The sequence below is a fragment of the Channa argus genome, chromosome 15 (assembly GCF_033026475.1).
Source record: "Channa argus isolate prfri chromosome 15, Channa argus male v1.0, whole genome shotgun sequence".
NCBI classification, from domain to species: Eukaryota; Metazoa; Chordata; class Actinopteri; order Anabantiformes; family Channidae; genus Channa; species Channa argus.
The window spans coordinates 21,401,141-21,545,319 of record NC_090211.1 but is presented as its reverse complement, the minus strand read 5'-3'; the positions used below and the strand labels follow the sequence as shown (position 1 = coordinate 21,545,319).

At 40.0% G+C, this 144,179-nt stretch overlaps 7 protein-coding genes, 4 long non-coding RNA genes and 1 pseudogene across 12 annotated transcripts in view; 1 reads left to right on the top strand and 11 right to left on the bottom strand.

Moving 5' to 3' along the window:
* The window catches only part of LOC137100155 (cell surface glycoprotein MUC18-like), a 5,654-nt gene extending 2,320 nt beyond the window's left edge, over positions 1–3,334 (bottom strand). The window contains exons 1-8 of the mRNA XM_067477792.1: positions 3,286–3,334; positions 2,280–2,413; positions 1,454–1,682; positions 1,283–1,353; positions 1,102–1,189; positions 631–798; positions 400–527; positions 1–76 (exon numbers count right to left, since the gene is read on the bottom strand). The exon at positions 1–76 is cut by the window's left edge and continues 69 nt beyond it. Of these exons, the coding sequence (XP_067333893.1) occupies positions 1–76; positions 400–527; positions 631–798; positions 1,102–1,189; positions 1,283–1,353; positions 1,454–1,682; positions 2,280–2,413; positions 3,286–3,334 (943 nt within the window). The remainder of the gene's footprint in view (positions 77–399; positions 528–630; positions 799–1,101; positions 1,190–1,282; positions 1,354–1,453; positions 1,683–2,279; positions 2,414–3,285) is intronic.
* Positions 3,335–8,139: 4,805 nt separating this feature from the next.
* On the bottom strand, positions 8,140–21,508 carry LOC137099245 (cell surface glycoprotein MUC18-like). The gene is made up of 15 exons (XM_067475849.1): positions 21,445–21,508; positions 19,033–19,166; positions 13,732–13,960; positions 13,561–13,631; positions 13,380–13,467; positions 12,909–13,076; positions 12,678–12,805; positions 12,210–12,354; positions 11,967–12,082; positions 11,682–11,823; positions 11,255–11,385; positions 10,628–10,769; positions 10,033–10,068; positions 9,117–9,243; positions 8,140–8,930 (listed from the first exon to the last, which is right to left on the bottom strand). Exons 1-15 carry the CDS (start codon positions 21,506–21,508, stop codon positions 8,789–8,791), a joined length of 1,863 nt encoding a protein of 620 aa, XP_067331950.1. The 3' UTR covers positions 8,140–8,788.
* Positions 21,509–34,130: 12,622 nt separating this feature from the next.
* On the bottom strand, positions 34,131–35,257 carry LOC137100011 (uncharacterized). Its single transcript, XR_010910836.1, has 3 exons — positions 35,127–35,257; positions 34,828–34,940; positions 34,131–34,488 (listed from the first exon to the last, which is right to left on the bottom strand). It is a non-coding gene; the product is annotated as an uncharacterized lncRNA (long non-coding RNA).
* A 924-nt stretch (positions 35,258–36,181) lies between these two features.
* Positions 36,182–42,668, bottom strand: LOC137100154 (cell surface glycoprotein MUC18-like). Its single transcript, XM_067477791.1, has 14 exons — positions 42,626–42,668; positions 41,610–41,743; positions 40,446–40,674; positions 40,275–40,345; positions 40,094–40,181; positions 39,624–39,791; positions 39,393–39,520; positions 38,925–39,069; positions 38,682–38,797; positions 38,397–38,538; positions 37,930–38,100; positions 37,343–37,504; positions 36,271–36,306; positions 36,182–36,186 (listed from the first exon to the last, which is right to left on the bottom strand). The coding sequence occupies exons 1-14, from the start codon at positions 42,666–42,668 to the stop codon at positions 36,182–36,184; spliced, it is 1,638 nt and encodes a 545-aa protein (XP_067333892.1).
* Positions 42,669–50,739: 8,071 nt separating this feature from the next.
* LOC137100463 (uncharacterized) lies at positions 50,740–59,814 on the top strand. Of its 2 annotated transcripts, none has more exons than XR_010910914.1 (5): positions 50,740–50,931; positions 51,306–51,422; positions 55,434–55,607; positions 55,701–55,817; positions 57,507–59,814. It is a non-coding gene; the product is annotated as an uncharacterized lncRNA (long non-coding RNA). The 2 variants fall into 2 exon arrangements; XR_010910913.1 differs by having other exon boundaries at positions 50,740–50,946.
* Positions 59,815–63,732: 3,918 nt separating this feature from the next.
* On the bottom strand, positions 63,733–64,859 carry LOC137100600 (uncharacterized). The gene is made up of 3 exons (XR_010910937.1): positions 64,729–64,859; positions 64,430–64,542; positions 63,733–64,090 (listed from the first exon to the last, which is right to left on the bottom strand). It is a non-coding gene; the product is annotated as an uncharacterized lncRNA (long non-coding RNA).
* A 711-nt stretch (positions 64,860–65,570) lies between these two features.
* Positions 65,571–71,224, bottom strand: LOC137100152 (cell surface glycoprotein MUC18-like). The gene is made up of 13 exons (XM_067477786.1): positions 71,176–71,224; positions 70,170–70,303; positions 69,344–69,572; positions 69,173–69,243; positions 68,992–69,079; positions 68,521–68,688; positions 68,290–68,417; positions 67,822–67,966; positions 67,579–67,694; positions 67,294–67,435; positions 66,827–66,997; positions 66,240–66,401; positions 65,571–65,680 (listed from the first exon to the last, which is right to left on the bottom strand). The coding sequence occupies exons 1-13, from the start codon at positions 71,222–71,224 to the stop codon at positions 65,571–65,573; spliced, it is 1,713 nt and encodes a 570-aa protein (XP_067333887.1).
* A 4,802-nt stretch (positions 71,225–76,026) lies between these two features.
* On the bottom strand, positions 76,027–89,374 carry LOC137100639 (cell surface glycoprotein MUC18-like). Its single transcript, XM_067478538.1, has 15 exons — positions 89,311–89,374; positions 86,899–87,032; positions 81,598–81,826; positions 81,427–81,497; positions 81,246–81,333; positions 80,775–80,942; positions 80,544–80,671; positions 80,097–80,241; positions 79,854–79,969; positions 79,569–79,710; positions 79,142–79,272; positions 78,515–78,656; positions 77,920–77,955; positions 77,004–77,130; positions 76,027–76,817 (listed from the first exon to the last, which is right to left on the bottom strand). The coding sequence occupies exons 1-15, from the start codon at positions 89,372–89,374 to the stop codon at positions 76,676–76,678; spliced, it is 1,863 nt and encodes a 620-aa protein (XP_067334639.1). The 3' UTR covers positions 76,027–76,675.
* Positions 89,375–102,045: 12,671 nt separating this feature from the next.
* On the bottom strand, positions 102,046–103,123 carry LOC137100604 (uncharacterized). Its single transcript, XR_010910940.1, has 3 exons — positions 102,993–103,123; positions 102,694–102,806; positions 102,046–102,354 (listed from the first exon to the last, which is right to left on the bottom strand). It is a non-coding gene; the product is annotated as an uncharacterized lncRNA (long non-coding RNA).
* Positions 103,124–103,834: 711 nt separating this feature from the next.
* LOC137100151 (cell surface glycoprotein MUC18-like) lies at positions 103,835–109,467 on the bottom strand. Its single transcript, XM_067477785.1, has 13 exons — positions 109,419–109,467; positions 108,413–108,546; positions 107,587–107,815; positions 107,416–107,486; positions 107,235–107,322; positions 106,764–106,931; positions 106,533–106,660; positions 106,086–106,230; positions 105,843–105,958; positions 105,558–105,699; positions 105,091–105,261; positions 104,504–104,665; positions 103,835–103,944 (listed from the first exon to the last, which is right to left on the bottom strand). Exons 1-13 carry the CDS (start codon positions 109,465–109,467, stop codon positions 103,835–103,837), a joined length of 1,713 nt encoding a protein of 570 aa, XP_067333886.1.
* Positions 109,468–114,272: 4,805 nt separating this feature from the next.
* Positions 114,273–127,620, bottom strand: LOC137100638 (cell surface glycoprotein MUC18-like; annotated as a pseudogene).
* Positions 127,621–140,291: 12,671 nt separating this feature from the next.
* LOC137100149 (cell surface glycoprotein MUC18-like) overlaps positions 140,292–144,179 on the bottom strand; it is an 8,485-nt gene continuing 4,597 nt past the window's right edge. The window contains exons 11-16 of the mRNA XM_067477784.1: positions 144,028–144,179; positions 143,441–143,602; positions 142,383–142,418; positions 141,239–141,401; positions 140,940–141,052; positions 140,292–140,600 (exon numbers count right to left, since the gene is read on the bottom strand). The exon at positions 144,028–144,179 is cut by the window's right edge and continues 83 nt beyond it. Of these exons, the coding sequence (XP_067333885.1) occupies positions 140,977–141,052; positions 141,239–141,401; positions 142,383–142,418; positions 143,441–143,602; positions 144,028–144,179 (589 nt within the window). The 3' untranslated portion in view covers positions 140,292–140,600; positions 140,940–140,976. The remainder of the gene's footprint in view (positions 140,601–140,939; positions 141,053–141,238; positions 141,402–142,382; positions 142,419–143,440; positions 143,603–144,027) is intronic.

Genomic DNA, 144,179 nt, shown 5'->3' with positions numbered 1-144,179 from the left:
AGATTCCGCTGTGGTTTCGTGACACCGGTGACAGGATCAACACGTGGCCACTGCTCTCCAAGTCCACATCCTGGTCCTGCTCAAAAATGAATGAAAGTTGTCATCTCTGTCCATGTTGTGGAATGTTACTAGCTAACGCCAACAATCTCAAGGGGACAGGGAGTGTAAAAAGAATAGTTTCCCTAACCTTACTGGATTTCAAGTTTTAATGTTGCACACTGCATGTGATACTCATCATGTGGTGAAACAATGCAGCTGCAATTCCCAACAGACTCCATTAGGGGGATTCAGTGGGCCGACAATATATTTAGGCCCAATATCTAAACCCACGGTATTTGAAAGTAGAGATGGAGGCAGACAAGGCCGAACCGATATTACACCACGTACTGTGAAACTTACTTGTTTTCTGTGGAAAATGAAGGATGGAGGGGGGTTGCCGTCACCATGGCAACGCAGCTCCACTGTATCCCCCTCTTTGACCAAGCCCTGGGGCGACTCCCTCCACATCTCCACCTTGGTGCTAGGGTCTAAACACACACACACACACACTCAAATTAAGAAGGCTTATTCAGCGAGCTGCTAAAGTCATTTTACAAGGTCATTTCCAAGAAAGGCTCAACGTTAACTCACAGTAAACAGTGATGTTGACGCTGTTGGACTCCAACGTTCTGACGCCTCCTGGGACAAAGAAGCTGACCTCACAGGAGAAATAGGCATCTTCATCCTCCCTCACCGCTTTATACTCCAATGTGCTCTGGACGGAGAAAAAGCCTCTGGGATCTCTGCTCACATTTGCATCTGTCAAACACAATACAGATGTTTAGTGTAACAATGGACAGAAGTTCTATGAAACTGACACCTATTGCTGTAGAGGTCACAAAGTGCATATTCCAACTGTTTCTCTGTCGCTGTCAGCTGGTAATTTGGTGATCTAGACATCTGGTCCTCATGATTACAACCCTGGCAAGACTACAGCTGCTATCAGGCTTTAATAGAAACACACTGATGCTTCACATTAACAGCTTCGATTGCTAACAGAAAATTCAAAGTGTGATACAGGTGAGACCCAGACACAGTGTCTCATCTACACTTTGCACTTACGTCCTGCTGAGGACATCAGTGGCATGCTGTTCTTGTACCAGGTGATGTTGGGCTCAGGGAAGCTGTTACGAACCTCACATGATGCAACCTGGATGGAAAGTCACATTGGCCAATCTTTAGCAGCACTGTACAGGAAACTTGATTTCAGGGACTAACAGTGTCTAAGATTAAGTAGGCCCACCTTAGATGGCATCTCATTGGTCACAGATATTCCTGTCATAACATCCTTGATCACTGGGGCGTCTGGAGGAGCTGAGTTAGAAAAAGAATAATTACAAATCTTACAGATTGGAATGTTCCTTTAAACAACAGCTATTTTGAAATCCATTTAATGTTTGGTGGGTTTCCTTACCAAACACTCTGAGATCGGTCGTGACCACAGCAAACCCAAAGACCTTCTCCTGCACGTGGCAGATAAACTGCCTGTTGTCAGAGAGCTGGACATTCTGGATGGTGAGTTGAGCTTCCTGATGGTCCAAAGTCACATTGATCCGATCACTGTAGTCAGTGTTGTCGACTACTTTCTGTTTTTTGTCATCACCGTAGAAGATCAGTTTCCGAGAGACCCTTATGTCAGATGTCTGCAGAAAAGAGGACATGTAGTCAGGCTGACACATCACCTTTAACTGTGTATCATGGAGTAAAATGCTGAGTAAAATGTGTGTCCAGCTGACTGCTGCTGTGAAACAAACATACAATGTGAGCCATCGCTCAGCTGAGTCATAACATACGATATTGATTGATAGATTCTATGAGCTCAGCCCTGAATGACACATTATTCAACACTACACTGATAGAAAAGTTATTCACTCACACAGCCTGTGTGTCTCCTTTGTCCTGACAATATGATTAAAGTGAACACAATCAAAAGCTGCCTGCAGGACAAACATTGATGTTGATGTAAAATTTCCATTGGAAATAAATTCTCTCTTATAAAAAAATGGTTTTATTGTTATGCTGCATTATAGCTTAGATTTGTCTGTGGTTTATTTTATGTTTTCAACATTTTTTATCCTTTTTTACTGTTGCGTCGACAATGAGGGAGGCAATTAAATAGCCTGATGATTCAATTACAGTTGTGGGTCACTGGCCATGATTCAAATTACTGACTTTTAAGCAGCAGACCTACACAAGAAGTGAGCAGTTGAATTGTGTCAGAGAGTTTCAGTTATACTCACCACAAACCACTGGACAAATAAATCACTGGGCTGATTGTTCCCATCAGTGACGTTATACTGGCAGAGGATTTGAGCAGAGTCACCCAGGTAAACCTCAACAGTCTCCTGTGTTGTCAGCTCCACCTTTGTCCAGGCTGAAAAACACATAGACATGCACATAAATCCACTACACAGTCAGCATTGGTTCTTCCTGACCTACATCTAATTCTGATTATGACCCTCAATCCTAATTGTGCTCACATCTGGCTTTAGATTCCCTGCATTCATTAACAGGAAAGGTCAGTACAGTCCCTGATCCCTCCCTCGACTGTAACTTCTTATAGCAGCCCATGGATTTGTCATCACAGTCTAAGAAAAAGTGTCACTTTACTGCTGAATTTTTAATGTCATGAAATAATGTATCTGTGAGTACAAATCATCTGAAGGTGGAATTATCAAGCTCCTCAAAAGTGGAACTTAAGCTCGGTTTAGTCTTTAGGACTACAATTAAAAACTATCTTCTATTAATATGGGTTAACTTTAGCTGCACTTTACAGATGTATTATGTTGGAAACTGTCACAGTTTAGTGTTGGCAAATACTGAGGGACACAAAAGAACAAGAGCACAAACATAGACATTTACTTTTGAATAAGTGTTTTAAATATGAAGAAAACCACTTTGCAAGACCGAGACCTTGGTGTTTTAAGAGTCCAGCTGCCACCCTGCTGCTCCCCCCCCACCACCCTGTCAGCCCTCCTCACAAACAATCATTTTCTGGCCTGTGCTCGGCCAACCGTTCCTTTTTTTTTTGAGCATTCAAATATCAGGACCTTGATAGTTACTGAATTAGAATAATCAGCACAGACAATATTTCAGCAATGCAATGTTTTTACTGGAATTATGCTTAATTTTCTTAATATTCTGTTAAGACATGTTTGTCATACAAAATACAATCTAAATACAATCTAATTGAAAAATCTTCATATATTCCTTAAGTACTGGAAAACAGGACTTTGTTTAACTCACCCATATAGATGAGGAGAAAAACCACAAATGTTCTTTTCAGGAAAGCCATGTCCGCGTTGCTCGTCGTATCACACCAAAGTGGCTTCTTTACTTGAACTTACCAGAAACCCGCAGGAACTAGAATCGAAGTATCTTTCTATTCAAAGGCAGCTTATCAGTCATGTAACAGTTTCAGCATTCTTTGCGTTTCTTACGTCACCAAAAGTTTAATCGGAATGTTGCAAAATTGATACAAATGTAATAAAATCATTCTTTTACATCATTTAATAATTTAAACTGGCTGTATGAACATAAGAAAAATAAAATGGTGAGAACACATTAAAGTAACAACCACAAACAACAAAATATATTTTTTATTAAATGGCCAAAATCACATGGGTAACAATAATAACTACCTGGAATCACATCTGATAGTTTTTAAGTAATAATCTCAATTAAGAGCTGGAAAACTACATGTTAATTGAATAATAATATTGCAGCTCCTCAGCATTGAGGCATTTTAAATCATAGTAGCTGTATAGGTCACAAAGCCAGGCCCCTTTATGTCAGCAGATATAAAGCTTTTCCTCTGTTAGTCTTGTTCTTTTAGGATATTAAAAAGGTGCATCTTGTTATCTTGCCTGAGAACCTGAGGGCACCACAGACTGTGGACTGTTTCAAAAAACAGTTAAAGACTTTTTTGTTTAGAAAAGCATTTTAAAGTGATCATTTTAAAATGATCATTACTTTTTACTTTAATGCTGTGCTATTCTATGTTTTATATGTTTTGTAGGCTTTACATGTTTTATGTTTTATTCCTGGTCTTAATCCGCTTGTGTAGCACTTTGAGATTTGTTAGCAAATGTAAAGCGCTTTATAAATAAAATGAATAATAATTATTATTATTATTATTATTATTATTATTATTATTATAAACTGCTTTGATTGACAGCTGAAATGAGATGTGCCAGAGGAGAAGAGGAAGCAAAGCGATATTTAAAGAAAAGCTTAAACATTTTTAATATTGTAAGTTGACCTGATCATGTTGTCAATTCTCACTGAAACAAACTTATTGCAGACAGTGCTGCATATTCTGTTTTATCAAAGAGAATAAAAAAGATAGATCCTTTAAGTGTAGGTCTATGAATATCTGAATATATCTGAATATGAATGAATATGAATATGAATATATCTCATCAATAACTCCATTACTAACCATTTCAATCAATATTTAGTTCAATGATGTTCTTTACTGTTCACAGATCAGGGTTCAATGAGCATAAGTCATAAGCATAAGACCTACATATAAATTACAATAGTTTTATATGCAATTGATAAAAAATTTAAAAATTGTATTTTATATTTGGATTTTTTTTGTTTATGGCGTGATGTGGATAAATTAAAATGAGACATCTCTTCTGTTCATGGTCAAATTGACCCGTTTTAAAGTTAAGAATTTAAAATAATACTTAAAAGTATTTTTTCACTTTGAAACTTTCCTGCTTGGCTTTTTTAGTGTAATCAATCAAAATAAAAATGCTTCAGTTCACATATTTCTAACCCTCGTACATGTTCATGTTACAAAGATACTGTTCGGGTCAATTTGACCCAGTGACAAAATACAAGCTAAAAACAGTCAGAAAAATCAAATACTATTTGTTTCTTTGCAACGATGAGACATAATACACCGCTGTCTCACACTCACACACACTCTTGACTTCATCTTTGAAGTGTGAGAATGCAGGTGTTGACTTTTGACAGGAACCTTCTCAGTTCTCGTAGACAAACTCCACCCACATTGAGTGGTCACTCAGATGTGTATTTGGGGACAAAGACCACTGAATTTCACCATTTTTTGATGTGAATGGCTTCAAAGAAGAGGTCAAGAAAATGTGTGTGTGTGTATGTGTGTGAGACGGGGGTGTATTATGTCTCGTAGTTGCTCTAACACTTGCATCTCGTGAAATGTGAACTTTTCTGATAGGACTTTGCTTTGATGGTTTTTTCCTTGATTTAGATTTTTGCTGCCTTGTACCTCACTTGTAAGTCGCTTTGGATAAAAGCATCTGCTAAATGTAGCTGCTCTAAATGTCAGCTTTCAACAAAGAGACAGAGATAAGGCTGCACTGATACTCACCCACTGATCAGACCCTACAAACAAAAGCTTTTCAGCTCTGTCTATATGATCATGGTAAAGTTAAACTTGCATTGGGAGGCAACACTCCTCCCAAAGCACCAACCTCACAGTTAACATGATACCAACATCTTTAGGAATAAAACCCAAACGAACTACATATGCTACATGTCACTAATCACTAAAAAATACATTCATCTTTAAAAAAAAAAAAAAAAAAGGTTCACAGACTTCAGAACCCAATAAGGTGCTTGAGAACTTCTCAGTTTGAATTAAGTTTATTAAAGAGTGTTATTGTTGGCAAAGCAGGATGATGATGATGATGATGATGATGTTGCCCTACGTCTCGCTGGATGGCGCTGATCTCCAGTCTATGAGGGAGACGAGCTGAGTCTGGAGGGAAGTTAGGGATCTTACGGGGAGGGGTGGAGTATGGTCCTGGCAGTGTGTGCGTGGAACGGAGCCGTGGTGGATCTTCAATCCCTCACGTGGAGGGAACTCCACAAACCTTAGTGAAACAATATTCAAAAACCCCCAAATCCCCTTTGAGTGAATATTAATACTTGGTAACACTGAAGAAGTCCGTGATGCTTGATTCAATAAACATCAGTCTGAGCTTCACAGGTAGGAAATCACATGGAGAGACAAACACTTATGCACGTGAATCAAACATGGACATGACATGGAAAACATTCCCTTTGGTTGGCATGGTTACAAGGGTCCGTGATGAAACCTTAGCAGTACTCACAATCCTTAGCGTCATTTAGATAGTCGGCACCAGAGAGAGTCAATATGGAGCCGTTACTCCCTAACACAGAGCGGCAGGCGGAGTCAGGTCAACACACGCACCGTGGATCGCAACGATGAACTCTCATGAAGGCTGGAAAGTCGCGGTGATCACGCAGACAATGTGACAGCTCGGTGAGGGAACTGAGGAGGTATATAAGCAAAGTGATGAGAGCAGGTGAAACCGATTACCGGAAGTATTACAGGAAGTGGCTGCAAAATAAGAGTCCTGAGGGAGGAAGTGAACTCGGGGATCCTGACATTTTTAGATGAAAGCAAATGATGGCAGAGAGGAATGAGCCTACAGAACATCAGACTTTGGCTTCACAATCAGTACTTTGCCCGTGTTATTGACTGTGAGTGTGGAGGTAGAGATGAGTTTTCCTAAAATGTAGGAGTCCATAAAATGAACATGACTTGTTTTGTCACAGAGAAACCATCCAAAACTTTCAGCAAATCACAAGGCCATCAGCCTTATAATACACTTTTTAATCGCTTTTCTGGTTTCTGAATAATCACAGATTTAGTTTGAGGCACTTTTTGGTGAATGTTCAGCTACAATAAAGGTCTTATGGTGCTGCCTGATTTCTCTGTTCTTCATAGGCTCTTTTTTTTAAACATTGAGTTTCTGTAAAATGTCATAATAAACATTGAAAGTCTAAAAAAAAAACAGTATGTATGTTACAGTGTGAATTTAGGTAATAGGACCCAGAAGAACAGACACAAGGGGAAGGTATAAGATAGTTTATTGATAATGGTGGAAATAGATGATTGGTGATTCAAAGGTTGGGGAGTCTGAGTTCAGGTTGCAGTTTACAGAGCGATAGAAGGGGGGAGATCGAGCATTGTAGCTGGAGACAGCAGGGGATTGAACATACGGTGCACTTGGAACAGGTGAGTGAGTGGGGAGAGCAGAAACAAGCAGAGCAAAAAACAAATGAAATCAAATAGATTTCATACAACAGAGTGAAATGAAGCTGACATATATTTGAAGTTCAAACAACTACCCACCTTTTTCAAATCTAAATCAACCAAACAAGGACAACTGTTTACCCAACATGCAATAATTCATCCAGATAAAATGAAACACTGTTAATAGAAGGAATTAGATTTTTGATTTGAGCCAACATTTTAAGAAGCTCCTTTGATTTATATTTTACATTTTACACTTAGTAAATGCTTGTGGTGCGTCAGAAATATTTAATTCAGTTGGCCAAAAAAATCCATAAGAATCCTTTCAGTCCCACCTCTGTCCCCAAGTCCTTCCTGTGGTCAGTGCCAGAGTGTCTGCTGTCTCCCACACACTCATCCTCACAGTTACTGGTAAACTCTGCTGGTCTGCTGATGAATATCATAGGTGGTATAATATATATAACATAACATAATAATTAGCCTTTTCAATATGAACTAAAAAGTTCTCTTCATTACTTTATTGCTGTGTACATTTTAATAATACTCCACATTCATTTGCTGCCACGTTTTATTTCTTCATTGGATCTGTGTGGTTTGTCCATTATGACTAAAAGCCATTGGATGCTGCATCTCTGTTCACTGTATCTATAGATTATTTTGAAGAATATTTTTGGAAATGTGGAAAGAGCATTTCTCAGTCCAAAGTGAACAAAAGTGATCTCACACCACCTCTGAAATGCACTAAATAACCATCTTCCTTTATACAATATGCTGATCATCCACAACATTAATATGACTGTTTGACTTTAATGGTCTTAGAAGAATAGATTCTTCTACACATAATTAATGTCTGTAATTTGTTCAAAGTGTTGGTTGAACACTTTATTCTAAATGGATAATAAATGTTTGAATTGATTTGCAGTGAGAAGGGCAGCTTGGGGCCTACTGCTTCTATTCCAACTACTCTTTTATACGTTAGAGACAAATGTCAATAGAAAAGAAATAGCCTGTCTTTAAATCAAACATTTTTATTTGACCTTAGTTTCTTGCAAAGCAGAAACACACAAGCATCAATAAATCACATGTACTCTACTGAATTTACACACATTTTGGAAAAAGAACAATTTCAACATTAAGTTTTAAACTAAAGCAAATAATGTATTATTTACCAACTTAAAACAAAGAGAAAACATGTGATTAGTGTTAATGCTGCAAATGTGAGCATTGTTAAAATCAGACTGACACCACATTACTTACAAGCTCTGTTATGTGAAATAACTCCTGCTCCTATGGATCAAAACAATAAACAATAATAATAACAAACAATAATAACAAACCAATAGTTGGCCAAACTTATCTGAAAGAGAAAATGAGGAAACTTTGACCCCTGAATCATTTTGCTAGTGCATTAAAGACGTATTTATCTCTAAATTTCAGCCCCAGAACATTGCATTATTTCTACAAAGAGCAAATATTAGTTTTCTGCATGTTGGCAGCTGGTGCACATTTATGAGACAAATCACAAAACTACACATCCCCATTAATTTAGATTTCTCTTGTGCCTTCTTCAGGTCTGACCTCACAACGTAGCCCCACGACTGGTGTAACACAAGAAAAGTAAACATGTCTGTTGGGGAATAATGAACATTGCAGCCTCATTTTTGTGGTTTGTGGTTCCTGTTTTATCCTGAACTATTCATCCACTACAATAGCTAACTGGTCATCAGGGCCATTTCTGTCTCTGTTGATGAGCATTAGGTCGACAGATTCCTCATTATCTTCAATGTTCTTCATCTCTATCACAATGTCATTTATGGCGGTCTCCTCTGAGATGCTGTTGACAGAAAGAAGGATTGGCACAATAAGTCTTCCCAGGTCCACTTGACTCATAATTTGAACATTTTGGATACAGTCCCAGGATTTAACAGTGCATTTGTTGAAGACTACATGACGACATTTTCTTTTTCTTTCTGAGGATTAATACATATTTACTGTACTGAGTAGCAGAGACAATACTCACATGTCCAGATTCCCTGAGCGTCCAGGTGGGATAATTCCCTTCCTATACAGGAAGTAGAGGACACTGCTGATGGCCAGCAGCAGCAGACACAGTATGATGACTACTATGATCACCCCACTGCCCTTAGCTGCATGAACACACAAACACAGAGAGCAAGAAAATCCTGTTAGTTCACTTCATCTAACAATTGTTCTCATCTCTGAGCTGCTACTTTGACAGCTGCGGTGTTTAAGAGGATTTGACCTTTGCTTCACTGTGTACCAACCACATAAAATAGTTTGGTTTCTTTATTTGTAGAGCACTTTTTGGCTTATCTTTGAATACATCCATACATACATACATTCCTCCAGCTACTCCAGTTTTCTCCCACAGTCCAAAGACATGATGTTAGGTTAATTGGTGACTAAATGACCTGTAGCAGTGAATGTGATTGTGATGATGGTCTTTCTCTGTATGTCTCTCTGTGATGGCCCTGAGACAGACTGGAGACCTGTCCGGGCTGTACCCTGCCTCTCACCCAATGACTTCAGCCCCCTTTTCCTGAATTCTATTGTTCAGATCAGATGTTTGAATTTGTTAAAAACTAAGATTGTGGTATTTATTCTATCACGCATACATATTTTATTATACATGATTGATTATTAGATTTTCCACTAGTAAACACTAGTTTCCTCTGATTGTACAAGTATTTTTAGTTAAGTCAAACTGATCATGTAACACCTGGAAGAGGTTCAGCCCCTCAGGACATCAGTGGATATTTAGACAAGCAAACAAACATTTATTTTATTAATATTTCTCAAGAGAGAATCAACACTACATGTATTCAGCTTATTTTTGTTTTTTCAAAATTCCGGGACATAAAAGGGGAAAGGGGAAAAGGCATCTGACAAAAGAGCTGTCAGGGCAAAACTCTTACCAGGAGTGAAGGGAGCTGGTGTGGTGACACTGGGAACTGTGAGGAAGAAAAACAACACTTAGAGAGTGAGAGTTTGTCCAAGTAAAGGATTAACAAAATTGGTTTTCAGAGCCTTTAAACTTGATTTAGCAGTTTAAACCTTAATGAGCATTGAGGTCACCCTACGTCTCCTAGTTCATCCCCTAATGTACAATCGCTAGTTTGGTCCCTAGTTAGAAGCCACATTCTACTGCCTGTACCATTAAAGCCCGACAGTGACCAAAACTTTTCAAACAGGCTTTGAAACTTTCAATCCAAAATAACTCAAATGCTGTATGAAAAACCTTTTGCTGGTTATTCCAGATTTCATACACTTAGAATTGGTGAAACACATACAGAAGCACAATGTTCTGACTTTACTGTGGTTGTGCTATTTTGTTTGTTTTTTTCCAATATGATGGAAAAATGAATAACATGAAATCAATTCAACAATTCAAAACCTGGTTGTTCCCTGCACTAGAGAACTGAGAATAAAGATTAATGGTTCACTCGCTAAATGGCCCCTTTTTTAATAATCCATCCACTCATACATGGAAAGTGAGAGAGAAGCTCTTACTGGCTTTAATGTTGAAAGCTTTGACTTCAGTGCCCACGTCATTGGAAACGTTGCAAAGAGCTCTGATGTCCGAGGTGACATTTACTGACACCACACTCTGAGCCACGTACTCGTTCGACTTTCTTACCACCTCCTTCCAGTTCTGTGGAGACACAAACACACCTTGTTGATGAAGAAACCATGTGTTTTATATTGGCACAATAGAAATGCTCTTCACAGCTGGTATAACTACAGTTGGGTGCAAAGCTTTGCATCTGTACCAGAACAAACGTTTCTTCATGAGAAGTGAAAGTGAGTGGAATTTTCATCCCATCAGGCTGCGTATCTCATTTGAATTTAAAGCAAACATCATCTTAAATAATGACACTCTTTGTATTCTCTTTGTATTCATTCAGAAATAATGGCTCCTGCACCTACAGAGAAACGATCTATGTACAAGAAGAAAGCAGGAAACTCTACAATGACTAGAATCAGCCCCCAAATCTGGGTAAGTTGGAAGTCGGACTCTACCATGAGAGAAATTTGAGGGCTTCAATGAAAAACACTGCTCCCACCATTGACATGACTACAAACAAAGCTCCTCTAACAGAAGCAGGTTAGTGCTGTGTCGTGAGCCTTCTTGGTGACCTGGGTGCCGATGATGTTCCAGGAGATGCTGGGCAGTGGAGAGCCTTCAGCCTCACAACTCAGGTTCACCATCCTGCCTATTGCCTCCTCCAGCTGCACTTCCTGATCCTCTCCAACCAGCTGGGGACCACCTAGACACACCCACACACACATATATTTGCTGAGTGACATAAAGCATTTCCTCAGCCCTTTGCCCTCACCTCACCTTAGAATTGAAATTCTTAACCCTCAAACATCCCAGTTCATATCTACTCTCCTTTAATGCTGAGCTAGTGTCAGTGGAAGTCAACGCTTCCTGCACAGATGTTTCACATGAAAAGCCCTCCAGTGACCTGAAAGGGTCCAGTTCACCTTTTTATGGTAGGTTTGGAATGTGAGAAAAAGAGGAGGAGGTGGCTGAGCTAGGGAGCCGTGTGGGGCCACTGACCTCGTACAATGATGTGAACAGAGCCGCTGCTGTGCAAGGCCGGGAAGGAGGGAGCAGAGACCTCACAATGGTACTGTCCTCTTGTTCCATAGGTGGCGTCCTGCAGGTGCAGTGTGTTTCCCGTGCCTACCTGCTTCCCATCCTACACACATGTAAACCATAAACACACACACTAATGCAGCTATTTATTAGCTTTCACATCATCTAAACATATTCATTATCCTTTTCTTTTCTACTGTTTTCAGTAAGATTTTCAATCCAGTCTCTGGTCTACTGTGTACATACCTTGTACCAGACAGTGTGTGTTTTCAGAGAGGACAGGGCATTGCAGGTTGCAGTCAGATCTTCCCCTTTGAGCATCACCTCTGAGTCTTTTGGCACCACAACAGCTGGGTCCAAATCTGAACACAACAAACAGCAAAGAAAAGGAAATCAAATGCTGTAGGAATGGATTTATCGCTTTCTTTCACATGAGACAATCAGTATGGAGGTGGAGTCTTTGTGTGTGTGTGTGAGGCCACTTCTCACAGTGCACAGGGAGCTGAATTTCTCCTTTGACGTCTGCGTATTCGTCAGAGTCCAGAGGGCGACACTGATAGATTCCGCTGTGGTTTCGTGACACCGGTGACAGGATCAACACGTGGCCACTGCTCTCCAAGTCCACATCCTGGTCCTGCTCAAAAATGAATGAAAGTTGTCATCTCTGTCCATGTTGTGGAATGTTACTAGCTAACGCCAACAATCTCAAGGGGACAGGGAGTGTAAAAAGAATAGTTTCCCTAACCTTACTGGATTTCAAGTTTTAATGTTGCACACTGCATGTGATACTCATCATGTGGTGAAACAATGCAGCTGCAATTCCCAACAGACTCCATTAGGGGGATTCAGTGGGCCGACAATATATTTAGGCCCAATATCTAAACCCACGGTATTTGAAAGTAGAGATGGAGGCAGACAAGGCCGAACCGATATTACACCACGTACTGTGAAACTTACTTGTTTTCTGTGGAAAATGAAGGATGGAGGGGGGTTGCCGTCACCATGGCAACGCAGCTCCACTGTATCCCCCTCTTTGACCAAGCCCTGGGGCGACTCCCTCCACATCTCCACCTTGGTGCTAGGGTCTAAACACACACACACACACACTCAAATTAAGAAGGCTTATTCAGCGAGCTGCTAAAGTCATTTTACAAGGTCATTTCCAAGAAAGGCTCAACGTTAACTCACAGTAAACAGTGATGTTGACGCTGTTGGACTCCAACGTTCTGACGCCTCCTGGGACAAAGAAGCTGACCTCACAGGAGAAATAGGCATCTTCATCCTCCCTCACCGCTTTATACTCCAATGTGCTCTGGACGGAGAAAAAGCCTCTGGGATCTCTGCTCACATTTGCATCTGTCAAACACAATACAGATGTTTAGTGTAACAATGGACAGAAGTTCTATGAAACTGACACCTATTGCTGTAGAGGTCACAAAGTGCATATTCCAACTGTTTCTCTGTCGCTGTCAGCTGGTAATTAGGTGATCTAGACATCTGGTCCTCATGATTACAACCCTGGCAAGACTACAGCTGCTATCAGGCTTTAATAGAAACACACTGATGCTTCACATTAACAGCTTCGATTGCTAACAGAAAATTCAAAGTGTGATACAGGTGAGACCCAGACACAGTGTCTCATCTACACTTTGCACTTACGTCCTGCTGAGGACATCAGTGGCATGCTGTTCTTGTACCAGGTGATGTTGGGCTCAGGGAAGCTGTTACGAACCTCACATGATGCAACCTGGATGGAAAGTCACATTGGCCAATCTTTAGCAGCACTGTACAGGAAACTTGATTTCAGGGACTAACAGTGTCTAAGATTAAGTAGGCCCACCTTAGATGGCATCTCATTGGTCACAGATATTCCTGTCATAACACCCTTGATCACTGGGGCGTCTGGAGGAGCTGAGTTAGAAAAAGAATAATTACAAATCTCACAGATTGGAATGTTCCTTTAAACAACAGCTAATCTGAAATCCATTTAATGTTTGGTGGGTTTCCTTACCAAACACTCTGAGATCGGTCGTGACCACAGCAAACCCAAAGACCTTCTCCTGCACGTGGCAGATAAACTGCCTGTTGTCAGAGAGCTGGACATTCTGGATGGTGAGTTGAGTTTCCTGATAGTCCAAAGTCACATTGATCCGATCACTGTAGTCAGTGTTGTCGAGTACTTCCTGTTCTTTGTCATCACCGTAGAAGATCGGTTCCAATGAGCCCGTGATGTCAGGTCTCTGGAGAAAAGAGGACATGTAGTCAGGCTGACACATCACCTTTAACTGTGTATCATGGAGTAAAATGCTGAGTAAAATGTGTGTCCAGCTGACTGCTGCTGTGAAACAAACATACAATGTGAGCCATCGCTCAGCTGAGTCAGTCTGATTCAGACACATTTCGTCTTGTTAAAAATCTCAAATTCTCAAATAATTTTGGTTTTTGCATATATTTATTTTTTTGCACTTGTCCTTAATGTCTGTCCCATGTTTCACTGGGACCCATATGTCCCTCAAACTGAATATTAAATCAAAAGTTGTATAATTTCTTCTAACATCACCAGAATAGGTCTTTGTTTTAGGTATTATGGAATGTGGAACAAGTTTTGAAGGTGCTGAAAGCAATAAAGGCATCAATTAGTTATTATTAATACATTTAATTCAACTTCAATTCAACTTTATTTATATAGCGCCAATTCACAACAAAGTCATCTCAGGGCACTTTACAGAATAAAGTCAAGATTATAAAGATATATAAAGAGAACCCAACAATTCCCCCTGGAGCAAGCCATAGGCAACAGTGGAGAGGGAAAACTCCCTTTAACGTAAGAAACCTCCGGCAGAATCATGCTCAGGGTGGACGGCCGTCTGCCTCGACCGGTTGGGGTGAGTGGAAAGGAGAGAGAGAAAAGAACAGAGCAACAAAAGCAACAACAAAACATCGGGCAGATTGGTAGGATCAGTAGCTTCACGCTGGAAGACACACAGCTTCAAAGCCGGGGGACACCTGCAGAAAGGGACAGAGAGAGGGGGACAGAGGAGGACAAAGACAACTACGGGAGAGAACACACAGAGTTAATGACATACAGTGGTGACAATTGCTGGATGAGAGGAGAGGAGAGATGGTCAAGAGGAGGAAAGGAGCTCAGTGCATTGGGGGGTGGGTCCCCCAGCAGTCTAAGCCTATAGCAGCATAACTATAACTAACTATATGCTTTATTAAAAAGGAAGGTTTTAAGCCTAGACTTAAAAGTAGAGAGTGTGTCTGCTTCCCGAATCTGAACTGGGAGCTGGTTCCACAAGAGAGGAGCTTGATAGCTAAAGGCTCTACCTCCCATTCTACTTTTGGAAATTCTGGGAACTACAAGTAGGCCTGCATTCTGAGAGCGAAGTGGTCTACTGGGATGATATGGTGCTATGAGGTCTTCTATATATGATGGAGCCTGACCATTCAGAGCTTTATATGTAAGAAGCAGGGTTTTAAATTCTATTCTAGATTTAATGGGAAGCCAATGGAGAGAAGCTAGTGAAGGTGAAATATGATCTCTCTTGCTAGTTCCAGTCAGCACTCTTGCTGCAGCATTTTGGATTAATTGCAGGCTCTTTAGGGAGTTACTGGGGCATCCTGAAAGTAGGGAATTACAGTAGTCCAACCTAGAGGTAACAAATGCATGGACCAGTTTTTCGGCATCACTTTGAGACAGGATGCTCCTAATTTTGGCAATGTTCCGTAGGTGGAAGAAGGCTGTTCTAGAGATTTGTTATATATGTGAGTTAAAGGACAGATCCTGATCAAAAATAACTCCAAGGTTCCTTGTAGTAGTACTGGAGGCCAGACTTATGCCATCTAGTGTAACAATATGGTTGGACATCATATCTCTGAGATTTTTGGGCCCAAATACTATGACTTCAGTTTTGTCTGAGTTTAAAAGTAAAAAATTGTGGGACATCCAGGCCTTTATGTCTTGTAGGCATGAAGCTTTATTAACAGTGGAAATTTATGGAGTGTTTTCTAATAACGTTGCCTGAAGGAGACATATATAAAGTAAAAAGTATTGGTCCTAACACAGAGCCTTGTGGAACTCCATAGCTAACCTTTGTGTGCATGGAGGATTCATCATTAACATGAACAAATTGAAATCTATCAGACAGATAGGATTTAAACCAACCTAGTGCAGTTCCTTTAATCCCAATTTCATGTTCCAGTCTCTGTAATAAAATGTTATGATCAATGGTATCAAACGCAGCACTAAGATCTAACAGAACAAGTATAGAGATGAGTCCAGTATCTGAGGCCATGAGAAGATCGTTGGTGACTTTTACCAGTGCTGTTTCTGTACTATGATGAACTGTAAATCCTGACTGAAAGTCTTCATACAAATTATTCCTATGAAGGTGATCACATAATTGTTTTGCGACTACTTTTTTAATTATTTTAGAAATAAAGGGGAGATTAGATATTGGTCTGTAATTGGCTAACACACCTGGGTCAAGACAGGGTTTTTTAAGTAGTGGTTTAATTTCAGCTACCTTATAAGCCTGTGGTACATAGCCTGTTTCGAAAGATAGATTGATGATATCTAATATGAACGTAAGGGTAAAGCTTCCTTGAGCAGCTTAGTTGGAATAGGGTCTAGCAGACAGGTTGTTGGTTTAGATGAGGTAATAATAGAAGTTAGCTCAGAGAGATCTATGGGTAAAAAGCAGTCTAACAGGGATTGGGGCCTTATCGATGACTCTAGCACTGCTGTACATGAAGATCTATCTGTAATTTTTGGGGGGAGGATCTGGTGAATTCTTTCTCTAATAGCTACAATTTTATTCATAAAGAAGGTCATGAAGTCATTGCTGCTCAAAGTTAAGGGAATAGTAGGCTGAACAGAACTATGGCTCTTAGTCAGCCTGGCTACAGTGCTGAACAGAAACCGGGGGTTGTTCTTGTTTTCTTCTATTAATGATGAATAATATGCTGTTCTGGCATCACGGAGAGCTTTTTTGTACATTTTTAAACTATTTTTCCCGGCTAAATGAGATTCTTCTAAATTTCTGGAACGCCACTTCCTTTCCAACTTTCGTGTTGCCTGTTTTAAGTTGCGTGTTTCTGAACTATACCATGCAGATCACCTCTGCTGGTTTACTGCCTTCTTTTTCAGAGGGGAAACACTATCGAGTAATGTATGTAGTGATGCTGCAGAATTGTCAGCAAGATAATCTACTTGTGCAGGAGAAACATTAAGGAAACTACTTTCCATTGTATTAACATATGGTGAAGCAAATGATGAAGAAATAATTTCTTTAAATTTGTTGACAGCTTTTTCACTTAAGCATCTGCTATAGTTGAATTTTCCCCTAACTGCTATATAGTCTGTTATTGTAAATTCAAATGTTATTAAAAAATGGTCAGACAGAAGAGAGTTGTGAGGAAATATGGTTAAATTATCCGCTTCAATTCCATACGTAAGGACAAGGTCTAACGTGTGACTAAAACAGTGAGTGGGTTTATTTACATTTTGGGAAAAACAATTGAATCTAATAATGAATTAAACGCAGTGCTCAGGCAGTTACTGTCAGCATCTACATGAATGTTAAAGTCACCCACTATAATGACTTTATCTGTACTAAGCACTAAATCAGATAGAAAATCAGAAAATTCAATCAAAAACTCTGAATAAGGGACTGGAGGACGGTACACGATAACAAATAATAGTGGTTTTTGAGTTTTCCAGTTTGGGTGTGAAAGGCTAAGAGTAAGGCTTTCAAATGAGTTATAACTATGTTTAGGTGTAGGGTTAATTTATAAGCTACAATGGAAGATTGCTGCAACTCCTCCACCTCGACCTGTGCTTCTAGGAACATGATAATTAATATGACTTGGGGGGGTTGACTCATTTAAACTGACATATTCTTCCTGCTGCAACCAAGTTTCAGTGAGACAAAATAAATCGAATTGATGATCACTTATTAAGTCATTTACTAAGAGATTTAGAAGAGAGAGATCTGATATTTAATAATCCACATTTAATAGTTTTGGGGTTTTGTTCTGTAAGAGGAGTAGTCTTAACTTTTATTAGGTTATTATGATTAACTCCTCTTGTTGTCATATTTACTTTATGTAATTTAGGTCGGGGAACAGACACAGTCTCTATAGGTATGTGGGAGTTGTGGGGGGGTGACGGTTGTAAGGACACTGCAGAGAGGCGTGTAGGACTGGATCTCTGCATCCTAGGCCAGCCAGTGGTTGAATGACGACATGCGGGTGTACATGTCGTCACTGGTCAGATTTGGCAGGGGGCCAGAGAGGGAACTGCCGGGGGACAGCTAGCAGGGGCTACGCTATGTCGGCCCGCACCAGCTACCGGGGCCTGACTAGCTGAGTTGTTTTCCATGGTGCGGAGCCGTGCTTCCAATTCCGTGAGCCTCGACTCCAAAGCTGCAAAAACCTTACACTTGTTACATAAACCATTATCACTAAAGGAGGCAGAGGAAAAACTGAACATGAGACACACCGAGCAAGTGAGAGAAGGAGAAACAGAGGGAGACAGAGAAGCCATTGCTAATTGATAACTGCTAAGCTAACGAAGCTAATATAAGTGAAATGTGGAATTTGTAAACTTTAGCTGGTTATGTTTTGCAAAAGCAGGTGCTTGTGTAATACAAGCGTATGTTATGACTAAGTATTAATTCTTGTGTGAAGGAATCACTTATTTAAGTAAAAATAACAGCTACAATTAATCAGTAAACAGTCTGGTAGAAACCCAAGAGCGTGCAGAAACAGGAAGTGACACGATACGCATTTCTTTTGTTTATAAATATACTATAATTATATATAGTTATTACTCTGTGATTACACTTTTAGGATAACATATGATATTGATTGATAGATTCTATGAGCTCAGCCCTGAATGACACATTCTTCAACACTACACTGATAGAAAAGTTATTCACTCACACAGCCTGTGTGTCTCCTTTGTCCTGACAATATGATTAAAGTGAACACAATCAAAAGCTGCCTGCAGGACAAACATTGATGTTGATGTAAAATTTCCATTGGAAATAAATTCTCTCTGATAAAAAAATGGTTTTATTGTTATGCTGCATTATAGCTTAGATTTGTCTGTGGTTTATTTTATGTTTTCAACATTTTTTATCGTTTTTTACTGTTGAGTCGACAATGAGGGAGGCAATTAAATAGCCTGATGATTCACTTACAGTTGTGGGTCACTGGCCATGATTCAAATTACTGACTTTTAAGCAGCAGACCTACACAAGAAGTGAGCAGTTGAATTGTGTCAGAGAGTTTCAGTTATACTCACCACAAACCACTGGACAAATAAATCACTGGGCTGATTGTTCCCATCAGTGACGTTATACTGGCAGAGGATTTGAGCAGAGTCACCCAGGTAAACCTCAACAGTCTCCTGTGTTGTCAGCTCCCCCTTTGTCCAGGCTGAAAAACACATAGACATGCACATAAATCCATTTCACAGTTTGTGTAGGTGCTGAACCATGGTCCCATATTATTTATGAGCCACAAACCTTGTAAACCACAGTATTAACGTCAAAACAATAGAAACATTTCAGTGTAACTTGAACTCAGCATTGGTTCCTGACCTACATCTAATTCTGATTATGACCCTCAATCCTAATTGTGCTCACATCTGGCTTTAGATTTCCTGCATTCATTAACAGGAAAGGTCAGTACAGTCCCTGATTCCTCTCCTTCACTGTCCCTTCTCACAGTTTGATGCTGAATATTATTTGTAACAAACTCATTGTGAAAAAGCTCAGGGTCATTTGTTTAAGCACCAACTGAGTTGGCTGATTACAGAGTCGGTCTTTCTGATGTTTTACATGCTACTGTACATGTACAAATGCTGGTGTTAGTCACTTAACCAGTTATATTTTTTCCTCAAAAGGTGATGTCTAATGCTTTGATAACTACAGCACAGACTAGTCAGATGCTGTAAAGGCGACTTGCTTTGCCTTTGTGTCAGTTATATGATGTTCATGATCTTGTCTTGACATCCAGTTTCCCTAATGATGATTAGGAACTGTGCCCTAAATCAAGATCACAAACACACCCACTGCTCTGAATGTGTCATTGTGAGCATTCACTCTTTGATTGTTTGTCCTGTGTCTGTATCAGGGTTTATTAGCATTCATGTAATGCTCATTCTACAACAAGGCCTGTTTGTGCATCTCTTTCCTTTCATACCATCTGTGAGACATGAGGTGAGCTGTCGAGCGAGTGTGCCATCTCCAATTCACTGGGATCAAACAGCGAACCCCAGCACCCCCCTCACAGCCCCCGCTGAGATGCTCTGAAAGAGACTATCAGAGTGATCACAGTCGTCCACAGACCATAGGGTCAGTGGTTCGATCCCCATTCTCAGCTATGTGTCATAGTGTCCTTGGGCAAGACATTGAACCTCAAGTTGCTCCCAGTGGTCGGTGAGCACCTTGCATGGCAGCCACTGCCATCGCTGTGTGAGTGTGAATGGGAATCAACATTGTAAAGTGCTTTGGATAAAAGTGTTATGTAAGTGGCCATTTACACTGAAAATATGCCCAGTTTATTCTTTACTTGACATATGGCTGGCTGATATTTACAAAAAATATAATCTTGATTTTGTTCATTTTGATGTTGAATGTTTGATCTTGTTAATCAGTAAATGATTTATTTGTTGAGTTAACATTCAACAAACACAAATCAGACAACATGGCGTACTTTTTGTGTTATCAATGACAAACACTTATGAACTGTGTCTGCTTTCATACGTATAGTGCAGCATAATAGGAATGTTGTCTGATTTCTCCCAGTAACATAACTTGTTGTGTGCATGTAGACACAATGAGATTCAAAGGGTCACAACATGTTCACCTTCACTGCAGCATATGACACATTTCACAGATCTACAACTTTTCACAACAAACATGTATTTCAGGTCCAAATAAAGCTTTTGTCCTGAGGAAGTAACACTTTGGCCTATTTCTTTGCAGATGCCTGCCGTTGGTCAGACATAATGTCAAACACAATTATACATGTGTTCAAAACTAATAACCAGCAGCATTGTGTGATACGGGAGGAGGGAGCCGCTCTACACCTACTTCATCTTAAGCTCCAGACTCCAGTTCTCAGGGCTCAGCAGACAATATCCATCACTGTGTGTGTGTGTGTGTGTGTGTGTGTGTGTGTGTGTGTGTGTGTATGTATGTGTGTGTCCACTGTGTCTCATGTGGGAGAAAATCTGTCAGGTAAAGTGTTTGGACACAGCTCTGAAGCTGATCACATGACCTGATTCAGCTGTGTCTGTTACCATGGCAACGACAGCTTTGAACCTGCTGAGTCACTCACTTATGCTCAAGACAGGTTCTAAACTGCTCAGACTTTGCCTCACAAAATGTGCAAAATCCTATTAACAAAATTCAAAAAACTGTGGCAGAAGGCTTCACCAAACACAGTGATATACTTTACTCAAAGATATTTAATAAAATGAAGACAGGCGGTGATTTTAAAACAACCCCCGTTTGTGATTTGAGGAGAATTTCTGGATCTCCGTTATATTGGCTCCAATGAGAGATTCAGACAGCAAAACTTTAAGGGAGGTTGGCTTGAGCGTGTCCCAACAAACAGCAGCTCACTTTACCGCAGTTTATTCCTTCAAATTCTCCGTCACTGACCTTGGAAGAAATTTCTAGAGAGACTTCGGCTTAGTTTAACTTACCGCTGCAGTTAAAGAGGCAGAAATGAAGGAAGAGAGGTAGAAATGTCCTGTGTAGAAAAGCCATGTCTGCACTGCTCGTCGTATCCAGTCCAAAATAAACCCAAGTGGAGCATCAACGAGAAGTTACCATTAGGAGACTGAGAAGGAGCAAGGAGCTCAATTAAAGTCTCAGTCTAACGGGGTCCTTTAATTGTGTGTAGCAGCAGCTTAGCAGTTTTTTCTTCTGCTACAAACTCCCTCTTCCATTTCTGCCTTGGTGGAAAGTCCTCAAGGTCGCGACTAAATAAGCCCCTTGTAGAGCTACGTTTACCTGTGTCCGGTGGTCCAACTATCAACTCCACAGGTCGTTCTATGATAAAACACTGAACATTTATTACCTTGTTGCTCTCGCATCCAATTGCATTAAACTGCCAAGAAAACAGTTTCCCTGACAACTGGTTAGGGAAACTTCAAAGGCAGGTACAATATGTGATGTCTTTGATGATGTCATTGATACGCTGTTTAAAAAAAGTAAAAATATGGTCAAAACTCTGGCAGCACGGGTTGTCATGCAAGGTGCCGGTGATTACAGTCAAAAGGAAATAGGCCTGTAGATAAGCTTACAATAAAGAAAAGACTGGACCTTTATTTCCACCATTCATTGTGGCATTTTGTGCTTCTACGACTAATATTCATGTTTAGTAAAAACATAATTACTGCTAACTGTAATAAGTTAGTTTTCAACAAACAAAAAAAACAAGAAAGCTAAATCTCCAAAAGTACAATCATTGGCTGAAAATGTTCCTAACCTGCATCATTGTGAATATACAATTCCCAATCTGACACTGAATGGTACATTTATAAACATCCATTACATGAATGAAGCACAACATGGCTAAAGTAAAACGTCCAAAGTTACCAGTGTAACAGAGGATAAGGCAACACAAAGCAGGGTATGGTCACAGCTGCAATCTAATTAGCTGGACGAGGCAAATGGAGCATGTTTTGGCTCTGCAGCCTATAGAAACTAGAGAAAGCAGAGCATAAGTTACAATGTCAGAAAGTACATGCACGTAAACAGAGTGGATGACCAGACCTGATCACACTGAACAGAGTTTGCCATTTTTGATAAAATCTCCAAATGGCCAACAGAGTGACATTACTTCAGAAACAATGCTATTTAACTGTAAGGGGATGAAACCATTTGTCCAACGACTGGTCTTTGGACAAAGCGCCGTGTGCACCTCCAACAACTGATCCTATACAAATAGAGGCTTTTACACAAACAGCAGGTTAAAGTTGATGAACCAATCTGGAGGTGGAATGGAGGAAAAGCCTGCGGTTCAGACGATGTCCTGTGTGTTAAAGCACTAGATAACTTGCTTCTTTGCATGGAGCTACCTCCTGGGCTCCATACATATAATAATTGCAATTAATTGGAAAATCACTGTTTCTTCCAGGCCTATGTCCTACATTCATCTTTACTAAGTAAATTTGGCCTCTAAACTTCCTGTTAGTGATCATGATTGACTACAGCTGGTGTCTTTTCTGTGCACATAATGAGGATGAGTTTGACAGCACTCACTGAACTGACCAACACAACACTTACAATAGGAAGGTCCACAACTGCAGATTCCAAGATCATCAGTTCAAATAATTGTACATAGATACAAACTATTGAGAGGTTTGGCCGTTTTCTAAGTGGTAGAAGAAGACTGTCTCACTCAGCTGAGAGAAAACTGGTTTGGATGGTCAGGAACATCCCAGGAACCCTCACAGAACAGGTCTGCACTGTAGTGGTGGCATCATGTTCTCAGCCTGTTCTGCTGCCAGTGGACCCAGTGTATAGCACAGAGTAGATGAAATCATGAAGGACGAATACTCAGAATTGGTCAACAGATGGTTGAAACTTGAATACACGTGGTTCTTTGTACAGGACAATGACCCCAAGCACACAAAGCTGGTTGTGGAATGGATAAATCAGGTTATTGGAATGGCCTCCTCCAATATTTAAACTGTCCATCCAAGTCAGGTCTGTGCCACAGAATCAACAAATGTGATTGAACTCAACAATGTCTGCCAAGAATAGTGGTCAAATGTCCAACCAGTGTTCTCGTTTTAGACTACTAAAAGTTGTGTTGTGTTGATGATGTGCTGTACGTGTCGTTTTGACCGTGTATGTTATGCAAGTGTTGTAACTTGGAGATTCTGAAACTGATGCTGAAGACCAGCTGGTGGTTTTACTCCAAAAGGTGTCTCACTATGTTTTGAGAGTTTTGGGGAATTACAGAGACATTCAGTCCACTGGTGTTTCAGAAGTGTTCTAAAATGAAAGATCTTACCTGATTCAATTTTTGGCTACAGACGGTGAGCAGTGTTGAATCCTGTTTCTCCTTGATCTGTTACAGAAAGCCTACACGCTGACAATGGCATGTTCCATTTGTTCTCTAAAAAGATTTGTAGGCAAGAGACAGAGCTTTGAACCTGATGGGAGCCGCTACAGGAAGCCAATGTAGAGATCTGAAGAGTGCTGTGACATGAGTCAGTTTTGGCTGATTAAAAATGAGGCGAGCTGCTGCGTTTTGCATCATCTGCAAAGGTTTGGTTGTGGATACTGGTAACCACATCAACAACGCGTTGAAGTTTACAATGCTGATGCTGATGCACTGCTATGCTGATAACACATGTCCTTTCCACCAGATGACTCCACTGTCTCATCACCCATTTCTGCCTTTCTCTCAGACATCTCTGGCTCGATGAGAGAGAGACATCTTTAGCTCAACCTTTCCAAGACCAAAGTCCTTGTCTTCCCACCCAGACCTTCGACATGACACAACATCAGCATCAACATTGGAGCTACAGTGACTGTCCCCACTAATCATCGTCGATATCATCGACGACCAACTGAGCTTTAAGAACCACATCTCCTCAGTCTCTGGGGCAGCAGATTTGCATGCAAGAATCCATGTCACACCACTCTTCAGATCTCTGCACTGGCTTCCTGTAGCTGCTCGCATCAGGTTCAAAGCTCTGTCTCTTGCTCACAGGGTGGTTAACTCAACAGCTCCAGTTTACCTCAACTCAATCATTCAAGTCTTCAATCCTTCCCGTCCGCTGCTGTCTTCCAACAAATGACGTCTGGTGGTCCCAGCACCACACAGAACACATCAAGCAAAACTCTTCAGCGCAATGATCCCACGATGGTGGAACGAGCTACCAAACTCTGCTCGCTCAGCAAACTCACTCCCAATATTCAGAAAACTGCTAAAAACAGAACTCTGCATCTTCCTATGCACTTAAATCTATTAAAAAACAAAAAAACTTCCTTTCTGCTCTTTCTCGCACTTGCATCTCATGAAATGTGAACTTTTCTGACAGGACTTTGCTTTGATGTTTTCTCCTTGACTTAGATTCTTGCTGCATTGTTCCTCACTTGTAAGTCGCTTTGGATAAAAACGTCTGCTAAATGACTTAAGCAAATGGATTTTGTGGTTTCAATTCAGTGTTTATTTTAAATCAAAGAATCAACAGAGTAGTTAATAAATACTAAAGATATTACATTATACTCATATACTCTAATATTCATGTAACATGCTACTGTTTGTACCACGTTTAACAGGAGCTTGGCTGCAATAAAGTGGAGAAAGCGTCATTGCTTCGGTCGGCTGATTGTAAAGACCAGCAGGTCTACAGCAAGCAAGTAATAGTAATTCTCAGTGTGTCATTGTTTTTCTCTGACTTTGACTTTGACTGACTTTAAAGGTTCTACTTCACATCCCAGGAAAACAAAATCTGGAGTTTCCAAGTGGTCATGATGCTCAACACTTTGAAGACATCTCAAAAGGTAACCACTTTTGGAAGGGGGCGGAGATGGGAGTTTTGAACAGCCTTGAAGATTTACTGTGGTTTATGTACATGGCACATATGTCAGACTGAGAAATTATTTTAACATTGCAGTACTGCAGATATTCCAATAATTCTAAAACATGTATATTTGTGAATCCAGAATTCAAATAAAAAATAGTGATTAGATATTTGTTGTTATATGTAAGATTAGATATCTAAAGTCTTCTTTTCATCAAACAGCTGGGTTTTCACTAATGCTGCATTTCTAGTATCATTATTTGGTTATAAATATGAAACTAAGTCACTCTCACTATAATTCTATTTTGAAATAGAATATTACATTGTCCAACTGAAATATTTATGAATCCATGGTAGGACCCCCACAGTTTTTGTCTGAATCTTTTGTAATCTTTCAGGTCTTTGCTGTCTTATCTAGTAGCATGCAGGCTCCAAAGATTTTCACCTGAAGGATCTGCAGAAGCTACTTGATACGGTTTCAGATGATGTAAATGAAACTTCAAGTCCCACCAAAGCCCCAAGGGCTGAAACATGGATTGTCTGTCAGTTGCTGGGGGATGAGAAATGGCTGAAAGCGAGACCTCACCTTCTCGAGGGAGGAAATCTCCCAAAGGGCCTTTGCCAGCTGTGGAAAATAAAGCATGCAGTGGTATCATGTGCAGATTTCCTTCTCAAACAACTGCTTTGTGCAGAATGTGATGTCATTGTCCACGAGCAGTACTGCTTGGACAATAGATGTGCTCTTTAAGGAGCATTCACCAAACCCTTCCTCCAACAAAGACTGTTACAGAAGATAGCAATCAACAATTTAATGAAATATACAGTACTGACTAAAGAGTTTAGCAGAGCTTAATTTATATAGTTACATATTTACTCAGAGTATTATATATATTATACTCTAAGTAAATATGTAAACTAAATATGTAACTATATATATATATATATGGATGACGAACTGCTTGGTGAGAAATGGTTTATACCACATCGTGTGTGTGTGTCTGAGTGAAGAAAACACACCTTTGTCCGTTGGAGTCTCAGCTCCTTGTTGATGCAGCAGCTCCACCTACTGTCCAAAGTTACTACCCATCAGCTCAAATCTCCATCTGTGTTTAAATCCCATCTCAGACGTCCTTCATTCTCACTGCTGCTGCGTCTTATAGCAGACACACACTCAGTTTCCTGCAGCTACAGCTCACTGAAAATCACTACAACACTCTGGACCAGTGCTGATGGATTGTGGCGCACAAGTCTTGGTTTATTCTGGGTCTGATGCTCTCAGAGAAGTCACTGATTTTATGGGGGAAACGCACAAATGTGGATTCTCTAATAAAACCTCTACAGTCCGTGGCTGATGTGGGGACCATTGTCTCCAACACTAGCAGCAAGACGTCACTCCTGACAATACCAGCAGCATCTGAAGCCCCCTTGAGCTCTGCTGGAATCACAGGATGTTCCACTGCAGGCTCACAGCAGGGAAGAAACCCACTGAGCTGGGATATTGGGCTCCTGCTTCACAGTGGGCTCATTCTGGGACAGCGTCCTCCTTAATCCAACTGGGTTTGGAGCTAAACTGGCTCCACGTGTGCTTTAGGTGGCTACAGAGAAAGCAGCTTTTTCTAATGTCCAGCTGCGAACATAAAGATGATGGACGAATAAAACATAGGAGAGAGACTGCAAGACTCTGTAAGATCACAAGAGATTTGAGTGGAACGTGGCAGATACAGAGTGGAAAGCTACTGGATTTCATCAACCAGGACCAGATCGGATTAAAACAAATAATAATTTCTCAGAAGCACAACATAACTGAGATGGAGGAGCAGAACCAGGACCTGGAGAACTGGAGCAACAAGGCCAGTGTCAGTGCCAAGACCATTTCCTGGTTTCCTGAACAGATTACTACTTTCATCTCATGGCTGCTAGTTTAATATTTATTGTTATCTTCTGAACACAGATTTTTTTTCTGATGTTCATTGAATTTATAACTGGGAAATCACGTTTCATTGTAATGCATACTGATACTGTCATTTAAAACAGCAATAACAATAATGTAGGATAATACAATAATAACCACGAGAAATAACTGTTTAAATGTTTTTCTGCCTCATAGTGTTCAAATGTGAATCCTGCCATATTATTTTGTCTTTTACATTTGCTAATTTGTATCATGTAACTCTTGATCCTCCAGACAAGAGTCATTCTGCTGAAAACCTTTGTGGAAAGCAAATACATCCACTGAGCAAAAATGAACTGACCTGTCTTGCAAAGTGAGTTTCATGTTCAGATGCCCCACAGCTGCAGTATTTTTATTTCAATTTGGATTCATTCTTGGATATGGACGTATTTTGACAGAGCAACTCTGGGATATTCAGGAAGTGATCTCACATGTTTCCAGCCACCTGTAGTTTGAAGCATTCATTCTTCAAATGGACTGAGAACTAACAAGCATGTTCAAAAAACAAATGAAATCAAATAGATTTCACACAACAGAGCAGTGAAATGAAGCTGTTCAAACAACAACCCACCTTTTTCAAATCTAAATCAACCAAACAAGGACAACTGTTTACCCAACATGCAATAATTCATCCAGGTAAAATGAAACACAAAAGTTTGGTTGAAAACACGGACGATTGGTTGAATTAATCGATGTGATTGAAACACTGTGAATTCCCTGATGGACTGGTCAGTATGAACAGAGTGGATCACCATGGTGACAGGTGAAGTAAACATGCGAACATACTAATGTTTAGCAAGCAAACCAAGAGCATTCAACAAAATATAACGTCCCAACTGGCCACTGTAGTTATACGATGCGGTGTATTAGCTTTTTGCAATTAAATAAAGTATATATGGATTTAATTGAAAAAGCAGTTGTTTTAATCTTTGATTTGTACTCAACAACATACACAATAACTAAGTGCAGGATATTTTTTCATCTTATTATGTCTGTTTATTTACACCAAAGCTGAGGTTACAGTAAGCAGAATGAGTGTTTACCTGAAACAGTTACGTGTCTCCTTTAAAGGTGAAGAGGTAAAGGAGGATTTCTACACTATTTCAATACAGTGGCACATTGAGATACGCTTTACAAGGCCACTTGGAAAATTAGTGGCAAACATTCTTTCTTTTTTCTTCTTTTTTTATATGTCAAGGCCCAGGGATTGGAATTCTTTATTATTGCTGAAGCAATTGATGCACATCTGTCGGTCACAAGTGCAAAAGTGATGACACATTGTTGAAATGTTTAATCTTCTATTATTGGGATGTACAGTGGGAATTTCTAAAGTCTGAAATACTACAGGCTAAGAATGTGATTCCACAGAGATTTAGGGGCTTGAAGTTTTAACCTTGAGTTTGAGTTTGAGTTTATCTTTCAGGTTGTCAAATTGAATCGATAGGTCGGGTGCTGTTATCTCTGGCTATATTGATTTCCATGAGGAGGTATGATTATATGTACAAATTATTATACCTTTGCTATTTTACATGTAGTTATTGTGATTCCAAAACACAACAAGCCATTAAATCATGTCCTCAACATATTGTTCACACAGACACATGTGACTGCTGCTTCTCACACAATATTAAAGGAGAAGGTTCTGCTTTTTAATTTCCTTTTAAAGATAAGATTTAAATGAATCCTGTCACAGGATGAAGGGGCAATATTTTCATGATCTCGATCACCACGAGAATCAGGAAAATCCCCACAATCATGAGCAACAGGAAAATCCAAACTATGTTAACATCACGATAGACAGAAGAGGTGAGTACAGCTCTACTGTAACAATTGTCTCAGTCTTTAATTTTATATATAGAATACAATATATATATTTTTTACATTTTTGTAGACAAAGGGTATATTTTTGAAACAAGCTGAAAATTGCAACGTATCAACTCGATCCTTCAACTCACAAATTAACTTACATTCATTTCCATCTCACCTACTGTTTAAATTCCTTGAAATCCTGAACATTTTGAAAAGTTTTTAAAAATTATTTTATGATATTTATGATGACCAAGCAACAGACAAGAGGTCACATGAAGGTAGGGCGTCTTTTTCACTTGTTCTAATATTCTTGGGTGTAGTTTGGACACAGTACGTTGTTGTTACGTTCTCTCTAATTCTTCATATTTAGCATCTTGCAGTTACTGTGAGCGCTCTGAAAAAAACTGCAGTATACCTCTGTGCTGCTAAGCTAATTGGTTTTTGATTTCTGTTTTGGATGAATTTTGGTGTTAACCAAATCAGGAGGTGGAGGTCTCAGACACAGCAGGTGAGAAGAACAGCAGCAAAGTGACCAGATTCAAAGCAAAGAGTAGGAGGAATGGAGATGGGGAGACAAGTCAGGAGTGTGGTTGTACTGCCCTCTATTGGTAACTCCGGGGAGGAGCCAGGCAGGATGACGGGGTTGGTGGAGAGGGCAAGCTGCTGAGGAGGACTGGAGGAGACGGACGGTGGCCTGGAGGAAGGGATCGACTGAGGAGAGAGGAAGCTTAGAGGCAGGAGTGAGGGACACACTCATCCGTACTTGGTGGGGAAAAATCCACCATCCAAAAGTCCACAATACCTATCCAGGTCCGATCAGTACAGTAAAGTTCCAGAATCCTTATCCTTAAGACAGTTTCCATCAGAGAGTTGCGTATCCAAGAGCTCAATAAACAGACATCAAACTAGAGAAGCAGACTGGAAAGTTCTCAGAGCTGCGTTAAAACAGGCAGCGGCACAGGTGAAAACAATCAAGGCTGATGAGGTGACCAAAAACAACGCCACAACAGGAAGTGGAGTAGAGGGACTACAAAATAAAAGTCAGGAAACAGGAAGTGGAGATTTTGCTAGTTTTAATCCTTCCTCCTCTTCACACTGTTCACGTGGAGACCTCGTCTTAACCTTTTTTCAGTGTAAGTGATGGTGGTCAACTCTACCGTCCTTTAACCGTTACAGCAAGTCCAGACTTAGTGCATCGCTGCATTACATCAAAGTGACCACAAGGTGGCAGCATTGTATTGTAATAGCTAACAGGCAGCAACGCATGGATCTAATCCATTAAAACTAGATGAGTCCCCAGTATTTCTTTTTCATTTTTGTCGTCTTTGACTGATGTTTGATAGAAAGTACAATGCCCAGCTCTATAAAGGAACTATTTAAACATTATAAAACAATAACATGGACATTTTTGAAGGAAATTAAGATATTTGGGTTTGAGTGTGTGATGGAAAATCAAGTATTATTAAATGATGACTACATTTAATCCTTAGCATTTTACCTAGTTATAACAGCAATAGTATTCAGTGTACTTTTGAAGACTGTTTAAAAGATTGTATGTTGTTTGTCTTATAAAACTTTGTCTCATCTGTATGTTTTGTGTTGAAGTGTTTGCAGAACTGCTCCAAGGTCAGTTACTGTCTAACAGCAGACCATCCCACACTGAGTCACTCCATGCTCACAGGTGCTTATCAAAGTGCTGGAAAAGGGAAAAGGTTTCCATAAAAGAAGAAAAAGGCCGGGGGCAGTGTCCTGAGGGTGGACAATGTTCTGCTCAGCAACAGATGCATGACCTGCTTAGGTTTTTGGCCAAATGATTGGGTTCAATAATTTAGTGCAAAGGACTGATGGAAAAGACTCACAGTCTCTTCCCACTGTCTTGTTATACTGCCTCATATTCATTTTGCAAGGTGCCCCTTACTGGTTTTAATGGTATTTTGCCTAATTTTAAGCCATACTGTACATATTTTAACCATTGAACTTTTAAATTATGAATTGTCACATATGATATGTTGTCACATATCTAGAATAATTTTGACAGAATATATATTCAGGTCTTTCTAGTTAGTGTTGGTGTATGTGGTTTGTGTTGATCTCACAAGAGGCAGTAAAAAATAGGAAACAACAAAAAAATAATAGGACAAGAATGTTATTGCATAATTCCACAGTTTTTTACCTGAAACTTTAAAGCACCTCATCTCACAAATGACCAAACTGTAAATTGCACCATTTGCAACATTGTGGCCCAACACACACTGAGTAATTACAGCATAAACTGTTTGACACTTGGCTCATTTATATCGTCTCACAACAAATATCAGCATATTAGCCATAGTCACATGTTATCGAGTATAATAAAGGAAGGCAAGGTGATCTATGTAATTATCTGTCTTGCAAACAAATGCAGATTTTAACTATTATCAGCATCAGTATAATATCAGTTAGAAAATAGGGTGTTAAAGAAAGGAAAGAATGAAGGTAAAGCTTTCAATAAAGATTTAAACATTTTGAATTGATGATGTTTGAAGATCACACCTGAATTTCTGCAACACCTTTGAATGTGTGGCCTAAGATCTAAACCACAGAATTATAGCAGCCACAAAATTCCCAGGATTAACTAATTGCTTTGACTCTCCAACGAAGAGAAATGTCCTTTAAAACAGGTAATTAACATTTTCTGACACTTTTCCTTTTTAGTGTCATTAATGTCCTTAAAACACAAAAGGGAAATAAACCAGTTCAGACACGATCAACACGATCACGATCTTTGAGAAACATTTGGTCATGTTGGTAATAACCAGGACTTCAGAGAGGAAGCCTTTCACGTCAACGTCTGCTGCAATACTCCATCAATCCACAGGGTGGAGGTAACACAAAGATAAACAGAAATAAGAATTTACCAGGGCGACTGCAGGTTCTTAAAATGCCTTCAATTCACATCCTATTGGTCTGAAATATTTGAAGATTTCCAGCTCACACATGCAGAACAGGAAGCATAAAATATCAAAAGCAGAGACCACCAGCACGTTGTAGGAGCGCTCGATTTTCTAACAGTTCATCCCAGACTAGCAACTGAAAACAAACGTACCCTTGGAGGTCAGGCTGACGGGCTGCAAACACTGCAGGGGGCACAGAGGGAATCAGAGGAAACTGGAAAGAAACCACAGCCTGATCAGAAATAGTCACCTGTCAAATGAAAGATCAGAATGTAAGTAGTTAGTTCTGAGTCCTTAAGTGAGTCTAAAGTGATCAAACAGTGTTTGATCAGCCTTCAGTTCATCACGTTGTTAGGAACCTGTGTTATCTCCACTAGATGAACTAGTTCAAGTCTCAATTGAAGGACGGGTTCTATATTTTAGAGTTACTGCTGAATAGAAAGGAGAGAAAGTCAGGATGCTACAGAAACATGGAGAAAGGAAAGAAAATCCACAGAAACTGTCCATCTTACAGTTTTAACATGCAGAATCGAATATTGGAACCTGTTATATATTAAGTAAAATGTGTCTGGGTAAATGTTGTATGAAGTAAATCAAAAATTATAACCAAAAAATGATTCAATGTGCCTGCAGCTTCTCACCTTTTGTCTCCTATACAACTCAACTGCATTGTTCTGTCTTCAGAATGAGGGCAAACAGATTAAAGCTCATTTTCTGTTCTCATGACATTTCATCCTGAGTCCAATATAATGTAATGAGTCACAAAAAGTGAAGTAGAGAGTGAAAGCAGACGTATCTACACCATGGATCAATCAATGCACACCTGAGCACACCTGATCCAGGTAATCAGCAGTGGCTAGTGGGAAAACAAGCAGGTTTGCAGCCCCCAAGGCCCAGAGGTCAACACTCCTGCTCTAAATCAAAAGACAATTAACCAAAATTGATGGGAATTTTTGGGAAAGTAAATCTATCTATCTAATATCTAGATATTTTCTGAATGACGATATGTCAAACGTTCTGCCATTTACATACTGGAGTTTGTCGACATGAATCGCACAGTTTAGGCACAGCTGACTTAAATGTTTCTGGCCAGGCAGTGTGTACCTTGAGTCTAAAGTAACATTGTACAAAGACAGTTTGAAACCGTCTGGACATGGACATGTGAATATGACATCCAGTTCATCATCTGCTAAGAGACTTTATGTTTTGTTCTGAATGTGTTTCAAAGGAGTAATTTCCTGTGTGGTCAAGTGAGGCATCATTTGTTTTTATTGTTCCTGTTCTTATCCCGTGAGTTCAGGGTCCCCCTATCAGACCCTATCAGCCTGAGAGACAGTGTGACCCATTTTTGTTATTTCACTAATTTGTAGATGAAAACAAATGATGACAGACAGGAATGAGCCTACAGAACATCAGATGTTGGCTTCACAATATTTAGCTACTTAGTAGCTGAATAGTTCTTTCTCCTCTGATAAAAAAGTTACCCAACGTGTCTTTGCCCGTGTTATTTACTGTGGGTGTGGACATTGGTAGAATGTGGAGCTTTAGTTGTCTTGTCTGCTTTCAAATGCGAATGCTGCCATATTATATTGTCTTTTACATTTGCTACTTTGTATCATGTAACTCGTGATCCTCCAGACAAGAGTCATACTGCTGAAAACCTTTGTTGAATGCAGATACATCACTGAGCAAAAATGAACTGACCTGTCTTGCAAAGTGAGTTTCATGTTCAGATGCCCCACAGCTGCAGTATTTTTATTTCAATTTGGATTCATTCTTGGATATGGACGTATTTTGACAGAGCAACTCTGGGATATTCAGGAAATGATCTCACACCACCTCTGAAATGCACTAAATAACCATCTTCCTTTATAGAATATGCTGATCATCCACTACATTAATATGACTGTTTGACTTTAATGGTCTTAGAAGAATAGATTCTTCTACACATAATTAATGTCTGTAATTTGTTCAAAGTGTTGGTTGAACACTTTATTCTAAATGGATAATAAATGTTTGAATTGATTTGCAGTGAGAAGGGCAGCTTGGGGCCTACTGCTTCTATTCCAACTACTCTTTTATACGTTAGAGACAAATGTCAATAGAAAAGAAATAGCCTGTCTTTAAATCAAACATTTTTATTTGACCTTAGTTTCTTGCAAAGCAGAAACACACAAGCATCCATAAATCACATGTACTCTACTGAATTTACACACATTTTGGAAAAAGAACAATTTCAACATTTATTTTAAAACTTAAAAAAATCAAGAACAAGCAAATAATGTCTTATTGAACAACTTAAAACAAAGACTGAAATCTTCTAACATGTTACATTGTCAGGCCTAACTAGCTCTCAGCGGAAACACAATCAAAAGAGAACAGGTCAGAACAAGCACAGGAACAAATGAAGTGTATGATGCAATCACAAAGCAGGCACAGCACATCACCAATCTTTAACCTTTGTCACCTTCACAAACGGTCCAAGGCCACCACCTCCTGCTCCTCCTGCTGGACAAAGGAGTCAGTCGTTAGTGTCAGTGTAAGCCCACCTTCACACACACATACACACACTGCACACACATCACATTACTTAGAAGCTCTGATCTACAGAGGAGGAGGAGGAGGAGTTGCTATGGATCAACATCAGAGAAAACAGGAAGTGTTTGTGAACAAGCCAGTAGTTGGCCAAACTTACCTGAAAGAGAAAATGGGGAAATTATAACCCAGGAATCATTTTTCTAGTGCATTAAAGACGTTCTTAAAGCACATAAGTGAGAAAAATGCAGACATTTTCTCTGTGTGTGGTTCCTGTTTTATCCTCAACTATTCATCCACGACAATAGTTACCTGTTCATCAGGGCCGTTGTTGATGACTCCATGGACTCTAGGTCGACAGTTTCCTTACTCTCTGCAACGTGACCATCTCTATCACGTCATCTTTGGGGGTCCTCTCTGAGGTGCTGTTGACAGAAAGGAGGATTGGCACAATAAGTCTTCCCAGGTCCACTTGACTCATAATTTGAACATTTTGGATACAGTCCCAGGATTTAACAGTGCATTTGTTGAAGACTACATGACGACATTTTCTTTTTCTTTCTGAGGATTAATACATATTTACTGTACTGAGTAGCAGAGACAATACTCACATGTCCAGATTCCCTGAGCGTCCAGGTGGGATAATTCCCTTCCTATACAGGAAGTAGAGGACACTGCTGATGGCCAGCAGCAGCAGACACAGTATGATGACTACTATGATCACCCCACTGCCCTTAGCTGCATGAACACACAAACACAGAGAGCAAGAAAATCCTGTTAGTTCACTTCATCTAACAATTGTTCTCATCTCTGAGCTGCTACTTTGACAGCTGCGGTGTTTAAGAGGATTTGACCTTTGCTTCACTGTGTACCAACCACATAAAATAGTTTGGTTTCTTTATTTGTAGAGCACTTTTTGGCTTATCTTTGAATACATCCATACATACATACATTCCTCCAGCTACTCCAGTTTTCTCCCACAGTCCAAAGACATGATGTTAGGTTAATTGGTGACTAAATGACCTGTAGCAGTGAATGTGATTGTGATGATGGTCTTTCTCTGTATGTCTCTCTGTGATGGCCCTGAGACAGACTGGAGACCTGTCCGGGCTGTACCCTGCCTCTCACCCAATGACTTCAGCCCCCTTTTCCTGAATTCTATTGTTCAGATCAGATGTTTGAATTTGTTAAAAACTAAGATTGTGGTATTTATTCTATCACACATACATATTTTATTATACATTATTGATTATTAGATTTTCCACTAGTTGTGTGTAGAAACCGTTTCCTCTGATTGTACAAGTATTTTTAGCTAAGTCAAACTGATCATGTAACACCTGGAAGAGGTTCAGCCCCTCAGGACATCAGTGGATATTTAGAAAAGCAAACAAACATTTATTTTATTAATAATTCTCAAGAGAGAATCAACACTACATGTATTTAGCTTATTTTTGTTTTCTTTCAAAATTCCGGGACATAAAAATAATGTTTTTACCACTGCAGAGCATTCGGGCAGAATATCATGATTGAATTGCTGGAATTTTCTGGTGATCTGACTTTTCATCTTTTATGAAACGGGACATTTAATATGTCAAAGATCTGCCAGCAAACCAAAGAGTCCCTGCATGAAACTATAAATAATGTATGGAATTGTCTCACACAGAACTTAGACTAAAGCGTGAACACAGAAAGAAGAGAGATGGGGCAAAGGGGAAAAGGCATCTGACAAAAGAGCTGTCAGGGCAAAACTCTTACCAGGAGTGAAGGGAGCTGGTGTGGTGACACTGGGAACTGTGAGGAAGAAAAACAACACTTAGAGAGTGAGCGTCTGTCCAAGTCCACCACTGTTAACCCAACACACACACACACACACACACACACACACACACACACACACGGAATTACACCCAATCTCATGTCACACTGCAGGTGTAAGGGAAGATTGCTGACTTCATCCACCTGTTGAAGTGACAGCTTTTTGTCCTTCACATACAAACAACTTTCACATAGATCATAGATTCATTCTTGCTTTATTTGAGCAACGATGCTCACGTGATATCAGTCCCCAGAGGGACTAGTGGTAGCACTAAAGATCAGCATGGAGAAAGAAGAGCACAGCTCTCTCACAGGACACACTAGTGAGGGTAACCTGGTAACATTCGTGTCATGTGATTTTTCCCTTAACTGTTGCTAAATGCTGATTAGTGCGAGCTAGTACAAGACACCATCTTCTTGTCTTTGGTGAAAAGAGCTTAGAGAAAAAGACAATCTATGAACTTAGCAAACTGTGCTTTATCCCACTGTTAACAATAAGTAAAGGATTAACAAAATTGGTTTTCAGAGCCTTTAAACTTGATTTAGCAGTTTAAACCTTAATGAGCATTGAGGTCACCCTACGTCTCCTAGTTCATCCCCTAATGTACAATCGCTAGTTTGGTCCCTAGTTAGAAGCCACATTCTACTGCCTGTACCATTAAAGCCCGACAGTGACCAAAACTTTTCAAACAGGCTTTGAAACTTTCAATCCAAAATAACTCAAATGCTGTATGAAAAACCTTTTGCTGGTTATTCCAGATTTCATACACTTAGAATTGGTGAAACACATACAGAAGCACAATGTTCTGACTTTACTGTGGTTGTGCTATTTTGTTTGTTTTTTTCCAATATGATGGAAAAATGAATAACATGAAATCAATTCAACAATTCAAAACCTGGTTGTTCCCTGCACTAGAGAACTGAGAATAAAGATTAATGGTTCACTCGCTAAATGGCCCCTTTTTTAATAATCCATCCACTCATACATGGAAAGTGAGAGAGAAGCTCTTACTGGCTTTAATGTTGAAAGCTTTGACTTCAGTGCCCACGTCATTGGAAACGTTGCAAAGAGCTCTGATGTCCGAGGTGACATTTACTGACACCACACTCTGAGCCACGTACTCGTTCGACTTTCTTACCACCTCCTTCCAGTTCTGTGGAGACACAAACACACCTTGTTGATGAAGAAACCATGTGTTTTATATTGGCACAATAGAAATGCTCTTCACAGCTGGTATAACTACAGTTGGGTGCAAAGCTTTGCATCTGTACCAGAACAAACGTTTCTTCATGAGAAGTGAAAGTGAGTGGAATTTTCATCCCATCAGGCTGCGTATCTCATTTGAATTTAAAGCAAACATCATCTTAAATAATGACACTCTTTGTATTCTCTTTGTATTCATTCAGAAATAATGGCTCCTGCACCTACAGAGAAACGATCTATGTACAAGAAGAAAGCAGGAAACTCTACAATGACTAGAATCAGCCCCCAAATCTGGGTAAGTTGGAAGTCGGACTCTACCATGAGAGAAATTTGAGGGCTTCAATGAAAAACACTGCTCCCACCATTGACATGACTACAAACAAAGCTCCTCTAACAGAAGCAGGTTAGTGCTGTGTCGTGAGCCTTCTTGGTGACCTGGGTGCCGATGATGTTCCAGGAGATGCTGGGCAGTGGAGAGCCTTCAGCCTCACAACTCAGGTTCACCATCCTGCCTATTGCCTCCTCCAGCTGCACTTCCTGATCCTCTCCAACCAGCTGGGGACCACCTAGACACACCCACACACACATATATTTGCTGAGTGACATAAAGCATTTCCTCAGCCCTTTGCCCTCACCTCACCTTAGAATTGAAATTCTTAACCCTCAAACATCCCAGTTCATATCTACTCTCCTTTAATGCTGAGCTAGTGTCAGTGGAAGTCAACGCTTCCTGCACAGATGTTTCACATGAAAAGCCCTCCAGTGACCTGAAAGGGTCCAGTTCACCTTTTTATGGTAGGTTTGGAATGTGAGAAAAAGAGGAGGAGGTGGCTGAGCTAGGGAGCCGTGTGGGGCCACTGACCTCGTACAATGATGTGAACAGAGCCGCTGCTGTGCAAGGCCGGGAAGGAGGGAGCAGAGACCTCACAATGGTACTGTCCTGTTGTTCCATAGGTGGCGTCCTGCAGGTGCAGTGTGTTTCCCGTGCCTACCTGCTTCCCATCCTACACACATGTAAACCATAAACACACACACTAATGCAGCTATTTATTAGCTTTCACATCATCTAAACATATTCATTATCCTTTTCTTTTCTACTGTTTTCAGTAAGATTTTCAATCCAGTCTCTGGTCTACTGTGTACATACCTTGTACCAGACAGTGTGTGTTTTCAGAGAGGACAGGGCATTGCAGGTTGCAGTCAGATCTTCCCCTTTGAGCATCACCTCTGAGTCTTTTGGCACCACAACAGCTGGGTCCAAATCTGAACACAACAAACAGCAAAGAAAAGGAAATCAAATGCTGTAGGAATGGATTTATCGCTTTCTTTCACATGAGACAATCAGTATGGAGGTGGAGTCTTTGTGTGTGTGTGTGAGACCACTTCTCACAGTGCACAGGGAGCTGAATTTCTCCTTTGACGTCTGCGTATTCGTCAGAGTCCAGAGGGCGACACTGATAGATTCCGCTGTGGTTTCGTGACACCGGTGACAGGATCAACACGTGGCCACTGCTCTCCAAGTCCACATCCTGGTCCTGCACAAAAATGAATGAAAGTTGTCATCTCTGTCCATGTTGTGGAATGTTACTAGCTAACGCCAACAATCTCAAGGGGACAGGGAGTGTAAAAAGAATAGTTTCCCTAACCTTACTGGATTTCAAGTTTTAATGTTGCACACTGCATGTGATACTCATCATGTGGTGAAACAATGCAGCTGCAATTCCCAACAGACTCCATTAGGGGGATTCAGTGGGCCGACAATATATTTAGGCCCAATATCTAAACCCACGGTATTTGAAAGTAGAGATGGAGGCAGACAAGGCCGAACCGATATTACACCACGTACTGTGAAACTTACTTGTTTTCTGTGGAAAATGAAGGATGGAGGGGGGTTGCCGTCACCATGGCAACGCAGCTCCACTGTATCCCCCTCTTTGACCAAGCCCTGGGGCGACTCCCTCCACATCTCCACCTTGGTGCTAGGGTCTAAACACACACACACACACACTCAAATTAAGAAGGCTTATTCAGCGAGCTGCTAAAGTCATTTTACAAGGTCATTTCCAAGAAAGGCTCAACGTTAACTCACAGTAAACAGTGATGTTGACGCTGTTGGACTCCAACGTTCTGACGCCTCCTGGGACAAAGAAGCTGACCTCACAGGAGAAATAGGCATCTTCATCCTCCCTCACCGCTTTATACTCCAATGTGCTCTGGACGGAGAAAAAGCCTCTGGGATCTCTGCTCACATTTGCATCTGTCAAACACAATACAGATGTTTAGTGTAACAATGGACAGAAGTTCTATGAAACTGACACCTATTGCTGTAGAGGTCACAAAGTGCATATTCCAACTGTTTCTCTGTCGCTGTCAGCTGGTAATTAGGTGATCTAGACATCTGGTCCTCATGATTACAACCCTGGCAAGACTACAGCTGCTATCAGGCTTTAATAGAAACACACTGATGCTTCACATTAACAGCTTCGATTGCTAACAGAAAATTCAAAGTGTGATACAGGTGAGACCCAGACACATTATTCATCTACACTTTGCACTTACGTCCTGCTGAGGACATCAGTGGCATGCTGTTCTTGTACCAGGTGATGTTGGGCTCAGGGAAGCTGTTACGAACCTCACATGATGCAACCTGGATGGAAAGTCACATTGGCCAATCTTTAGCAGCACTGTACAGGAAACTTGATTTCAGGGACTAACAGTGTCTAAGATTAAGTAGGCCCACCTTAGATGGCATCTCATTGGTCACAGATATTCCTGTCATAACATCCTTGATCACTGGGGCGTCTGGAGGAGCTGAGTTAGAAAAAGAATAATTACAAATCTTACAGATTGGAATGTTCCTTTAAACAACAGCTATTTTGAAATCCATTTAATGTTTGGTGGGTTTCCTTACCAAACACTCTGAGATCGGTCGTGACCACAGCAAACCCAAAGACCTTCTCCTGCACGTGGCAGATAAACTGCCTGTTGTCAGAGAGCTGGACATTCTGGATGGTGAGTTGAGCTTCCTGATGGTCCAAAGTCACATTGATCCGATCACTGTAGTCCGTGTTGTCGAGTACTTCCTGTTCTTTGTCATCACCGTAGAAGATCAGTGTCCATGAGCCCGTGATGTCAGGTCTCTGCAGAAAAGAGGACATGTAGTCAGGCTGACACATCACCTTTAACTGTGTATCATGGAGTAAAATGCTGAGTAAAATGTGTGTCCAGCTGACTGCTGCTGTGAAACAAACATACAATGTGAGCCATCGCTCAGCTGAGTCAGTCTGATTCAGACACATTTCGTCTTGTTAAAAATCTCAAATTCTCAAATAATTTTGGTTTTTGCATATATTTATTTTTTTGCACTTGTCCTTAATGTCTGTCCCATGTTTCACTGGGACCCATATGTCCCTCAAACTGAATATTAAATCAAAAGTTGTATAATTTCTTCTAACATCACCAGAATAGGTCTTTGTTTTAGGTATTATGGAATGTGGAACAAGTTTTGAAGGTGCTGAAAGCAATAAATGCATCAATTAGTTATTATTAATACATTTATTTTGTTTAGAAATATACTATAATTATATATAGTTATTACTCTGTGGATACACTTTTAGGATAACATATGATATTGATTGATAGATTCTATGAGTTCAGCCCTGAATGACACATTCTTCAACACTACACTGATAGAAAAGTTATTCACTCACACAGCCTGTGTGTCTCCTTTGTCCTGACAATATGATTAAAGTGAACACAATCAAAAGCTGCCTGCAGGACAAACATTGATGTTGATGTAAAATTTCCATTGGAAATAAATTCTCTCTTATAAAAAAATGGTTTTATTGTTATGCTGCATTATAGCTTAGATTTGTCTGTGGTTTATTTTATGTTTTCAACTTTTTTTTATCGTTTTTTATTGTTGAGTCGACAATAAGGGAGGCAATTAAATAGCCTGATGATTCAATTACAGTTGTGGGTCACTGGCCATGATTCAAATGACTGACTTTTAAGCAGCAGACCTACACAAGAAGTGAGCAGTTGAATTGTGTCAGAGAGTTTCAGTTATACTCACCACAAACCACTGGACAAATAAATCACTGGGCTGATTGTTCCCATCAGTGACGTTATACTGGCAGAGGATTTGAGCAGAGTCACCCAGGTAAACCTCAACAGTCTCCTGTGTTGTCAGCTCCACCTTTGTCCAGGCTGAAAAACACATAGACATGCACATAAATCCACTACACAGTCAGCATTGGTTCTTCCTGACCTACATCTAATTCTGATTGTGACCCTCAATCCTAATTGTGCTCACATCTGGCTTTAGATTCCCTGCATTCATTAACAGGAAAGGTCAGTACAGTCCCTGATCCCTCCCTCGACTGTAACTTCTTGTAGCAGCCAATGGATTTGTCATCACAGTCTAAGAAAAAGTGTCACTTTACTGCTGAATCTTTTCTGTTTTTAATGTCATGAAATAAAGTATCTGTGAGTACAAACCATCTGAAGGTGGAATTATCAAGCTCCTCAAAAGTGGAACTTAAGCTCGGTTTAGTCTTTAGGACTACAATTAAAAACTATCTTCTATTAATATGGGTTAACTTTAGCTGCACTTTACAGATGTATTATGTTGGAAACTGTCACAGTTTAGTGTTGGCAAATACTGAGGGACACAAAAGAACAAGAGCACAAACATAGCCATTTACTTTTGAATAAGTGTTTTAAATATGAAGAAAACCACTTTGCAAGACCGAGACCTTGGTGTTTTAAGAGTCCAGCTGCCACCCTGCTGCTCCCCCCCCACCACCCTGTCAGCCCTCCTCACAAACAATCATTTTCTGGCCTGTGCTCGGCCAACCGTTCCTTTTTTTTTTTGAGCATTCAAATATCAGGACCTTGATAGTTACTGAATTAGAATAATCAGCACAGACAATATTTCAGCAATGCAATGTTTTTACTGGAATTATGCTTAATATTCTTAATATTCTGTTAAGACATGTTTGTCATACAAAATACAATCTAAATACAATCTAATTGAAAAATCTTCATATATTCCTTAAGTACTGGAAAACAGGACTTTGTTTAACTCACCCATATAGAGAAAAACCACAAATGTTCTTTTCAGGAAAGCCATGTCCGCGTTGCTCGTCGTATCACACCAAAGTGGCTTCTTGCCTTGAACTTACCAGAAACCCGCAGGAACTACAATCAAAGTATCATTTTATTCTGAAGCAGCTTATCAGTCATGTAACAGTTTCAGCATTCTTTGCGTTTCTTACGTCACCAAAAGTTTAATTGGAATGTTGCAATATTGATACAAATGTAATAAAATCATTCTTTTACATAATTTAATAATTTAAACTGGCTGTATGAACATAAAAAATAAAAAAAATAAAATGGTGAAAACACGTTCAACTAACAACCACAAACAACAAAATATATTTTTTATTAAATGGCCAAAATCACATGGGTAAGAATAATAACTACCTAGAATCACATCTGGTAGATTCTAAGTAATAATCTCAATTAAGAGCTGGAAAACTACATGTTAATTGAATAATAATATTGCAGCTCCTCAGCATTGAGGCATTTTAAATCATAGTAGCTGTATAGGTCACAAAGCCAGGCCCCTTTATGTCAGCAGATATAAAGCTTTTCCTTGTTCTTTTAGGATATAAAAAAGGTGCATCTTGTTATAATAAACTGCTTTGATTGACAGCTGAAATGAGATGTGCCACAGGAGAAGAGGAAGCAAAGAGACATTTTAAAGAAAAGCTTAAACATTTTTAATATTGTAAGTTGACCTGATCATGTTGTCAATTCTCACTGAAACAAACTTATTGCAGACAGTGCTGCATATTCTCTTTTATCACAGATAATAAAAAAGATAGATCCTTTAAGTGTAGGTCTATGAATATCTGAATATGAATATGAATATATCTCATCATTAACTCCATTACTAACCATTTCAATCAATATTTAGTTCAATGATGTTCTTTACTGTTCACAGATCAGGGTTCAATGAGCATAAGTCATAAGCATAAGACCTACATATAAATTACAATAGTTTTATATGCAATTGATAAAAAATTTAAAAATTGTATTTTATATTTGGATTTTTTTTGTTTATGGCGTGATGTGGATAAATTAAAATGAGACATCTCTGCTGTTCATGGTCAAATTGACCCGTTTTAAAGTTAAGAATTTAAAATAATACTTAAAAGTATTTTTTCACTTTGAAACTTTCCTGCTTGGCTTTTTTAGTGTAATCAACATAAAATAAAAATGCTTCAGTTCACATATTTCTAACCCTCGTACATGTTCATGTTACAAAGATACTGTTCGGGTCAATTTGACCCAGCGACAAAATACAAGCTAAAAACAGTCAGAAAAATCAAATACTATTTGTTTCTTTGCAACGATGAGACATAATACACCGCTGTCTCACACTCACACACACTCTTGACTTCATCTTTGAAGTGTGAGAATGCAGGTGTTGACTTTTGACAGGAACCTTCTCAGTTCTCGTAGACAAACTCCACCCACATTGAGTGGTCACTCAGATGTGTATTTGGGGACAAAGACCACTGAATTTGACCATTTTTTGATGTGAATGGCTTCAAAGAAGAGGTCAAGAAAATGTGTGTGTGTGTATGTGTGTGAGACGGGGTTGTATTATGTCTCGTAGTTGCTCTAACACTTGCATCTCGTGAAATGTGAACTTTTCTGATAGGACTTTGCTTTGATGTTTTTTTCCTTGATTTAGATTTTTGCTGCCTTGTACCTCACTTGTAAGTCGCTTTGGATAAAAGCATCTGCTAAATAACTAAATGTATTATTTTTAGATTGCTAAACTTTAAAATGGGTCAATTTGACCCTGAACATAACAGGAGGGTTAATCTTCCCCAGCATCAGCCTGATAGGGAGCAGAACACCACTGACAAAGCTGCAAACAGATGAATCCTCACACATCCAAGACTGTTCAGAGACCTTGATTTTGTGAATGTGTTTATAAGGAGTTAACCAATTTCCTGTGGGGTCAAATGTGGCATCATTTGTTTCACATTTGTCCTGCAGCTGCTCTAAATGTCAGCTTTCAACAAAGAGACAGAGATAAGGCTGCACTGATACTCACCCACTGATCAGACCCTGCAAACAAAAGCTTTTCAGCTCTGTCTATATGATCATGGTAAAGTTAAACTTGCATTGGGAGGCAACACTCCTCCCAAAGCACCAACCTCACAGTTAACATGATACCAACATCTTTAGGAATAAAACCCAAACTAACTACATATGCTACATGTCACTAATCACTAAAAAATACATTCATCATTAAAAAAAAAAAAAGGTTCATAGACTTCAGAACCCAATAAGGTGCTTGAGAAATTCTCAGTTTGAATTAAATTTATTAAAGAGTGTTATTGTTGGCAAAGCAGGATGATGAGGAGGAGGAGGATGATGATGATGATGATGATGATGATGTTGCCCTCCGAATCGCTGGATGGCGCTAAACTAATGCATGTTACGCCACCAGATCTCCGGTTTGGATGAATAACTTGGGTGCTGGCTCTGCTATTCGGGTTTAAGAGCACTGAAATACAGTAATTAAGACTTAAGAAAACGTGTCTTGTATCATACACATGAGGGCAGGCAGAGTTCAAGTTACATCAGAGGAAAAGTCTGAAAGTAAAATCTTTGATTTTAATGCAACTGTATTATATCATAGCACTGTGTCACCCTCATCACACCACAATATGTCTTTTTGTTATAGCAGACAGGATAAATTGCTCCCCTGTCTGGTTTCTAGGCACAATGAGGAGATACAGTGTTTGTCTTCAATTAGTGTGTGGCCATTGCATAATTAGTACCACCAGTACTCACGGCTGTCTTGTTTTCAGGTTGATACTTTGGGGCATGACTTAGTTTTGCTAGTGCAGGCCACATGCTGCAAGGCATGTGTGAGTGTGAGTACGTGGACAGCACTAGCAGAATTACAATGCCGTGTTGTAAACCTTTGCTATTTTACATGTAGTTATCGTGATTCCAAAACACAACAAGCCATTTAATCATGTCCTCAACATATTGTTCACACAGACACATGTGACTGCTGCTTCTCACACAATATTAAAGGAGAAGGTTCTGCTTTTTAATTTCCTTTTAAAGATAAGATTTAAATCCTGTGAGTTCAGGGTCACCACAGCGGATCATTGTCCGCATGTTGATTTGGCGGTTTTTACACCGAAAGCCCTTCCTGACACAACCATCCCCAATTTCTACTGGGCTTGGACCAGCACTGCACAGGTGGGGATGGGAAAGGGCTGTTAGAGGTTCAGTCTCTTGCCCAGAGACTCTTTGACATATAGCTGTGACCAGGGATCGAACCACTGACCCTGTGGTCCGTGGATGACTACAGCCTACAGCCGCCCCAAGATTTAAAGACGTGTGCCAGCCCATTATTACTTTATTTAATCATTCATAATAAGAAGTAACAGGTATCCCCATTACTAGTTCCATTTCATACCTCTGTGCTGCTAAGCTAATTGGTTTTTGATTTCTGTTTTGGATGAATTTTGGTGTTAACGGCTGAGAACAGTCAGCCGATCAGGAGGTGGAGGTCTCAGACACAGCAGGTGAGAAGAACAGCAGCAAAGTGACCAGATTCAAAGCAAAGAGTAGGAGGAATGGAGATGGGGAGACAAGTCAGGAGTGTGGTTGTACTGCCCTCTATTGGTAACTCCGGGGAGGAGCCAGGCAGGATGACGGGGTTGGTGGAGAGGGCAAGCTGCTGAGGAGGACTGGAGGAGACGGACGGTGGCCTGGAGGAAGGGATCGACTGAGGAGAGAGGAAGCTTAGAGGCAGGAGTGAGGGACACACTCATCCGTACTTGGTGGGGAAAAATCCACCATCCAAAAACTTGGACTTCCAGGTCCAAGTCCACAATACCTATCCAGGTCCGATCAGTACAGTAAAGTTCCAGAATCCTTATCCTTAAGACAGTTTCCATCAGAGAGTTGCGTATCCAAGAGCTCAATAAACAGACATCAAACTAGAGAAGCAGACTGGAAAGTTCTCAGAGCTGCGTTAAAACAGGCAGCGGCACAGGTGAAAACAATCAAGGCTGATGAGGTGACCAAAAACAACGCCACAACAGGAAGTGGAGTAGAGGGACTACAAAATAAACGTCAGGAAACAGGAAGTGGAGATTTTGATAGTTTTGATCCTTCCTCCTCTTCACACTGTTCACGTGGAGACCTCGTCTTAACCTTTTTTCAGTGTAAGTGATGGTGGTCAACTCTACCGTCCTTTAACCGTTACAGCAAGTCCAGACTTAGTGTATCGCTGCATTACATCAAAGTGACCACAAGGTGGCAGCATTGTATTGTAATAGCTAACAGGCAGCAACGCATGGATCTAATCCATTAAAACTAGATGAGTCCCCAGTATTTCTTTTTCATTTTTGTCGTCTTTGACTGATGTTTGATAGAAAGTACAAGCTCTTTAATGGAACTATTTAAACATTATAAAACAATAACATGGACATTTTTGAAGGAAATTAAGATATTTGGGTTTGAGTGTGTGATGGAAAATCAAGTATTATTAAATGATGACTACATTTAATCCTTAGCATTTTACCTAGTTATAACAGCAATAGTATTCAGTGTACTTTTGAAGACTGTTTAAAAGATTGTATGTTGTTTGTCTTATAAAACTTTGTCTCATCTATATGTTTTGTGTTGAAGTGTTTGCAGAACTGCTCCAAGGTCAGTTACTGTCTAACAGCAGACCATCCCACACTGAGTCACTCCATGCTCACAGGTGCTTATCAAAGTGCTGGAAAGGGAAAAGGTTTCCATAAAAGAAGAAAAAGGCCGGGGGCAGTGTCCTGAGGGTGGACAATGTTCTGCTCAGCAACAGATGCATGACCTGCTTAGGTTTTTGGCCAAATGATTGGGTTCATTCATTTAGTGCAAAGGACTGATGGAAAAGACTCACAGTCTCTTCCCACTGTCTTGTTATTGTTATTGTTACTGTTGGTTGCTGTTGGTGAGTGGAGAGACGGGTGGGGGCTCTAGTCACACACTGTTGTAGTGATGACTAAACTCAACCAACTGGGCCCTATGTTTCTCACAATAATAGAAACGCATGATATATTTACAGACTAAGAAAAGGACTGTAGAATTGGACAAGGAAAAGGAAAACATGAGAACAGCTCTGCAGACAACACACAGTGAAATGCATCAGTGGGTGAAAGATGTGGAAGAGTGAGCTGCATAAAGTAAGATGTTTGAAGAAGCTGCACATTTTGCTGCACGTCAACTGTTTCTTGATATTTTACTATAAAGGGAATGTTGTTAATTGCCTTTGCAATGTTTGCATTAAATTAACGTTGATTTTTACCTGCAACATGTGCCTAGTTCAAACCTTTTTAATTTGTTTTTTGGCTTTTATTTTATAACTTCCTGTAAAACTGAAGTATATTATTTTGAAAGGACATCCAACAAATAAAAACACGAAGACAGTAAAAAACATTTAAACGTCTGTGTTGATTAAGTTGCTAATTTGTCTTAATGTTAGCTTAACGTAAACCTGCTATCCGGCATATTTACGGTCTAATATGGTTTTGTCTGTGTTTACTTTGTATAGCTCTTACGTTGGTTTGATAAAAAGGATAAGGAAAACTAGAATGGGCATTTCCTACAGAAAATGAGTGTGATTACTGAAAGCCAGCCGCTGCAGCTGCTGCAGCCATCGCCGAATCTGCAGCTCTGAACATTTTAGAAGCGACACCACTCGAACAAAACAATAAAAATCATTTGCAGTTCGCCCAGCGGAGCAATAGAAGCAACTGTCAGGATCTTGTTGTGCTTCCTGTCCCTGGACTTTTATTTTGTGGCCCCTTCTCCTTACTTCCTGTCCCTGGTTCTGTTCACCCAGCTTTACCCTCGTTGTCCCTCATTGTTTGCACCTGTTCCACCCTCTATTTAAGTTCAGTCTTCCCTTCGCTCCCCTGCCAGATCCTCGTCATTGTTAATGTGGTCTCTGCCATCGTGGTTACTATCTTCCTTGTTGCCGTTATTATCCTCACCAACCCCACCAAGTTTTCTCCGCTTGTTTTCTCCTGGTATTTTCATGTTTAGGTTTGCTTGTGTGCTCTTCAGTTTGCCAGTGCTTTATGTTGAGTTTGTTTGTGACTGCCTCCCTTAGTCCTTGTGTGTATGTGCTCCCCCAACTCTGTTACTTTGGTATTGTTCCCTTCCAGTGTGTTTTTAAGTTGTGCTCCGTTTTACTTTAACCATTATTACGTGTTAGCCTTTGTTCAGTAGTTTGTTCTTTGATATTTCTTAGTCTCCTTAGCCTTACCCTTGTGTTTACCCGCTTTAGTGGCTTAACGTTTATCTGTGCCTTATTTTATCAGTAGCCTCTGTTAGTTCTTTCTCTAACTTGTCCCCTGAGCCTTAGCTGTGTTTATTTCTGGTAATTCGGTTCCCCTCTTGTTTTCAAGTTAACTCCTTTCGTGTGCTGGTCCTGTTCATCATTTACATCTCTTTCAATAAAAGCCCCTTATTTTGCAAACCCTCGCTCTGTCTCTTCTCTTGGGTCCATCCCTTAACCAAGACCGTGACAGCAACACTGTAACATGTGAAGCATTTCATCACGGGGCAGCTGTCCACCAAGGTTCATCACGTTAGCTTGTGTAGTTTTTGAGATATTGAACTATTTAGAAGTGACAGCACATGAAACAATGAAGTAGTTTTCAATTGCTATTCACCAACTGTCCAGCAGATGGCAGCCTGTCCAAAGGAATCAACTGTTGCCATCTTCCCCTCTCAACACTAATGAAGTTCTGATATAAGATGACAAAAATGAAAGTACCCACCATGGCGCCCCCCAGTGGAGAAACGACATGTAATTTGTTCAGGACAGTGTCCTGCACATATGTGTAAAGTTAGTCATTGCATCAGCTTAAATTGTTGCACTGGAGCAACAAGGCCACCAAAAGGAGCAAAGCAGGCTTGTTCTCCAGTTCCAGTAATCAACAGGTCAGTGTTGATGAGTTGATCTGGAGTGATAGAGATACGAATCCCTGCAAACTGTTGCTAAGGAGGAGAAAGTTGGGAGACACACACATTTCTGCTCCCCTGGATCCTGCCTGCTGATCTATTATCAATTGTAATAAGAAATTCTCAGCCCAGGAGCCCGTGATGACTGAAACTGCCATTGTTATTCCCTTTCAGCACTACAGAAAGCATCAGTGCTCCATTATTAAAAATACACAGATGAATGAATAAACCGTCATAATGCTGAGGTTTCCCTCTATATCTTGAATACACATTTCCTGGTTTCCTGAACAGATTACTACTTTCAACTCATGGCTGCTAGTTTAACATTTATTGTCATCTTCTGAGCACAGATTTTTTTTCTGATGTTCATTGAAATTATAAATGGGAAATCACGTTTCATTGTAATGCATACTGATACTGTCATTTAAAACAGCAATAACAATAATGTAGGATAATACAATAATAACCACTGTAAAATGTTTTTTTGACTCATTGTGTGGGAATAAAAAAGCAATGCTGCCATCTAAAGGCTGAAATGTGTAACAGATTTCACACTAAACTGCAATGGAAAATATTTTCCCAAAAATGCCCTCCATCAAAAATTAAACATATTTGATGGTTAATATATTCCATCAAAATTGTACCGAGTCTAGTTGACGTAGTAGTAGTATTCCTGTAGTAGTATTAGTAGTCGTCTTAGTATTAGGTTTGAATTTTAGAAGAGGACACATATTTTAATCACAACAGAATTTCTCAGTTCCTCGTTTAAATACAAACCCAGTCTGCTCGTATAAAGAGGAAATGGGGACAGAGATAGCGCATGTAAAATCACGTCTATGTTTGTACTAAACGTGCGTTGATTACGTGCGTTCAGAGTGTTGCAATACGTCCACTGCACATCCAGGAAGAACTTTTTCAAAGTAAAAGACCGGAAGTAGTAGCGCAGGAAGATCTGCAAACGTTATTAGTTCTTGAACGTTAAACCAGAATGTTGTCAAACCGTATAAATATATTATAAAGACAAATGCATATTACAAAAATGGTTTATAGTTGATACAAAAAGGAAGCAGAATTGTTAATTAATTTTACCATAGTGTCATATTCAGCAGCAAACGGAAGTACACCACAAAAGAGGAAATGAAAAAAAAAATTACATTGGCGGGCGGTATAAGATGTCGCGCTCTTTTCCGAACTCAGACACCTGCGAAATGGCCGGGAGGGGTTTTCATGCGAGTGGGTTGAACACTCTGAGACCAAATCCACGCCGGTTTCGACCGGCTGTCGGAACGAGAACGAGAATGAGAACATTCTGGCAGTGACAACATAGTTGAGCGGTAACGTCACTTAACGTTAGTTGATAATATTTACGACGCTAAATCCCTTTAAAAGTGTAGCGAGGATAACGCTTGTACAGTAAAACAACCTTACGTTAACTTTGACTTATCATTGTGCAGTTAGGCTTTTTTTGCTTTATCAACTAACAGTCAGTTGTCGAGTATGTGTCACTTTTTATTAGCTTCATTTTATTAGTTTCTTTACTGGTTTCTGCAGGCGCTGCAGACATCTTGTTCAATACTCGAGTGTTTATATTTTTAATTTTTTGCATAATTGCCTCTTATAAAATTCTATATACATTTCAGCACAAAGTACTAATCATAACTATTTTTCTAACTCTTATATCTAACTATCTGTTTTGTTTTTGTTACAGGCCTCCACGTTTCAGCGACAGGTATCCTCTGTACCTCCAGAAAGAGCTTTGTAAAGAGCACAAAATTCAGTAATTCCATAATGTACAGAGGGTAATGGAAACCATTCCTGACCTGCAGTACGTGTTTTATAGGCTAATGCTATATATATATATATATGTGTGTGTGTGTGTGTGTGTGTGTATATATATCTTCTTCTTTTCTTCTTTTCCTTTCGGCTGCTCCCTTTCAGGTGTCGCCACAGCGAATCATGTGCCTCCATCTAACTCTGTCCTCTGCATCCTCTTCACTCACACCAACTAACTTCATGTCCTCCCTCACTACATCCATAAATCTCCTCTTTGCTCTTCCTCTAGACCTCCTGCCTGGCAGCTCCAACCTCAGCATCCTTCTACCGATATATTCACAGTTTCTCCTCTGAACATGTCCAAACCACCTCAATCTGGCCTCTCTGACTTTATCTCCAAACATCTAACATGAGCTGTCCCTCTGATGTCCTCATTCCTGATCCTGTCCATCCTCGTCACTCCCAAAGAGAACCTCAACATCTTAAGCTCTGCTACCTCCAGCTCTGCCTCCTGTCTTTTCTTCAGTGCCACTGTCTCTAAGCCGAACAACATCGCTGGTCTCACCACTGTCTTGAGCACCATCCTTTCATTCTCGCTGATACTCTTTTATCACACAACACACCTGACACTTTTCTCCAACCGTTCCAACCTGCCTGCACTCGCCTCTTCACCTCTTTTCCACACTCACCGTTGCTCTGAACCGTTGACCCTAAATACTTAAAGTCCTGCACCTTCTTCACCTCTGCTCCCGGTAACCTCACCGTTCCACCTGGGTCCCTCTCATTCACACACATGTATTCTGTCTTGCTGCGGCTAAGCTTCATTCCTCTGTTTTCCAGAGCAGACCTCCACCTCTCTAGATTTTCCTCCACCTGCTCCCTGCTCTCACTACAAATAACAATGTCATCTGCAAACATCATAGTCCAGGGAGATTCTTGTCTAACCTCATCTGTCAGTCTGTCCATCACCAGAGCAAACAAGAAGGGGCTCAAAGCTGATCCTTGATGCAGACCCACCTCCACCTTGAACTCCTCTGTCACACCTACAGCACCTCACCACTGTCTTACAGCTCTCATACATGTCCTGCACCACTCTAACATACTTCTCTGCCACTCCAGACGTCCTCATACAATACCACAGCTCCTCTCTCGGCACCCTGTCATACGCTTTTTCTAAATCTACGAAGACACAATGCAACTCCCTATGACCCTCTCTGTACTTCTCCATCAGCGTCCTCAAAGCAAATACTGCATCTGTTGGACTCTTTCTAGGCATGAAACCATATTTCTGCTCACAAATACTCACCTCTGCCCTTAGCCGAGCTTCCACTACTCTTTCCCACAACTTCATTGTGTGACTCATCAGCTTTATTCCTCTGTAGTTTCCACAGCTCTGCGCATCTCCCTTGTTCTTAAAAATTGGTACCAGTACACTTCTCCTCCAGTCCTCAGCATCCTCTCACTCTCCAAGATCTTGTTAAACAAACTAGTCAAAAACTCTACTGCCACCTCTCCTAGACACTTCCATACCTCCACAGGCTTGTCATCAGGACCAACTGCCTTTCCACTCTTCATCCTCTTCAATGTCCTTCTCACTTCACTCTTACTAATCTTTGCTACTTCCTGCTCCACAACAGTCACCTCTTCTACTCTTCGTTCCCTTTCATTTTCCTCGTTCATCAACTCTTCAAAGTTCTCCTTCCATCTTCCCATCACACTCCTGGCACCTGTCAATACATTTCCATCCTTATCTTTAATCACACTAACCTGCTGCACATCCTTCCCATCTCTGCCTCTTTGTCTGGCCAACCTGTACAAATCCACCTCTCCCTCTTTAGTGTCCAACCTAACATACAAGTCCTCATATGCTCTTTGTTTGGCCTTTGCCACCTCTATCTTCACCTTACGCTGTATCTCCCTGTACTCCTGTCTACTCTCTTCAGTCCTCTCAGTGTCCCACTTCTTCTTAGCTAACCTCTTTCTCTGTATACACTCCTGAACTTCCTCGTTCCACCACCAAGTCTCCTTGTCCGCTTTCCTCTTTCCAGATGACACACCGAGTACTTTCCTACCTGTCTCCCTGATCAAATTAGCTGTAGTAGTCCAGTCATCTGGAAGCACCTCCAAACCACCCAGAGTCTGTCTCAGCTCCTCCCTGAAAACTAAACGACATTCTTCCTTTTTCAACTTCCACCACTTCGTCCTCTGCTCTGCCTTAGTCCTCCTTATCTTCCTCACCACCAGCATCATTTTATACACCACCATCCTGTGTTGTCTGGCTACACTCTCACCTACCAATACTTTACAGTCACTGATCTCTTTGAGATTACAGCATTTACACAAGATGTCATCCACCTGAGTGCTTCTACCTCCGCTCTTGTACGTCACCCTATGTTCCTGCCTCTTCTGAAAGAAAGTGTTTACTACAGCCATTTCCATCCTCTTTGCAAAGTCAACCACCATTTGTCCTTCTGTGTTCCTGTCCTGAACACCAAACCTGCCCATAACAGTCTCATCACCTCTGTTCCCTTCACCTACATGCCCATTGAAATCTGCACCAATGACAACTCTCTCACCTCTGGGGATGCTCTGCATCACTTCATCTAACTCACTCCAGAATTTCTCCTTCTCTTCTAACTCACATCCTACCTGTGGGGCATAACCACTCACAACATTGAACATCACCCCTTCAACTTCCAGCTTCAGACTCATCAACCTGTCTGATACTCACCTCTAGAACATTCCTCACAAACTCCTCTTTCAATATAACTCCTACTCCATTTCTCTTCCTATCTGACCCATGGTAAAACAACTTGAACCCTGCTCCTAAGCTTCTAGCCTTGCTACCTTTCCACTTGGTCTCCTGGACACACAGTATGTCCACCTTCCTACTCTGCATCGTGTCAACCAACTCTCTATCCTTCCCTGTCATAGTACCAACATTCAAAGTCCCTACTGTCAGTCCTACATTCTTAGCTTTCCTCTTCTCTCTCTGCCTACGAACACACCTTCCTCCTCTTCTTCTTCGTCTTCGACCAACAGTAGTCCAATTTCCAGGTCAACAATTTGTAGGTCAACAGCACCGGTGGCGGTCGTTGTTAACCCGGGCCCCGACCGATCCGGTATGGAAGTCTTTGTCACGATTCGCATGTTTGATTTGGCATGTGTTTTACGTCGGATGCCCTTCCTGCCACAACCCTCTGCATTTATCCAGACTTGGGACTGGCACAAGAAGACACTGGCTTGTGCCCCCTTGCGGTTGCATTGTGTGTGTGTGTATATATATATATATATATATATATATATATATATATATATATATATATATATATATATATATATATATATATATATATATATATATATATATATATATATATATATATATATATATATATATATATATATATATATATTAGTTGCCTTTCAGCACTACAGAAAGCATCAGTGCTCCATGACTTTGAAATATTAAGATGAATGAATAAACCGTCGTAATGCTGAGGTTTCCTCTATATCTTGAATACACCTTTCCTGGTTTCCTGGACCAGATTACTTTTATGTAGTGTATGGTGGGACTCCTGTATGTCCTCACCCTGGGCGGGTAATAACAATGTCTTCCTTTCGGGATCTGCCCGGCATTCTTACATGACCAACATGCTTTTGGATCTGCTCTATGCATATGATGTATTATGATGGATGAAGTATTACTTATTGATTGCTCTGCCAGTATATCAGTGCGCAAAGGAAGCAAACCTGTAAATTGCGTAATATACTTTAAATGTAATTTCTTGCCTACATTATTCTTCAGTCCTGCTTGTTGCTGATAGGATGTCTGATGCAATTAATGCATTCTCCTGGTTGTTTTCCTCAATCCATTGTGCTGATCCTCTGTCTGGTGTTAAAAAGGGAAAATAATATGAGCATAGAGTCTATTGGAAATGTCTTCAAAGCTAACAACATTAAAGACATTGGGTTAGTTTTAACAAGGTATGTGATGTTAAGTCTTTGATTGAGACGAACTGCCGTCGCCCTTTATTCAACATCTTATTTGTTTTGATACAAGAATGCGTCGGAAATCCAGTCGACAAGTCGTTTAGTGTGTGCTACTTCCAGACTGCCAGAGACTAGAAATCCGTCATAGCTGGTGGAAACGGTGTTTGCCAGTCCTAAGGTGGGGCTCCATCTTAAGTGTCTCCCGGCCTTCAGTTAAATCCATACAACTTCCTTTCACAAGTTTGTAAGTGCAATTCTTTGTTCAAACATGTGGTTAAAAATAATCTAGTTTTAAATCAAATTTTATTTTGTGAATGCCACGTCCTGTCATTTACAGAATGGAAACACTGAGACGGAGTCTAGAGTGGGCGAGAGGTAGGATTCTCGACGATGCAGCATTAGAAGATATAATTCAGAATGTGGATGAATATATCCAGGAGATCAGAACAACCAGGTATTTAGCACAGACTAGTGCAAACTGATGACAAATTAAACCTTTAGAAAGAACAGAACCTTCCTCTCAGTTACTAATTACTTAAAAAAGTAAATTACATTGTGTTTGCCTTATGTTGCATTTTATTCTTTTTCTTGGTGTTTATTGTGTTGTGACAATATGGATAATTTTGAATGGAATTGTCTATCAACGCTGTAGTGTCACGGTATTTATGAGATTAAGCTAATCTTTATTGTTTTTACAATTGGTTTAAATAAACGTATTCGTTCATACAAGGTAATTGGGAATTAAAATATACAAAATAGAGATTTTTTCAGCACAAACTCAACACCGGCCTTCGCTGATGTGGACTGGAGCTTGTGGCCCACCACTGTATGGTATCACTCGACATCAGCTCTCGTTTCTCTTTACATGCAGTTTTAAGGCGTCATGGCTCAAATATTGGGTGTGACTCTGTTCACCATCAAATGACGTGTAAGTCTCTGTTGATGATACACAGGGATTACAGTCTGTTTGGGTGCAGTTGTGTTGTCATATCTAACTTTCGTATAAAAAAAAATTAAATATATTTGAAGTGTCATCTGCAGTGAGCCCCACAACTCTCAAAGAGATTGTAAAGTGTGGTGTTCTATATGTGGTGGTTAAATCACTCAATAAAAGGAGGAGGCAGATGGAGACGGATAACTTTCTTTCACAGTTCGGACTTCCACTTTATTAATCTCACGCTCTCGCTTCACTTCCCCTAACATCGACACCTGACAAGCCAAAAACCCAATCAGGAACCAGAACAACCTAAACTCAAGCAAATGCAATTAAGGCACAGAGAAGCAGATTCAGTCCACCAATACAAACTCAAACATGGCAAACAAAATTGGAATTATTATTATGATATATAATAACTAAAAATAAGATAAAATTAGATCCTTACACTTTAACTCAAATACACATTACATTAGTTCTTAACAGAACCTTACAAGATTATATTCTGTTGTTTTGGGGGGAAAGATGTGTATAATTCCTAAGAATTTTCAGATACTTCGGGCCATCTGCTGCATTTGCAGACATGACGGATTCAGAGCTTAACAATCTAATCAGGGATATTGTGGCAGGAAATGATCAGCTTGGAGGGGAATGTGTCCGTGCTCGAATACGGGCAGATGGTATTTGAGTACAAAGGAGAGTAAGGAAAAGTTTCCGACGGATCAACCCACATGGCGACTTCCGTCCGTGCAATGTCCTACAGGTTTGAGAGGAGATGCTACAAGGTTCCTGGACCAAATTCATCATAGCACATCGACGGAAATCCTAAACTCATCAGATATCTTAATCTGCATAGTTGTTTTACACACTTACAGAATCAATTGTATGTATGACATAGGTAAACAATAGTCACAGCTGAATTGTTTTTATGCAGAATTCTTCTTCTCTCTTTTCAAAATATTATCATTCCACTCTCTTTTCTTTGCATGCAGCTGTAATTCTGTTTAGAAAGTTAGAATAAAAACAAGGTTAGTTGGATACATGGTGGAGAAATCTGCATTTTCCAGGAGAATTTAAACTGTGAACACCAGGTTTGTATAATCTAACCAATTCAGAGGCAGTATTTTTATATGCCATTTAACAAAGTAGGTGAATGACCCAATTGTAACCGATTCAAGTGACTGTTATTTTATGTATTTTTTATTTCAGGTGCAGAATAGTTATCCGTGGTAGTATTGATCGATACAGCTGGCTTGTGGTGTTTCTGAGTGCCTCCAACAACCGTAGTGCCATGGTATTGGAAGGATTCTTGACAGCAGCGACCAGGGTTGGAATCCCTGTTGCAGTGATAATTGTATAAATTATGGTTATTAATGAATGTCTAACGTGGCTCAAGACACAGTGCCTTCCGAGGAGCAAGTGTTCACAACCAGAGGATAGAGAGACTCTGGGGTGACCTGTGGCGTGGTAAATGTGTACTTTAACCTCTTCCATCTTTTAGAGGCTGAGGAATTGCTCAGTGTGGACAATGACTTGCACCTTTGGGCCCTGCACTATACGTGTACTTATGGGCCCTTAACCAGGATTTGAAAAAGTTTGCAGAGCAGTGGAACCACCATGGTCTGAGGACTGTGAGACACCAGTCACCTTTGCAACAACCATCAACAGCAGTCCAAGAACTGATTTCATCTAGACAATCAGTGGTTGACAGACAGATGGCCAGCACACAGGACATGGGAACTGACAGAAACACTGCTGCGGATGCAAGGGATGGCGGTTTTTCAGAAACGGATCAAAGTGATGCTGCAGCAGTGGTTCCTGATGTTGACTGGCATGAAGAAGTTGAAGTACCACAAACCCACTTCAACATCTCGCAGTTCACTTTGGCCTTCGTGGACGCCCCAGAGGACATCTAGGTGTTCGTCAAGCTGTTAAGTCCTACATTGAATAGAGAAGAAGAATAGAAGATAATGTGAATTGCATGTTTTATTTAAAATTTAATCTTAATTAAGAGGGATCACACACCTAAACTGAAAGAGTAAGTCAGTTAGGCAGTGCTGAACTGAGGTGCCTGGATGATTCCAGACACCATCCACTCCTTAAATTCCTCATAGGTTTGAGGTGTTGTGGGGATCCCTAGAATGACATTCCATGTGTTGGCAGTCGGCAAGTTGCATCCCTCAGACAGAAAGTCCAAGGTTGGTCTCTCTTCAAAACCTAGTAGTGGCACCTCTTCCACCCAAAGTTAAACACCAACACTTGGTTCAATGTGACCAAGGGGCAAAGTTGGCCTGTTAAATTATAAGCACATAATGGATATAAATTAAATACATAAAGTATGTGCATAACAACATATCTAGTTCATATCTACCTAGCTACTGAAAGTAGTTATTGTCTTTTTAAAATTATGGTTTGATACACTCAATATCAAGCAACCAGTCTCTAAAGAACCCATAGGCTTTAGCCTGAGTCCTCCTCAGGTTGGTCCCAGATTGTGCAAAGGACGGTTGGAAGAGCTTAGATATTTTTGCTGCAATAAGGGGGTTGAGGTTTTTGGTGAAGACACTCCTGAACAGATGAGGGTGTTTCTTCACTTCATCCAAAAGTCCCAGACAGCTGAGGCCTTGGAGGAATCTGTATACATTTGTTTAAAGCAGTCAGTGTGGAGCAATGGTTAGTCAGTGGCACAGCTGTAATAAGTCTTACAATATGCTCTTCATAACTTACTGTTTTAAGGCAGCTTCTAACCTCCCTTCAAGGTAAAATTTGGCAGCCAACGCAACCACCACATCTCGCCCGGCCAAATCACGTATGTTCACATTGAGCGCACCCAGCACTGCCAGATATTCATTTGCACCATCAGTAGCAGTTCTGGCTTCCTCAATGTTGGATCTATACAGTGTAGTCAAATTCATAATTACATGAGAGTTGTGGATATTTTTTTTATTTCAGCATTTGACGTTCATTTGTTGTCTCACAGAATTACAGCATTTCTATTTTTTAAAATAAAAGTCAGGAAACAGGAAGTGGAGATTTTGCTAGTTTTAATCCTTCCTCCTCTTCACACGTTCACGTGGAGACCTCGTCTTAACATTTTTTCAGTGTAAGTGATGGTGGTCAACTCTACCGTCCTTTAACCGTTACAGTAAGTCCAGACTTGGTGCATCGCTGCATTACATCAAAGTGACCACAAGGTGGCAGCATTGCATTGTAATAGCTAACAGGCAGCAACGCATGGATCTAATCCATTAAAACTTGATGAGTCCCCAGTATTTCTTTTTCATTTTTGTCATCTTTGACTGATGTTTGATAGAAAGTACAATGCCCAGCTCTTTAAAGGAACTATTTAAACATTATAAAACAATAACATGGACATTTTTGAAGGAAATTAAGATATTTGGGTTTGAGTGTGTGATGGAAAATCAAGTATTATTAAATGATGACTACATTTAATCCTTAGCATTTTACCTAGTTATAACAGCAATAGTAGTCAGTGTACTTTTGAAGACTGTTTAAAAGATTGTATGTTGTTTGTCTCATAAAACTTTGTCTCATCTATATGTTTTGTGTTGAAGTGTTTGCAGAACTGCTCCAAGGTCAGTTATTGTCTAACAGCAGACCATCCCACACTGAGTCACTCCATGCTCACAGGTGCTTATCAAAGTGCTGGAAAGGGAAAATGTTTCCATAAAAGAAGAAAAAGGCCGGGGGCAGTGTCCTGAGGGTGGACAATGTTCTGCTCAGCAACAGATGCATAACCTGCTTAGGTTTTTGGCCAAATGATTGGGTTCATTCATTTAGTGCAAAGGACTGATGGAAAAGACTCACAGTCTCTTCCCACTGTCTTGTTATACTGCCTCATATTCATTTTGCAAGGTGCCCCTTACTGGTTTTAATGGTATTTTGCCTAATTTTAAGCCATACTGTACATATTTTAACCATTGAACTTTTAAATTATGAATTGTCACATATGATATTCAATTCAATTCAATTCAACTTTATTTATATAGCGCCAATTTACAACAAAGTCATCTCAAGGCACTTTACAGAATAAAGTCCAGACTACACAAGTATGTAGAAGCAACCCAACAAATCCCCCTTGAGCAAGCCCTAGGCAACAGTGGAGAGGAAAAACTCCCTTTAATGGGAGAAACCTCCAGCAGAACCAGGCTCAGGGTGGGTGGCCATCTGCCTTGACCGGTTGGGGTGAGTGGAAAGTGGAGAAAGAAAAGAAAAGAGCAACGAAAAGCAACAACAAAACAACAAGAAAAGCAACAACAAAACAACAAAAAAGCAACAACAAAACAACAAAAAAGCAACAACAAAGCATCGTACAGGTTGTAGGATATAGAATATGTATGTTGTCACATATCTAGAATAATTTTGACAGAATATATATTCAGGTCTTTCTCGTTAGTGTTGGTGTATGTGGTTTGTGTTGATCTCACAAGAGGCAGAAAAAAATAGGAAACAACAAAAAAATAATAGGACAAGAATGTTATTGCATAATTCCACAGTTTTTTACCTGAAACTTTAAAGCACCTCATCTCACAAATGACCAAACTGTAAATTGCACCATTTGCAACATTGTGGCCCAACACACACTGAGTAATTACAGCATAAACTGTTTGACACTTGGCTCATTTATATCGTCTCACAACAAATATCAGCATATTAGCCATAGTCACATGTTATCGAGTATAATAAAGGAAGGCAAGGTGATCTATGTAATTATCTGTCTTGCAAACAAATGCAGATTTTAACTATTATCAGCATCAGTATAATATCAGTTAGAAAATAGGGTGTTAAAGAAAGGAAAGAATGAAGGTAAAGCTTTCAATAAAGATTTAAACATTTTGAATTGATGATGTTTGAAGATCACACCTGAATTTCTGCAACACCTTTGAATGTGTGGCCTAAGATCTAAACCACAGAATTATAGCAGCCACAAAATTCCCAGGATTAACTAATTGCTTTGACTCTCCAACGAAGAGAAATGTCCTTTAAAACAGGTAATTAACATTTTCTGACACTTTTCCTTTTTAGTGTCATTAATGTCCTTAAAACACAAAAGGGAAATAAACCAGTTCAGACACGATCAACACGATCACGATCTTTGAGAAACATTTGGTCATGTTGGTAATAACCAGGACTTCAGAGAGGAAGCCTTTCACGTCAACGTCTGCTGCAATACTCCATCAATCCACAGGGTGGAGGTAACACAAAGATAAACAGAAATAAGAATTTACCAGGGCGACTGCAGGTTCTTAAAATGCCTTCAATTCACATCCTATTGGTCTGAAATATTTGAAGATTTCCAGCTCACACATGCAGAACAGGAAGCATAAAATATCAAAAGCAGAGACCACCAGCACGTTGTAGGAGCGCTCGATTTTCTAACAGTTCATCCCAGACTAGCAACTGAAAACAAACGTACCCTTGGAGGTCAGGCTGACGGGCTGCAAACACTGCAGGGGGCACAGAGGGAATCAGAGGAAACTGGAAAGAAACCACAGCCTGATCAGAAATAGTCACCTGTCAAATGAAAGATCAGAATGTAAGTAGTTAGTTCTGAGTCCTTAAGTGAGTCTAAAGTGATCAAACAGTGTTTGATCAGCCTTCAGTTCATCACGTTGTTAGGAACCTGTGTTATCTCCACTAGATGAACTAGTTCAAGTCTCAATTGAAGGACGGGTTCTATATTTTAGAGTTACTGCTGAATAGAAAGGAGAGAAAGTCAGGATGCTACAGAAACATGGAGAAAGGAAAGAAAATCCACAGAAACTGTCCATCTTACAGTTTTAACATGCAGAATCGAATATTGGAACCTGTTATATATTAAGTAAAATGTGTCTGGGTAAATGTTGTATGAAGTAAATCAAAAATTATAACCAAAAAATGATTCAATGTGCCTGCAGCTTCTCACCTTTTGTCTCCTATACAACTCAACTGCATTGTTCTGTCTTCAGAATGAGGGCAAACAGATTAAAGCTCATTTTCTGTTCTCATGACATTTCATCCTGAGTCCAATATAATGTAATGAGTCACAAAAAGTGAAGTAGAGAGTGAAAGCAGACGTATCTACACCATGGATCAATCAATGCACACCTGAGCACACCTGATCCAGGTAATCAGCAGTGGCTAGTGGGAAAACAAGCAGGTTTGCAGCCCCCAAGGCCCAGAGGTCAACACTCCTGCTCTAAATCAAAAGACAATTAACCAAAATTGATGGGAATTTTTGGGAAAGTAAATCTATCTATCTAATATCTAGATATTTTCTGAATGACGATATGTCAAACGTTCTGCCATTTACATACTGGAGTTTGTCGACATGAATCGCACAGTTTAGGCACAGCTGACTTAAATGTTTCTGGCCAGGCAGTGTGTACCTTGAGTCTAAAGTAACATTGTACAAAGACAGTTTGAAACCGTCTGGACATGGACATGTGAATATGACATCCAGTTCATCATCTGCTAAGAGACTTTATGTTTTGTTCTGAATGTGTTTCAAAGGAGTAATTTCCTGTGTGGTCAAGTGAGGCATCATTTGTTTTTATTGTTCCTGTTCTTATCCCGTGAGTTCAGGGTCCCCCTATCAGACCCTATCAGCCTGAGAGACAGTGTGACCCATTTTTGTTATTTCACTAATTTGTAGATGAAAACAAATGATGACAGACAGGAATGAGCCTACAGAACATCAGATGTTGGCTTCACAATATTTAGCTACTTAGTAGCTGAATAGTTCTTTCTCCTCTGATAAAAAAGTTACCCAACGTGTCTTTGCCCGTGTTATTTACTGTGGGTGTGGACATTGGTAGAATGTGGAGCTTTAGTTGTCTTGTCTGCTTTCAAATGCGAATGCTGCCATATTATATTGTCTTTTACATTTGCTACTTTGTATCATGTAACTCGTGATCCTCCAGACAAGAGTCATACTGCTGAAAACCTTTGTTGAATGCAGATACATCACTGAGCAAAAATGAACTGACCTGTCTTGCAAAGTGAGTTTCATGTTCAGATGCCCCACAGCTGCAGTATTTTTATTTCAATTTGGATTCATTCTTGGATATGGACGTATTTTGACAGAGCAACTCTGGGATATTCAGGAAATGATCTCACACCACCTCTGAAATGCACTAAATAACCATCTTCCTTTATAGAATATGCTGATCATCCACTACATTAATATGACTGTTTGACTTTAATGGTCTTAGAAGAATAGATTCTTCTACACATAATTAATGTCTGTAATTTGTTCAAAGTGTTGGTTGAACACTTTATTCTAAATGGATAATAAATGTTTGAATTGATTTGCAGTGAGAAGGGCAGCTTGGGGCCTACTGCTTCTATTCCAACTACTCTTTTATACGTTAGAGACAAATGTCAATAGAAAAGAAATAGCCTGTCTTTAAATCAAACATTTTTATTTGACCTTAGTTTCTTGCAAAGCAGAAACACACAAGCATCCATAAATCACATGTACTCTACTGAATTTACACACATTTTGGAAAAAGAACAATTTCAACATTTATTTTAAAACTTAAAAAAATCAAGAACAAGCAAATAATGTCTTATTGAACAACTTAAAACAAAGACTGAAATCTTCTAACATGTTACATTGTCAGGCCTAACTAGCTCTCAGCGGAAACACAATCAAAAGAGAACAGATCAGAACAAGCACAGGAACAAATGAAGTGTATGATGCAATCACAAAGCAGGCACAGCACATCACCAATCTTTAACCTTTGTCACCTTCACAAACGGTCCAAGGCCACCACCTCCTGCTCCTCCTGCTGGACAAAGGAGTCAGTCGTTAGTGTCAGTGTAAGCCCACCTTCACACACACATACATACACTGCACACACATGACATTACTTAGAAGCTCTGATCTACAGAGGAGGAGGAGGAGGAGTTGCTATGGATCAACATCAGAGAAAACAGGAAGTGTTTGTGAACAAGCCAGTAGTTGGCCAAACTTACCTGAAAGAGAAAATGGGGAAATTATAACCCAGGAATCATTTTTCTAGTGCATTAAAGACGTTCTTAAAGCACATAAGTGAGAAAAATGCAGACATTTTCTCTGTGTGTGGTTCCTGTTTTATCCTCAACTATTCATCCACGACAATAGTTACCTGTTCATCAGGGCCGTTGTTGATGACTCCATGGACTCTAGGTCGACAGTTTCCTTACTCTCTGCAACGTGACCATCTCTATCACGTCATCTTTGGGGGTCCTCTCTGAGGTGCTGTTGACAGAAAGGAGGATTGGCACAATAAGTCTTCCCAGGTCCACTTGACTCATAATTTGAACATTTTGGATACAGTCCCAGGATTTAACAGTGCATTTGTTGAAGACTACATGACGACATTTTCTTTTTCTTTCTGAGGATTAATACATATTTACTGTACTGAGTAGCAGAGACAATACTCACATGTCCAGATTCCCTGAGCGTCCAGGTGGGATAATTCCCTTCCTATACAGGAAGTAGAGGACACTGCTGATGGCCAGCAGCAGCAGACACAGTATGATGACTACTATGATCACCCCACTGCCCTTAGCTGCATGAACACACAAACACAGAGAGCAAGAAAATCCTGTTAGTTCACTTCATCTAACAATTGTTCTCATCTCTGAGCTGCTACTTTGACAGCTGCGGTGTTTAAGAGGATTTGACCTTTGCTTCACTGTGTACCAACCACATAAAATAGTTTGGTTTCTTTATTTGTAGAGCACTTTTTGGCTTATCTTTGAATACATCCATACATACATACATTCCTCCAGCTACTCCAGTTTTCTCCCACAGTCCAAAGACATGATGTTAGGTTAATTGGTGACTAAATGACCTGTAGCAGTGAATGTGATTGTGATGATGGTCTTTCTCTGTATGTCTCTCTGTGATGGCCCTGAGACAGACTGGAGACCTGTCCGGGCTGTACCCTGCCTCTCACCCAATGACTTCAGCCCCCTTTTCCTGAATTCTATTGTTCAGATCAGATGTTTGAATTTGTTAAAAACTAAGATTGTGGTATTTATTCTATCACGCATACATATTTTATTATACATGATTGATTATTAGATTTTCCACTAGTAAACACTAGTTTCCTCTGATTGTACAAGTATTTTTAGTTAAGTCAAACTGATCATGTAACACCTGGAAGAGGTTCAGCCCCTCAGGACATCAGTGGATATTTAGACAAGCAAACAAACATTTATTTTATTAATATTTCTCAAGAGAGAATCAACACTACATGTATTCAGCTTATTTTTGTTTTTTCAAAATTCCGGGACATAAAAGGGGAAAGGGGAAAAGGCATCTGACAAAAGAGCTGTCAGGGCAAAACTCTTACCAGGAGTGAAGGGAGCTGGTGTGGTGACACTGGGAACTGTGAGGAAGAAAAACAACACTTAGAGAGTGAGAGTTTGTCCAAGTAAAGGATTAACAAAATTGGTTTTCAGAGCCTTTAAACTTGATTTAGCAGTTTAAACCTTAATGAGCATTGAGGTCACCCTACGTCTCCTAGTTCATCCCCTAATGTACAATCGCTAGTTTGGTCCCTAGTTAGAAGCCACATTCTACTGCCTGTACCATTAAAGCCCGACAGTGACCAAAACTTTTCAAACAGGCTTTGAAACTTTCAATCCAAAATAACTCAAATGCTGTATGAAAAACCTTTTGCTGGTTATTCCAGATTTCATACACTTAGAATTGGTGAAACACATACAGAAGCACAATGTTCTGACTTTACTGTGGTTGTGCTATTTTGTTTGTTTTTTTCCAATATGATGGAAAAATGAATAACATGAAATCAATTCAACAATTCAAAACCTGGTTGTTCCCTGCACTAGAGAACTGAGAATAAAGATTAATGGTTCACTCGCTAAATGGCCCCTTTTTTAATAATCCATCCACTCATACATGGAAAGTGAGAGAGAAGCTCTTACTGGCTTTAATGTTGAAAGCTTTGACTTCAGTGCCCACGTCATTGCAAACGTTGCAAAGAGCTCTGATGTCCGAGGTGACATTTACTGACACCACACTCTGAGCCACGTACTCGTTCGACTTTCTTACCACCTCCTTCCAGTTCTGTGGAGACACAAACACACCTTGTTGATGAAGAAACCATGTGTTTTATATTGGCACAATAGAAATGCTCTTCACAGCTGGTATAACTACAGTTGGGTGCAAAGCTTTGCATCTGTACCAGAACAAACGTTTCTTCATGAGAAGTGAAAGTGAGTGGAATTTTCATCCCATCAGGCTGCGTATCTCATTTGAATTTAAAGCAAACATCATCTTAAATAATGACACTCTTTGTATTCTCTTTGTATTCATTCAGAAATAATGGCTCCTGCACCTACAGAGAAACGATCTATGTACAAGAAGAAAGCAGGAAACTCTACAATGACTAGAATCAGCCCCCAAATCTGGGTAAGTTGGAAGTCGGACTCTACCATGAGAGAAATTTGAGGGCTTCAATGAAAAACACTGCTCCCACCATTGACATGACTACAAACAAAGCTCCTCTAACAGAAGCAGGTTAGTGCTGTGTCGTGAGCCTTCTTGGTGACCTGGGTGCCGATGATGTTCCAGGAGATGCTGGGCAGTGGAGAGCCTTCAGCCTCACAACTCAGGTTCACCATCCTGCCTATTGCCTCCTCCAGCTGCACTTCCTGATCCTCTCCAACCAGCTGGGGACCACCTAGACACACCCACACACACATATATTTGCTGAGTGACATAAAGCATTTCCTCAGCCCTTTGCCCTCACCTCACCTTAGAATTGAAATTCTTAACCCTCAAACATCCCAGTTCATATCTACTCTCCTTTAATGCTGAGCTAGTGTCAGTGGAAGTCAACGCTTCCTGCACAGATGTTTCACATGAAAAGCCCTCCAGTGACCTGAAAGGGTCCAGTTCACCTTTTTATGGTAGGTTTGGAATGTGAGAAAAAGAGGAGGAGGTGGCTGAGCTAGGGAGCCGTGTGGGGCCACTGACCTCGTACAATGATGTGAACAGAGCCGCTGCTGTGCAAGGCCGGGAAGGAGGGAGCAGAGACCTCACAATGGTACTGTCCTGTTGTTCCATAGGTGGCGTCCTGCAGGTGCAGTGTGTTTCCCGTGCCTACCTGCTTCCCATCCTACACACATGTAAACCATAAACACACACACTAATGCAGCTATTTATTAGCTTTCACATCATCTAAACATATTCATTATCCTTTTCTTTTCTACTGTTTTCAGTAAGATTTTCAATCCAGTCTCTGGTCTACTGTGTACATACCTTGTACCAGACAGTGTGTGTTTTCAGAGAGGACAGGGCATTGCAGGTTGCAGTCAGATCTTCCCCTTTGAGCATCACCTCTGAGTCTTTTGGCACCACAACAGCTGGGTCCAAATCTGAACACAACAAACAGCAAAGAAAAGGAAATCAAATGCTGTAGGAATGGATTTATCGCTTTCTTTCACATGAGACAATCAGTATGGAGGTGGAGTCTTTGTGTGTGTGTGTGAGGCCACTTCTCACAGTGCACAGGGAGCTGAATTTCTCCTTTGACGTCTGCGTATTCGTCAGAGTCCAGAGGGCGACACTGATAGATTCCGCTGTGGTTTCGTGACACCGGTGACAGGATCAACACGTGGCCACTGCTCTCCAAGTCCACATCCTGGTCCTGCTCAAAAATGAATGAAAGTTGTCATCTCTGTCCATGTTGTGGAATGTTACTAGCTAACGCCAACAATCTCAAGGGGACAGGGAGTGTAAAAAGAATAGTTTCCCTAACCTTACTGGATTTCAAGTTTTAATGTTGCACACTGCATGTGATACTCATCATGTGGTGAAACAATGCAGCTGCAATTCCCAACAGACTCCATTAGGGGGATTCAGTGGGCCGACAATATATTTAGGCCCAATATCTAAACCCACGGTATTTGAAAGTAGAGATGGAGGCAGACAAGGCCGAACCGATATTACACCACGTACTGTGAAACTTACTTGTTTTCTGTGGAAAATGAAGGATGGAGGGGGGTTGCCGTCACCATGGCAACGCAGCTCCACTGTATCCCCCTCTTTGACCAAGCCCTGGGGCGACTCCCTCCACATCTCCACCTTGGTGCTAGGGTCTAAACACACACACACACACACTCAAATTAAGAAGGCTTATTCAGCGAGCTGCTAAAGTCATTTTACAAGGTCATTTCCAAGAAAGGCTCAACGTTAACTCACAGTAAACAGTGATGTTGACGCTGTTGGACTCCAACGTTCTGACGCCTCCTGGGACAAAGAAGCTGACCTCACAGGAGAAATAGGCATCTTCATCCTCCCTCACCGCTTTATACTCCAATGTGCTCTGGACGGAGAAAAAGCCTCTGGGATCTCTGCTCACATTTGCATCTGTCAAACACAATACAGATGTTTAGTGTAACAATGGACAGAAGTTCTATGAAACTGACACCTATTGCTGTAGAGGTCACAAAGTGCATATTCCAACTGTTTCTCTGTCGCTGTCAGCTGGTAATTTGGTGATCTAGACATCTGGTCCTCATGATTACAACCCTGGCAAGACTACAGCTGCTATCAGGCTTTAATAGAAACACACTGATGCTTCACATTAACAGCTTCGATTGCTAACAGAAAATTCAAAGTGTGATACAGGTGAGACCCAGACACAGTGTCTCATCTACACTTTGCACTTACGTCCTGCTGAGGACATCAGTGGCATGCTGTTCTTGTACCAGGTGATGTTGGGCTCAGGGAAGCTGTTACGAACCTCACATGATGCAACCTGGATGGAAAGTCACATTGGCCAATCTTTAGCAGCACTGTACAGGAAACTTGATTTCAGGGACTAACAGTGTCTAAGATTAAGTAGGCCCACCTTAGATGGCATCTCATTGGTCACAGATATTCCTGTCATAACATCCTTGATCACTGGGGCGTCTGGAGGAGCTGAGTTAGAAAAAGAATAATTACAAATCTTACAGATTGGAATGTTCCTTTAAACAACAGCTATTTTGAAATCCATTTAATGTTTGGTGGGTTTCCTTACCAAACACTCTGAGATCGGTCGTGACCACAGCAAACCCAAAGACCTTCTCCTGCACGTGGCAGATAAACTGCCTGTTGTCAGAGAGCTGGACATTCTGGATGGTGAGTTGAGCTTCCTGATGGTCCAAAGTCACATTGATCCGATCACTGTAGTCAGTGTTGTCGACTACTTTCTGTTTTTTGTCATCACCGTAGAAGATCAGTTTCCGAGAGACCCTTATGTCAGATGTCTGCAGAAAAGAGGACATGTAGTCAGGCTGACACATCACCTTTAACTGTGTATCATGGAGTAAAATGCTGAGTAAAATGTGTGTCCAGCTGACTGCTGCTGTGAAACAAACATACAATGTGAGCCATCGCTCAGCTGAGTCATAACATACGATATTGATTGATAGATTCTATGAGCTCAGCCCTGAATGACACATTCTTCAACACTACACTGATAGAAAAGTTATTCACTCACACAGCCTGTGTGTCTCCTTTGTCCTGACAATATGATTAAAGTGAACACAATCAAAAGCTGCCTGCAGGACAAACATTGATGTTGATGTAAAATTTCCATTGGAAATAAATTCTCTCTTATAAAAAAATGGTTTTATTGTTATGCTGCATTATAGCTTAGATTTGTCTGTGGTTTATTTTATGTTTTCAACATTTTTTATCCTTTTTTACTGTTGCGTCGACAATGAGGGAGGCAATTAAATAGCCTGATGATTCAATTACAGTTGTGGGTCACTGGCCATGATTCAAATTACTGACTTTTAAGCAGCAGACCTACACAAGAAGTGAGCAGTTGAATTGTGTCAGAGAGTTTCAGTTATACTCACCACAAACCACTGGACAAATAAATCACTGGGCTGATTGTTCCCATCAGTGACGTTATACTGGCAGAGGATTTGAGCAGAGTCACCCAGGTAAACCTCAACAGTCTCCTGTGTTGTCAGCTCCACCTTTGTCCAGGCTGAAAAACACATAGACATGCACATAAATCCACTACACAGTCAGCATTGGTTCTTCCTGACCTACATCTAATTCTGATTATGACCCTCAATCCTAATTGTGCTCACATCTGGCTTTAGATTCCCTGCATTCATTAACAGGAAAGGTCAGTACAGTCCCTGATCCCTCCCTCGACTGTAACTTCTTATAGCAGCCCATGGATTTGTCATCACAGTCTAAGAAAAAGTGTCACTTTACTGCTGAATTTTTAATGTCATGAAATAATGTATCTGTGAGTACAAATCATCTGAAGGTGGAATTATCAAGCTCCTCAAAAGTGGAACTTAAGCTCGGTTTAGTCTTTAGGACTACAATTAAAAACTATCTTCTATTAATATGGGTTAACTTTAGCTGCACTTTACAGATGTATTATGTTGGAAACTGTCACAGTTTAGTGTTGGCAAATACTGAGGGACACAAAAGAACAAGAGCACAAACATAGACATTTACTTTTGAATAAGTGTTTTAAATATGAAGAAAACCACTTTGCAAGACCGAGACCTTGGTGTTTTAAGAGTCCAGCTGCCACCCTGCTGCTCCCCCCCCACCACCCTGTCAGCCCTCCTCACAAACAATCATTTTCTGGCCTGTGCTCGGCCAACCGTTCCTTTTTTTTTTGAGCATTCAAATATCAGGACCTTGATAGTTACTGAATTAGAATAATCAGCACAGACAATATTTCAGCAATGCAATGTTTTTACTGGAATTATGCTTAATTTTCTTAATATTCTGTTAAGACATGTTTGTCATACAAAATACAATCTAAATACAATCTAATTGAAAAATCTTCATATATTCCTTAAGTACTGGAAAACAGGACTTTGTTTAACTCACCCATATAGATGAGGAGAAAAACCACAAATGTTCTTTTCAGGAAAGCCATGTCCGCGTTGCTCGTCGTATCACACCAAAGTGGCTTCTTTACTTGAACTTACCAGAAACCCGCAGGAACTAGAATCGAAGTATCTTTCTATTCAAAGGCAGCTTATCAGTCATGTAACAGTTTCAGCATTCTTTGCGTTTCTTACGTCACCAAAAGTTTAATCGGAATGTTGCAAAATTGATACAAATGTAATAAAATCATTCTTTTACATCATTTAATAATTTAAACTGGCTGTATGAACATAAGAAAAATAAAATGGTGAGAACACATTAAAGTAACAACCACAAACAACAAAATATATTTTTTATTAAATGGCCAAAATCACATGGGTAACAATAATAACTACCTGGAATCACATCTGATAGTTTTTAAGTAATAATCTCAATTAAGAGCTGGAAAACTACATGTTAATTGAATAATAATATTGCAGCTCCTCAGCATTGAGGCATTTTAAATCATAGTAGCTGTATAGGTCACAAAGCCAGGCCCCTTTATGTCAGCAGATATAAAGCTTTTCCTCTGTTAGTCTTGTTCTTTTAGGATATTAAAAAGGTGCATCTTGTTATCTTGCCTGAGAACCTGAGGGCACCACAGACTGTGGACTGTTTCAAAAAACAGTTAAAGACTTTTTTGTTTAGAAAAGCATTTTAAAGTGATCATTTTAAAATGATCATTACTTTTTACTTTAATGCTGTGCTATTCTATGTTTTATATGTTTTGTAGGCTTTACATGTTTTATGTTTTATTCCTGGTCTTAATCCGCTTGTGTAGCACTTTGAGATTTGTTAGCAAATGTAAAGCGCTTTATAAATAAAATGAATAATTATTATTATTATTATTATTATTATTATTATTATTATAAACTGCTTTGATTGACAGCTGAAATGAGATGTGCCAGAGGAGAAGAGGAAGCAAAGCGATATTTAAAGAAAAGCTTAAACATTTTTAATATTGTAAGTTGACCTGATCATGTTGTCAATTCTCACTGAAACAAACTTATTGCAGACAGTGCTGCATATTCTGTTTTATCAAAGAGAATAAAAAAGATAGATCCTTTAAGTGTAGGTCTATGAATATCTGAATATATCTGAATATGAATGAATATGAATATGAATATATCTCATCAATAACTCCATTACTAACCATTTCAATCAATATTTAGTTCAATGATGTTCTTTACTGTTCACAGATCAGGGTTCAATGAGCATAAGTCATAAGCATAAGACCTACATATAAATTACAATAGTTTTATATGCAATTGATAAAAAATTTAAAAATTGTATTTTATATTTGGATTTTTTTTGTTTATGGCGTGATGTGGATAAATTAAAATGAGACATCTCTTCTGTTCATGGTCAAATTGACCCGTTTTAAAGTTAAGAATTTAAAATAATACTTAAAAGTATTTTTTCACTTTGAAACTTTCCTGCTTGGCTTTTTTAGTGTAATCAATCAAAATAAAAATGCTTCAGTTCACATATTTCTAACCCTCGTACATGTTCATGTTACAAAGATACTGTTCGGGTCAATTTGACCCAGTGACAAAATACAAGCTAAAAACAGTCAGAAAAATCAAATACTATTTGTTTCTTTGCAACGATGAGACATAATACACCGCTGTCTCACACTCACACACACTCTTGACTTCATCTTTGAAGTGTGAGAATGCAGGTGTTGACTTTTGACAGGAACCTTCTCAGTTCTCGTAGACAAACTCCACCCACATTGAGTGGTCACTCAGATGTGTATTTGGGGACAAAGACCACTGAATTTGACCATTTTTTGATGTGAATGGCTTCAAAGAAGAGGTCAAGAAAATGTGTGTGTGTGTATGTGTGTGAGACGGGGGTGTATTATGTCTCGTAGTTGCTCTAACACTTGCATCTCGTGAAATGTGAACTTTTCTGATAGGACTTTGCTTTGATGTTTTTTTCCTTGATTTAGATTTTTGCTGCCTTGTACCTCACTTGTAAGTCGCTTTGGATAAAAGCATCTGCTAAATGTAGCTGCTCTAAATGTCAGCTTTCAACAAAGAGACAGAGATAAGGCTGCACTGATACTCACCCACTGATCAGACCCTACAAACAAAAGCTTTTCAGCTCTGTCTATATGATCATGGTAAAGTTAAACTTGCATTGGGAGGCAACACTCCTCCCAAAGCACCAACCTCACAGTTAACATGATACCAACATCTTTAGGAATAAAACCCAAACTAACTACATATGCTACATGTCACTAATCACTAAAAAATACATTCATCTTTAAAAAAAAAAAAAAAAAAGGTTCACAGACTTCAGAACCCAATAAGGTGCTTGAGAACTTCTCAGTTTGAATTAAGTTTATTAAAGAGTGTTATTGTTGGCAAAGCAGGATGATGATGATGATGATGATGATGTTGCCCTACGTCTCGCTGGATGGCGCTGATCTCCAGTCTATGAGGGAGACGAGCTGAGTCTGGAGGGAAGTTAGGGATCTTACGGGGAGGGGTGGAGTATGGTCCTGGCAGTGTGTGCGTGGAACGGAGCCGTGGTGGATCTTCAATCCCTCACGTGGAGGGAACTCCACAAACCTTAGTGAAACAATATTCAAAAACCCCCAAATCCCCTTTGAGTGAATATTAATACTTGGTAACACTGAAGAAGTCCGTGATGCTTGATTCAATAAACATCAGTCTGAGCTTCACAGGTAGGAAATCACATGGAGAGACAAACACTTATGCACGTGAATCAAACATGGACATGACATGGAAAACATTCCCTTTGGTTGGCATGGTTACAAGGGTCCGTGATGAAACCTTAGCAGTACTCACAATCCTTAGCGTCATTTAGATAGTCGGCACCAGAGAGAGTCAATATGGAGCCGTTACTCCCTAACACAGAGCGGCAGGCGGAGTCAGGTCAACACACGCACCGTGGATCGCAACGATGAACTCTCATGAAGGCTGGAAAGTCGCGGTGATCACGCAGACAATGTGACAGCTCGGTGAGGGAACTGAGGAGGTATATAAGCAAAGTGATGAGAGCAGGTGAAACCGATTACCGGAAGTATTACAGGAAGTGGCTGCAAAATAAGAGTCCTGAGGGAGGAAGTGAACTCGGGGATCCTGACATTTTTAGATGAAAGCAAATGATGGCAGAGAGGAATGAGCCTACAGAACATCAGACTTTGGCTTCACAATCAGTACTTTGCCCGTGTTATTGACTGTGAGTGTGGAGGTAGAGATGAGTTTTCCTAAAATGTAGGAGTCCATAAAATGAACATGACTTGTTTTGTCACAGAGAAACCATCCAAAACTTTCAGCAAATCACAAGGCCATCAGCCTTATAATACACTTTTTAATCGCTTTTCTGGTTTCTGAATAATCACAGATTTAGTTTGAGGCACTTTTTGGTGAATGTTCAGCTACAATAAAGGTCTTATGGTGCTGCCTGATTTCTCTGTTCTTCATAGGCTCTTTTTTTTAAACATTGAGTTTCTGTAAAATGTCATAATAAACATTGAAAGTCTAAAAAAAAAACAGTATGTATGTTACAGTGTGAATTTAGGTAATAGGACCCAGAAGAACAGACACAAGGGGAAGGTATAAGATAGTTTATTGATAATGGTGGAAATAGATGATTGGTGATTCAAAGGTTGGGGAGTCTGAGTTCAGGTTGCAGTTTACAGAGCGATAGAAGGGGGGAGATCGAGCATTGTAGCTGGAGACAGCAGGGGATTGAACATACGGTGCACTTGGAACAGGTGAGTGAGTGGGGAGAGCAGAAACAAGCAGAGCAAAAAACAAATGAAATCAAATAGATTTCATACAACAGAGTGAAATGAAGCTGACATATATTTGAAGTTCAAACAACTACCCACCTTTTTCAAATCTAAATCAACCAAACAAGGACAACTGTTTACCCAACATGCAATAATTCATCCAGATAAAATGAAACACTGTTAATAGAAGGAATTAGATTTTTGATTTGAGCCAACATTTTAAGAAGCTCCTTTGATTTATATTTTACATTTTACACTTAGTAAATGCTTGTGGTGCGTCAGAAATATTTAATTCAGTTGGCCAAAAAAATCCATAAGAATCCTTTCAGTCCCACCTCTGTCCCCAAGTCCTTCCTGTGGTCAGTGCCAGAGTGTCTGCTGTCTCCCACACACTCATCCTCACAGTTACTGGTAAACTCTGCTGGTCTGCTGATGAATATCATAGGTGGTATAATATATATAACATAACATAATAATTAGCCTTTTCAATATGAACTAAAAAGTTCTCTTCATTACTTTATTGCTGTGTACATTTTAATAATACTCCACATTCATTTGCTGCCACGTTTTATTTCTTCATTGGATCTGTGTGGTTTGTCCATTATGACTAAAAGCCATTGGATGCTGCATCTCTGTTCACTGTATCTATAGATTATTTTGAAGAATATTTTTGGAAATGTGGAAAGAGCATTTCTCAGTCCAAAGTGAACAAAAGTGATCTCACACCACCTCTGAAATGCACTAAATAACCATCTTCCTTTATACAATATGCTGATCATCCACAACATTAATATGACTGTTTGACTTTAATGGTCTTAGAAGAATAGATTCTTCTACACATAATTAATGTCTGTAATTTGTTCAAAGTGTTGGTTGAACACTTTATTCTAAATGGATAATAAATGTTTGAATTGATTTGCAGTGAGAAGGGCAGCTTGGGGCCTACTGCTTCTATTCCAACTACTCTTTTATACGTTAGAGACAAATGTCAATAGAAAAGAAATAGCCTGTCTTTAAATCAAACATTTTTATTTGACCTTAGTTTCTTGCAAAGCAGAAACACACAAGCATCAATAAATCACATGTACTCTACTGAATTTACACACATTTTGGAAAAAGAACAATTTCAACATTAAGTTTTAAACTAAAGCAAATAATGTATTATTTACCAACTTAAAACAAAGAGAAAACATGTGATTAGTGTTAATGCTGCAAATGTGAGCATTGTTAAAATCAGACTGACACCACATTACTTACAAGCTCTGTTATGTGAAATAACTCCTGCTCCTATGGATCAAAACAATAAACAATAATAATAACAAACAATAATAACAAACCAATAGTTGGCCAAACTTATCTGAAAGAGAAAATGAGGAAACTTTGACCCCTGAATCATTTTGCTAGTGCATTAAAGACGTATTTATCTCTAAATTTCAGCCCCAGAACATTGCATTATTTCTACAAAGAGCAAATATTAGTTTTCTGCATGTTGGCAGCTGGTGCACATTTATGAGACAAATCACAAAACTACACATCCCCATTCATTTAGATTTCTCTTGTGCCTTCTTCAGGTCTGACCTCACAACGTAGCCCCACGACTGGTGTAACACAAGAAAAGTAAACATGTCTGTTGGGGAATAATGAACATTGCAGCCTCATTTTTGTGGTTTGTGGTTCCTGTTTTATCCTGAACTATTCATCCACTACAATAGCTAACTGGTCATCAGGGCCATTTCTGTCTCTGTTGATGAGCATTAGGTCGACAGATTCCTCATTATCTTCAATGTTCTTCATCTCTATCACAATGTCATTTATGGCGGTCTCCTCTGAGATGCTGTTGACAGAAAGAAGGATTGGCACAATAAGTCTTCCCAGGTCCACTTGACTCATAATTTGAACATTTTGGATACAGTCCCAGGATTTAACAGTGCATTTGTTGAAGACTACATGACGACATTTTCTTTTTCTTTCTGAGGATTAATACATATTTACTGTACTGAGTAGCAGAGACAATACTCACATGTCCAGATTCCCTGAGCGTCCAGGTGGGATAATTCCCTTCCTATACAGGAAGTAGAGGACACTGCTGATGGCCAGCAGCAGCAGACACAGTATGATGACTACTATGATCACCCCACTGCCCTTAGCTGCATGAACACACAAACACAGAGAGCAAGAAAATCCTGTTAGTTCACTTCATCTAACAATTGTTCTCATCTCTGAGCTGCTACTTTGACAGCTGCGGTGTTTAAGAGGATTTGACCTTTGCTTCACTGTGTACCAACCACATAAAATAGTTTGGTTTCTTTATTTGTAGAGCACTTTTTGGCTTATCTTTGAATACATCCATACATACATACATTCCTCCAGCTACTCCAGTTTTCTCCCACAGTCCAAAGACATGATGTTAGGTTAATTGGTGACTAAATGACCTGTAGCAGTGAATGTGATTGTGATGATGGTCTTTCTCTGTATGTCTCTCTGTGATGGCCCTGAGACAGACTGGAGACCTGTCCGGGCTGTACCCTGCCTCTCACCCAATGACTTCAGCCCCCTTTTCCTGAATTCTATTGTTCAGATCAGATGTTTGAATTTGTTAAAAACTAAGATTGTGGTATTTATTCTATCACGCATACATATTTTATTATACATGATTGATTATTAGATTTTCCACTAGTAAACACTAGTTTCCTCTGATTGTACAAGTATTTTTAGTTAAGTCAAACTGATCATGTAACACCTGGAAGAGGTTCAGCCCCTCAGGACATCAGTGGATATTTAGACAAGCAAACAAACATTTATTTTATTAATATTTCTCAAGAGAGAATCAACACTACATGTATTCAGCTTATTTTTGTTTTTTCAAAATTCCGGGACATAAAAGGGGAAAGGGGAAAAGGCATCTGACAAAAGAGCTGTCAGGGCAAAACTCTTACCAGGAGTGAAGGGAGCTGGTGTGGTGACACTGGGAACTGTGAGGAAGAAAAACAACACTTAGAGAGTGAGAGTTTGTCCAAGTAAAGGATTAACAAAATTGGTTTTCAGAGCCTTTAAACTTGATTTAGCAGTTTAAACCTTAATGAGCATTGAGGTCACCCTACGTCTCCTAGTTCATCCCCTAATGTACAATCGCTAGTTTGGTCCCTAGTTAGAAGCCACATTCTACTGCCTGTACCATTAAAGCCCGACAGTGACCAAAACTTTTCAAACAGGCTTTGAAACTTTCAATCCAAAATAACTCAAATGCTGTATGAAAAACCTTTTGCTGGTTATTCCAGATTTCATACACTTAGAATTGGTGAAACACATACAGAAGCACAATGTTCTGACTTTACTGTGGTTGTGCTATTTTGTTTGTTTTTTTCCAATATGATGGAAAAATGAATAACATGAAATCAATTCAACAATTCAAAACCTGGTTGTTCCCTGCACTAGAGAACTGAGAATAAAGATTAATGGTTCACTCGCTAAATGGCCCCTTTTTTAATAATCCATCCACTCATACATGGAAAGTGAGAGAGAAGCTCTTACTGGCTTTAATGTTGAAAGCTTTGACTTCAGTGCCCACGTCATTGCAAACGTTGCAAAGAGCTCTGATGTCCGAGGTGACATTTACTGACACCACACTCTGAGCCACGTACTCGTTCGACTTTCTTACCACCTCCTTCCAGTTCTGTGGAGACACAAACACACCTTGTTGATGAAGAAACCATGTGTTTTATATTGGCACAATAGAAATGCTCTTCACAGCTGGTATAACTACAGTTGGGTGCAAAGCTTTGCATCTGTACCAGAACAAACGTTTCTTCATGAGAAGTGAAAGTGAGTGGAATTTTCATCCCATCAGGCTGCGTATCTCATTTGAATTTAAAGCAAACATCATCTTAAATAATGACACTCTTTGTATTCTCTTTGTATTCATTCAGAAATAATGGCTCCTGCACCTACAGAGAAACGATCTATGTACAAGAAGAAAGCAGGAAACTCTACAATGACTAGAATCAGCCCCCAAATCTGGGTAAGTTGGAAGTCGGACTCTACCATGAGAGAAATTTGAGGGCTTCAATGAAAAACACTGCTCCCACCATTGACATGACTACAAACAAAGCTCCTCTAACAGAAGCAGGTTAGTGCTGTGTCGTGAGCCTTCTTGGTGACCTGGGTGCCGATGATGTTCCAGGAGATGCTGGGCAGTGGAGAGCCTTCAGCCTCACAACTCAGGTTCACCATCCTGCCTATTGCCTCCTCCAGCTGCACTTCCTGATCCTCTCCAACCAGCTGGGGACCACCTAGACACACCCACACACACATATATTTGCTGAGTGACATAAAGCATTTCCTCAGCCCTTTGCCCTCACCTCACCTTAGAATTGAAATTCTTAACCCTCAAACATCCCAGTTCATATCTACTCTCCTTTAATGCTGAGCTAGTGTCAGTGGAAGTCAACGCTTCCTGCACAGATGTTTCACATGAAAAGCCCTCCAGTGACCTGAAAGGGTCCAGTTCACCTTTTTATGGTAGGTTTGGAATGTGAGAAAAAGAGGAGGAGGTGGCTGAGCTAGGGAGCCGTGTGGGGCCACTGACCTCGTACAATGATGTGAACAGAGCCGCTGCTGTGCAAGGCCGGGAAGGAGGGAGCAGAGACCTCACAATGGTACTGTCCTGTTGTTCCATAGGTGGCGTCCTGCAGGTGCAGTGTGTTTCCCGTGCCTACCTGCTTCCCATCCTACACACATGTAAACCATAAACACACACACTAATGCAGCTATTTATTAGCTTTCACATCATCTAAACATATTCATTATCCTTTTCTTTTCTACTGTTTTCAGTAAGATTTTCAATCCAGTCTCTGGTCTACTGTGTACATACCTTGTACCAGACAGTGTGTGTTTTCAGAGAGGACAGGGCATTGCAGGTTGCAGTCAGATCTTCCCCTTTGAGCATCACCTCTGAGTCTTTTGGCACCACAACAGCTGGGTCCAAATCTGAACACAACAAACAGCAAAGAAAAGGAAATCAAATGCTGTAGGAATGGATTTATCGCTTTCTTTCACATGAGACAATCAGTATGGAGGTGGAGTCTTTGTGTGTGTGTGTGAGGCCACTTCTCACAGTGCACAGGGAGCTGAATTTCTCCTTTGACGTCTGCGTATTCGTCAGAGTCCAGAGGGCGACACTGATAGATTCCGCTGTGGTTTCGTGACACCGGTGACAGGATCAACACGTGGCCACTGCTCTCCAAGTCCACATCCTGGTCCTGCTCAAAAATGAATGAAAGTTGTCATCTCTGTCCATGTTGTGGAATGTTACTAGCTAACGCCAACAATCTCAAGGGGACAGGGAGTGTAAAAAGAATAGTTTCCCTAACCTTACTGGATTTCAAGTTTTAATGTTGCACACTGCATGTGATACTCATCATGTGGTGAAACAGACTCCATTAGGGGGATTCAGTGGGCCGACAATATATTTAGGCCCAATATCTAAACCCACGGTATTTGAAAGTAGAGATGGAGGCAGACAAGGCCGAACCGATATTACACCACGTACTGTGAAACTTACTTGTTTTCTGTGGAAAATGAAGGATGGAGGGGGGTTGCCATCACCACGGCAACGCAGCTCCACTGTATCCCCCTCTTTGACCAAGCCCTGGGGCGACTCCCTCCACATCTCCACCTTGGTGCTAGGGTCTAAACACACACACACACACACTCAAATTAAGAAGGCTTATTCAGCGAGCTGCTAAAGTCATTTTACAAGGTCATTTCCAAGAAAGGCTCAACGTTAACTCACAGTAAACAGTGATGTTGACGCTGTTGGACTCCAACGTTCTGACGCCTCCTGGGACAAAGAAGCTGACCTCACAGGAGAAATAGGCATCTTCATCCTCCCTCACCGCTTTATACTCCAATGTGCTCTGGACGGAGAAAAAGCCTCTGGGATCTCTGCTCACATTTGCATCTGTCAAACACAATACAGATGTTTAGTGTAACAATGGACAGAAGTTCTATGAAACTGACACCTATTGCTGTAGAGGTCACAAAGTGCATATTCCAACTGTTTCTCTGTCGCTGTCAGCTGGTAATTAGGTGATCTAGACATCTGGTCCTCATGATTACAACCCTGGCAAGACTACAGCTGCTATCAGGCTTTAATAGAAACACACTGATGCTTCACATTAACAGCTTCGATTGCTAACAGAAAATTCAAAGTGTGATACAGGTGAGACCCAGACACAGTGTCTCATCTACACTTTGCACTTACGTCCTGCTGAGGACATCAGTGGCATGCTGTTCTTGTACCAGGTGATGTTGGGCTCAGGGAAGCTGTTACGAACCTCACATGATGCAACCTGGATGGAAAGTCACATTGGCCAATCTTTAGCAGCACTGTACAGGAAACTTGATTTCAGGGACTAACAGTGTCTAAGATTAAGTAGGCCCACCTTAGATGGCATCTCATTGGTCACAGATATTCCTGTCATAACACCCTTGATCACTGGGGCGTCTGGAGGAGCTGAGTTAGAAAAAGAATAATTACAAATCTCACAGATTGGAATGTTCCTTTAAACAACAGCTAATCTGAAATCCATTTAATGTTTGGTGGGTTTCCTTACCAAACACTCTGAGATCGGTCGTGACCACAGCAAACCCAAAGACCTTCTCCTGCACGTGGCAGATAAACTGCCTGTTGTCAGAGAGCTGGACATTCTGGATGGTGAGTTGAGTTTCCTGATGGTCCAAAGTCACATTGATCCGATCACTGTAGTCAGTGTTGTCGAGTACTTCCTGTTCTTTGTCATCACCGTAGAAGATCGGTTCCAATGAGCCCGTGATGTCAGGTCTCTGGAGAAAAGAGGACATGTAGTCAGGCTGACACATCACCTTTAACTGTGTATCATGGAGTAAAATGCTGAGTAAAATGTGTGTCCAGCTGACTGCTGCTGTGAAACAAACATACAATGTGAGCCATCGCTCAGCTGAGTCAGTCTGATTCAGACACATTTCGTCTTGTTAAAAATCTCAAATTCTCAAATAATTTTGGTTTTTGCATATATTTATTTTTTTGCACTTGTCCTTAATGTCTGTCCCATGTTTCACTGGGACCCATATGTCCCTCAAACTGAATATTAAATCAAAAGTTGTATAATTTCTTCTAACATCACCAGAATAGGTCTTTGTTTTAGGTATTATGGAATGTGGAACAAGTTTTGAAGGTGCTGAAAGCAATAAAGGCATCAATTAGTTATTATTAATACATTTAATTCAACTTCAATTCAACTTTATTTATATAGCGCCAATTCACAACAAAGTCATCTCAGGGCACTTTACAGAATAAAGTCAAGATTATAAAGATATATAAAGAGAACCCAACAATTCCCCCTGGAGCAAGCCATAGGCAACAGTGGAGAGGGAAAACTCCCTTTAACGTAAGAAACCTCCGGCAGAATCATGCTCAGGGTGGACGGCCGTCTGCCTCGACCGGTTGGGGTGAGTGGAAAGGAGAGAGAGAAAAGAACAGAGCAACAAAAGCAACAACAAAACATCGGGCAGATTGGTAGGATCAGTAGCTTCACGCTGGAAGACACACAGCTTCAAAGCCGGGGGACACCTGCAGAAAGGGACAGAGAGAGGGGGACAGAGGAGGACAAAGACAACTACGGGAGAGAACACACAGAGTTAATGACATACAGTGGTGACAATTGCTGGATGAGAGGAGAGGAGAGATGGTCAAGAGGAGGAAAGGAGCTCAGTGCATTGGGGGGTGGGTCCCCCAGCAGTCTAAGCCTATAGCAGCATAACTATAACTAACTATATGCTTTATTAAAAAGGAAGGTTTTAAGCCTAGACTTAAAAGTAGAGAGTGTGTCTGCTTCCCGAATCTGAACTGGGAGCTGGTTCCACAAGAGAGGAGCTTGATAGCTAAAGGCTCTACCTCCCATTCTACTTTTGGAAATTCTGGGAACTACAAGTAGGCCTGCATTCTGAGAGCGAAGTGGTCTACTGGGATGATATGGTGCTATGAGGTCTTCTATATATGATGGAGCCTGACCATTCAGAGCTTTATATGTAAGAAGCAGGGTTTTAAATTCTATTCTAGATTTAATGGGAAGCCAATGGAGAGAAGCTAGTGAAGGTGAAATATGATCTCTCTTGCTAGTTCCAGTCAGCACTCTTGCTGCAGCATTTTGGATTAATTGCAGGCTCTTTAGGGAGTTACTGGGGCATCCTGAAAGTAGGGAATTACAGTAGTCCAACCTAGAGGTAACAAATGCATGGACCAGTTTTTCGGCATCACTTTGAGACAGGATGCTCCTAATTTTGGCAATGTTCCGTAGGTGGAAGAAGGCTGTTCTAGAGATTTGTTATATATGTGAGTTAAAGGACAGATCCTGATCAAAAATAACTCCAAGGTTCCTTGTAGTAGTACTGGAGGCCAGACTTATGCCATCTAGTGTAACAATATGGTTGGACATCATATCTCTGAGATTTTTGGGCCCAAATACTATGACTTCAGTTTTGTCTGAGTTTAAAAGTAAAAAATTGTGGGACATCCAGGCCTTTATGTCTTGTAGGCATGAAGCTTTATTAACAGTGGAAATTTATGGAGTGTTTTCTAATAACGTTGCCTGAAGGAGACATATATAAAGTAAAAAGTATTGGTCCTAACACAGAGCCTTGTGGAACTCCATAGCTAACCTTTGTGTGCATGGAGGATTCATCATTAACATGAACAAATTGAAATCTATCAGACAGATAGGATTTAAACCAACCTAGTGCAGTTCCTTTAATCCCAATTTCATGTTCCAGTCTCTGTAATAAAATGTTATGATCAATGGTATCAAACGCAGCACTAAGATCTAACAGAACAAGTATAGAGATGAGTCCAGTATCTGAGGCCATGAGAAGATCGTTGGTGACTTTTACCAGTGCTGTTTCTGTACTATGATGAACTGTAAATCCTGACTGAAAGTCTTCATACAAATTATTCCTATGAAGGTGATCACATAATTGTTTTGCGACTACTTTTTTAATTATTTTAGAAATAAAGGGGAGATTAGATATTGGTCTGTAATTGGCTAACACACCTGGGTCAAGACAGGGTTTTTTAAGTAGTGGTTTAATTTCAGCTACCTTATAAGCCTGTGGTACATAGCCTGTTTCGAAAGATAGATTGATGATATCTAATATGAACGTAAGGGTAAAGCTTCCTTGAGCAGCTTAGTTGGAATAGGGTCTAGCAGACAGGTTGTTGGTTTAGATGAGGTAATAATAGAAGTTAGCTCAGAGAGATCTATGGGTAAAAAGCAGTCTAACAGGGATTGGGGCCTTATCGATGACTCTAGCACTGCTGTACATGAAGATCTATCTGTAATTTTTGGGGGGAGGATCTGGTGAATTCTTTCTCTAATAGCTACAATTTTATTCATAAAGAAGGTCATGAAGTCATTGCTGCTCAAAGTTAAGGGAATAGTAGGCTGAACAGAACTATGGCTCTTAGTCAGCCTGGCTACAGTGCTGAACAGAAACCGGGGGTTGTTCTTGTTTTCTTCTATTAATGATGAATAATATGCTGTTCTGGCATCACGGAGAGCTTTTTTGTACATTTTTAAACTATTTTTCCCGGCTAAATGAGATTCTTCTAAATTTCTGGAACGCCACTTCCTTTCCAACTTTCGTGTTGCCTGTTTTAAGTTGCGTGTTTCTGAACTATACCATGCAGATCACCTCTGCTGGTTTACTGCCTTCTTTTTCAGAGGGGAAACACTATCGAGTAATGTATGTAGTGATGCTGCAGAATTGTCAGCAAGATAATCTACTTGTGCAGGAGAAACATTAAGGAAACTACTTTCCATTGTATTAACATATGGTGAAGCAAATGATGAAGAAATAATTTCTTTAAATTTGTTGACAGCTTTTTCACTTAAGCATCTGCTATAGTTGAATTTTCCCCTAACTGCTATATAGTCTGTTATTGTAAATTCAAATGTTATTAAAAAATGGTCAGACAGAAGAGAGTTGTGAGGAAATATGGTTAAATTATCCGCTTCAATTCCATACGTAAGGACAAGGTCTAACGTGTGACTAAAACAGTGAGTGGGTTTATTTACATTTTGGGAAAAACAATTGAATCTAATAATGAATTAAACGCAGTGCTCAGGCAGTTACTGTCAGCATCTACATGAATGTTAAAGTCACCCACTATAATGACTTTATCTGTACTAAGCACTAAATCAGATAGAAAATCAGAAAATTCAATCAAAAACTCTGAATAAGGGACTGGAGGACGGTACACGATAACAAATAATAGTGGTTTTTGAGTTTTCCAGTTTGGGTGTGAAAGGCTAAGAGGAAGGCTTTCAAATGAGTTATAACTATGTTTAGGTGTAGGGTTAATTTATAAGCTACAATGGAAGATTGCTGCAACTCCTCCACCTCGACCTGTGCTTCTAGGAACATGATAATTAATATGACTTGGGGGGGTTGACTCATTTAAACTGACATATTCTTCCTGCTGCAACCAAGTTTCAGTGAGACAAAATAAATCGAATTGATGATCACTTATTAAGTCATTTACTAAGAGATTTAGAAGAGAGAGATCTGATATTTAATAATCCACATTTAATAGTTTTGGGGTTTTGTTCTGTAAGAGGAGTAGTCTTAACTTTTATTAGGTTATTATGATTAACTCCTCTTGTTGTCATATTTACTTTATGTAATTTAGGTCGGGGAACAGACACAGTCTCTATAGGTATGTGGGAGTTGTGGGGGGGTGACGGTTGTAAGGACACTGCAGAGAGGCGTGTAGGACTGGATCTCTGCATCCTAGGCCAGCCAGTGGTTGAATGACGACATGCGGGTGTACATGTCGTCACTGGTCAGATTTGGCAGGGGGCCAGAGAGGGAACTGCCGGGGGACAGCTAGCAGGGGCTACGCTATGTCGGCCCGCACCAGCTACCGGGGCCTGACTAGCTGAGTTGTTTTCCATGGTGCGGAGCCGTGCTTCCAATTCCGTGAGCCTCGACTCCAAAGCTGCAAAAACCTTACACTTGTTACATAAACCATTATCACTAAAGGAGGCAGAGGAAAAACTGAACATGAGACACACCGAGCAAGTGAGAGAAGGAGAAACAGAGGGAGACAGAGAAGCCATTGCTAATTGATAACTGCTAAGCTAACGAAGCTAATATAAGTGAAATGTGGAATTTGTAAACTTTAGCTGGTTATGTTTTGCAAAAGCAGGTGCTTGTGTAATACAAGCGTATGTTATGACTAAGTATTAATTCTTGTGTGAAGGAATCACTTATTTAAGTAAAAATAACAGCTACAATTAATCAGTAAACAGTCTGGTAGAAACCCAAGAGCGTGCAGAAACAGGAAGTGACACGATACGCATTTCTTTTGTTTATAAATATACTATAATTATATATAGTTATTACTCTGTGATTACACTTTTAGGATAACATATGATATTGATTGATAGATTCTATGAGCTCAGCCCTGAATGACACATTCTTCAACACTACACTGATAGAAAAGTTATTCACTCACACAGCCTGTGTGTCTCCTTTGTCCTGACAATATGATTAAAGTGAACACAATCAAAAGCTGCCTGCAGGACAAACATTGATGTTGATGTAAAATTTCCATTGGAAATAAATTCTCTCTGATAAAAAAATGGTTTTATTGTTATGCTGCATTATAGCTTAGATTTGTCTGTGGTTTATTTTATGTTTTCAACATTTTTTATCGTTTTTTACTGTTGAGTCGACAATGAGGGAGGCAATTAAATAGCCTGATGATTCACTTACAGTTGTGGGTCACTGGCCATGATTCAAATTACTGACTTTTAAGCAGCAGACCTACACAAGAAGTGAGCAGTTGAATTGTGTCAGAGAGTTTCAGTTATACTCACCACAAACCACTGGACAAATAAATCACTGGGCTGATTGTTCCCATCAGTGACGTTATACTGGCAGAGGATTTGAGCAGAGTCACCCAGGTAAACCTCAACAGTCTCCTGTGTTGTCAGCTCCCCCTTTGTCCAGGCTGAAAAACACATAGACATGCACATAAATCCATTTCACAGTTTGTGTAGGTGCTGAACCATGGTCCCATATTATTTATGAGCCACAAACCTTGTAAACCACAGTATTAACGTCAAAACAATAGAAACATTTCAGTGTAACTTGAACTCAGCATTGGTTCCTGACCTACATCTAATTCTGATTATGACCCTCAATCCTAATTGTGCTCACATCTGGCTTTAGATTTCCTGCATTCATTAACAGGAAAGGTCAGTACAGTCCCTGATTCCTCTCCTTCACTGTCCCTTCTCACAGTTTGATGCTGAATATTATTTGTAACAAACTCATTGTGAAAAAGCTCAGGGTCATTTGTTTAAGCACCAACTGAGTTGGCTGATTACAGAGTCGGTCTTTCTGATGTTTTACATGCTACTGTACATGTACAAATGCTGGTGTTAGTCACTTAACCAGTTATATTTTTTCCTCAAAAGGTGATGTCTAATGCTTTGATAACTACAGCACAGACTAGTCAGATGCTGTAAAGGCGACTTGCTTTGCCTTTGTGTCAGTTATATGATGTTCATGATCTTGTCTTGACATCCAGTTTCCCTAATGATGATTAGGAACTGTGCCCTAAATCAAGATCACAAACACACCCACTGCTCTGAATGTGTCATTGTGAGCATTCACTCTTTGATTGTTTGTCCTGTGTCTGTATCAGGGTTTATTAGCATTCATGTAATGCTCATTCTACAACAAGGCCTGTTTGTGCATCTCTTTCCTTTCATACCATCTGTGAGACATGAGGTGAGCTGTCGAGCGAGTGTGCCATCTCCAATTCACTGGGATCAAACAGCGAACCCCAGCACCCCCCTCACAGCCCCCGCTGAGATGCTCTGAAAGAGACTATCAGAGTGATCACAGTCGTCCACAGACCATAGGGTCAGTGGTTCGATCCCCATTCTCAGCTATGTGTCATAGTGTCCTTGGGCAAGACATTGAACCTCAAGTTGCTCCCAGTGGTCGGTGAGCACCTTGCATGGCAGCCACTGCCATCGCTGTGTGAGTGTGAATGGGAATCAACATTGTAAAGTGCTTTGGATAAAAGTGTTATGTAAGTGGCCATTTACACTGAAAATATGCCCAGTTTATTCTTTACTTGACATATGGCTGGCTGATATTTACAAAAAATATAATCTTGATTTTGTTCATTTTGATGTTGAATGTTTGATCTTGTTAATCAGTAAATGATTTATTTGTTGAGTTAACATTCAACAAACACAAATCAGACAACATGGCGTACTTTTTGTGTTATCAATGACAAACACTTATGAACTGTGTCTGCTTTCATACGTATAGTGCAGCATAATAGGAATGTTGTCTGATTTCTCCCAGTAACATAACTTGTTGTGTGCATGTAGACACAATGAGATTCAAAGGGTCACAACATGTTCACCTTCACTGCAGCATATGACACATTTCACAGATCTACAACTTTTCACAACAAACATGTATTTCAGGTCCAAATAAAGCTTTTGTCCTGAGGAAGTAACACTTTGGCCTATTTCTTTGCAGATGCCTGCCGTTGGTCAGACATAATGTCAAACACAATTATACATGTGTTCAAAACTAATAACCAGCAGCATTGTGTGATACGGGAGGAGGGAGCCGCTCTACACCTACTTCATCTTAAGCTCCAGACTCCAGTTCTCAGGGCTCAGCAGACAATATCCATCACTGTGTGTGTGTGTGTGTGTGTGTGTGTGTGTGTGTGTGTGTGTGTATGTATGTGTGTGTCCACTGTGTCTCATGTGGGAGAAAATCTGTCAGGTAAAGTGTTTGGACACAGCTCTGAAGCTGATCACATGACCTGATTCAGCTGTGTCTGTTACCATGGCAACGACAGCTTTGAACCTGCTGAGTCACTCACTTATGCTCAAGACAGGTTCTAAACTGCTCAGACTTTGCCTCACAAAATGTGCAAAATCCTATTAACAAAATTCAAAAAACTGTGGCAGAAGGCTTCACCAAACACAGTGATATACTTTACTCAAAGATATTTAATAAAATGAAGACAGGCGGTGATTTTAAAACAACCCCCGTTTGTGATTTGAGGAGAATTTCTGGATCTCCGTTATATTGGCTCCAATGAGAGATTCAGACAGCAAAACTTTAAGGGAGGTTGGCTTGAGCGTGTCCCAACAAACAGCAGCTCACTTTACCGCAGTTTATTCCTTCAAATTCTCCGTCACTGACCTTGGAAGAAATTTCTAGAGAGACTTCGGCTTAGTTTAACTTACCGCTGCAGTTAAAGAGGCAGAAATGAAGGAAGAGAGGTAGAAATGTCCTGTGTAGAAAAGCCATGTCTGCACTGCTCGTCGTATCCAGTCCAAAATAAACCCAAGTGGAGCATCAACGAGAAGTTACCATTAGGAGACTGAGAAGGAGCAAGGAGCTCAATTAAAGTCTCAGTCTAACGGGGTCCTTTAATTGTGTGTAGCAGCAGCTTAGCAGTTTTTTCTTCTGCTACAAACTCCCTCTTCCATTTCTGCCTTGGTGGAAAGTCCTCAAGGTCGCGACTAAATAAGCCCCTTGTAGAGCTACGTTTACCTGTGTCCGGTGGTCCAACTATCAACTCCACAGGTCGTTCTATGATAAAACACTGAACATTTATTACCTTGTTGCTCTCGCATCCAATTGCATTAAACTGCCAAGAAAACAGTTTCCCTGACAACTGGTTAGGGAAACTTCAAAGGCAGGTACAATATGTGATGTCTTTGATGATGTCATTGATACGCTGTTTAAAAAAAGTAAAAATATGGTCAAAACTCTGGCAGCACGGGTTGTCATGCAAGGTGCCGGTGATTACAGTCAAAAGGAAATAGGCCTGTAGATAAGCTTACAATAAAGAAAAGACTGGACCTTTATTTCCACCATTCATTGTGGCATTTTGTGCTTCTACGACTAATATTCATGTTTAGTAAAAACATAATTACTGCTAACTGTAATAAGTTAGTTTTCAACAAACAAAAAAAACAAGAAAGCTAAATCTCCAAAAGTACAATCATTGGCTGAAAATGTTCCTAACCTGCATCATTGTGAATATACAATTCCCAATCTGACACTGAATGGTACATTTATAAACATCCATTACATGAATGAAGCACAACATGGCTAAAGTAAAACGTCCAAAGTTACCAGTGTAACAGAGGATAAGGCAACACAAAGCAGGGTATGGTCACAGCTGCAATCTAATTAGCTGGACGAGGCAAATGGAGCATGTTTTGGCTCTGCAGCCTATAGAAACTAGAGAAAGCAGAGCATAAGTTACAATGTCAGAAAGTACATGCACGTAAACAGAGTGGATGACCAGACCTGATCACACTGAACAGAGTTTGCCATTTTTGATAAAATCTCCAAATGGCCAACAGAGTGACATTACTTCAGAAACAATGCTATTTAACTGTAAGGGGATGAAACCATTTGTCCAACGACTGGTCTTTGGACAAAGCGCCGTGTGCACCTCCAACAACTGATCCTATACAAATAGAGGCTTTTACACAAACAGCAGGTTAAAGTTGATGAACCAATCTGGAGGTGGAATGGAGGAAAAGCCTGCGGTTCAGACGATGTCCTGTGTGTTAAAGCACTAGATAACTTGCTTCTTTGCATGGAGCTACCTCCTGGGCTCCATACATATAATAATTGCAATTAATTGGAAAATCACTGTTTCTTCCAGGCCTATGTCCTACATTCATCTTTACTAAGTAAATTTGGCCTCTAAACTTCCTGTTAGTGATCATGATTGACTACAGCTGGTGTCTTTTCTGTGCACATAATGAGGATGAGTTTGACAGCACTCACTGAACTGACCAACACAACACTTACAATAGGAAGGTCCACAACTGCAGATTCCAAGATCATCAGTTCAAATAATTGTACATAGATACAAACTATTGAGAGGTTTGGCCGTTTTCTAAGTGGTAGAAGAAGACTGTCTCACTCAGCTGAGAGAAAACTGGTTTGGATGGTCAGGAACATCCCAGGAACCCTCACAGAACAGGTCTGCACTGTAGTGGTGGCATCATGTTCTCAGCCTGTTCTGCTGCCAGTGGACCCAGTGTATAGCACAGAGTAGATGAAATCATGAAGGACGAATACTCAGAATTGGTCAACAGATGGTTGAAACTTGAATACACGTGGTTCTTTGTACAGGACAATGACCCCAAGCACACAAAGCTGGTTGTGGAATGGATAAATCAGGTTATTGGAATGGCCTCCTCCAATATTTAAACTGTCCATCCAAGTCAGGTCTGTGCCACAGAATCAACAAATGTGATTGAACTCAACAATGTCTGCCAAGAATAGTGGTCAAATGTCCAACCAGTGTTCTCGTTTTAGACTACTAAAAGTTGTGTTGTGTTGATGATGTGCTGTACGTGTCGTTTTGACCGTGTATGTTATGCAAGTGTTGTAACTTGGAGATTCTGAAACTGATGCTGAAGACCAGCTGGTGGTTTTACTCCAAAAGGTGTCTCACTATGTTTTGAGAGTTTTGGGGAATTACAGAGACATTCAGTCCACTGGTGTTTCAGAAGTGTTCTAAAATGAAAGATCTTACCTGATTCAATTTTTGGCTACAGACGGTGAGCAGTGTTGAATCCTGTTTCTCCTTGATCTGTTACAGAAAGCCTACACGCTGACAATGGCATGTTCCATTTGTTCTCTAAAAAGATTTGTAGGCAAGAGACAGAGCTTTGAACCTGATGGGAGCCGCTACAGGAAGCCAATGTAGAGATCTGAAGAGTGCTGTGACATGAGTCAGTTTTGGCTGATTAAAAATGAGGCGAGCTGCTGCGTTTTGCATCATCTGCAAAGGTTTGGTTGTGGATACTGGTAACCACATCAACAACGCGTTGAAGTTTACAATGCTGATGCTGATGCACTGCTATGCTGATAACACATGTCCTTTCCACCAGATGACTCCACTGTCTCATCACCCATTTCTGCCTTTCTCTCAGACATCTCTGGCTCGATGAGAGAGAGACATCTTTAGCTCAACCTTTCCAAGACCAAAGTCCTTGTCTTCCCACCCAGACCTTCGACATGACACAACATCAGCATCAACATTGGAGCTACAGTGACTGTCCCCACTAATCATCGTCGATATCATCGACGACCAACTGAGCTTTAAGAACCACATCTCCTCAGTCTCTGGGGCAGCAGATTTGCATGCAAGAATCCATGTCACACCACTCTTCAGATCTCTGCACTGGCTTCCTGTAGCTGCTCGCATCAGGTTCAAAGCTCTGTCTCTTGCTCACAGGGTGGTTAACTCAACAGCTCCAGTTTACCTCAACTCAATCATTCAAGTCTTCAATCCTTCCCGTCCGCTGCTGTCTTCCAACAAATGACGTCTGGTGGTCCCAGCACCACACAGAACACATCAAGCAAAACTCTTCAGCGCAATGATCCCACGATGGTGGAACGAGCTACCAAACTCTGCTCGCTCAGCAAACTCACTCCCAATATTCAGAAAACTGCTAAAAACAGAACTCTGCATCTTCCTATGCACTTAAATCTATTAAAAAACAAAAAAACTTCCTTTCTGCTCTTTCTCGCACTTGCATCTCATGAAATGTGAACTTTTCTGACAGGACTTTGCTTTGATGTTTTCTCCTTGACTTAGATTCTTGCTGCATTGTTCCTCACTTGTAAGTCGCTTTGGATAAAAACGTCTGCTAAATGACTTAAGCAAATGGATTTTGTGGTTTCAATTCAGTGTTTATTTTAAATCAAAGAATCAACAGAGTAGTTAATAAATACTAAAGATATTACATTATACTCATATACTCTAATATTCATGTAACATGCTACTGTTTGTACCACGTTTAACAGGAGCTTGGCTGCAATAAAGTGGAGAAAGCGTCATTGCTTCGGTCGGCTGATTGTAAAGACCAGCAGGTCTACAGCAAGCAAGTAATAGTAATTCTCAGTGTGTCATTGTTTTTCTCTGACTTTGACTTTGACTGACTTTAAAGGTTCTACTTCACATCCCAGGAAAACAAAATCTGGAGTTTCCAAGTGGTCATGATGCTCAACACTTTGAAGACATCTCAAAAGGTAACCACTTTTGGAAGGGGGCGGAGATGGGAGTTTTGAACAGCCTTGAAGATTTACTGTGGTTTATGTACATGGCACATATGTCAGACTGAGAAATTATTTTAACATTGCAGTACTGCAGATATTCCAATAATTCTAAAACATGTATATTTGTGAATCCAGAATTCAAATAAAAAATAGTGATTAGATATTTGTTGTTATATGTAAGATTAGATATCTAAAGTCTTCTTTTCATCAAACAGCTGGGTTTTCACTAATGCTGCATTTCTAGTATCATTATTTGGTTATAAATATGAAACTAAGTCACTCTCACTATAATTCTATTTTGAAATAGAATATTACATTGTCCAACTGAAATATTTATGAATCCATGGTAGGACCCCCACAGTTTTTGTCTGAATCTTTTGTAATCTTTCAGGTCTTTGCTGTCTTATCTAGTAGCATGCAGGCTCCAAAGATTTTCACCTGAAGGATCTGCAGAAGCTACTTGATACGGTTTCAGATGATGTAAATGAAACTTCAAGTCCCACCAAAGCCCCAAGGGCTGAAACATGGATTGTCTGTCAGTTGCTGGGGGATGAGAAATGGCTGAAAGCGAGACCTCACCTTCTCGAGGGAGGAAATCTCCCAAAGGGCCTTTGCCAGCTGTGGAAAATAAAGCATGCAGTGGTATCATGTGCAGATTTCCTTCTCAAACAACTGCTTTGTGCAGAATGTGATGTCATTGTCCACGAGCAGTACTGCTTGGACAATAGATGTGCTCTTTAAGGAGCATTCACCAAACCCTTCCTCCAACAAAGACTGTTACAGAAGATAGCAATCAACAATTTAATGAAATATACAGTACTGACTAAAGAGTTTAGCAGAGCTTAATTTATATAGTTACATATTTACTCAGAGTATTATATATATTATACTCTAAGTAAATATGTAAACTAAATATGTAACTATATATATATATATATGGATGACGAACTGCTTGGTGAGAAATGGTTTATACCACATCGTGTGTGTGTGTCTGAGTGAAGAAAACACACCTTTGTCCGTTGGAGTCTCAGCTCCTTGTTGATGCAGCAGCTCCACCTACTGTCCAAAGTTACTACCCATCAGCTCAAATCTCCATCTGTGTTTAAATCCCATCTCAGACGTCCTTCATTCTCACTGCTGCTGCGTCTTATAGCAGACACACACTCAGTTTCCTGCAGCTACAGCTCACTGAAAATCACTACAACACTCTGGACCAGTGCTGATGGATTGTGGCGCACAAGTCTTGGTTTATTCTGGGTCTGATGCTCTCAGAGAAGTCACTGATTTTATGGGGGAAACGCACAAATGTGGATTCTCTAATAAAACCTCTACAGTCCGTGGCTGATGTGGGGACCATTGTCTCCAACACTAGCAGCAAGACGTCACTCCTGACAATACCAGCAGCATCTGAAGCCCCCTTGAGCTCTGCTGGAATCACAGGATGTTCCACTGCAGGCTCACAGCAGGGAAGAAACCCACTGAGCTGGGATATTGGGCTCCTGCTTCACAGTGGGCTCATTCTGGGACAGCGTCCTCCTTAATCCAACTGGGTTTGGAGCTAAACTGGCTCCACGTGTGCTTTAGGTGGCTACAGAGAAAGCAGCTTTTTCTAATGTCCAGCTGCGAACATAAAGATGATGGACGAATAAAACATAGGAGAGAGACTGCAAGACTCTGTAAGATCACAAGAGATTTGAGTGGAACGTGGCAGATACAGAGTGGAAAGCTACTGGATTTCATCAACCAGGACCAGATCGGATTAAAACAAATAATAATTTCTCAGAAGCACAACATAACTGAGATGGAGGAGCAGAACCAGGACCTGGAGAACTGGAGCAACAAGGCCAGTGTCAGTGCCAAGACCATTTCCTGGTTTCCTGAACAGATTACTACTTTCATCTCATGGCTGCTAGTTTAATATTTATTGTTATCTTCTGAACACAGATTTTTTTTCTGATGTTCATTGAATTTATAACTGGGAAATCACGTTTCATTGTAATGCATACTGATACTGTCATTTAAAACAGCAATAACAATAATGTAGGATAATACAATAATAACCACGAGAAATAACTGTTTAAATGTTTTTCTGCCTCATAGTGTTCAAATGTGAATCCTGCCATATTATTTTGTCTTTTACATTTGCTAATTTGTATCATGTAACTCTTGATCCTCCAGACAAGAGTCATTCTGCTGAAAACCTTTGTGGAAAGCAAATACATCCACTGAGCAAAAATGAACTGACCTGTCTTGCAAAGTGAGTTTCATGTTCAGATGCCCCACAGCTGCAGTATTTTTATTTCAATTTGGATTCATTCTTGGATATGGACGTATTTTGACAGAGCAACTCTGGGATATTCAGGAAGTGATCTCACATGTTTCCAGCCACCTGTAGTTTGAAGCATTCATTCTTCAAATGGACTGAGAACTAACAAGCATGTTCAAAAAACAAATGAAATCAAATAGATTTCACACAACAGAGCAGTGAAATGAAGCTGTTCAAACAACAACCCACCTTTTTCAAATCTAAATCAACCAAACAAGGACAACTGTTTACCCAACATGCAATAATTCATCCAGGTAAAATGAAACACAAAAGTTTGGTTGAAAACACGGACGATTGGTTGAATTAATCGATGTGATTGAAACACTGTGAATTCCCTGATGGACTGGTCAGTATGAACAGAGTGGATCACCATGGTGACAGGTGAAGTAAACATGCGAACATACTAATGTTTAGCAAGCAAACCAAGAGCATTCAACAAAATATAACGTCCCAACTGGCCACTGTAGTTATACGATGCGGTGTATTAGCTTTTTGCAATTAAATAAAGTATATATGGATTTAATTGAAAAAGCAGTTGTTTTAATCTTTGATTTGTACTCAACAACATACACAATAACTAAGTGCAGGATATTTTTTCATCTTATTATGTCTGTTTATTTACACCAAAGCTGAGGTTACAGTAAGCAGAATGAGTGTTTACCTGAAACAGTTACGTGTCTCCTTTAAAGGTGAAGAGGTAAAGGAGGATTTCTACACTATTTCAATACAGTGGCACATTGAGATACGCTTTACAAGGCCACTTGGAAAATTAGTGGCAAACATTCTTTCTTTTTTCTTCTTTTTTTATATGTCAAGGCCCAGGGATTGGAATTCTTTATTATTGCTGAAGCAATTGATGCACATCTGTCGGTCACAAGTGCAAAAGTGATGACACATTGTTGAAATGTTTAATCTTCTATTATTGGGATGTACAGTGGGAATTTCTAAAGTCTGAAATACTACAGGCTAAGAATGTGATTCCACAGAGATTTAGGGGCTTGAAGTTTTAACCTTGAGTTTGAGTTTGAGTTTATCTTTCAGGTTGTCAAATTGAATCGATAGGTCGGGTGCTGTTATCTCTGGCTATATTGATTTCCATGAGGAGGTATGATTATATGTACAAATTATTATACCTTTGCTATTTTACATGTAGTTATTGTGATTCCAAAACACAACAAGCCATTAAATCATGTCCTCAACATATTGTTCACACAGACACATGTGACTGCTGCTTCTCACACAATATTAAAGGAGAAGGTTCTGCTTTTTAATTTCCTTTTAAAGATAAGATTTAAATGAATCCTGTCACAGGATGAAGGGGCAATATTTTCATGATCTCGATCACCACGAGAATCAGGAAAATCCCCACAATCATGAGCAACAGGAAAATCCAAACTATGTTAACATCACGATAGACAGAAGAGGTGAGTACAGCTCTACTGTAACAATTGTCTCAGTCTTTAATTTTATATATAGAATACAATATATATATTTTTTACATTTTTGTAGACAAAGGGTATATTTTTGAAACAAGCTGAAAATTGCAACGTATCAACTCGATCCTTCAACTCACAAATTAACTTACATTCATTTCCATCTCACCTACTGTTTAAATTCCTTGAAATCCTGAACATTTTGAAAAGTTTTTAAAAATTATTTTATGATATTTATGATGACCAAGCAACAGACAAGAGGTCACATGAAGGTAGGGCGTCTTTTTCACTTGTTCTAATATTCTTGGGTGTAGTTTGGACACAGTACGTTGTTGTTACGTTCTCTCTAATTCTTCATATTTAGCATCTTGCAGTTACTGTGAGCGCTCTGAAAAAAACTGCAGTATACCTCTGTGCTGCTAAGCTAATTGGTTTTTGATTTCTGTTTTGGATGAATTTTGGTGTTAACCAAATCAGGAGGTGGAGGTCTCAGACACAGCAGGTGAGAAGAACAGCAGCAAAGTGACCAGATTCAAAGCAAAGAGTAGGAGGAATGGAGATGGGGAGACAAGTCAGGAGTGTGGTTGTACTGCCCTCTATTGGTAACTCCGGGGAGGAGCCAGGCAGGATGACGGGGTTGGTGGAGAGGGCAAGCTGCTGAGGAGGACTGGAGGAGACGGACGGTGGCCTGGAGGAAGGGATCGACTGAGGAGAGAGGAAGCTTAGAGGCAGGAGTGAGGGACACACTCATCCGTACTTGGTGGGGAAAAATCCACCATCCAAAAGTCCACAATACCTATCCAGGTCCGATCAGTACAGTAAAGTTCCAGAATCCTTATCCTTAAGACAGTTTCCATCAGAGAGTTGCGTATCCAAGAGCTCAATAAACAGACATCAAACTAGAGAAGCAGACTGGAAAGTTCTCAGAGCTGCGTTAAAACAGGCAGCGGCACAGGTGAAAACAATCAAGGCTGATGAGGTGACCAAAAACAACGCCACAACAGGAAGTGGAGTAGAGGGACTACAAAATAAAAGTCAGGAAACAGGAAGTGGAGATTTTGCTAGTTTTAATCCTTCCTCCTCTTCACACTGTTCACGTGGAGACCTCGTCTTAACCTTTTTTCAGTGTAAGTGATGGTGGTCAACTCTACCGTCCTTTAACCGTTACAGCAAGTCCAGACTTAGTGCATCGCTGCATTACATCAAAGTGACCACAAGGTGGCAGCATTGTATTGTAATAGCTAACAGGCAGCAACGCATGGATCTAATCCATTAAAACTAGATGAGTCCCCAGTATTTCTTTTTCATTTTTGTCGTCTTTGACTGATGTTTGATAGAAAGTACAATGCCCAGCTCTATAAAGGAACTATTTAAACATTATAAAACAATAACATGGACATTTTTGAAGGAAATTAAGATATTTGGGTTTGAGTGTGTGATGGAAAATCAAGTATTATTAAATGATGACTACATTTAATCCTTAGCATTTTACCTAGTTATAACAGCAATAGTATTCAGTGTACTTTTGAAGACTGTTTAAAAGATTGTATGTTGTTTGTCTTATAAAACTTTGTCTCATCTGTATGTTTTGTGTTGAAGTGTTTGCAGAACTGCTCCAAGGTCAGTTACTGTCTAACAGCAGACCATCCCACACTGAGTCACTCCATGCTCACAGGTGCTTATCAAAGTGCTGGAAAAGGGAAAAGGTTTCCATAAAAGAAGAAAAAGGCCGGGGGCAGTGTCCTGAGGGTGGACAATGTTCTGCTCAGCAACAGATGCATGACCTGCTTAGGTTTTTGGCCAAATGATTGGGTTCAATAATTTAGTGCAAAGGACTGATGGAAAAGACTCACAGTCTCTTCCCACTGTCTTGTTATACTGCCTCATATTCATTTTGCAAGGTGCCCCTTACTGGTTTTAATGGTATTTTGCCTAATTTTAAGCCATACTGTACATATTTTAACCATTGAACTTTTAAATTATGAATTGTCACATATGATATGTTGTCACATATCTAGAATAATTTTGACAGAATATATATTCAGGTCTTTCTAGTTAGTGTTGGTGTATGTGGTTTGTGTTGATCTCACAAGAGGCAGTAAAAAATAGGAAACAACAAAAAAATAATAGGACAAGAATGTTATTGCATAATTCCACAGTTTTTTACCTGAAACTTTAAAGCACCTCATCTCACAAATGACCAAACTGTAAATTGCACCATTTGCAACATTGTGGCCCAACACACACTGAGTAATTACAGCATAAACTGTTTGACACTTGGCTCATTTATATCGTCTCACAACAAATATCAGCATATTAGCCATAGTCACATGTTATCGAGTATAATAAAGGAAGGCAAGGTGATCTATGTAATTATCTGTCTTGCAAACAAATGCAGATTTTAACTATTATCAGCATCAGTATAATATCAGTTAGAAAATAGGGTGTTAAAGAAAGGAAAGAATGAAGGTAAAGCTTTCAATAAAGATTTAAACATTTTGAATTGATGATGTTTGAAGATCACACCTGAATTTCTGCAACACCTTTGAATGTGTGGCCTAAGATCTAAACCACAGAATTATAGCAGCCACAAAATTCCCAGGATTAACTAATTGCTTTGACTCTCCAACGAAGAGAAATGTCCTTTAAAACAGGTAATTAACATTTTCTGACACTTTTCCTTTTTAGTGTCATTAATGTCCTTAAAACACAAAAGGGAAATAAACCAGTTCAGACACGATCAACACGATCACGATCTTTGAGAAACATTTGGTCATGTTGGTAATAACCAGGACTTCAGAGAGGAAGCCTTTCACGTCAACGTCTGCTGCAATACTCCATCAATCCACAGGGTGGAGGTAACACAAAGATAAACAGAAATAAGAATTTACCAGGGCGACTGCAGGTTCTTAAAATGCCTTCAATTCACATCCTATTGGTCTGAAATATTTGAAGATTTCCAGCTCACACATGCAGAACAGGAAGCATAAAATATCAAAAGCAGAGACCACCAGCACGTTGTAGGAGCGCTCGATTTTCTAACAGTTCATCCCAGACTAGCAACTGAAAACAAACGTACCCTTGGAGGTCAGGCTGACGGGCTGCAAACACTGCAGGGGGCACAGAGGGAATCAGAGGAAACTGGAAAGAAACCACAGCCTGATCAGAAATAGTCACCTGTCAAATGAAAGATCAGAATGTAAGTAGTTAGTTCTGAGTCCTTAAGTGAGTCTAAAGTGATCAAACAGTGTTTGATCAGCCTTCAGTTCATCACGTTGTTAGGAACCTGTGTTATCTCCACTAGATGAACTAGTTCAAGTCTCAATTGAAGGACGGGTTCTATATTTTAGAGTTACTGCTGAATAGAAAGGAGAGAAAGTCAGGATGCTACAGAAACATGGAGAAAGGAAAGAAAATCCACAGAAACTGTCCATCTTACAGTTTTAACATGCAGAATCGAATATTGGAACCTGTTATATATTAAGTAAAATGTGTCTGGGTAAATGTTGTATGAAGTAAATCAAAAATTATAACCAAAAAATGATTCAATGTGCCTGCAGCTTCTCACCTTTTGTCTCCTATACAACTCAACTGCATTGTTCTGTCTTCAGAATGAGGGCAAACAGATTAAAGCTCATTTTCTGTTCTCATGACATTTCATCCTGAGTCCAATATAATGTAATGAGTCACAAAAAGTGAAGTAGAGAGTGAAAGCAGACGTATCTACACCATGGATCAATCAATGCACACCTGAGCACACCTGATCCAGGTAATCAGCAGTGGCTAGTGGGAAAACAAGCAGGTTTGCAGCCCCCAAGGCCCAGAGGTCAACACTCCTGCTCTAAATCAAAAGACAATTAACCAAAATTGATGGGAATTTTTGGGAAAGTAAATCTATCTATCTAATATCTAGATATTTTCTGAATGACGATATGTCAAACGTTCTGCCATTTACATACTGGAGTTTGTCGACATGAATCGCACAGTTTAGGCACAGCTGACTTAAATGTTTCTGGCCAGGCAGTGTGTACCTTGAGTCTAAAGTAACATTGTACAAAGACAGTTTGAAACCGTCTGGACATGGACATGTGAATATGACATCCAGTTCATCATCTGCTAAGAGACTTTATGTTTTGTTCTGAATGTGTTTCAAAGGAGTAATTTCCTGTGTGGTCAAGTGAGGCATCATTTGTTTTTATTGTTCCTGTTCTTATCCCGTGAGTTCAGGGTCCCCCTATCAGACCCTATCAGCCTGAGAGACAGTGTGACCCATTTTTGTTATTTCACTAATTTGTAGATGAAAACAAATGATGACAGACAGGAATGAGCCTACAGAACATCAGATGTTGGCTTCACAATATTTAGCTACTTAGTAGCTGAATAGTTCTTTCTCCTCTGATAAAAAAGTTACCCAACGTGTCTTTGCCCGTGTTATTTACTGTGGGTGTGGACATTGGTAGAATGTGGAGCTTTAGTTGTCTTGTCTGCTTTCAAATGCGAATGCTGCCATATTATATTGTCTTTTACATTTGCTACTTTGTATCATGTAACTCGTGATCCTCCAGACAAGAGTCATACTGCTGAAAACCTTTGTTGAATGCAGATACATCACTGAGCAAAAATGAACTGACCTGTCTTGCAAAGTGAGTTTCATGTTCAGATGCCCCACAGCTGCAGTATTTTTATTTCAATTTGGATTCATTCTTGGATATGGACGTATTTTGACAGAGCAACTCTGGGATATTCAGGAAATGATCTCACACCACCTCTGAAATGCACTAAATAACCATCTTCCTTTATAGAATATGCTGATCATCCACTACATTAATATGACTGTTTGACTTTAATGGTCTTAGAAGAATAGATTCTTCTACACATAATTAATGTTTGTAATTTGTTCAAAGTGTTGGTTGAACACTTTATTCTAAATGGATAATAAATGTTTGAATTGATTTGCAGTGAGAAGGGCAGCTTGGGGCCTACTGCTTCTATTCCAACTACTCTTTTATACGTTAGAGACAAATGTCAATAGAAAAGAAATAGCCTGTCTTTAAATCAAACATTTTTATTTGACCTTAGTTTCTTGCAAAGCAGAAACACACAAGCATCAATAAATCACATGTACTCTACTGAATTTACACACATTTTGGAAAAAGAACAATTTCAACATTTATTTTAAAACTTAAAAAAATCAAGAACAAGCAAATAATGTCTTATTGAACAACTTAAAACAAAGACTGAAATCTTCTAACATGTTACATTGTCAGGCCTAACTAGCTCTCAGCGGAAACACAATCAAAAGAGAACAGGTCAGAACAAGCACAGGAACAAATGAAGTGTATGATGCAATCACAAAGCAGGCACAGCACATCACCAATCTTTAACCTTTGTCACCTTCACAAACGGTCCAAGGCCACCACCTCCTGCTCCTCCTGCTGGACAAAGGAGTCAGTCGTTAGTGTCAGTGTAAGCCCACCTTCACACACACATACACACACTGCACACACATCACATTACTTAGAAGCTCTGATCTACAGAGGAGGAGGAGGAGGAGTTGCTATGGATCAACATCAGAGAAAACAGGAAGTGTTTGTGAACAAGCCAGTAGTTGGCCAAACTTACCTGAAAGAGAAAATGGGGAAATTATAACCCAGGAATCATTTTTCTAGTGCATTAAAGACGTTCTTAAAGCACATAAGTGAGAAAAATGCAGACATTTTCTCTGTGTGTGGTTCCTGTTTTATCCTCAACTATTCATCCACGACAATAGTTACCTGTTCATCAGGGCCGTTGTTGATGACTCCATGGACTCTAGGTCGACAGTTTCCTTACTCTCTGCAACGTGACCATCTCTATCACGTCATCTTTGGGGGTCCTCTCTGAGGTGCTGTTGACAGAAAGGAGGATTGGCACAATAAGTCTTCCCAGGTCCACTTGACTCATAATTTGAACATTTTGGATACAGTCCCAGGATTTAACAGTGCATTTGTTGAAGACTACATGACGACATTTTCTTTTTCTTTCTGAGGATTAATACATATTTACTGTACTGAGTAGCAGAGACAATACTCACATGTCCAGATTCCCTGAGCGTCCAGGTGGGATAATTCCCTTCCTATACAGGAAGTAGAGGACACTGCTGATGGCCAGCAGCAGCAGACACAGTATGATGACTACTATGATCACCCCACTGCCCTTAGCTGCATGAACACACAAACACAGAGAGCAAGAAAATCCTGTTAGTTCACTTCATCTAACAATTGTTCTCATCTCTGAGCTGCTACTTTGACAGCTGCGGTGTTTAAGAGGATTTGACCTTTGCTTCACTGTGTACCAACCACATAAAATAGTTTGGTTTCTTTATTTGTAGAGCACTTTTTGGCTTATCTTTGAATACATCCATACATACATACATTCCTCCAGCTACTCCAGTTTTCTCCCACAGTCCAAAGACATGATGTTAGGTTAATTGGTGACTAAATGACCTGTAGCAGTGAATGTGATTGTGATGATGGTCTTTCTCTGTATGTCTCTCTGTGATGGCCCTGAGACAGACTGGAGACCTGTCCGGGCTGTACCCTGCCTCTCACCCAATGACTTCAGCCCCCTTTTCCTGAATTCTATTGTTCAGATCAGATGTTTGAATTTGTTAAAAACTAAGATTGTGGTATTTATTCTATCACGCATACATATTTTATTATACATGATTGATTATTAGATTTTCCACTAGTAAACACTAGTTTCCTCTGATTGTACAAGTATTTTTAGTTAAGTCAAACTGATCATGTAACACCTGGAAGAGGTTCAGCCCCTCAGGACATCAGTGGATATTTAGACAAGCAAACAAACATTTATTTTATTAATATTTCTCAAGAGAGAATCAACACTACATGTATTCAGCTTATTTTTGTTTTTTCAAAATTCCGGGACATAAAAGGGGAAAGGGGAAAAGGCATCTGACAAAAGAGCTGTCAGGGCAAAACTCTTACCAGGAGTGAAGGGAGCTGGTGTGGTGACACTGGGAACTGTGAGGAAGAAAAACAACACTTAGAGAGTGAGAGTTTGTCCAAGTAAAGGATTAACAAAATTGGTTTTCAGAGCCTTTAAACTTGATTTAGCAGTTTAAACCTTAATGAGCATTGAGGTCACCCTACGTCTCCTAGTTCATCCCCTAATGTACAATCGCTAGTTTGGTCCCTAGTTAGAAGCCACATTCTACTGCCTGTACCATTAAAGCCCGACAGTGACCAAAACTTTTCAAACAGGCTTTGAAACTTTCAATCCAAAATAACTCAAATGCTGTATGAAAAACCTTTTGCTGGTTATTCCAGATTTCATACACTTAGAATTGGTGAAACACATACAGAAGCACAATGTTCTGACTTTACTGTGGTTGTGCTATTTTGTTTGTTTTTTTCCAATATGATGGAAAAATGAATAACATGAAATCAATTCAACAATTCAAAACCTGGTTGTTCCCTGCACTAGAGAACTGAGAATAAAGATTAATGGTTCACTCGCTAAATGGCCCCTTTTTTAATAATCCATCCACTCATACATGGAAAGTGAGAGAGAAGCTCTTACTGGCTTTAATGTTGAAAGCTTTGACTTCAGTGCCCACGTCATTGCAAACGTTGCAAAGAGCTCTGATGTCCGAGGTGACATTTAATGACACCACACTCTGAGCCACGTACTCGTTCGACTTTCTTACCACCTCCTTCCAGTTCTGTGGAGACACAAACACACCTTGTTGATGAAGAAACCATGTGTTTTATATTGGCACAATAGAAATGCTCTTCACAGCTGGTATAACTACAGTTGGGTGCAAAGCTTTGCATCTGTACCAGAACAAACGTTTCTTCATGAGAAGTGAAAGTGAGTGGAATTTTCATCCCATCAGGCTGCGTATCTCATTTGAATTTAAAGCAAACATCATCTTAAATAATGACACTCTTTGTATTCTCTTTGTATTCATTCAGAAATAATGGCTCCTGCACCTACAGAGAAACGATCTATGTACAAGAAGAAAGCAGGAAACTCTACAATGACTAGAATCAGCCCCCAAATCTGGGTAAGTTGGAAGTCGGACTCTACCATGAGAGAAATTTGAGGGCTTCAATGAAAAACACTGCTCCCACCATTGACATGACTACAAACAAAGCTCCTCTAACAGAAGCAGGTTAGTGCTGTGTCGTGAGCCTTCTTGGTGACCTGGGTGCCGATGATGTTCCAGGAGATGCTGGGCAGTGGAGAGCCTTCAGCCTCACAACTCAGGTTCACCATCCTGCCTATTGCCTCCTCCAGCTGCACTTCCTGATCCTCTCCAACCAGCTGGGGACCACCTAGACACACCCACACACACATATATTTGCTGAGTGACATAAAGCATTTCCTCAGCCCTTTGCCCTCACCTCACCTTAGAATTGAAATTCTTAACCCTCAAACATCCCAGTTCATATCTACTCTCCTTTAATGCTGAGCTAGTGTCAGTGGAAGTCAACGCTTCCTGCACAGATGTTTCACATGAAAAGCCCTCCAGTGACCTGAAAGGGTCCAGTTCACCTTTTTATGGTAGGTTTGGAATGTGAGAAAAAGAGGAGGAGGTGGCTGAGCTAGGGAGCCGTGTGGGGCCACTGACCTCGTACAATGATGTGAACAGAGCCGCTGCTGTGCAAGGCCGGGAAGGAGGGAGCAGAGACCTCACAATGGTACTGTCCTGTTGTTCCATAGGTGGCGTCCTGCAGGTGCAGTGTGTTTCCCGTGCCTACCTGCTTCCCATCCTACACACATGTAAACCATAAACACACACACTAATGCAGCTATTTATTAGCTTTCACATCATCTAAACATATTCATTATCCTTTTCTTTTCTACTGTTTTCAGTAAGATTTTCAATCCAGTCTCTGGTCTACTGTGTACATACCTTGTACCAGACAGTGTGTGTTTTCAGAGAGGACAGGGCATTGCAGGTTGCAGTCAGATCTTCCCCTTTGAGCATCACCTCTGAGTCTTTTGGCACCACAACAGCTGGGTCCAAATCTGAACACAACAAACAGCAAAGAAAAGGAAATCAAATGCTGTAGGAATGGATTTATCGCTTTCTTTCACATGAGACAATCAGTATGGAGGTGGAGTCTTTGTGTGTGTGTGTGAGGCCACTTCTCACAGTGCACAGGGAGCTGAATTTCTCCTTTGACGTCTGCGTATTCGTCAGAGTCCAGAGGGCGACACTGATAGATTCCGCTGTGGTTTCGTGACACCGGTGACAGGATCAACACGTGGCCACTGCTCTCCAAGTCCACATCCTGGTCCTGCTCAAAAATGAATGAAAGTTGTCATCTCTGTCCATGTTGTGGAATGTTACTAGCTAACGCCAACAATCTCAAGGGGACAGGGAGTGTAAAAAGAATAGTTTCCCTAACCTTACTGGATTTCAAGTTTTAATGTTGCACACTGCATGTGATACTCATCATGTGGTGAAACAGACTCCATTAGGGGGATTCAGTGGGCCGACAATATATTTAGGCCCAATATCTAAACCCACGGTATTTGAAAGTAGAGATGGAGGCAGACAAGGCCGAACCGATATTACACCACGTACTGTGAAACTTACTTGTTTTCTGTGGAAAATGAAGGATGGAGGGGGGTTGCCGTCACCATGGCAACGCAGCTCCACTGTATCCCCCTCTTTGACCAAGCCCTGGGGCGACTCCCTCCACATCTCCACCTTGGTGCTAGGGTCTAAACACACACACACACACACTCAAATTAAGAAGGCTTATTCAGCGAGCTGCTAAAGTCATTTTACAAGGTCATTTCCAAGAAAGGCTCAACGTTAACTCACAGTAAACAGTGATGTTGACGCTGTTGGACTCCAACGTTCTGACGCCTCCTGGGACAAAGAAGCTGACCTCACAGGAGAAATAGGCATCTTCATCCTCCCTCACCGCTTTATACTCCAATGTGCTCTGGACGGAGAAAAAGCCTCTGGGATCTCTGCTCACATTTGCATCTGTCAAACACAATACAGATGTTTAGTGTAACAATGGACAGAAGTTCTATGAAACTGACACCTATTGCTGTAGAGGTCACAAAGTGCATATTCCAACTGTTTCTCTGTCGCTGTCAGCTGGTAATTTGGTGATCTAGACATCTGGTCCTCATGATTACAACCCTGGCAAGACTACAGCTGCTATCAGGCTTTAATAGAAACACACTGATGCTTCACATTAACAGCTTCGATTGCTAACAGAAAATTCAAAGTGTGATACAGGTGAGACCCAGACACAGTGTCTCATCTACACTTTGCACTTACGTCCTGCTGAGGACATCAGTGGCATGCTGTTCTTGTACCAGGTGATGTTGGGCTCAGGGAAGCTGTTACGAACCTCACATGATGCAACCTGGATGGAAAGTCACATTGGCCAATCTTTAGCAGCACTGTACAGGAAACTTGATTTCAGGGACTAACAGTGTCTAAGATTAAGTAGGCCCACCTTAGATGGCATCTCATTGGTCACAGATATTCCTGTCATAACATCCTTGATCACTGGGGCGTCTGGAGGAGCTGAGTTAGAAAAAGAATAATTACAAATCTTACAGATTGGAATGTTCCTTTAAACAACAGCTATTTTGAAATCCATTTAATGTTTGGTGGGTTTCCTTACCAAACACTCTGAGATCGGTCGTGACCACAGCAAACCCAAAGACCTTCTCCTGCACGTGGCAGATAAACTGCCTGTTGTCAGAGAGCTGGACATTCTGGATGGTGAGTTGAGCTTCCTGATGGTCCAAAGTCACATTGATCCGATCACTGTAGTCAGTGTTGTCGACTACTTTCTGTTTTTTGTCATCACCGTAGAAGATCAGTTTCCGAGAGACCCTTATGTCAGATGTCTGCAGAAAAGAGGACATGTAGTCAGGCTGACACATCACCTTTAACTGTGTATCATGGAGTAAAATGCTGAGTAAAATGTGTGTCCAGCTGACTGCTGCTGTGAAACAAACATACAATGTGAGCCATCGCTCAGCTGAGTCATAACATACGATATTGATTGATAGATTCTATGAGCTCAGCCCTGAATGACACATTATTCAACACTACACTGATAGAAAAGTTATTCACTCACACAGCCTGTGTGTCTCCTTTGTCCTGACAATATGATTAAAGTGAACACAATCAAAAGCTGCCTGCAGGACAAACATTGATGTTGATGTAAAATTTCCATTGGAAATAAATTCTCTCTTATAAAAAAATGGTTTTATTGTTATGCTGCATTATAGCTTAGATTTGTCTGTGGTTTATTTTATGTTTTCAACATTTTTTATCCTTTTTTACTGTTGCGTCGACAATGAGGGAGGCAATTAAATAGCCTGATGATTCAATTACAGTTGTGGGTCACTGGCCATGATTCAAATTACTGACTTTTAAGCAGCAGACCTACACAAGAAGTGAGCAGTTGAATTGTGTCAGAGAGTTTCAGTTATACTCACCACAAACCACTGGACAAATAAATCACTGGGCTGATTGTTCCCATCAGTGACGTTATACTGGCAGAGGATTTGAGCAGAGTCACCCAGGTAAACCTCAACAGTCTCCTGTGTTGTCAGCTCCACCTTTGTCCAGGCTGAAAAACACATAGACATGCACATAAATCCACTACACAGTCAGCATTGGTTCTTCCTGACCTACATCTAATTCTGATTATGACCCTCAATCCTAATTGTGCTCACATCTGGCTTTAGATTCCCTGCATTCATTAACAGGAAAGGTCAGTACAGTCCCTGATCCCTCCCTCGACTGTAACTTCTTATAGCAGCCCATGGATTTGTCATCACAGTCTAAGAAAAAGTGTCACTTTACTGCTGAATTTTTAATGTCATGAAATAATGTATCTGTGAGTACAAATCATCTGAAGGTGGAATTATCAAGCTCCTCAAAAGTGGAACTTAAGCTCGGTTTAGTCTTTAGGACTACAATTAAAAACTATCTTCTATTAATATGGGTTAACTTTAGCTGCACTTTACAGATGTATTATGTTGGAAACTGTCACAGTTTAGTGTTGGCAAATACTGAGGGACACAAAAGAACAAGAGCACAAACATAGACATTTACTTTTGAATAAGTGTTTTAAATATGAAGAAAACCACTTTGCAAGACCGAGACCTTGGTGTTTTAAGAGTCCAGCTGCCACCCTGCTGCTCCCCCCCCACCACCCTGTCAGCCCTCCTCACAAACAATCATTTTCTGGCCTGTGCTCGGCCAACCGTTCCTTTTTTTTTTGAGCATTCAAATATCAGGACCTTGATAGTTACTGAATTAGAATAATCAGCACAGACAATATTTCAGCAATGCAATGTTTTTACTGGAATTATGCTTAATTTTCTTAATATTCTGTTAAGACATGTTTGTCATACAAAATACAATCTAAATACAATCTAATTGAAAAATCTTCATATATTCCTTAAGTACTGGAAAACAGGACTTTGTTTAACTCACCCATATAGATGAGGAGAAAAACCACAAATGTTCTTTTCAGGAAAGCCATGTCCGCGTTGCTCGTCGTATCACACCAAAGTGGCTTCTTTACTTGAACTTACCAGAAACCCGCAGGAACTAGAATCGAAGTATCTTTCTATTCAAAGGCAGCTTATCAGTCATGTAACAGTTTCAGCATTCTTTGCGTTTCTTACGTCACCAAAAGTTTAATCGGAATGTTGCAAAATTGATACAAATGTAATAAAATCATTCTTTTACATCATTTAATAATTTAAACTGGCTGTATGAACATAAGAAAAATAAAATGGTGAGAACACATTAAAGTAACAACCACAAACAACAAAATATATTTTTTATTAAATGGCCAAAATCACATGGGTAACAATAATAACTACCTGGAATCACATCTGATAGTTTTTAAGTAATAATCTCAATTAAGAGCTGGAAAACTACATGTTAATTGAATAATAATATTGCAGCTCCTCAGCATTGAGGCATTTTAAATCATAGTAGCTGTATAGGTCACAAAGCCAGGCCCCTTTATGTCAGCAGATATAAAGCTTTTCCTCTGTTAGTCTTGTTCTTTTAGGATATTAAAAAGGTGCATCTTGTTATCTTGCCTGAGAACCTGAGGGCACCACAGACTGTGGACTGTTTCAAAAAACAGTTAAAGACTTTTTTGTTTAGAAAAGCATTTTAAAGTGATCATTTTAAAATGATCATTACTTTTTACTTTAATGCTGTGCTATTCTATGTTTTATATGTTTTGTAGGCTTTACATGTTTTATGTTTTATTCCTGGTCTTAATCCGCTTGTGTAGCACTTTGAGATTTGTTAGCAAATGTAAAGCGCTTTATAAATAAAATGAATAATAATTATTATTATTATTATTATTATTATTATTATTATTATAAACTGCTTTGATTGACAGCTGAAATGAGATGTGCCAGAGGAGAAGAGGAAGCAAAGCGATATTTAAAGAAAAGCTTAAACATTTTTAATATTGTAAGTTGACCTGATCATGTTGTCAATTCTCACTGAAACAAACTTATTGCAGACAGTGCTGCATATTCTGTTTTATCAAAGAGAATAAAAAAGATAGATCCTTTAAGTGTAGGTCTATGAATATCTGAATATATCTGAATATGAATGAATATGAATATGAATATATCTCATCAATAACTCCATTACTAACCATTTCAATCAATATTTAGTTCAATGATGTTCTTTACTGTTCACAGATCAGGGTTCAATGAGCATAAGTCATAAGCATAAGACCTACATATAAATTACAATAGTTTTATATGCAATTGATAAAAAATTTAAAAATTGTATTTTATATTTGGATTTTTTTTGTTTATGGCGTGATGTGGATAAATTAAAATGAGACATCTCTTCTGTTCATGGTCAAATTGACCCGTTTTAAAGTTAAGAATTTAAAATAATACTTAAAAGTATTTTTTCACTTTGAAACTTTCCTGCTTGGCTTTTTTAGTGTAATCAATCAAAATAAAAATGCTTCAGTTCACATATTTCTAACCCTCGTACATGTTCATGTTACAAAGATACTGTTCGGGTCAATTTGACCCAGTGACAAAATACAAGCTAAAAACAGTCAGAAAAATCAAATACTATTTGTTTCTTTGCAACGATGAGACATAATACACCGCTGTCTCACACTCACACACACTCTTGACTTCATCTTTGAAGTGTGAGAATGCAGGTGTTGACTTTTGACAGGAACCTTCTCAGTTCTCGTAGACAAACTCCACCCACATTGAGTGGTCACTCAGATGTGTATTTGGGGACAAAGACCACTGAATTTCACCATTTTTTGATGTGAATGGCTTCAAAGAAGAGGTCAAGAAAATGTGTGTGTGTGTATGTGTGTGAGACGGGGGTGTATTATGTCTCGTAGTTGCTCTAACACTTGCATCTCGTGAAATGTGAACTTTTCTGATAGGACTTTGCTTTGATGGTTTTTTCCTTGATTTAGATTTTTGCTGCCTTGTACCTCACTTGTAAGTCGCTTTGGATAAAAGCATCTGCTAAATGTAGCTGCTCTAAATGTCAGCTTTCAACAAAGAGACAGAGATAAGGCTGCACTGATACTCACCCACTGATCAGACCCTACAAACAAAAGCTTTTCAGCTCTGTCTATATGATCATGGTAAAGTTAAACTTGCATTGGGAGGCAACACTCCTCCCAAAGCACCAACCTCACAGTTAACATGATACCAACATCTTTAGGAATAAAACCCAAACGAACTACATATGCTACATGTCACTAATCACTAAAAAATACATTCATCTTTAAAAAAAAAAAAAAAAAAGGTTCACAGACTTCAGAACCCAATAAGGTGCTTGAGAACTTCTCAGTTTGAATTAAGTTTATTAAAGAGTGTTATTGTTGGCAAAGCAGGATGATGATGATGATGATGATGATGTTGCCCTACGTCTCGCTGGATGGCGCTGATCTCCAGTCTATGAGGGAGACGAGCTGAGTCTGGAGGGAAGTTAGGGATCTTACGGGGAGGGGTGGAGTATGGTCCTGGCAGTGTGTGCGTGGAACGGAGCCGTGGTGGATCTTCAATCCCTCACGTGGAGGGAACTCCACAAACCTTAGTGAAACAATATTCAAAAACCCCCAAATCCCCTTTGAGTGAATATTAATACTTGGTAACACTGAAGAAGTCCGTGATGCTTGATTCAATAAACATCAGTCTGAGCTTCACAGGTAGGAAATCACATGGAGAGACAAACACTTATGCACGTGAATCAAACATGGACATGACATGGAAAACATTCCCTTTGGTTGGCATGGTTACAAGGGTCCGTGATGAAACCTTAGCAGTACTCACAATCCTTAGCGTCATTTAGATAGTCGGCACCAGAGAGAGTCAATATGGAGCCGTTACTCCCTAACACAGAGCGGCAGGCGGAGTCAGGTCAACACACGCACCGTGGATCGCAACGATGAACTCTCATGAAGGCTGGAAAGTCGCGGTGATCACGCAGACAATGTGACAGCTCGGTGAGGGAACTGAGGAGGTATATAAGCAAAGTGATGAGAGCAGGTGAAACCGATTACCGGAAGTATTACAGGAAGTGGCTGCAAAATAAGAGTCCTGAGGGAGGAAGTGAACTCGGGGATCCTGACATTTTTAGATGAAAGCAAATGATGGCAGAGAGGAATGAGCCTACAGAACATCAGACTTTGGCTTCACAATCAGTACTTTGCCCGTGTTATTGACTGTGAGTGTGGAGGTAGAGATGAGTTTTCCTAAAATGTAGGAGTCCATAAAATGAACATGACTTGTTTTGTCACAGAGAAACCATCCAAAACTTTCAGCAAATCACAAGGCCATCAGCCTTATAATACACTTTTTAATCGCTTTTCTGGTTTCTGAATAATCACAGATTTAGTTTGAGGCACTTTTTGGTGAATGTTCAGCTACAATAAAGGTCTTATGGTGCTGCCTGATTTCTCTGTTCTTCATAGGCTCTTTTTTTTAAACATTGAGTTTCTGTAAAATGTCATAATAAACATTGAAAGTCTAAAAAAAAAACAGTATGTATGTTACAGTGTGAATTTAGGTAATAGGACCCAGAAGAACAGACACAAGGGGAAGGTATAAGATAGTTTATTGATAATGGTGGAAATAGATGATTGGTGATTCAAAGGTTGGGGAGTCTGAGTTCAGGTTGCAGTTTACAGAGCGATAGAAGGGGGGAGATCGAGCATTGTAGCTGGAGACAGCAGGGGATTGAACATACGGTGCACTTGGAACAGGTGAGTGAGTGGGGAGAGCAGAAACAAGCAGAGCAAAAAACAAATGAAATCAAATAGATTTCATACAACAGAGTGAAATGAAGCTGACATATATTTGAAGTTCAAACAACTACCCACCTTTTTCAAATCTAAATCAACCAAACAAGGACAACTGTTTACCCAACATGCAATAATTCATCCAGATAAAATGAAACACTGTTAATAGAAGGAATTAGATTTTTGATTTGAGCCAACATTTTAAGAAGCTCCTTTGATTTATATTTTACATTTTACACTTAGTAAATGCTTGTGGTGCGTCAGAAATATTTAATTCAGTTGGCCAAAAAAATCCATAAGAATCCTTTCAGTCCCACCTCTGTCCCCAAGTCCTTCCTGTGGTCAGTGCCAGAGTGTCTGCTGTCTCCCACACACTCATCCTCACAGTTACTGGTAAACTCTGCTGGTCTGCTGATGAATATCATAGGTGGTATAATATATATAACATAACATAATAATTAGCCTTTTCAATATGAACTAAAAAGTTCTCTTCATTACTTTATTGCTGTGTACATTTTAATAATACTCCACATTCATTTGCTGCCACGTTTTATTTCTTCATTGGATCTGTGTGGTTTGTCCATTATGACTAAAAGCCATTGGATGCTGCATCTCTGTTCACTGTATCTATAGATTATTTTGAAGAATATTTTTGGAAATGTGGAAAGAGCATTTCTCAGTCCAAAGTGAACAAAAGTGATCTCACACCACCTCTGAAATGCACTAAATAACCATCTTCCTTTATACAATATGCTGATCATCCACAACATTAATATGACTGTTTGACTTTAATGGTCTTAGAAGAATAGATTCTTCTACACATAATTAATGTCTGTAATTTGTTCAAAGTGTTGGTTGAACACTTTATTCTAAATGGATAATAAATGTTTGAATTGATTTGCAGTGAGAAGGGCAGCTTGGGGCCTACTGCTTCTATTCCAACTACTCTTTTATACGTTAGAGACAAATGTCAATAGAAAAGAAATAGCCTGTCTTTAAATCAAACATTTTTATTTGACCTTAGTTTCTTGCAAAGCAGAAACACACAAGCATCAATAAATCACATGTACTCTACTGAATTTACACACATTTTGGAAAAAGAACAATTTCAACATTAAGTTTTAAACTAAAGCAAATAATGTATTATTTACCAACTTAAAACAAAGAGAAAACATGTGATTAGTGTTAATGCTGCAAATGTGAGCATTGTTAAAATCAGACTGACACCACATTACTTACAAGCTCTGTTATGTGAAATAACTCCTGCTCCTATGGATCAAAACAATAAACAATAATAATAACAAACAATAATAACAAACCAATAGTTGGCCAAACTTATCTGAAAGAGAAAATGAGGAAACTTTGACCCCTGAATCATTTTGCTAGTGCATTAAAGACGTATTTATCTCTAAATTTCAGCCCCAGAACATTGCATTATTTCTACAAAGAGCAAATATTAGTTTTCTGCATGTTGGCAGCTGGTGCACATTTATGAGACAAATCACAAAACTACACATCCCCATTCATTTAGATTTCTCTTGTGCCTTCTTCAGGTCTGACCTCACAACGTAGCCCCACGACTGGTGTAACACAAGAAAAGTAAACATGTCTGTTGGGGAATAATGAACATTGCAGCCTCATTTTTGTGGTTTGTGGTTCCTGTTTTATCCTGAACTATTCATCCACTACAATAGCTAACTGGTCATCAGGGCCATTTCTGTCTCTGTTGATGAGCATTAGGTCGACAGATTCCTCATTATCTTCAATGTTCTTCATCTCTATCACAATGTCATTTATGGCGGTCTCCTCTGAGATGCTGTTGACAGAAAGAAGGATTGGCACAATAAGTCTTCCCAGGTCCACTTGACTCATAATTTGAACATTTTGGATACAGTCCCAGGATTTAACAGTGCATTTGTTGAAGACTACATGACGACATTTTCTTTTTCTTTCTGAGGATTAATACATATTTACTGTACTGAGTAGCAGAGACAATACTCACATGTCCAGATTCCCTGAGCGTCCAGGTGGGATAATTCCCTTCCTATACAGGAAGTAGAGGACACTGCTGATGGCCAGCAGCAGCAGACACAGTATGATGACTACTATGATCACCCCACTGCCCTTAGCTGCATGAACACACAAACACAGAGAGCAAGAAAATCCTGTTAGTTCACTTCATCTAACAATTGTTCTCATCTCTGAGCTGCTACTTTGACAGCTGCGGTGTTTAAGAGGATTTGACCTTTGCTTCACTGTGTACCAACCACATAAAATAGTTTGGTTTCTTTATTTGTAGAGCACTTTTTGGCTTATCTTTGAATACATCCATACATACATACATTCCTCCAGCTACTCCAGTTTTCTCCCACAGTCCAAAGACATGATGTTAGGTTAATTGGTGACTAAATGACCTGTAGCAGTGAATGTGATTGTGATGATGGTCTTTCTCTGTATGTCTCTCTGTGATGGCCCTGAGACAGACTGGAGACCTGTCCGGGCTGTACCCTGCCTCTCACCCAATGACTTCAGCCCCCTTTTCCTGAATTCTATTGTTCAGATCAGATGTTTGAATTTGTTAAAAACTAAGATTGTGGTATTTATTCTATCACGCATACATATTTTATTATACATGATTGATTATTAGATTTTCCACTAGTAAACACTAGTTTCCTCTGATTGTACAAGTATTTTTAGTTAAGTCAAACTGATCATGTAACACCTGGAAGAGGTTCAGCCCCTCAGGACATCAGTGGATATTTAGACAAGCAAACAAACATTTATTTTATTAATATTTCTCAAGAGAGAATCAACACTACATGTATTCAGCTTATTTTTGTTTTTTCAAAATTCCGGGACATAAAAGGGGAAAGGGGAAAAGGCATCTGACAAAAGAGCTGTCAGGGCAAAACTCTTACCAGGAGTGAAGGGAGCTGGTGTGGTGACACTGGGAACTGTGAGGAAGAAAAACAACACTTAGAGAGTGAGAGTTTGTCCAAGTAAAGGATTAACAAAATTGGTTTTCAGAGCCTTTAAACTTGATTTAGCAGTTTAAACCTTAATGAGCATTGAGGTCACCCTACGTCTCCTAGTTCATCCCCTAATGTACAATCGCTAGTTTGGTCCCTAGTTAGAAGCCACATTCTACTGCCTGTACCATTAAAGCCCGACAGTGACCAAAACTTTTCAAACAGGCTTTGAAACTTTCAATCCAAAATAACTCAAATGCTGTATGAAAAACCTTTTGCTGGTTATTCCAGATTTCATACACTTAGAATTGGTGAAACACATACAGAAGCACAATGTTCTGACTTTACTGTGGTTGTGCTATTTTGTTTGTTTTTTTCCAATATGATGGAAAAATGAATAACATGAAATCAATTCAACAATTCAAAACCTGGTTGTTCCCTGCACTAGAGAACTGAGAATAAAGATTAATGGTTCACTCGCTAAATGGCCCCTTTTTTAATAATCCATCCACTCATACATGGAAAGTGAGAGAGAAGCTCTTACTGGCTTTAATGTTGAAAGCTTTGACTTCAGTGCCCACGTCATTGGAAACGTTGCAAAGAGCTCTGATGTCCGAGGTGACATTTACTGACACCACACTCTGAGCCACGTACTCGTTCGACTTTCTTACCACCTCCTTCCAGTTCTGTGGAGACACAAACACACCTTGTTGATGAAGAAACCATGTGTTTTATATTGGCACAATAGAAATGCTCTTCACAGCTGGTATAACTACAGTTGGGTGCAAAGCTTTGCATCTGTACCAGAACAAACGTTTCTTCATGAGAAGTGAAAGTGAGTGGAATTTTCATCCCATCAGGCTGCGTATCTCATTTGAATTTAAAGCAAACATCATCTTAAATAATGACACTCTTTGTATTCTCTTTGTATTCATTCAGAAATAATGGCTCCTGCACCTACAGAGAAACGATCTATGTACAAGAAGAAAGCAGGAAACTCTACAATGACTAGAATCAGCCCCCAAATCTGGGTAAGTTGGAAGTCGGACTCTACCATGAGAGAAATTTGAGGGCTTCAATGAAAAACACTGCTCCCACCATTGACATGACTACAAACAAAGCTCCTCTAACAGAAGCAGGTTAGTGCTGTGTCGTGAGCCTTCTTGGTGACCTGGGTGCCGATGATGTTCCAGGAGATGCTGGGCAGTGGAGAGCCTTCAGCCTCACAACTCAGGTTCACCATCCTGCCTATTGCCTCCTCCAGCTGCACTTCCTGATCCTCTCCAACCAGCTGGGGACCACCTAGACACACCCACACACACATATATTTGCTGAGTGACATAAAGCATTTCCTCAGCCCTTTGCCCTCACCTCACCTTAGAATTGAAATTCTTAACCCTCAAACATCCCAGTTCATATCTACTCTCCTTTAATGCTGAGCTAGTGTCAGTGGAAGTCAACGCTTCCTGCACAGATGTTTCACATGAAAAGCCCTCCAGTGACCTGAAAGGGTCCAGTTCACCTTTTTATGGTAGGTTTGGAATGTGAGAAAAAGAGGAGGAGGTGGCTGAGCTAGGGAGCCGTGTGGGGCCACTGACCTCGTACAATGATGTGAACAGAGCCGCTGCTGTGCAAGGCCGGGAAGGAGGGAGCAGAGACCTCACAATGGTACTGTCCTGTTGTTCCATAGGTGGCGTCCTGCAGGTGCAGTGTGTTTCCCGTGCCTACCTGCTTCCCATCCTACACACATGTAAACCATAAACACACACACTAATGCAGCTATTTATTAGCTTTCACATCATCTAAACATATTCATTATCCTTTTCTTTTCTACTGTTTTCAGTAAGATTTTCAATCCAGTCTCTGGTCTACTGTGTACATACCTTGTACCAGACAGTGTGTGTTTTCAGAGAGGACAGGGCATTTCAGGTTGCAGTCAGATCTTCCCCTTTGAGCATCACCTCTGAGTCTTTTGGCACCACAACAGCTGGGTCCAAATCTGAACACAACAAACAGCAAAGAAAAGGAAATCAAATGCTGTAGGAATGGATTTATCGCTTTCTTTCACATGAGACAATCAGTATGGAGGTGGAGTCTTTGTGTGTGTGTGTGAGGCCACTTCTCACAGTGCACAGGGAGCTGAATTTCTCCTTTGACGTCTGCGTATTCGTCAGAGTCCAGAGGGCGACACTGATAGATTCCGCTGTGGTTTCGTGACACCGGTGACAGGATCAACACGTGGCCACTGCTCTCCAAGTCCACATCCTGGTCCTGCTCAAAAATGAATGAAAGTTGTCATCTCTGTCCATGTTGTGGAATGTTACTAGCTAACGCCAACAATCTCAAGGGGACAGGGAGTGTAAAAAGAATAGTTTCCCTAACCTTACTGGATTTCAAGTTTTAATGTTGCACACTGCATGTGATACTCATCATGTGGTGAAACAGACTCCATTAGGGGGATTCAGTGGGCCGACAATATATTTAGGCCCAATATCTAAACCCACGGTATTTGAAAGTAGAGATGGAGGCAGACAAGGCCGAACCGATATTACACCACGTACTGTGAAACTTACTTGTTTTCTGTGGAAAATGAAGGATGGAGGGGGGTTGCCGTCACCATGGCAACGCAGCTCCACTGTATCCCCCTCTTTGACCAAGCCCTGGGGCGACTCCCTCCACATCTCCACCTTGGTGCTAGGGTCTAAACACACACACACACACACTCAAATTAAGAAGGCTTATTCAGCGAGCTGCTAAAGTCATTTTACAAGGTCATTTCCAAGAAAGGCTCAACGTTAACTCACAGTAAACAGTGATGTTGACGCTGTTGGACTCCAACGTTCTGACGCCTCCTGGGACAAAGAAGCTGACCTCACAGGAGAAATAGGCATCTTCATCCTCCCTCACCGCTTTATACTCCAATGTGCTCTGGACGGAGAAAAAGCCTCTGGGATCTCTGCTCACATTTGCATCTGTCAAACACAATACAGATGTTTAGTGTAACAATGGACAGAAGTTCTATGAAACTGACACCTATTGCTGTAGAGGTCACAAAGTGCATATTCCAACTGTTTCTCTGTCGCTGTCAGCTGGTAATTAGGTGATCTAGACATCTGGTCCTCATGATTACAACCCTGGCAAGACTACAGCTGCTATCAGGCTTTAATAGAAACACACTGATGCTTCACATTAACAGCTTCGATTGCTAACAGAAAATTCAAAGTGTGATACAGGTGAGACCCAGACACAGTGTCTCATCTACACTTTGCACTTACGTCCTGCTGAGGACATCAGTGGCATGCTGTTCTTGTACCAGGTGATGTTGGGCTCAGGGAAGCTGTTACGAACCTCACATGATGCAACCTGGATGGAAAGTCACATTGGCCAATCTTTAGCAGCACTGTACAGGAAACTTGATTTCAGGGACTAACAGTGTCTAAGATTAAGTAGGCCCACCTTAGATGGCATCTCATTGGTCACAGATATTCCTGTCATAACACCCTTGATCACTGGGGCGTCTGGAGGAGCTGAGTTAGAAAAAGAATAATTACAAATCTCACAGATTGGAATGTTCCTTTAAACAACAGCTAATCTGAAATCCATTTAATGTTTGGTGGGTTTCCTTACCAAACACTCTGAGATCGGTCGTGACCACAGCAAACCCAAAGACCTTCTCCTGCACGTGGCAGATAAACTGCCTGTTGTCAGAGAGCTGGACATTCTGGATGGTGAGTTGAGTTTCCTGATAGTCCAAAGTCACATTGATCCGATCACTGTAGTCAGTGTTGTCGAGTACTTCCTGTCCTTTGTCATCACCGTAGAAGATCGGTTCCAATGAGCCCGTGATGTCAGGTCTCTGGAGAAAAGAGGACATGTAGTCAGGCTGACACATCACCTTTAACTGTGTATCATGGAGTAAAATGCTGAGTAAAATGTGTGTCCAGCTGACTGCTGCTGTGAAACAAACATACAATGTGAGCCATCGCTCAGCTGAGTCAGTCTGATTCAGACACATTTCGTCTTGTTAAAAATCTCAAATTCTCAAATAATTTTGGTTTTTGCATATATTTATTTTTTTGCACTTGTCCTTAATGTCTGTCCCATGTTTCACTGGGACCCATATGTCCCTCAAACTGAATATTAAATCAAAAGTTGTATAATTTCTTCTAACATCACCAGAATAGGTCTTTGTTTTAGGTATTATGGAATGTGGAACAAGTTTTGAAGGTGCTGAAAGCAATAAAGGCATCAATTAGTTATTATTAATACATTTAATTCAACTTCAATTCAACTTTATTTATATAGCGCCAATTCACAACAAAGTCATCTCAGGGCACTTTACAGAATAAAGTCAAGATTATAAAGATATATAAAGAGAACCCAACAATTCCCCCTGGAGCAAGCCATAGGCAACAGTGGAGAGGGAAAACTCCCTTTAACGTAAGAAACCTCCGGCAGAATCATGCTCAGGGTGGACGGCCGTCTGCCTCGACCGGTTGGGGTGAGTGGAAAGGAGAGAGAGAAAAGAACAGAGCAACAAAAGCAACAACAAAACATCGGGCAGATTGGTAGGATCAGTAGCTTCACGCTGGAAGACACACAGCTTCAAAGCCGGGGGACACCTGCAGAAAGGGACAGAGAGAGGGGGACAGAGGAGGACAAAGACAACTACGGGAGAGAACACACAGAGTTAATGACATACAGTGGTGACAATTGCTGGATGAGAGGAGAGGAGAGATGGTCAAGAGGAGGAAAGGAGCTCAGTGCATTGGGGGGTGGGTCCCCCAGCAGTCTAAGCCTATAGCAGCATAACTATAACTAACTATATGCTTTATTAAAAAGGAAGGTTTTAAGCCTAGACTTAAAAGTAGAGAGTGTGTCTGCTTCCCGAATCTGAACTGGGAGCTGGTTCCACAAGAGAGGAGCTTGATAGCTAAAGGCTCTACCTCCCATTCTACTTTTGGAAATTCTGGGAACTACAAGTAGGCCTGCATTCTGAGAGCGAAGTGGTCTACTGGGATGATATGGTGCTATGAGGTCTTCTATATATGATGGAGCCTGACCATTCAGAGCTTTATATGTAAGAAGCAGGGTTTTAAATTCTATTCTAGATTTAATGGGAAGCCAATGGAGAGAAGCTAGTGAAGGTGAAATATGATCTCTCTTGCTAGTTCCAGTCAGCACTCTTGCTGCAGCATTTTGGATTAATTGCAGGCTCTTTAGGGAGTTACTGGGGCATCCTGAAAGTAGGGAATTACAGTAGTCCAACCTAGAGGTAACAAATGCATGGACCAGTTTTTCGGCATCACTTTGAGACAGGATGCTCCTAATTTTGGCAATGTTCCGTAGGTGGAAGAAGGCTGTTCTAGAGATTTGTTATATATGTGAGTTAAAGGACAGATCCTGATCAAAAATAACTCCAAGGTTCCTTGTAGTAGTACTGGAGGCCAGACTTATGCCATCTAGTGTAACAATATGGTTGGACATCATATCTCTGAGATTTTTGGGCCCAAATACTATGACTTCAGTTTTGTCTGAGTTTAAAAGTAAAAAATTGTGGGACATCCAGGCCTTTATGTCTTGTAGGCATGAAGCTTTATTAACAGTGGAAATTTATGGAGTGTTTTCTAATAACGTTGCCTGAAGGAGACATATATAAAGTAAAAAGTATTGGTCCTAACACAGAGCCTTGTGGAACTCCATAGCTAACCTTTGTGTGCATGGAGGATTCATCATTAACATGAACAAATTGAAATCTATCAGACAGATAGGATTTAAACCAACCTAGTGCAGTTCCTTTAATCCCAATTTCATGTTCCAGTCTCTGTAATAAAATGTTATGATCAATGGTATCAAACGCAGCACTAAGATCTAACAGAACAAGTATAGAGATGAGTCCAGTATCTGAGGCCATGAGAAGATCGTTGGTGACTTTTACCAGTGCTGTTTCTGTACTATGATGAACTGTAAATCCTGACTGAAAGTCTTCATACAAATTATTCCTATGAAGGTGATCACATAATTGTTTTGCGACTACTTTTTTAATTATTTTAGAAATAAAGGGGAGATTAGATATTGGTCTGTAATTGGCTAACACACCTGGGTCAAGACAGGGTTTTTTAAGTAGTGGTTTAATTTCAGCTACCTTATAAGCCTGTGGTACATAGCCTGTTTCGAAAGATAGATTGATGATATCTAATATGAACGTAAGGGTAAAGCTTCCTTGAGCAGCTTAGTTGGAATAGGGTCTAGCAGACAGGTTGTTGGTTTAGATGAGGTAATAATAGAAGTTAGCTCAGAGAGATCTATGGGTAAAAAGCAGTCTAACAGGGATTGGGGCCTTATCGATGACTCTAGCACTGCTGTACATGAAGATCTATCTGTAATTTTTGGGGGGAGGATCTGGTGAATTCTTTCTCTAATAGCTACAATTTTATTCATAAAGAAGGTCATGAAGTCATTGCTGCTCAAAGTTAAGGGAATAGTAGGCTGAACAGAACTATGGCTCTTAGTCAGCCTGGCTACAGTGCTGAACAGAAACCGGGGGTTGTTCTTGTTTTCTTCTATTAATGATGAATAATATGCTGTTCTGGCATCACGGAGAGCTTTTTTGTACATTTTTAAACTATTTTTCCCGGCTAAATGAGATTCTTCTAAATTTCTGGAACGCCACTTCCTTTCCAACTTTCGTGTTGCCTGTTTTAAGTTGCGTGTTTCTGAACTATACCATGCAGATCACCTCTGCTGGTTTACTGCCTTCTTTTTCAGAGGGGAAACACTATCGAGTAATGTATGTAGTGATGCTGCAGAATTGTCAGCAAGATAATCTACTTGTGCAGGAGAAACATTAAGGAAACTACTTTCCATTGTATTAACATATGGTGAAGCAAATGATGAAGAAATAATTTCTTTAAATTTGTTGACAGCTTTTTCACTTAAGCATCTGCTATAGTTGAATTTTCCCCTAACTGCTATATAGTCTGTTATTGTAAATTCAAATGTTATTAAAAAATGGTCAGACAGAAGAGAGTTGTGAGGAAATATGGTTAAATTATCCGCTTCAATTCCATACGTAAGGACAAGGTCTAACGTGTGACTAAAACAGTGAGTGGGTTTATTTACATTTTGGGAAAAACAATTGAATCTAATAATGAATTAAACGCAGTGCTCAGGCAGTTACTGTCAGCATCTACATGAATGTTAAAGTCACCCACTATAATGACTTTATCTGTACTAAGCACTAAATCAGATAGAAAATCAGAAAATTCAATCAAAAACTCTGAATAAGGGACTGGAGGACGGTACACGATAACAAATAATAGTGGTTTTTGAGTTTTCCAGTTTGGGTGTGAAAGGCTAAGAGTAAGGCTTTCAAATGAGTTATAACTATGTTTAGGTGTAGGGTTAATTTATAAGCTACAATGGAAGATTGCTGCAACTCCTCCACCTCGACCTGTGCTTCTAGGAACATGATAATTAATATGACTTGGGGGGGTTGACTCATTTAAACTGACATATTCTTCCTGCTGCAACCAAGTTTCAGTGAGACAAAATAAATCGAATTGATGATCACTTATTAAGTCATTTACTAAGAGATTTAGAAGAGAGAGATCTGATATTTAATAATCCACATTTAATAGTTTTGGGGTTTTGTTCTGTAAGAGGAGTAGTCTTAACTTTTATTAGGTTATTATGATTAACTCCTCTTGTTGTCATATTTACTTTATGTAATTTAGGTCGGGGAACAGACACAGTCTCTATAGGTATGTGGGAGTTGTGGGGGGGTGACGGTTGTAAGGACACTGCAGAGAGGCGTGTAGGACTGGATCTCTGCATCCTAGGCCAGCCAGTGGTTGAATGACGACATGCGGGTGTACATGTCGTCACTGGTCAGATTTGGCAGGGGGCCAGAGAGGGAACTGCCGGGGGACAGCTAGCAGGGGCTACGCTATGTCGGCCCGCACCAGCTACCGGGGCCTGACTAGCTGAGTTGTTTTCCATGGTGCGGAGCCGTGCTTCCAATTCCGTGAGCCTCGACTCCAAAGCTGCAAAAACCTTACACTTGTTACATAAACCATTATCACTAAAGGAGGCAGAGGAAAAACTGAACATGAGACACACCGAGCAAGTGAGAGAAGGAGAAACAGAGGGAGACAGAGAAGCCATTGCTAATTGATAACTGCTAAGCTAACGAAGCTAATATAAGTGAAATGTGGAATTTGTAAACTTTAGCTGGTTATGTTTTGCAAAAGCAGGTGCTTGTGTAATACAAGCGTATGTTATGACTAAGTATTAATTCTTGTGTGAAGGAATCACTTATTTAAGTAAAAATAACAGCTACAATTAATCAGTAAACAGTCTGGTAGAAACCCAAGAGCGTGCAGAAACAGGAAGTGACACGATACGCATTTCTTTTGTTTATAAATATACTATAATTATATATAGTTATTACTCTGTGATTACACTTTTAGGATAACATATGATATTGATTGATAGATTCTATGAGCTCAGCCCTGAATGACACATTCTTCAACACTACACTGATAGAAAAGTTATTCACTCACACAGCCTGTGTGTCTCCTTTGTCCTGACAATATGATTAAAGTGAACACAATCAAAAGCTGCCTGCAGGACAAACATTGATGTTGATGTAAAATTTCCATTGGAAATAAATTCTCTCTGATAAAAAAATGGTTTTATTGTTATGCTGCATTATAGCTTAGATTTGTCTGTGGTTTATTTTATGTTTTCAACATTTTTTATCGTTTTTTACTGTTGAGTCGACAATGAGGGAGGCAATTAAATAGCCTGATGATTCACTTACAGTTGTGGGTCACTGGCCATGATTCAAATTACTGACTTTTAAGCAGCAGACCTACACAAGAAGTGAGCAGTTGAATTGTGTCAGAGAGTTTCAGTTATACTCACCACAAACCACTGGACAAATAAATCACTGGGCTGATTGTTCCCATCAGTGACGTTATACTGGCAGAGGATTTGAGCAGAGTCACCCAGGTAAACCTCAACAGTCTCCTGTGTTGTCAGCTCCCCCTTTGTCCAGGCTGAAAAACACATAGACATGCACATAAATCCATTTCACAGTTTGTGTAGGTGCTGAACCATGGTCCCATATTATTTATGAGCCACAAACCTTGTAAACCACAGTATTAACGTCAAAACAATAGAAACATTTCAGTGTAACTTGAACTCAGCATTGGTTCCTGACCTACATCTAATTCTGATTATGACCCTCAATCCTAATTGTGCTCACATCTGGCTTTAGATTTCCTGCATTCATTAACAGGAAAGGTCAGTACAGTCCCTGATTCCTCTCCTTCACTGTCCCTTCTCACAGTTTGATGCTGAATATTATTTGTAACAAACTCATTGTGAAAAAGCTCAGGGTCATTTGTTTAAGCACCAACTGAGTTGGCTGATTACAGAGTCGGTCTTTCTGATGTTTTACATGCTACTGTACATGTACAAATGCTGGTGTTAGTCACTTAACCAGTTATATTTTTTCCTCAAAAGGTGATGTCTAATGCTTTGATAACTACAGCACAGACTAGTCAGATGCTGTAAAGGCGACTTGCTTTGCCTTTGTGTCAGTTATATGATGTTCATGATCTTGTCTTGACATCCAGTTTCCCTAATGATGATTAGGAACTGTGCCCTAAATCAAGATCACAAACACACCCACTGCTCTGAATGTGTCATTGTGAGCATTCACTCTTTGATTGTTTGTCCTGTGTCTGTATCAGGGTTTATTAGCATTCATGTAATGCTCATTCTACAACAAGGCCTGTTTGTGCATCTCTTTCCTTTCATACCATCTGTGAGACATGAGGTGAGCTGTCGAGCGAGTGTGCCATCTCCAATTCACTGGGATCAAACAGCGAACCCCAGCACCCCCCTCACAGCCCCCGCTGAGATGCTCTGAAAGAGACTATCAGAGTGATCACAGTCGTCCACAGACCATAGGGTCAGTGGTTCGATCCCCATTCTCAGCTATGTGTCATAGTGTCCTTGGGCAAGACATTGAACCTCAAGTTGCTCCCAGTGGTCGGTGAGCACCTTGCATGGCAGCCACTGCCATCGCTGTGTGAGTGTGAATGGGAATCAACATTGTAAAGTGCTTTGGATAAAAGTGTTATGTAAGTGGCCATTTACACTGAAAATATGCCCAGTTTATTCTTTACTTGACATATGGCTGGCTGATATTTACAAAAAATATAATCTTGATTTTGTTCATTTTGATGTTGAATGTTTGATCTTGTTAATCAGTAAATGATTTATTTGTTGAGTTAACATTCAACAAACACAAATCAGACAACATGGCGTACTTTTTGTGTTATCAATGACAAACACTTATGAACTGTGTCTGCTTTCATACGTATAGTGCAGCATAATAGGAATGTTGTCTGATTTCTCCCAGTAACATAACTTGTTGTGTGCATGTAGACACAATGAGATTCAAAGGGTCACAACATGTTCACCTTCACTGCAGCATATGACACATTTCACAGATCTACAACTTTTCACAACAAACATGTATTTCAGGTCCAAATAAAGCTTTTGTCCTGAGGAAGTAACACTTTGGCCTATTTCTTTGCAGATGCCTGCCGTTGGTCAGACATAATGTCAAACACAATTATACATGTGTTCAAAACTAATAACCAGCAGCATTGTGTGATACGGGAGGAGGGAGCCGCTCTACACCTACTTCATCTTAAGCTCCAGACTCCAGTTCTCAGGGCTCAGCAGACAATATCCATCACTGTGTGTGTGTGTGTGTGTGTGTGTGTGTGTGTGTGTGTGTGTGTATGTATGTGTGTGTCCACTGTGTCTCATGTGGGAGAAAATCTGTCAGGTAAAGTGTTTGGACACAGCTCTGAAGCTGATCACATGACCTGATTCAGCTGTGTCTGTTACCATGGCAACGACAGCTTTGAACCTGCTGAGTCACTCACTTATGCTCAAGACAGGTTCTAAACTGCTCAGACTTTGCCTCACAAAATGTGCAAAATCCTATTAACAAAATTCAAAAAACTGTGGCAGAAGGCTTCACCAAACACAGTGATATACTTTACTCAAAGATATTTAATAAAATGAAGACAGGCGGTGATTTTAAAACAACCCCCGTTTGTGATTTGAGGAGAATTTCTGGATCTCCGTTATATTGGCTCCAATGAGAGATTCAGACAGCAAAACTTTAAGGGAGGTTGGCTTGAGCGTGTCCCAACAAACAGCAGCTCACTTTACCGCAGTTTATTCCTTCAAATTCTCCGTCACTGACCTTGGAAGAAATTTCTAGAGAGACTTCGGCTTAGTTTAACTTACCGCTGCAGTTAAAGAGGCAGAAATGAAGGAAGAGAGGTAGAAATGTCCTGTGTAGAAAAGCCATGTCTGCACTGCTCGTCGTATCCAGTCCAAAATAAACCCAAGTGGAGCATCAACGAGAAGTTACCATTAGGAGACTGAGAAGGAGCAAGGAGCTCAATTAAAGTCTCAGTCTAACGGGGTCCTTTAATTGTGTGTAGCAGCAGCTTAGCAGTTTTTTCTTCTGCTACAAACTCCCTCTTCCATTTCTGCCTTGGTGGAAAGTCCTCAAGGTCGCGACTAAATAAGCCCCTTGTAGAGCTACGTTTACCTGTGTCCGGTGGTCCAACTATCAACTCCACAGGTCGTTCTATGATAAAACACTGAACATTTATTACCTTGTTGCTCTCGCATCCAATTGCATTAAACTGCCAAGAAAACAGTTTCCCTGACAACTGGTTAGGGAAACTTCAAAGGCAGGTACAATATGTGATGTCTTTGATGATGTCATTGATACGCTGTTTAAAAAAAGTAAAAATATGGTCAAAACTCTGGCAGCACGGGTTGTCATGCAAGGTGCCGGTGATTACAGTCAAAAGGAAATAGGCCTGTAGATAAGCTTACAATAAAGAAAAGACTGGACCTTTATTTCCACCATTCATTGTGGCATTTTGTGCTTCTACGACTAATATTCATGTTTAGTAAAAACATAATTACTGCTAACTGTAATAAGTTAGTTTTCAACAAACAAAAAAAACAAGAAAGCTAAATCTCCAAAAGTACAATCATTGGCTGAAAATGTTCCTAACCTGCATCATTGTGAATATACAATTCCCAATCTGACACTGAATGGTACATTTATAAACATCCATTACATGAATGAAGCACAACATGGCTAAAGTAAAACGTCCAAAGTTACCAGTGTAACAGAGGATAAGGCAACACAAAGCAGGGTATGGTCACAGCTGCAATCTAATTAGCTGGACGAGGCAAATGGAGCATGTTTTGGCTCTGCAGCCTATAGAAACTAGAGAAAGCAGAGCATAAGTTACAATGTCAGAAAGTACATGCACGTAAACAGAGTGGATGACCAGACCTGATCACACTGAACAGAGTTTGCCATTTTTGATAAAATCTCCAAATGGCCAACAGAGTGACATTACTTCAGAAACAATGCTATTTAACTGTAAGGGGATGAAACCATTTGTCCAACGACTGGTCTTTGGACAAAGCGCCGTGTGCACCTCCAACAACTGATCCTATACAAATAGAGGCTTTTACACAAACAGCAGGTTAAAGTTGATGAACCAATCTGGAGGTGGAATGGAGGAAAAGCCTGCGGTTCAGACGATGTCCTGTGTGTTAAAGCACTAGATAACTTGCTTCTTTGCATGGAGCTACCTCCTGGGCTCCATACATATAATAATTGCAATTAATTGGAAAATCACTGTTTCTTCCAGGCCTATGTCCTACATTCATCTTTACTAAGTAAATTTGGCCTCTAAACTTCCTGTTAGTGATCATGATTGACTACAGCTGGTGTCTTTTCTGTGCACATAATGAGGATGAGTTTGACAGCACTCACTGAACTGACCAACACAACACTTACAATAGGAAGGTCCACAACTGCAGATTCCAAGATCATCAGTTCAAATAATTGTACATAGATACAAACTATTGAGAGGTTTGGCCGTTTTCTAAGTGGTAGAAGAAGACTGTCTCACTCAGCTGAGAGAAAACTGGTTTGGATGGTCAGGAACATCCCAGGAACCCTCACAGAACAGGTCTGCACTGTAGTGGTGGCATCATGTTCTCAGCCTGTTCTGCTGCCAGTGGACCCAGTGTATAGCACAGAGTAGATGAAATCATGAAGGACGAATACTCAGAATTGGTCAACAGATGGTTGAAACTTGAATACACGTGGTTCTTTGTACAGGACAATGACCCCAAGCACACAAAGCTGGTTGTGGAATGGATAAATCAGGTTATTGGAATGGCCTCCTCCAATATTTAAACTGTCCATCCAAGTCAGGTCTGTGCCACAGAATCAACAAATGTGATTGAACTCAACAATGTCTGCCAAGAATAGTGGTCAAATGTCCAACCAGTGTTCTCGTTTTAGACTACTAAAAGTTGTGTTGTGTTGATGATGTGCTGTACGTGTCGTTTTGACCGTGTATGTTATGCAAGTGTTGTAACTTGGAGATTCTGAAACTGATGCTGAAGACCAGCTGGTGGTTTTACTCCAAAAGGTGTCTCACTATGTTTTGAGAGTTTTGGGGAATTACAGAGACATTCAGTCCACTGGTGTTTCAGAAGTGTTCTAAAATGAAAGATCTTACCTGATTCAATTTTTGGCTACAGACGGTGAGCAGTGTTGAATCCTGTTTCTCCTTGATCTGTTACAGAAAGCCTACACGCTGACAATGGCATGTTCCATTTGTTCTCTAAAAAGATTTGTAGGCAAGAGACAGAGCTTTGAACCTGATGGGAGCCGCTACAGGAAGCCAATGTAGAGATCTGAAGAGTGCTGTGACATGAGTCAGTTTTGGCTGATTAAAAATGAGGCGAGCTGCTGCGTTTTGCATCATCTGCAAAGGTTTGGTTGTGGATACTGGTAACCACATCAACAACGCGTTGAAGTTTACAATGCTGATGCTGATGCACTGCTATGCTGATAACACATGTCCTTTCCACCAGATGACTCCACTGTCTCATCACCCATTTCTGCCTTTCTCTCAGACATCTCTGGCTCGATGAGAGAGAGACATCTTTAGCTCAACCTTTCCAAGACCAAAGTCCTTGTCTTCCCACCCAGACCTTCGACATGACACAACATCAGCATCAACATTGGAGCTACAGTGACTGTCCCCACTAATCATCGTCGATATCATCGACGACCAACTGAGCTTTAAGAACCACATCTCCTCAGTCTCTGGGGCAGCAGATTTGCATGCAAGAATCCATGTCACACCACTCTTCAGATCTCTGCACTGGCTTCCTGTAGCTGCTCGCATCAGGTTCAAAGCTCTGTCTCTTGCTCACAGGGTGGTTAACTCAACAGCTCCAGTTTACCTCAACTCAATCATTCAAGTCTTCAATCCTTCCCGTCCGCTGCTGTCTTCCAACAAATGACGTCTGGTGGTCCCAGCACCACACAGAACACATCAAGCAAAACTCTTCAGCGCAATGATCCCACGATGGTGGAACGAGCTACCAAACTCTGCTCGCTCAGCAAACTCACTCCCAATATTCAGAAAACTGCTAAAAACAGAACTCTGCATCTTCCTATGCACTTAAATCTATTAAAAAACAAAAAAACTTCCTTTCTGCTCTTTCTCGCACTTGCATCTCATGAAATGTGAACTTTTCTGACAGGACTTTGCTTTGATGTTTTCTCCTTGACTTAGATTCTTGCTGCATTGTTCCTCACTTGTAAGTCGCTTTGGATAAAAACGTCTGCTAAATGACTTAAGCAAATGGATTTTGTGGTTTCAATTCAGTGTTTATTTTAAATCAAAGAATCAACAGAGTAGTTAATAAATACTAAAGATATTACATTATACTCATATACTCTAATATTCATGTAACATGCTACTGTTTGTACCACGTTTAACAGGAGCTTGGCTGCAATAAAGTGGAGAAAGCGTCATTGCTTCGGTCGGCTGATTGTAAAGACCAGCAGGTCTACAGCAAGCAAGTAATAGTAATTCTCAGTGTGTCATTGTTTTTCTCTGACTTTGACTTTGACTGACTTTAAAGGTTCTACTTCACATCCCAGGAAAACAAAATCTGGAGTTTCCAAGTGGTCATGATGCTCAACACTTTGAAGACATCTCAAAAGGTAACCACTTTTGGAAGGGGGCGGAGATGGGAGTTTTGAACAGCCTTGAAGATTTACTGTGGTTTATGTACATGGCACATATGTCAGACTGAGAAATTATTTTAACATTGCAGTACTGCAGATATTCCAATAATTCTAAAACATGTATATTTGTGAATCCAGAATTCAAATAAAAAATAGTGATTAGATATTTGTTGTTATATGTAAGATTAGATATCTAAAGTCTTCTTTTCATCAAACAGCTGGGTTTTCACTAATGCTGCATTTCTAGTATCATTATTTGGTTATAAATATGAAACTAAGTCACTCTCACTATAATTCTATTTTGAAATAGAATATTACATTGTCCAACTGAAATATTTATGAATCCATGGTAGGACCCCCACAGTTTTTGTCTGAATCTTTTGTAATCTTTCAGGTCTTTGCTGTCTTATCTAGTAGCATGCAGGCTCCAAAGATTTTCACCTGAAGGATCTGCAGAAGCTACTTGATACGGTTTCAGATGATGTAAATGAAACTTCAAGTCCCACCAAAGCCCCAAGGGCTGAAACATGGATTGTCTGTCAGTTGCTGGGGGATGAGAAATGGCTGAAAGCGAGACCTCACCTTCTCGAGGGAGGAAATCTCCCAAAGGGCCTTTGCCAGCTGTGGAAAATAAAGCATGCAGTGGTATCATGTGCAGATTTCCTTCTCAAACAACTGCTTTGTGCAGAATGTGATGTCATTGTCCACGAGCAGTACTGCTTGGACAATAGATGTGCTCTTTAAGGAGCATTCACCAAACCCTTCCTCCAACAAAGACTGTTACAGAAGATAGCAATCAACAATTTAATGAAATATACAGTACTGACTAAAGAGTTTAGCAGAGCTTAATTTATATAGTTACATATTTACTCAGAGTATTATATATATTATACTCTAAGTAAATATGTAAACTAAATATGTAACTATATATATATATATATGGATGACGAACTGCTTGGTGAGAAATGGTTTATACCACATCGTGTGTGTGTGTCTGAGTGAAGAAAACACACCTTTGTCCGTTGGAGTCTCAGCTCCTTGTTGATGCAGCAGCTCCACCTACTGTCCAAAGTTACTACCCATCAGCTCAAATCTCCATCTGTGTTTAAATCCCATCTCAGACGTCCTTCATTCTCACTGCTGCTGCGTCTTATAGCAGACACACACTCAGTTTCCTGCAGCTACAGCTCACTGAAAATCACTACAACACTCTGGACCAGTGCTGATGGATTGTGGCGCACAAGTCTTGGTTTATTCTGGGTCTGATGCTCTCAGAGAAGTCACTGATTTTATGGGGGAAACGCACAAATGTGGATTCTCTAATAAAACCTCTACAGTCCGTGGCTGATGTGGGGACCATTGTCTCCAACACTAGCAGCAAGACGTCACTCCTGACAATACCAGCAGCATCTGAAGCCCCCTTGAGCTCTGCTGGAATCACAGGATGTTCCACTGCAGGCTCACAGCAGGGAAGAAACCCACTGAGCTGGGATATTGGGCTCCTGCTTCACAGTGGGCTCATTCTGGGACAGCGTCCTCCTTAATCCAACTGGGTTTGGAGCTAAACTGGCTCCACGTGTGCTTTAGGTGGCTACAGAGAAAGCAGCTTTTTCTAATGTCCAGCTGCGAACATAAAGATGATGGACGAATAAAACATAGGAGAGAGACTGCAAGACTCTGTAAGATCACAAGAGATTTGAGTGGAACGTGGCAGATACAGAGTGGAAAGCTACTGGATTTCATCAACCAGGACCAGATCGGATTAAAACAAATAATAATTTCTCAGAAGCACAACATAACTGAGATGGAGGAGCAGAACCAGGACCTGGAGAACTGGAGCAACAAGGCCAGTGTCAGTGCCAAGACCATTTCCTGGTTTCCTGAACAGATTACTACTTTCATCTCATGGCTGCTAGTTTAATATTTATTGTTATCTTCTGAACACAGATTTTTTTTCTGATGTTCATTGAATTTATAACTGGGAAATCACGTTTCATTGTAATGCATACTGATACTGTCATTTAAAACAGCAATAACAATAATGTAGGATAATACAATAATAACCACGAGAAATAACTGTTTAAATGTTTTTCTGCCTCATAGTGTTCAAATGTGAATCCTGCCATATTATTTTGTCTTTTACATTTGCTAATTTGTATCATGTAACTCTTGATCCTCCAGACAAGAGTCATTCTGCTGAAAACCTTTGTGGAAAGCAAATACATCCACTGAGCAAAAATGAACTGACCTGTCTTGCAAAGTGAGTTTCATGTTCAGATGCCCCACAGCTGCAGTATTTTTATTTCAATTTGGATTCATTCTTGGATATGGACGTATTTTGACAGAGCAACTCTGGGATATTCAGGAAGTGATCTCACATGTTTCCAGCCACCTGTAGTTTGAAGCATTCATTCTTCAAATGGACTGAGAACTAACAAGCATGTTCAAAAAACAAATGAAATCAAATAGATTTCACACAACAGAGCAGTGAAATGAAGCTGTTCAAACAACAACCCACCTTTTTCAAATCTAAATCAACCAAACAAGGACAACTGTTTACCCAACATGCAATAATTCATCCAGGTAAAATGAAACACAAAAGTTTGGTTGAAAACACGGACGATTGGTTGAATTAATCGATGTGATTGAAACACTGTGAATTCCCTGATGGACTGGTCAGTATGAACAGAGTGGATCACCATGGTGACAGGTGAAGTAAACATGCGAACATACTAATGTTTAGCAAGCAAACCAAGAGCATTCAACAAAATATAACGTCCCAACTGGCCACTGTAGTTATACGATGCGGTGTATTAGCTTTTTGCAATTAAATAAAGTATATATGGATTTAATTGAAAAAGCAGTTGTTTTAATCTTTGATTTGTACTCAACAACATACACAATAACTAAGTGCAGGATATTTTTTCATCTTATTATGTCTGTTTATTTACACCAAAGCTGAGGTTACAGTAAGCAGAATGAGTGTTTACCTGAAACAGTTACGTGTCTCCTTTAAAGGTGAAGAGGTAAAGGAGGATTTCTACACTATTTCAATACAGTGGCACATTGAGATACGCTTTACAAGGCCACTTGGAAAATTAGTGGCAAACATTCTTTCTTTTTTCTTCTTTTTTTATATGTCAAGGCCCAGGGATTGGAATTCTTTATTATTGCTGAAGCAATTGATGCACATCTGTCGGTCACAAGTGCAAAAGTGATGACACATTGTTGAAATGTTTAATCTTCTATTATTGGGATGTACAGTGGGAATTTCTAAAGTCTGAAATACTACAGGCTAAGAATGTGATTCCACAGAGATTTAGGGGCTTGAAGTTTTAACCTTGAGTTTGAGTTTGAGTTTATCTTTCAGGTTGTCAAATTGAATCGATAGGTCGGGTGCTGTTATCTCTGGCTATATTGATTTCCATGAGGAGGTATGATTATATGTACAAATTATTATACCTTTGCTATTTTACATGTAGTTATTGTGATTCCAAAACACAACAAGCCATTAAATCATGTCCTCAACATATTGTTCACACAGACACATGTGACTGCTGCTTCTCACACAATATTAAAGGAGAAGGTTCTGCTTTTTAATTTCCTTTTAAAGATAAGATTTAAATGAATCCTGTCACAGGATGAAGGGGCAATATTTTCATGATCTCGATCACCACGAGAATCAGGAAAATCCCCACAATCATGAGCAACAGGAAAATCCAAACTATGTTAACATCACGATAGACAGAAGAGGTGAGTACAGCTCTACTGTAACAATTGTCTCAGTCTTTAATTTTATATATAGAATACAATATATATATTTTTTACATTTTTGTAGACAAAGGGTATATTTTTGAAACAAGCTGAAAATTGCAACGTATCAACTCGATCCTTCAACTCACAAATTAACTTACATTCATTTCCATCTCACCTACTGTTTAAATTCCTTGAAATCCTGAACATTTTGAAAAGTTTTTAAAAATTATTTTATGATATTTATGATGACCAAGCAACAGACAAGAGGTCACATGAAGGTAGGGCGTCTTTTTCACTTGTTCTAATATTCTTGGGTGTAGTTTGGACACAGTACGTTGTTGTTACGTTCTCTCTAATTCTTCATATTTAGCATCTTGCAGTTACTGTGAGCGCTCTGAAAAAAACTGCAGTATACCTCTGTGCTGCTAAGCTAATTGGTTTTTGATTTCTGTTTTGGATGAATTTTGGTGTTAACCAAATCAGGAGGTGGAGGTCTCAGACACAGCAGGTGAGAAGAACAGCAGCAAAGTGACCAGATTCAAAGCAAAGAGTAGGAGGAATGGAGATGGGGAGACAAGTCAGGAGTGTGGTTGTACTGCCCTCTATTGGTAACTCCGGGGAGGAGCCAGGCAGGATGACGGGGTTGGTGGAGAGGGCAAGCTGCTGAGGAGGACTGGAGGAGACGGACGGTGGCCTGGAGGAAGGGATCGACTGAGGAGACAGGAAGCTTAGAGGCAGGAGTGAGGGACACACTCATCCGTACTTGGTGGGGAAAAATCCACCATCCAAAAGTCCACAATACCTATCCAGGTCCGATCAGTACAGTAAAGTTCCAGAATCCTTATCCTTAAGACAGTTTCCATCAGAGAGTTGCGTATCCAAGAGCTCAATAAACAGACATCAAACTAGAGAAGCAGACTGGAAAGTTCTCAGAGCTGCGTTAAAACAGGCAGCGGCACAGGTGAAAACAATCAAGGCTGATGAGGTGACCAAAAACAACGCCACAACAGGAAGTGGAGTAGAGGGACTACAAAATAAAAGTCAGGAAACAGGAAGTGGAGATTTTGCTAGTTTTAATCCTTCCTCCTCTTCACACTGTTCACGTGGAGACCTCGTCTTAACCTTTTTTCAGTGTAAGTGATGGTGGTCAACTCTACCGTCCTTTAACCGTTACAGCAAGTCCAGACTTAGTGCATCGCTGCATTACATCAAAGTGACCACAAGGTGGCAGCATTGTATTGTAATAGCTAACAGGCAGCAACGCATGGATCTAATCCATTAAAACTAGATGAGTCCCCAGTATTTCTTTTTCATTTTTGTCGTCTTTGACTGATGTTTGATAGAAAGTACAATGCCCAGCTCTATAAAGGAACTATTTAAACATTATAAAACAATAACATGGACATTTTTGAAGGAAATTAAGATATTTGGGTTTGAGTGTGTGATGGAAAATCAAGTATTATTAAATGATGACTACATTTAATCCTTAGCATTTTACCTAGTTATAACAGCAATAGTATTCAGTGTACTTTTGAAGACTGTTTAAAAGATTGTATGTTGTTTGTCTTATAAAACTTTGTCTCATCTGTATGTTTTGTGTTGAAGTGTTTGCAGAACTGCTCCAAGGTCAGTTACTGTCTAACAGCAGACCATCCCACACTGAGTCACTCCATGCTCACAGGTGCTTATCAAAGTGCTGGAAAAGGGAAAAGGTTTCCATAAAAGAAGAAAAAGGCCGGGGGCAGTGTCCTGAGGGTGGACAATGTTCTGCTCAGCAACAGATGCATGACCTGCTTAGGTTTTTGGCCAAATGATTGGGTTCAATAATTTAGTGCAAAGGACTGATGGAAAAGACTCACAGTCTCTTCCCACTGTCTTGTTATACTGCCTCATATTCATTTTGCAAGGTGCCCCTTACTGGTTTTAATGGTATTTTGCCTAATTTTAAGCCATACTGTACATATTTTAACCATTGAACTTTTAAATTATGAATTGTCACATATGATATGTTGTCACATATCTAGAATAATTTTGACAGAATATATATTCAGGTCTTTCTAGTTAGTGTTGGTGTATGTGGTTTGTGTTGATCTCACAAGAGGCAGTAAAAAATAGGAAACAACAAAAAAATAATAGGACAAGAATGTTATTGCATAATTCCACAGTTTTTTACCTGAAACTTTAAAGCACCTCATCTCACAAATGACCAAACTGTAAATTGCACCATTTGCAACATTGTGGCCCAACACACACTGAGTAATTACAGCATAAACTGTTTGACACTTGGCTCATTTATATCGTCTCACAACAAATATCAGCATATTAGCCATAGTCACATGTTATCGAGTATAATAAAGGAAGGCAAGGTGATCTATGTAATTATCTGTCTTGCAAACAAATGCAGATTTTAACTATTATCAGCATCAGTATAATATCAGTTAGAAAATAGGGTGTTAAAGAAAGGAAAGAATGAAGGTAAAGCTTTCAATAAAGATTTAAACATTTTGAATTGATGATGTTTGAAGATCACACCTGAATTTCTGCAACACCTTTGAATGTGTGGCCTAAGATCTAAACCACAGAATTATAGCAGCCACAAAATTCCCAGGATTAACTAATTGCTTTGACTCTCCAACGAAGAGAAATGTCCTTTAAAACAGGTAATTAACATTTTCTGACACTTTTCCTTTTTAGTGTCATTAATGTCCTTAAAACACAAAAGGGAAATAAACCAGTTCAGACACGATCAACACGATCACGATCTTTGAGAAACATTTGGTCATGTTGGTAATAACCAGGACTTCAGAGAGGAAGCCTTTCACGTCAACGTCTGCTGCAATACTCCATCAATCCACAGGGTGGAGGTAACACAAAGATAAACAGAAATAAGAATTTACCAGGGCGACTGCAGGTTCTTAAAATGCCTTCAATTCACATCCTATTGGTCTGAAATATTTGAAGATTTCCAGCTCACACATGCAGAACAGGAAGCATAAAATATCAAAAGCAGAGACCACCAGCACGTTGTAGGAGCGCTCGATTTTCTAACAGTTCATCCCAGACTAGCAACTGAAAACAAACGTACCCTTGGAGGTCAGGCTGACGGGCTGCAAACACTGCAGGGGGCACAGAGGGAATCAGAGGAAACTGGAAAGAAACCACAGCCTGATCAGAAATAGTCACCTGTCAAATGAAAGATCAGAATGTAAGTAGTTAGTTCTGAGTCCTTAAGTGAGTCTAAAGTGATCAAACAGTGTTTGATCAGCCTTCAGTTCATCACGTTGTTAGGAACCTGTGTTATCTCCACTAGATGAACTAGTTCAAGTCTCAATTGAAGGACGGGTTCTATATTTTAGAGTTACTGCTGAATAGAAAGGAGAGAAAGTCAGGATGCTACAGAAACATGGAGAAAGGAAAGAAAATCCACAGAAACTGTCCATCTTACAGTTTTAACATGCAGAATCGAATATTGGAACCTGTTATATATTAAGTAAAATGTGTCTGGGTAAATGTTGTATGAAGTAAATCAAAAATTATAACCAAAAAATGATTCAATGTGCCTGCAGCTTCTCACCTTTTGTCTCCTATACAACTCAACTGCATTGTTCTGTCTTCAGAATGAGGGCAAACAGATTAAAGCTCATTTTCTGTTCTCATGACATTTCATCCTGAGTCCAATATAATGTAATGAGTCACAAAAAGTGAAGTAGAGAGTGAAAGCAGACGTATCTACACCATGGATCAATCAATGCACACCTGAGCACACCTGATCCAGGTAATCAGCAGTGGCTAGTGGGAAAACAAGCAGGTTTGCAGCCCCCAAGGCCCAGAGGTCAACACTCCTGCTCTAAATCAAAAGACAATTAACCAAAATTGATGGGAATTTTTGGGAAAGTAAATCTATCTATCTAATATCTAGATATTTTCTGAATGACGATATGTCAAACGTTCTGCCATTTACATACTGGAGTTTGTCGACATGAATCGCACAGTTTAGGCACAGCTGACTTAAATGTTTCTGGCCAGGCAGTGTGTACCTTGAGTCTAAAGTAACATTGTACAAAGACAGTTTGAAACCGTCTGGACATGGACATGTGAATATGACATCCAGTTCATCATCTGCTAAGAGACTTTATGTTTTGTTCTGAATGTGTTTCAAAGGAGTAATTTCCTGTGTGGTCAAGTGAGGCATCATTTGTTTTTATTGTTCCTGTTCTTATCCCGTGAGTTCAGGGTCCCCCTATCAGACCCTATCAGCCTGAGAGACAGTGTGACCCATTTTTGTTATTTCACTAATTTGTAGATGAAAACAAATGATGACAGACAGGAATGAGCCTACAGAACATCAGATGTTGGCTTCACAATATTTAGCTACTTAGTAGCTGAATAGTTCTTTCTCCTCTGATAAAAAAGTTACCCAACGTGTCTTTGCCCGTGTTATTTACTGTGGGTGTGGACATTGGTAGAATGTGGAGCTTTAGTTGTCTTGTCTGCTTTCAAATGCGAATGCTGCCATATTATATTGTCTTTTACATTTGCTACTTTGTATCATGTAACTCGTGATCCTCCAGACAAGAGTCATACTGCTGAAAACCTTTGTTGAATGCAGATACATCACTGAGCAAAAATGAACTGACCTGTCTTGCAAAGTGAGTTTCATGTTCAGATGCCCCACAGCTGCAGTATTTTTATTTCAATTTGGATTCATTCTTGGATATGGACGTATTTTGACAGAGCAACTCTGGGATATTCAGGAAATGATCTCACACCACCTCTGAAATGCACTAAATAACCATCTTCCTTTATAGAATATGCTGATCATCCACTACATTAATATGACTGTTTGACTTTAATGGTCTTAGAAGAATAGATTCTTCTACACATAATTAATGTTTGTAATTTGTTCAAAGTGTTGGTTGAACACTTTATTCTAAATGGATAATAAATGTTTGAATTGATTTGCAGTGAGAAGGGCAGCTTGGGGCCTACTGCTTCTATTCCAACTACTCTTTTATACGTTAGAGACAAATGTCAATAGAAAAGAAATAGCCTGTCTTTAAATCAAACATTTTTATTTGACCTTAGTTTCTTGCAAAGCAGAAACACACAAGCATCAATAAATCACATGTACTCTACTGAATTTACACACATTTTGGAAAAAGAACAATTTCAACATTTATTTTAAAACTTAAAAAAATCAAGAACAAGCAAATAATGTCTTATTGAACAACTTAAAACAAAGACTGAAATCTTCTAACATGTTACATTGTCAGGCCTAACTAGCTCTCAGCGGAAACACAATCAAAAGAGAACAGATCAGAACAAGCACAGGAACAAATGAAGTGTATGATGCAATCACAAAGCAGGCACAGCACATCACCAATCTTTAACCTTTGTCACCTTCACAAACGGTCCAAGGCCACCACCTCCTGCTCCTCCTGCTGGACATAGGAGTCAGTCGTTAGTGTCAGTGTAAGCCCACCTTCACACACACATACACACACTGCACACACATCACATTACTTAGAAGCTCTGATCTACAGAGGAGGAGGAGGAGGAGTTGCTATGGATCAACATCAGAGAAAACAGGAAGTGTTTGTGAACAAGCCAGTAGTTGGCCAAACTTACCTGAAAGAGAAAATGGGGAAATTATAACCCAGGAATCATTTTTCTAGTGCATTAAAGACGTTCTTAAAGCACATAAGTGAGAAAAATGCAGACATTTTCTCTGTGTGTGGTTCCTGTTTTATCCTCAACTATTCATCCACGACAATAGTTACCTGTTCATCAGGGCCGTTGTTGATGACTCCATGGACTCTAGGTCGACAGTTTCCTTACTCTCTGCAACGTGACCATCTCTATCACGTCATCTTTGGGGGTCCTCTCTGAGGTGCTGTTGACAGAAAGGAGGATTGGCACAATAAGTCTTCCCAGGTCCACTTGACTCATAATTTGAACATTTTGGATACAGTCCCAGGATTTAACAGTGCATTTGTTGAAGACTACATGACGACATTTTCTTTTTCTTTCTGAGGATTAATACATATTTACTGTACTGAGTAGCAGAGACAATACTCACATGTCCAGATTCCCTGAGCGTCCAGGTGGGATAATTCCCTTCCTATACAGGAAGTAGAGGACACTGCTGATGGCCAGCAGCAGCAGACACAGTATGATGACTACTATGATCACCCCACTGCCCTTAGCTGCATGAACACACAAACACAGAGAGCAAGAAAATCCTGTTAGTTCACTTCATCTAACAATTGTTCTCATCTCTGAGCTGCTACTTTGACAGCTGCGGTGTTTAAGAGGATTTGACCTTTGCTTCATTGTGTACCAACCACATAAAATAGTTTGGTTTCTTTATTTGTAGAGCACTTTTTGGCTTATCTTTGAATACATCCATACATACATACATTCCTCCAGCTACTCCAGTTTTCTCCCACAGTCCAAAGACATGATGTTAGGTTAATTGGTGACTAAATGACCTGTAGCAGTGAATGTGATTGTGATGATGGTCTTTCTCTGTATGTCTCTCTGTGATGGCCCTGAGACAGACTGGAGACCTGTCCGGGCTGTACCCTGCCTCTCACCCAATGACTTCAGCCCCCTTTTCCTGAATTCTATTGTTCAGATCAGATGTTTGAATTTGTTAAAAACTAAGATTGTGGTATTTATTCTATCACACATACATATTTTATTATACATTATTGATTATTAGATTTTCCACTAGTTGTGTGTAGAAACCGTTTCCTCTGATTGTACAAGTATTTTTAGCTAAGTCAAACTGATCATGTAACACCTGGAAGAGGTTCAGCCCCTCAGGACATCAGTGGATATTTAGAAAAGCAAACAAACATTTATTTTATTAATAATTCTCAAGAGAGAATCAACACTACATGTATTTAGCTTATTTTTGTTTTCTTTCAAAATTCCGGGACATAAAAATAATGTTTTTACCACTGCAGAGCATTCGGGCAGAATATCATGATTGAATTGCTGGAATTTTCTGGTGATCTGACTTTTCATCTTTTATGAAACGGGACATTTAATATGTCAAAGATCTGCCAGCAAACCAAAGAGTCCCTGCATGAAACTATAAATAATGTATGGAATTGTCTCACACAGAACTTAGACTAAAGCGTGAACACAGAAAGAAGAGAGATGGGGCAAAGGGGAAAAGGCATCTGACAAAAGAGCTGTCAGGGCAAAACTCTTACCAGGAGTGAAGGGAGCTGGTGTGGTGACACTGGGAACTGTGAGGAAGAAAAACAACACTTAGAGAGTGAGCGTCTGTCCAAGTCCACCACTGTTAACCCAACACACACACACACACACACACACACACGGAATTACACCCAATCTCATGTCACACTGCAGGTGTAAGGGAAGATTGCTGACTTCATCCACCTGTTGAAGTGACAGCTTTTTGTCCTTCACATACAAACAACTTTCACATAGATCATAGATTCATTCTTGCTTTATTTGAGCAACGATGCTCACGTGATATCAGTCCCCAGAGGGACTAGTGGTAGCACTAAAGATCAGCATGGAGAAAGAAGAGCACAGCTCTCTCACAGGACACACTAGTGAGGGTAACCTGGTAACATTCGTGTCATGTGATTTTTCCCTTAACTGTTGCTAAATGCTGATTAGTGCGAGCTAGTACAAGACACCATCTTCTTGTCTTTGGTGAAAAGAGCTTAGAGAAAAAGACAATCTATGAACTTAGCAAACTGTGCTTTATCCCACTGTTAACAATAAGTAAAGGATTAACAAAATTGGTTTTCAGAGCCTTTAAACTTGATTTAGCAGTTTAAACCTTAATGAGCATTGAGGTCACCCTACGTCTCCTAGTTCATCCCCTAATGTACAATCGCTAGTTTGGTCCCTAGTTAGAAGCCACATTCTACTGCCTGTACCATTAAAGCCCGACAGTGACCAAAACTTTTCAAACAGGCTTTGAAACTTTCAATCCAAAATAACTCAAATGCTGTATGAAAAACCTTTTGCTGGTTATTCCAGATTTCATACACTTAGAATTGGTGAAACACATACAGAAGCACAATGTTCTGACTTTACTGTGGTTGTGCTATTTTGTTTGTTTTTTTCCAATATGATGGAAAAATGAATAACATGAAATCAATTCAACAATTCAAAACCTGGTTGTTCCCTGCACTAGAGAACTGAGAATAAAGATTAATGGTTCACTCGCTAAATGGCCCCTTTTTTAATAATCCATCCACTCATACATGGAAAGTGAGAGAGAAGCTCTTACTGGCTTTAATGTTGAAAGCTTTGACTTCAGTGCCCACGTCATTGGAAACGTTGCAAAGAGCTCTGATGTCCGAGGTGACATTTACTGACACCACACTCTGAGCCACGTACTCGTTCGACTTTCTTACCACCTCCTTCCAGTTCTGTGGAGACACAAACACACCTTGTTGATGAAGAAACCATGTGTTTTATATTGGCACAATAGAAATGCTCTTCACAGCTGGTATAACTACAGTTGGGTGCAAAGCTTTGCATCTGTACCAGAACAAACGTTTCTTCATGAGAAGTGAAAGTGAGTGGAATTTTCATCCCATCAGGCTGCGTATCTCATTTGAATTTAAAGCAAACATCATCTTAAATAATGACACTCTTTGTATTCTCTTTGTATTCATTCAGAAATAATGGCTCCTGCACCTACAGAGAAACGATCTATGTACAAGAAGAAAGCAGGAAACTCTACAATGACTAGAATCAGCCCCCAAATCTGGGTAAGTTGGAAGTCGGACTCTACCATGAGAGAAATTTGAGGGCTTCAATGAAAAACACTGCTCCCACCATTGACATGACTACAAACAAAGCTCCTCTAACAGAAGCAGGTTAGTGCTGTGTCGTGAGCCTTCTTGGTGACCTGGGTGCCGATGATGTTCCAGGAGATGCTGGGCAGTGGAGAGCCTTCAGCCTCACAACTCAGGTTCACCATCCTGCCTATTGCCTCCTCCAGCTGCACTTCCTGATCCTCT

Coding starts and splice junctions, on each gene's coding strand:
- LOC137100151 (XM_067477785.1), bottom strand. CDS start 109,467: ATGGCTTTCCTGAAAAGAACATTTGTGGTTTTTCTCCTCATCTATATG. Junction 108,547..109,418: donor TTTTCTCCTCATCTATATGG/GTGAGTTAAACA, acceptor TGTGTTTTTCAG/CCTGGACAAAGGTGGAGCTG. Junction 103,945..104,503: donor AGCTTTCAACATTAAAGCCA/GTAAGAGCTTCT, acceptor TCTTCCTCACAG/TTCCCAGTGTCACCACACCA.
- LOC137100639 (XM_067478538.1), bottom strand. CDS start 89,374: ATGGCTTTTCTACACAGGACATTTCTACCTCTCTTCCTTCATTTCTGC. Junction 87,033..89,310: donor CTGCCTCTTTAACTGCAGCG/GTAAGTTAAACT, acceptor TGTGTTTTTCAG/CCTGGACAAAGGGGGAGCTG. Junction 80,672..80,774: donor CGTCAACATCACTGTTTACT/GTGAGTTAACGT, acceptor GTGTGTGTTTAG/ACCCTAGCACCAAGGTGGAG.
- LOC137099245 (XM_067475849.1), bottom strand. CDS start 21,508: ATGGCTTTTCTACACAGGACATTTCTACCTCTCTTCCTTCATTTCTGC. Junction 13,632..13,731: donor GACCGATCTCAGAGTGTTTG/GTAAGGAAACCC, acceptor TTTCTAACTCAG/CTCCTCCAGACGCCCCAGTG. Junction 11,824..11,966: donor CACACACTGTCTGGTACAAG/GTATGTACACAG, acceptor ACATGTGTGTAG/GATGGGAAGCAGGTAGGCAC.
- LOC137100152 (XM_067477786.1), bottom strand. CDS start 71,224: ATGGCTTTCCTGAAAAGAACATTTGTGGTTTTTCTCCTCATCTATATG. Junction 67,967..68,289: donor TCATTTTCCACAGAAAACAA/GTAAGTTTCACA, acceptor ATTTTTGAGCAG/GACCAGGATGTGGACTTGGA. Junction 67,436..67,578: donor CACACACTGTCTGGTACAAG/GTATGTACACAG, acceptor ACATGTGTGTAG/GATGGGAAGCAGGTAGGCAC.
- LOC137100154 (XM_067477791.1), bottom strand. CDS start 42,668: ATGGCTTTCCTGAAAAGAACATTTGTGGTTTTTCTCTATATGG. Junction 40,346..40,445: donor GACCGATCTCAGAGTGTTTG/GTAAGGAAACCC, acceptor TTTCTAACTCAG/CTCCTCCAGACGCCCCAGTG. Junction 39,792..40,093: donor ACTGATGTCCTCAGCAGGAC/GTAAGTGCAAAG, acceptor TGTGTTTGACAG/ATGCAAATGTGAGCAGAGAT.